This window comes from Anoplopoma fimbria, chromosome 14 (assembly GCF_027596085.1).
Source record: "Anoplopoma fimbria isolate UVic2021 breed Golden Eagle Sablefish chromosome 14, Afim_UVic_2022, whole genome shotgun sequence".
NCBI lineage: Eukaryota > Metazoa > Chordata > Actinopteri > Perciformes > Anoplopomatidae > Anoplopoma > Anoplopoma fimbria.
Genome location: NC_072462.1, coordinates 19,099,690 through 19,243,868, shown reverse-complemented (window position 1 = coordinate 19,243,868; position 144,179 = coordinate 19,099,690). Strand labels below are relative to the sequence as shown.

The 144,179-nt window shown below is 40.2% G+C and overlaps 5 protein-coding genes across 5 annotated transcripts in view; 2 read left to right on the top strand and 3 right to left on the bottom strand.

Annotated features, from left to right (window-relative positions):
* Positions 1-132, top strand: part of cldn23.1 (claudin 23.1) — an 828-nt gene extending 696 nt beyond the window's left edge. The window contains exon 1 of the mRNA XM_054613145.1: positions 1-132. This exon is cut by the window's left edge and continues 696 nt beyond it. Within this exon, the coding sequence (XP_054469120.1) occupies positions 1-132 (132 nt within the window).
* Positions 133-11,294: 11,162 nt separating this feature from the next.
* Positions 11,295-37,827, bottom strand: LOC129102492 (low-density lipoprotein receptor-related protein 2-like). The gene is made up of 47 exons (XM_054612669.1): positions 37,716-37,827; positions 36,827-36,949; positions 36,171-36,419; positions 35,548-35,661; positions 35,296-35,415; positions 34,899-35,024; positions 34,052-34,255; positions 33,004-33,172; positions 32,623-32,791; positions 31,831-32,053; positions 31,563-31,682; positions 31,208-31,426; positions 30,594-30,902; positions 29,908-30,126; positions 29,212-29,358; positions 28,833-29,081; positions 28,434-28,631; positions 27,858-28,106; positions 27,531-27,740; positions 27,143-27,394; positions 26,484-26,696; positions 26,119-26,367; positions 25,782-25,985; positions 25,414-25,680; positions 25,015-25,230; positions 24,708-24,890; positions 24,415-24,537; positions 23,937-24,104; positions 23,306-23,521; positions 22,968-23,197; positions 22,620-22,749; positions 21,837-22,030; positions 21,382-21,568; positions 20,437-20,649; positions 20,105-20,288; positions 19,802-20,003; positions 19,531-19,695; positions 18,353-18,598; positions 17,968-18,195; positions 17,347-17,481; positions 16,420-16,621; positions 16,189-16,314; positions 15,653-15,760; positions 13,095-13,331; positions 12,396-12,720; positions 12,009-12,102; positions 11,295-11,481 (listed from the first exon to the last, which is right to left on the bottom strand). Exons 1-47 carry the CDS (start codon positions 37,771-37,773, stop codon positions 11,416-11,418), a joined length of 8,838 nt encoding a protein of 2,945 aa, XP_054468644.1. The 5' UTR covers positions 37,774-37,827; the 3' UTR covers positions 11,295-11,415.
* A 2,563-nt stretch (positions 37,828-40,390) lies between these two features.
* On the top strand, positions 40,391-42,071 carry ndr1 (nodal-related 1). Its single transcript, XM_054613124.1, has 4 exons — positions 40,391-40,700; positions 40,975-41,321; positions 41,361-41,783; positions 41,919-42,071. The coding sequence occupies exons 1-4, from the start codon at positions 40,391-40,393 to the stop codon at positions 42,069-42,071; spliced, it is 1,233 nt and encodes a 410-aa protein (XP_054469099.1).
* Positions 42,072-43,256: 1,185 nt separating this feature from the next.
* On the bottom strand, positions 43,257-47,209 carry LOC129102552 (eukaryotic translation initiation factor 4E-binding protein 2-like). The gene is made up of 4 exons (XM_054612750.1): positions 47,122-47,209; positions 46,904-47,039; positions 43,711-43,905; positions 43,257-43,590 (listed from the first exon to the last, which is right to left on the bottom strand). The coding sequence occupies exons 2-4, from the start codon at positions 47,037-47,039 to the stop codon at positions 43,565-43,567; spliced, it is 357 nt and encodes a 118-aa protein (XP_054468725.1). The 5' UTR covers positions 47,122-47,209; the 3' UTR covers positions 43,257-43,564.
* A 5,371-nt stretch (positions 47,210-52,580) lies between these two features.
* Positions 52,581-120,559, bottom strand: LOC129102170 (ankyrin-1-like). The gene is given in 44 exon segments (XM_054612182.1): positions 52,581-52,649; positions 53,135-53,206; positions 53,707-53,842; positions 53,960-54,638; positions 60,664-60,735; positions 61,519-61,677; positions 61,860-61,991; positions 62,077-62,151; positions 63,247-63,291; positions 63,294-63,330; positions 63,804-63,923; positions 65,463-65,591; positions 66,559-66,787; positions 66,888-66,984; positions 67,081-67,285; positions 69,176-69,387; positions 69,676-69,830; positions 70,394-70,618; positions 71,863-71,975; positions 72,371-72,434; positions 72,681-72,804; positions 74,145-74,165; positions 74,346-74,418; positions 74,636-74,728; positions 75,629-75,727; positions 75,937-76,035; positions 76,607-76,705; positions 76,813-77,010; positions 77,286-77,384; positions 77,595-77,693; positions 77,815-78,012; positions 78,175-78,273; positions 78,755-78,853; positions 78,990-79,088; positions 79,517-79,714; positions 80,429-80,527; positions 80,706-80,804; positions 81,012-81,110; positions 82,006-82,191; positions 82,382-82,480; positions 82,781-82,879; positions 83,447-83,545; positions 86,759-86,860; positions 120,434-120,559. Coding segments are annotated over 44 exon segments (5,730 nt in total).
* Positions 120,560-144,179: the final 23,620 nt, after the last annotated feature.

Below are 144,179 nucleotides of genomic sequence, written 5' to 3'. Positions count from 1 at the left end.
AGCGTCGCCAGCAGCGTCCCGTACTCGAAGGACTCCATGGATGAAGATGTGTCCTTCCCCCGGGCCAAGAGCCCAGCAGCCCGGTCAGCCAACACCTCCTACGGTGGCAGACCCTATGATGCAGACCTATGAGAAACATGTGTACCACATCTGGACACACACAACACCTGCAGGCAGGGGCGCCGAAAAGGGGGGGTAAAGGAGACGGATTCTAGGGGCCCATGATGGAGGGGGGCCCAGAGAGGCCCCTAATGATGATGAAATTATAATACAGAAAAAATAATGACACTAAGTTATTAACTAACATATAATCACACATGTTTTTTCACTGTCATGCTGTTCTTCTTTCACAAATATGGTAATGATAGTCAAAAATACCATTAAAATGCATAATTGTATGTAAAATAGCATCAAAAAATTTTGCCGCTGTGTTGGGGGCCCTGTAAAGATTCTTTTCATGGGGCCCAAAATCCCTAGCGGCGCCCCTGCCTGCAGGAGCAAAACTACCCAAAGAAAGGGAAATATTCTAGGAAGAAGCAATGGTAGTTTACTCAATGACTTTAGAACATTACAAATCTAACCCACTTTAGGAAAACTGTGTATAATGTTCTGGAGTATTGTAGTGAAAACATAGATCCTGCTGATTACATAAAGTTTAATTAATTTGTGACCATATGAAATATTATATAAACAGGCTATTTCAGTGGTACCAATATATCAAACCCCGTAACTATTATGAAATCACTGTAAACTCACTATTGAGCCTACTTGAAGGAATAAGTGCGAGATAATGTGAGTGACAGAGCCAGGGCTGCAGTTCAATGCGACTACAGATGAGACTCATTGTGGGCTAAAAGGTAGCCTAATCATTACATAACATCATTATGATACATGATAGGTGTATGATTCAAGCCGTGCAGTAATGGTAAAGATGGGATGAATAATATATTTAGAAAAAATGGAGGGAAAGTGGAATTCTGTATTATTGTGAGAGTGAAACATGGAGAGAAAACCTTAGGTTTTGCAAACGATGCTGAACTCTATTTGTAAATACTCCTCATCTGTAAGGAAGCTTTTTCTTTATTTTGCATCAGCAGATTGTTTGGGTAATTTTTTTCTCAATTCTAATGTAAATTCTGTGTTCTTATGCACTTTACAATTGTGGCAAACCTTGTAGGACAACAGGCCACCTGGATCCTGAGGTGATCAATTTTCTCTAACTGTTTAATAAATGTGCACTGTTTCCTAATTACAAATGACTCAGTTCAATTTCTCAATATGAAAAAATATGAAAAATCAGATTGCACTGCAGAGGTGCATGAAAAGATATTTGATTAAATAGCTGTGATCATGATGACAAAGCGGTAAAGTTAAATGTTTTGTCAGAAGAAAGAATCCAAAATATTATTAGTATTGTATTCTATCATGTATTCCATCATCTGTGACCAGGAGTCATTATTGACGCTATTCAAACACACACACAGAGAGGCTACATTGTACACTTGTTTCTTTGCCTCTCTGTCTGTTCAGTGTTCTCTTCATACATACACAGACAATGTTGCCCGACCGGTCTGGGAGGTTAGTTTCTTCCTCATCTTGTCTAACAACATTACTTCTTCTGTTTAAACTGGCGTAACATCTCAAACAGGGCCACACTGTAGTGAACAATTGTCCCTCTATAGCTCCTGGAAAGTCTTTTGTTGTTAATTTGGCCCCCAATAAGTCATGATGCAGCTCTCCCTGGAGGACCTGTTGAATGCCACAGTTGGTAAAGAGGTGGTAAAGTAAGGTAAAGTACAGAAAAGCAGTTTAAAACCCGCATTGACACTGCCATAATGAGTGCATCAGCTGATACAGATGTAAAAACAAGAATACAAACAAAAAATGTGATTACTTGTGTTGAAAAAACTTAAGAAATACGACATTTAGAAACCACTCTAAATGTGGTTACTCAGAGTAGCCAGTTAGAAAGGAAACATTCATGAATGCAGGAGAAATAATGTCAGTAAGCCAGGTATAGTAATTATTAGTCCAAATAAATTCTTTCTTACTTTCTTGTTAAAAAGATACACCTAAAAAGACAAAACAAAAATATCATTCACCGGCTTCTGCATTTGAGCAGATTTCTAGAATTTTTTTTTTTTAATTGTTTGTGTTTCAAGCTACTGTCCATTGTTTTCCCACAGAGTGACTCTTGAAATGATGGTCCAAGATAAGTGGGGTGAGGATGAATGTTGGCAAAAGATGTCCTTCTTGTGTCCACTTCCAAAAAGGTACCCTTTAAATAAATCAAAAGTTGTATAAGTTAAGTTATTAACTATTAACTATTAATCCATTGTGTGTTAAACAATGGATTAAAGAATTTTGCAAAATAGTACATCAGTTCCGGACTTAAGTTTCTAGAATGGGTCAAGCTCCAAAAGAGCTGGATCCTGCATTCCACATAATGCAACCAATAGAAACCTTTATATCACACACTTTTTTTTAAATGCCCACATTTTCCAGTTTCTAAAGCAGATATTCTGTTAAAAGTTGCAGTATTTATTCTCTAGCCAAAATACCCACAATGACATCACTAGGGTTATTTTATAAAAAGCTCCTCCACACACATGATCCAAACTCTTTTCACAGACAGGTAGTACCCCCCATGGCAATTAACCCTACCATTATATGTGTAATCAGTGGAGTTTTTCTTTAATAATTAAACAAACACCATACCATCAACTTATAAAGTACTGCAGTTTATTTTGCTCTCCTGTAAAAAAACAAACAACCATGCAAAGTGTGTTCATTAGCGGCTGAGGCACATGAGGTAGAGCGCTTGTCCCATAACCACAAGGTTGGTGGTTCAAACCCCTCTACCGGCAACATGCCGAGGTGTCCTTGAGCAAGACACCTAACCCCAAGTTGCTCCCCGGGCGCTTCATTGCAGCCCACTGCTCCTCCGGGATGGGTTAAATGCAGAGAAAAAATTTCCCCATTGTGGGACTAATAAAGGCTTAATTATTATTATTATTATTATAGTAGGAAAGCAGGAGTTAGTTACTAATGAGCACGCTTTATGGGTGATACTAACAGCTAGTATCGACCTTTTGGCATATCCTTTTGGTTCCTCATAACAGGTACATATTTATAGCTACCTGTATGATTGCAGATCAGTCATTCCAAGTCTCTGCTCCGGTAGAGTTTAGTAAACACTGAATCTGATACTATCGTGTAACAGGATCCCAGAACGATGCTAAACAAGCTGACCAAGTTAACCGACTCAGCTGTGAAACAAACTGATAGTAAACTGATACAAAGTACTGAATTAAAGTGCTACAGTTGTTCTTACCTCGTCTTTCATGTAAAGTCCTGCACAGCTGCAAACAATTCAGGTTAATTAGGAAAGTTTCATTTACATAAATCTGTAGCATTCATATAGTGATTTTATATAAATCATTTTGGTGTTGGGGGTCGTGTTTATTTTATTTGAAAGCTGGAGAACAGACAACACAATATGTACAAAACAAAAAGTGTATACGCAGCAAAGGTATTGTAATGGGGACACTTAAAACAGTTGCTTGTGTTAAACAGTGCACTGACTGACGTATTCTGATGGTCAGTGGCTTTATAATTAAAAGTATACATGCCAATGAAATTGTCCATAAGAATAGACACCCTTTGACAATTGTATGGGCAAGGACACACAAATCAGTTTATCCTCCGATCAGCATGTTCAACATTTGTAAGGCTATGTCTGCACAGAGCTAACATGGCAACATCTTAACTAATTAAAAGTTAAGATGTAGTCAATATTCAGCACCTACCAGCAGTAGTCGTAATGGCCCAAGGGAGACATGGGTGAAAACTTTTCATCAATGACAGACATGTAATGCAATGAAATACAAAGGCCTAAGTTAGTAAGTAGACTACCAGCAGTAGTCAGTAACTATATTTAAGCGACTAAAAATAAACACCACAAGCTAATTTAAAAATACAGCCGGGAGACAATTAATTATATCTGTCTTGTAATACTGTGACAAACATTTATGACAAGAGAGGAACTTTAAAATGAAGCATAACAGGATCTGGGAAGGTCTGCACACACATTTTAGTTTGGGGTTATTGACCTATAGTCTCTTGCAAAAGAAAGCTTGCTATGCTCTTGGTAAGCACTCTCTTTCTGTCAGGACCAGGCAGGGTCATCTGTAACTTTAAAGTGACAGATAAGAATCAAGATGGAGTGTTGTGAAGTAGAGTTGAAAAGTAATAGTAAAGTCATAGTTTTGGTAGGTTACTGAGGGCTCGGTGAGCAAAAATGTATTACTTTGTCATTCTCCAGAATAAAATGAGACACATATTTCAAAAAACTCGTCTGAAGTGGATATTTTTTGCTCCTCTTTGTCAGCCTGACCCATCACATCCCACAGAGAAGAACGACAAACAAACTGTTTGGTCACTTACAATCTGTTTATATACAAATATGCACGTCAAGTTTCCAACTCTTCCTCATAAATATGAGAAACTACAATCCAGTGTGCATTTACATTATTAAATTATTTTACATGCAAGTGTCAAAATATCTTCCACAGTCATCATCAAAAGCCAATGCTCTGTAGTTGCAAACAGCTTGTCTGATCATTATTGTTTAATCCAGCAAAACAGAATCAGAGAGAAAGACAAGATCATTAAAACAAGCTGTGTGTCTGGCTTGCGGTTATAAATTGAGTTACAAAAAGACATATGAAATACAGTAATTCAGTCAGAAGTGTACAATAAAATCAGATAATACATACTGCAGATGACGTTGTGTCACTGTAACCCTGTTAAAGCTCAGTTCAGTCTTTGATTTGGCTGCTGCTGCATCATTTGAAGAGGAGAAGCCACAAGTCAGCAATCAAAAATTCCTTTTTTTTTTGGTCTTTCTTTTACAAAATTCAACAAACTCCGCGGTAAGCGTGCTGCAAAAGGATGCTTGTGGAAGTTCAGTTGTGTCACCATTTCCTGGTTGACCTGAATGAGAACGAGAGAAACATTTTTTAATCATTTTTTTTCTGTTTCAATTATGGTGACACACATCCGCATTTAGACATTACATTACATTCCATTACAGTCATTTAGCAGATGCTTTTATCCAAAGCGACTTACAATCAGTAGTATATTACATATCATTCACCCATTCACACACTGATGACAGGCTACCATGCAAGGTGCCACCATCAGACTCTAACTAACATTCATGCAACATCCAGTCCACACCGATGGCAAGCCTTCAGGAGCAACTTGGGGTTAAGTGTCTTGCCCAAGGACACATCGACTGCCGAAGCCGGGTATCAAACCACCGGCCCTCTGATTGGAGAACTACCTTGCTCTCCACTACGCCACAGCCGCCCCACAGACACAGACTTAATATGTCAGTAATCAATGAGTTAAAGGTACCCTGTTTAGTTTTTGACCACTAATAGCACAAGTGTGGGCCCCTGTTTAGTTTTTTTGTTCAGTACATGCAGAGGAACGATTCACTTCCTGCCATTACACAGACAGTTGGATGCGGTAACACACCAGTAAACACAGCATATCTGCATACAAAGGCAGTGAAGAAGAAGACTGCTACCAACAATGTTGGAATCTACTAAATCGCCATCAAAATTGCTTCGCAACTGTTTTATGAGGATGGAAAATTCAACATTGTGAGACCAAGCCAAATAGCCTTGTACTGTAAACCATTCTGATTTCTGATTCTGATTGTCCAGAATAAACACAATGCATTCTGGTCAGGACATTACCATATAGCTTCATTCATAGCCCTGTCAAATTTTAAATCAACTTTCCAATCTATTTACTCTGTTTAAAATATTTCTGCACAGTTGTAGATAAAGATTAAGCAAATAAATGCAGGCCTTTTTTTCCCAGGAGACTGCTGCTCATGTCCCGTGCCAAAAAGTAAGTAAATGTTTGTCACGCAAGTTTCGTGAGTGGGTCAAGTTGATGTCAACCATGCTCTTTACTGAACCTAAGTGTATTTGATACCTATACCTATAACATGAACCTCAAAAGAAGCATTGAAAGTAAAAAAAATAATAAAAAAAGACATTCTGTACAGCCCTAGTTTTAGTGAATACATACAACATAAATGTTGTTGTTTTTGTTAATTTAGAAAAACTATACAGGGCACCTTTAAGTTTTGAAGTTCCATAAGTATGTTTTTAATGTTGTAATTAATTTTGAAAATAAAAATATTGCAATCAAATTATTATAGTTTTACACACTTTATATTCTATACTTCATAATTCTTAGCTTAACACACACAATGTAAAACATTATTAAGATTCATATTTCAAGTCGTATATATCTACCTCAGGTATGATGGAGATTTTTCAACATTACACAACAATGTTGTAGCCCTGTTTAGCTGCCAGATGTTTCCTGTTGACGACAGAAAAACACACAATTAATTCATTTGTTAACATTTCATCATCTTATGTCAATGTAATTATTGTTAAATAGAACCACTGTTCAGAAAATAGGAACTTCCAGCATGCAGTAAAAAGAGACACTCTCCTTTTGAACCACGGCCTTTGTTTCTGGTCTATCATTTTCAGTTAAACGATGAATTCTTCATCATTCAATGGAAACAAAGTTCTGCTTTTCGATGTATCTATACAGCGGGGCAAAACCTGTCAATCAAACACTGTGCGAGCCAGATTCTTTGTTGATGACGTTTCTGTTTCTCTCACAGTCTGTTCAGCCAAAGTGACTTTCACTGCTCATGCTTATTATCTCATTCTTCTTCACTCTATCACAAACCAGGTTCATGTTTGAAAGAGAGACTGAGTGTTAGGAAATGTTCAACATTTTGGGACAGTGCATCTCTTTCTTTTCTTTTCAGGAGTGAAATGAGAGGATCAATATCAATTTCATAAATATGGTGATGGAATCAGCACTGACTTAGCTTGGCTTAGTGCCTAGACTTGATTGGATTTTGTGGTAATGTTCCAGTTCTACACTGAGGACGTCCAGCTCTACATTTACGCTAAATCCATCCCCACTGTAACACACTCTACCCTGACCAAATATATTGTTGAAAGATAATCAAGGATGCAAGCCAATTTGCTCAAAATGAATTGTAATAAATCAGACATGATTGTTATCGGCGGCAAATCACTCATCCAAACCACTCATACCTTCTGCCTCACCATCTATAACTCCACTTCCTTGTTGTCTTCCTCAACAACAAAAACAAAGAATCCAATTCAAAGTCCTCCCCCTTAACACACAAAGCCCTCCACAACCAAGCCCCCTTCTACGTCACTGATCTGCTCCACCACACCTTCTCTCAGCCTATGTAACCCTCACCCTGTATCCAACACTCAGGATCAAGCACCTGGACCTGGGGAGACAGAGACACCTTCTCCATAGCTGGCCCCTTCCCTCTGGAACTCCCCAAACACATCCGAGACTACACCAACTCGTCCACATTCATATCCCAAATCAAACTTCACCTTTTTAGAACTGCCATTAACGTGTTATTGCTATTGAGTGTTTTATATTTTTAGTGTGTTGTTTTAGATAAAATGGAGTATTATTATTGTAAGTTTGTCGGGAAAATAAGCTTAGCTATGTCCAATGTTGTCAGATATACTGATTTCTTAGCTAAATTGATTTTAGCTTCAGTTCAACTTTAAACTAAGAGGACACAACTTGTTTGTAATAGAGCTTAAGAGGATGTTGTGCATATTTACAGACTTGGGCATACCCTCCTGCTCCAAGCCTTTATGCTAAGCTAGGCTAACCACGCCCTGACACCAGCTACATTGTTAAAGCACAGACGAGATTGACGTCATTCTTCTTATATCGCGCTCGAAAAGGAAAATAAGCTCTCACCCTAAATTGTTAAACTATTCCCTCAAGAATATTAATCTTTCAACAGAACACCACTGATATGTCAGTACCTGTTCCTCTTCTTTTGCTTCTGCCTAATCTTGGCCAGGATGAAAGCCAAAATCAGCACCCCGATGATGACAGCTAGCACACTCAGGGTCAGCGGTAAACTCAAGGCCCCGTTGACCGTGTCATCGCAGAACTTGCCCTGGTAGCCCAGTTCACAGTCGCACACCAAATTGGTGCCGCCACCCGGAGGAGGCATGCAGGTACCATGGTCGTTGCACATAGTCTCACCACAGGTGGGCAGACTGTAGTCTATGCCTCTCGGTTGGGGAGGAGGGAAAGAGGTGGACATGGTGGAGGAGGATGTGGAGGGAAGGGAGGAAACACTGGGCTGTTGAGGGAGGGAGTGGAGGGGGAAATTGGAGATGAGAGAGGTGAATGGGGGGAAGTCACACCTAAAAACACAATGGGGTCAAACAACAAAGAGAAGAGAGTAATCAGTAATCAGTAATCTTATTTACTGACTTTACAAAGCAGAATGTTTCATAATGCATGTAAATATTTCTGCACTGCAACATTCAGTTTCACTCTTGTATGTAAAGGACTTGTAATGTAAGGTAATCAGATCTTTTAGCACCAACCATTGATACTTCCTGCAAGGAATTTATCACATTTCAGCACCATCTCTCTTCCGTTGCAAATTTTAATTTGGTACATTTCATACAGTTCGATGGCTTCAGTGATTATGTTGTGCTCAAACTAACTTTTTAAAAACTGCGCTGCCTTCAGGTCCCAGACAGAAGTGCTAGAATTGCACGCTTTGTATGCAATAAAAAGTGCGGATCACAAATATGACAGGGACAGTCCGGATCGATCTCACTTTGACGAGATGTTCTTATCAGTGAGCATGAAGTCATCAATTGAAGTTTGAATTATAATAGATCCCGTTTACATCATGTGTAAAATTCTGACTTTATCCCCAAATAAAGACATATTCAATAACACAAAGTTTTGTTTAAACAATTCTATTTGTATGCATCTAAAACAATAACAACTTTTACTAAAGACAATTAAAGATATTGTGTGTGAATAGGACAGCTTCTTAAACATTTTCACTGTTCACACATAGCATGCTGCTTGGTGTGTGGCGTGCCGTCCTCAGATGTATTTTACTTTTAAATCATCACATTCAAATGACCAAATTCTCCCAACAGGCTTATTGCAGGTAGTGTAGGGAGTTTGAATGTTGTACATCTTGCATTATGTTGTTGTTTCATTGTCAACAGCATTAGGTGTACAGGGACTTAACCCAAAAGGAAGACTGACTCTGCTAAGCCTAAAGCACAGAACAAAACAAAGCATCTATTGAAAGGTGCAGTATACCTTCACCAACATACTGGATGCATAAAAAGAGTACCATATGGTATCTGTCTTTTTAGATTCCCAACACAAGAATGAACCAAGAGCACTATATAAATGAATTCCGAGCCACTTAAGTCGACTGCTAAACATTAAAGTGTTGCAAATACTTAAGTGTGGGAAAAGCTTCCTCAGAGATTTAATGGACAAGACTGACAATTATCCAAAACTATACAGCGTGGCGGCTAACAAATAAAGAGGGGTTGTGGGGAGGTTATTTTTACTTTTCAAGCATCATGTCATTCAGACTTAACACAGCAAAGAAAGATTGTAGTCAACGCTTTGGGGATGCCTTCCACTATTGTGATAGAGCAAAGCACCATATCAAAACACTACAACATGGAAAACATATACTCACAGAAGCCAAAGAATGGAGCAGGATGTCTTAAAATGCTACCTGTGGGGTTTAAATTTTTGTTGTCCAGGTATCTGTGTGTGTCCTAAAGGTCCAGGCTCTTTGAAAAAGTACTTGAAGTTCCACTTTCAGTGGGGGGAATCTGCAACAAAGGGAAGGAAGAAAGAGGAAGAAAGCCGAACCTGTAAATACCTGCCTCTTTTTTTCCCGAAACACACACGCACACATAAAATCACCTCCTCCGCCCTCTGCCTTATCTTTAAATGGGTTGAGTCACACACACTGGCTCCCACCAAATATCCCCGACATGTGTGTCGCAACCTTAAATTTAATAAGCCGAGTGCAAACTAATCTTATGCTTCTGTTAATCGCTGACTCACACTGACTCAACATTAAATGCTCAATGCTCTGGCATCCCTGGGAAAAATAAACTTGATTTGTGTGGCACCTTTCAGACACACGTGGGACACCAAATAGCAGAGACAAATAAAAGCTGACTGAGAGAAATTTAGATTTTCACTAAAACCGTGTAAATATGGCATTTTTCCGTAACCTGCTTATCATTACATTACATTACATTACAGTCATTTAGCAGACGCTTTTATCCAAAGCGACTTACAGGAAGTGTATTCAACATAGGTATTCAAGAGAACTACTAGTCACCAGAAGTCATAAGTGCATCTCCTTTCTTAAGCAAGCATCTCAAAGCATAAACCAGAGCAAAAGTATAGTGCAGAGGCAAATTACTACGAAAACAATAATTGCAACAGACCGAATATAGTAAGTGCTACAAACTACTACGAATAGGATCCAGTTAAGGGTCGCAGGGGTGCTGATTCGACCATATTAAACACATCAGAAGTGGATGTTATACAACACTATAAACAACACGCACATTCACACACCCTAACCTAAGTACTATTATACCATATCACAGTAGGTGTGTTTGTCAGAGGAGCGGGGGATGGAAGGAGGAGGAGGCAAGTTAGAACCAGACAAGCTGGCAAGACCTGACAAGATTGCCATGCCTGTAACATTCAGCGCTTCACTGGAAAACAGATGTGGGGGATTTCTTAAGCCTTTCCAAGGAAGTATTTGTTTTTGAGTAAAATGTTTATTTATTTTTAGTGGTCCCAAGAGGGCAAATCTTCCATGTCCATTACTAAATTGGTAATGCCTCTGACTTTCCCTCCATTTCCACCAGCAGGTTGATATTTTTGGTGCAATCTCTTGGCAATTAGTAAGATGACTACCATGACATTTGGAACAGACGTGCATGGTTCCCAGAAGATGAATCCTAATGACTTCGGAGCGCAATCTTCAGATCAAAGTTTCAGTTTGTCCAATAATTTATTAATGATCAGATATTTGTATGCCATTCCAACACTGTCTCAGAGAAGTTTGTGATGAAAAATTGTAATTGTTTTGTTTACTTGGGCGAGAATTTTCTATATACTAATACTAAATTCTAATGTATCTCAAGGAAGAATCTTATGTGCCAGTGCCATGTAGTTTTTCTTTCACTTAGGACAACATTACGCAATAAACGGAACGTTGTTTTTGTGTGAGGGACAGGCAAAAATGGAAAATGTGGGTCAGTGTACACAAGTTACCATTTCAATTTTGTGATGTATATATATAAATAAAAATCAGTAAAAAAAAAAAATCATTTTGGGTTCATTTCTTCTCACTTTTAATTCACCAAAAGACATCACTAGAGAAATCAATCCCCAGACATTATTTGTCAATGTGTAATGCAGAACACAGAACTTCTATTTGAGCTGTAGTGACTTCATGGCTAGCGGGGGGTTCTTCGGATCTACTGGGGACTCCAGCTCCTGGGGAGAAGAAAACATCGGATTTACAAACATATAAAAGCAGCTCATAGTTTATTAAATTTACCCAATTTATGGGTAGACTTAGAAGACAAAAAACAATCTGAAATTTTATTTGATATATTAAAAAATAAACAAAACTTATTCAATTCAGCCTCCTTTGGCCAAAGTTAAAAATAAATAAATAAATATAAATATTTCAAAAAAAATAGTTATCTGTAAATTGAATTGGCCTAGAAGTTACTTCAATCTGATTAGAAGGACATCAATAATTGAGGTGAAGAATATTTTTCAAACTACTATCCAGGATAAAGAATTTCACACTTGGATCAAAAGTTGCATGTCTGTCAAAAGCATTTAAATGTATATGTGTGATTTGTCACCATATTTGAAACCAGATATATATTAGTTTCAAATTAACCAGCTAGTTAAGTATGAAAATGAGTGACATTATCGTTTCATATTCTTGAATAAAAAGAAACATCTCTGCTCATGTATCTAAATTAAATTATACTGGCCTGAGGTTTTACCTCAGAGTCTGACTCGTAGTGTTCATTTGCTAGGCCCATGTTTGCCATCAGAGTTTCTTTATCCATGGATCCGCTTCTGAACGGCCAGCCTCTCCTATTGAAATGAGATTTTAAAAGCAAAATGTTTTTTTCTCCATAGGTCATTGAGTTGTATAGCACACAATAGGTCCACGAGTCTCTAAAGAAAGAAATCAAAAAAATATAAACACTACATCAACTGGCTTTAATGTTCAATATGTAGTCTGTGTAAAGTTTCAAAAACTGAAATTAGCTGCTTAAGGAGGAATACACAACAATCCGGCTGGATGCATTTCTGCCAACCGCTCATTATAAAAGTGAATCACTCTGTCCACGATGCAAAAGAAAACTCATCCTAGTGGTCGGTACCTTTTAGCAAAAATAAACGCAGCTCCCGTCAATGCAACAACGAGGCAGAAGACACCCAGGATCACAGCCACGTGGCTCTGTCCAGATTCTGCCACTTGACAGGACTCTCCCTTGTAACCGGCCGCACAATGGCAGCGAGTGTCTTTGCCTTCTGTGATGCATTGTCCATGACCGCTGCAGCGTTGGAGATCACAGGATGAAGAGTCTTTCTTAACTGAGAGTACAGAGTTCTTTTGGGCGTTGTTGGGGTGAGGAGAGTGGGAAGACTTGGGAAGGCGGCCATCAATGGATTTGGTCCCGAAAGACGCAGAATTTGTGATTGGACCTGAAGAGAAAGTAAATAATAGTCATTATGGTAAATAGAGTATATTTAACGTTAATGCAACTTTTAGGTATTTCTAAAGCTCAAATCTCAAAAATAAGTCTATCAACACAATATAATTAATAATATGAGTCATCCTCAATTCATGCACTGTTTAGGGAGGGATTGAAATAACAATCAAACACTGAAAAACATGGGGGAAAAAAGGATGTTACATAGGCATCCGTTTGAACATGTTACATTTTTGAGTTTAATAAAACGTTGGTAACTTACTGAGGACATAACTGACTTAAATAGGATTATTATATTATCTCACCAGCCCTGGCTACATCTCCTTTTACTTAGCTGGGCAATTAAAGATTTGGATGATCACTCACAGTCCTGTTCATCCGACTGGTCTGGACAGTCCACCTGTCCATCACAGAACTTTCTGCTGCTGATACATTTGGTACCGTCAAAGCAGGACTCTTCCCCCGCGGGGCAGGCGGGGAGCGGCGTGCAGGCGGTGGCATCGACGGCGTTGAATCCCCGGCCGCATTTACACGTGTGACCTCCGGGATGGGGCAGGCACAGATGGACACATCCGCCGTTGTATTTGGAGCAGCTATTAGTTCCTGGAGGTAATGGGTAAGAGAGGATTAGCAATTTCAGTTACAAAACCATGACAGTCTTTGGAAGGAAATCAAAAGAGACAGCTGTTCACGCTTAAAATAAACAAAACAAAACAAAAAAAAACTATTGGAGGTATAATTGAAAGTGGATGGGGAGAAACTTTGATTTATCATGAATTGCTGTCCGCTTAATTAGAAATTTCACTTCTTAGTAATTGATCCTACGTTTAGATAGCATCTCTTCTAGCTTGCAACTGGGTTACCATTTTATTAAGCGCGTTCTTCTTTCGGTTCCTCATAGGCCTAAAAGTGTCAGCAGCATTTAGCGTTTATTTTTTTATAGATCCTATCAACTTGCACTTAGTTGCTCATCTTCCTGGAGTTTATTGACACATTTGTTAATCTTGTCCTATTGTATATAAATGGGCATTCTTGTGTCTACATACATGTCTACTGCTTGTATCATGCAATAACAAGGAAATGACTATGGCGCAAACTAGAGCATTCATTAGCGCTCCTCCCATGTCAATCGACAGTTGTCGTTGGCACAAATCAGCGCCCCATGGCTGTGTGTTGTTACATAATCTGTGTCGAACATTTGTTACAGGACAATTGTGAAAGACGACATTGGGCCTTTGGATGTGTGCAAATAAATATAAACACTACTTCACATTTTATCATGTTCAAAGAATAGGAGTTTAAATTTGTATAGAGTAAAAACTTTACTGTATTTGCATGTGCACTGTTGAACATATCCACAGTATCACTTCATTTCTTGTTTAAGTACAAACTGTGCTTTATTCTAGTACTACAGCATTCAAGAGTGTGTTTTGTAATGTTACAATATGATTGGCCTCTTCAGTTAGCTGTGTATATTTGATTCAGAGGCTGCTTTACTGTTTATGATGTACATTTATGTTAGTAATGTTTGAGTGTTATCAACATCAACAATTGTTTCTTTGGAACCTTATTTTTGCAATCGTATGCTAAGACTGAAAGAGGGTGTGTTGTCAAAGTGGGTGTTGAGCTCAATTCATCGTCACTCTTTCCCCACTGCAACACACACATACAACAACAGACTGGGATTTCACACAGCTTGCCAAGTCCCTCTGCAGAGATCACATCACACTGCCATCTATTCAACTCTGAGAGAGTCTTTTCATTCTGCCCTGAGTGTCCAATAACACACTTTTTTCTTCTTCCTGTATTCAGAACCAGGAAGCAGAACGTTGAGGTGAAAATACAAACATGCCTGACTTATGACTCAAAAACTAGTTTGGCAGGCTTTTTGTTTTCCAAATTAAGCTGGCAGTGTGCAGCTTGGCATGAATAATTTCAGCAGCCAAGCAGTTTGTTTTTAATCTATCAGAAACCCCACATGACACATGTCATGATTGCATGTTAAAATGGTTGTGAAATTGGTGCTAACCACATGCTGGTAAATAAGCCCTGTGGTTGATAGGTTGCTTACAACATAGCTGGGTGCTGTGAGTCATGCTATACATTTCTCCTGTCTAAAAAGGTGCAAGACACAAGATTGGAAGCATTTTGAATGCCTCTAGGTGGCTTTCAACATGGTGAAGGTGAGCCTGCACCTCAAAGCTAATGGTGCCAACTGACATAATAGTGTTTACCTGAGTGGGAAGAGTTCTTAAACTTAAAAAAACATGCAGTCATTTTTTAGACAGAATTTTAGTGTCCCACCCGTTTTCTCAACTCTGATGTTCTGTGAAACTATATAACTTTGTACGCTACTTTTATTTTTTTTTAGCCTTTGCACTAAATATATTAACAGTTGTAAATTTCCCCGCTGCGGGACTAATAAAGGATTCTTATCTTAATCACTTGGTACAAGTAAGAAACTTCACAAATGACCTGTTTATAAAGCCAACCATGTGTCTTAACTAAAGTATCATTAGAGTGTCTTATTTTATACCATTGTATATCGCTCTTGTGGTCTCACTTTATTTGTGTCATAGTAATAATACCTGCTCAATTTATCTCAACACTTTTTGCATTCCCAGTTTGCTCTGGAATATTCTAAAGTCCTGTCATGCCTCACCTGCCATCTAGTGGCCATCTGAGAGTCCTTCTCATTGGCAGAAATTATGTTAAAATCACCTGTCTACAGAACTGCTGTCATCTCAACAATGAGCCACAGTATAAAGAGGCTAGTTTCACAACAAGTTTACCAGATTGCGTAAGTTGCTGTAGCGTTACAGTCATCCCTGCATGTTATTTTCGTTTGTCTCCCTGTTGAAGATTGTAGGTGCTGACCAACAGCTTGTCCACCTTTCCCATTGAAGCTTGCTATAGACACCTACCAGACTGACTGTCGTTGCTGTAGCCTTTGACTTCCACCACGCTGGTCTTTGTCTCAAACCACAGTTGGTTAGGCTGGAGACCGTCACTGAACCACAGTTTGGTTAGATCTACACAGTTTGGAAACAAAGACAAGAAGAAAAGCAAAAATTCTGTCAAACTTACACAAAATAGTGCAGAATAGAAAGTGTGAGCATTCATTAGTCATTTCTGATGGAGGAGAAAAGGTGCTGATGTTAACAAGTGGAGGTTTTAAGATGTATAACAGTGCAGATTGCTGGGAAGAGGGTGCCTAAATAATTCATTGTTACATTCATTTGCTGCCTGGGGGGGGGTGAAGATGGATGAAACAAAAAGGTGAAAGCCAAGATGTATGAGAAATGTAATTTTACAGCAGGACTGAACAGGTTATTAGAGTGGAATACGACAAGCCCTAAAACTCCCTCCCAAAGACACTGTGGGTGTTTGAGTCTTCAAAGGTTTTAGGTAATAGGTAATACTGAAAGCCATGTTGCTCTTCCTGTTCTTCCAGCCATACCTTTGTCCATGGTGACCCAGAGGTGGATGTCCTCGACATGTGTGAAAGCGGTGAGAAGGCCTGGCCCTGTTTTGTACTGTTTATATCCTGTTCCATCCACTCCAATAGAGCTGATTACACCTTCACCTGGAGAAAAAGAGTAACCATGCAGGTAAACACAGGCCCAAAAAAAATGAAAATAAAAGTGTTCTCATTAAGTCATCAAGTGTGTGGAATTTTTTGACTCCTCACCCGCGTCAGCCCAGTAGATCATGGTTCCGTGTTTGGAAAAGACAACCGAGGTGGGGATGCTCGATTTCCTCCACAGCACTGCTTTTTTACGGCCATCCATCCAGGCGCAGTTCACCTCGGTCGAGCTCTTCCCCCCTGCCCAGACTACAGCTGTGTAACAGAGTTGTCCAGAGGGGGGATGCAGTGCAATGGAGGTGGTGCACTGAGAGGAAGAACAAGACCTGGGATAAGTTTACCAGGAAAGGACAAATAACTGCAAAATAATTGTCTTGGGCCAAGAAAATAAAGTCAACAGGTCAACCAGAGGGTCGAGCAGGATCAGATGTGCTAGAAAATGTCATTAGTTTGGGCGGGCAGGTCAAAGAAGTACTGAGGTAGTACAGGGGTGGTTTATTAACACATTTATTGTGGGTCGGGCGGTGCGGATTGAGTCTCATACCAGGTCAGATGGATGCTTTCCACTAATATGTTTTACAACAAAATACAACACTAAATATGTAGTTAAGAGCAGATCTGTTTGTTTTCGTAACTAGTCTTAGGCTGAGGCTGGGTAAATGCAAAAATCTGCTGACTAGATTTGTTCGCAATTGTTGATAGTTGATGATACTGAATACAAAAATCTTCTAAACAAATTTTGTGACAAAATCTTGAAGCTAGATAATTGAAAAATTACAGCTCAGCAAGTCAAATGTATTGTCTCTGCCTATCTTTGGAAAAAACTAATATTCTGAATACAGGAGGCCTTTTGTCAGGACAATATTAGACTGTCAACAAGAGAAGTACAGCAGCTATGTCAAAAGACCTTGTAGCCAGGGTTAAACAAAAACAAATGCAGGGAGAAAAGAGTCATGCATAGTCGAGAGGTAAAATAGATGATGGATGAGCAGAGAAGAGCAAATGTGAGCGGTGAAGCAGAGCCAACTTCACCTTCAGCGATCCCTGCAGCAGTGAGGTGGTGTAGCCGTCATGGCGGGAGGTCACGTGGAGATCAGGCCTGGCGGTGCTGCTCCAGTAGAGGTTGGCGGTCACCCAGTCAACTGCCAGAGCTGTGACTTGATCATCCTTGTGGGACGGAGAATTTTAGTTTCCAGAATTAAAATTTGCCATTAGAAATGTTGGCTCGAACGCAAGGCTGAATAAGAGTCTCCAATTGTTGTGAACCACCTGAAAATGTCAATTATCCAAGATTACCATTCATCATAGGATGACAACTCTCAAACTGATTTACACAAGCCTTTTTTTCCTCACCTGCAATCCATTATTAAGATCTTTCAAAAAAATACTAAAGTATGCAAACCTAAAATCAGCCCAATTGAAGATTTTTTTGGATGAACAGACCAAAGCATAACGAAGAGAGTAGTTATTAGAAGAAACCAGGAAATACTGAATGTCATGAAAACACATGGAAGCCTTTTTTGTCAACTACAGAAACTGTTCATGCTACAATCTTATTTAATGGTCTGAGTCCATTAAAAACTTAATGTGTGACAAAAAGCCTGAGGGATCTAAGGAAAATTAAATTTCCTTTGGAAAGCTGATGATGCTTACCCTCAGCTTGAGGATCTGTCCTTGAGGCATCAGTCCCTGTCTGGACCTGGAGCTGCTCAGCTTCAGCACATCTACAGATTGTTGTCCTGCATCAGCCACATACAGAGAAAGATCCTGGATGGACACGTCCAGCCCAGAGGCCTCAGTTACTCCGGGGAGGGCTAAAACTCGGCCGTTTGGCATTTTTTTCAGAGAAACACCCTCACGACGCATGGAGTTCAAGTGAATCTACAAGAAATGGGAGAATATGAAGAACAGGATGAAACGAGAAAGAGCATGAGAAGAAATGTGTATTAACCAAAAAGGCTTCCAACCAGAAAGGAAATGTTTGGCAATTACAGGCCTGCAGGTTCTCTGCTCTTTACAACACAATGAGACCGTTCACCTGATAGACTGTGGTACGGGACAAAAACAGGATGAACGTTGAATCCACAGGAAGAGAGCAGGTAATCTTGTCCTTGGAAAGCAGCAGCCCCTTTGGGCACCGGCAAACTGCCGCAGGCCCGTTAACCCACGGGGCTCCCAGAGACCCAGCCTTGCTTCTCATCGCCGGGGCCAGGAGGCAGAGGTGGGAGCAGTGCAGCCGGTCACAGGGGTTGGATATGGCTGGCTGGGAAAGGGTGTGCATCAGCTGGGGAGAGAGGAGAGGAGACATGAGTATCAAGGCTCATGGCTGTGACTTAACAATGTAGTGGTTCTGCTCAAAAAGTAGTTATTCAGCTGTGAGGATAAAAAACTGAAATGAAAAGTTGTTTTCCTGAAATCTGGCAACTTCTTAGGTATTCATAGTTACAGCCAACAGTGATAGATTCATGAAATCTAAATATGTTCAAATTATAAAGCTCTCCAGTGGCTGCAACCACAGCCTTAAAAGTCAAAGAGTCCCCGCAACTGGTGGGTAAAACACATTACTGAGCTTTCAGACACTAAGTGAAAAATACAACTTGGGAAAACATGACTTTTCAAGATATTTACAGTTACGCCAATATTTCTTAAAAAGAAGTTGGAAACTGGGTCGCAAATGATGAGGCAAATAACCACCACATTTTTTGGATCTGCCAATCCCTGCTGCAGATCCCATTGACCGTCATGCCAATTTATTTGGATGATAACTCCTGAAAATATTTACAGCGGCAGCAGAAAAGAAAAAACAATCACTTGTAAATAGTTACAGGGCGACCCCCCTACAGTAGACAACTGACTTGAAATAATTAAAGAGATTCATGCAATCTAAAGAGATAGTTTTCATACTAAGATTGAGAAATTATTTCAACATTGCAAGATGGAAGAAATGGACAAAATATTTGTTGGAATGAGGAACAAGTTTGCTGGTTCGCCTCAATTACCTTTAACGCTTAAAATTACCATTGAAAGCAAAATGCAAATTGTGAAGTGTTATAAAGACCCTCTGCACATTATGCATAATATAAAATGTTTGATATCCGATATTGTGAATGTCACATTGCCTGGCAGTAATTTTCCTCTTCTGTATTCCTCTTCTGATTTTTTTTTTTTTTTAATTTTTTATAAAAAAACTGTCAGAATTATTTTTTGACAACTCACTTTCAGTCCAAACGGCTGCCCTGGTCTCTTCAGAAGGACCTTTTGGTCTTTGCCGGTGTTCTTGTCAGCGGAGCGGATTGTTCTTCTTTTGGTGTCAGACCAGAAGACTCTGTCATTGAAGACTGCCACGGAGAAAGGGCTCGGTGTTTCGGTTAGCTGGAGGATCTATTAAAGGAAGGCAAACCACCATCAGCGTTCACCAACTTAAATCACAAACGATTCTCAAACATCATTCAAGTATTTGTTTTGAAATATGGATGGCGGTGTTTACCTTGACGTTGTCTCCATCCAGAGAGGCCGAGCCGATGCAGCGCAGTTTCTCATCGGCCCAGTACACCCGGTTGTCCAGGAAGTCATAGGCCAGACTGACTGGCCAGCTCAAGCCTTGGCTCACCACCACCTTCCTCTTTGAACCGTCCATCCCAGACTGCTCGATCTGAGGGGTGCTGCCGATCTCAGACCAAAGCATCATCCTGAAAATGTTCATTAAGCAATGCATGAAACAATGAACGATACAAGTTCGAAATCTGTTAAACGTTTTTTTTTCCCCCTTTCATTAAAACGAGCACCTTACCCTCTGTGTGGCAGGAGCACCAATGAGCTTGGCTGCTCCAGATCTTCACCCAGGACCACAGTGTAGTCCTGAGACCTCACTGTGGTATCACTGAGCTTCACAGCCAGAATCTGACCCACCATTCCGTCCACCCAGTACAGGTTCTTACCAATCCAGTCCACTGCGATGAAATCCGACTTCACTCCTATAACGAGATCTCACTTTACAGTCTAAACTTCCCCGAATTATTTTGCTGGGTGGCTTGAAATCAAACACATTCATTCGATTGCTATGAGTTAATCATTTGCTTAAAATCTTGTATATTAAGTGAACCATCCAGACGACAGCCATACCTTTGATCAGTGTCCCTTTGCTGTTTGAGTTTTTCATGTCAGCCCAGCGGATGCTCTGGTAGTCGGGGCTCAGCCAGTAGACTCTCTGTTGGGCCCAGTGATAGTCCAGTGAGAACACGGGCCGGTTGGCAGAGGACAGGAGACGCAAAGAGCTGCTGTGGACTCCCAGCAGCAGGAGCTCTGACTGCACCGACGCCAGAAGCAAAGGCTCGTCTAGAGATGGAAACAGGACTGGTGAGTTTTTGGTCTTGCTCCTCTCCAGAGTGAGTAACATAGGCCAATACAACAGCACAAAAAATTGAAGAGCAAAGATCATTTTGTAAAAAAATAAAGTTTATACAGTTTTTCTCTAGTTTTACCCATATATGAAGTAAACATTCATCTGCAGGATGTGTATACCTGAAATTTTGCAACTTCTTAGATATTCATAGGTTACAGCCAACGGTGATATATTCATTAAATCTAAATATGTTCAAATTTTAAAGCCCTCCAGTGGTCAAAGACTCCCCCCCCACATTAGTTAATGCTTGCATAAGCATTAACTTATCTATAAAAACTAAAATAATTATAAAAAGTAAATTGACTGTACTTTTATAGCACTTTTTTAGTCCTACGACCACTCAAAGCATTTTTTTTATTTTTATATAAGATGATGATTGGTTTGCAGGGAGTGGGGAAATTAATGAATCAAAAGAAGGAGAGTGTTGGGGTATTCCATGGTATACTGATTTGCTACTGTGTGGGCAGCCATTGGATTTAGTCAATTTTAATATGGTAATTTAAATAGGTTTTACATCATTGTTATGATGGCTTAATTATTACTTTCAAAACTTTTTGAATATTAAAGAGTGCTCCCACATCCAAGATTTGACGGTCAGCTGCTAAAAAGCATTGCATTCACAGAACATAAGAAACGAGCAGAGACAGCATCCAGACACACGGTACCTTTGGTTTTGCAGCTTTTGTTGTCAGGCTCCAGGTAGAAACCATGGAGGCAGTGACAGACGTAGGACCCACGGGTGTTCAGGCAGGTGTGTTTGCAGACGACTTGCGGCACTGCGTTGCACTCGTCAATGTCCACACAGGACACGGCACTGGACTGTATTTTGAAACCTGGAGCACAGTAACATCTCTGCAACAAAAAAAGAAAGAAAATACATTTTTATGAGCTTCATTTGAAAATAAAGTCAAAATGTTATATAATGTTTCTTGACATAGCTGTGACAGGCTAATGAAATATGACACATTCATAAAACAGTGACGACTCTAAGTTGAATTTGGGCCAAGAGTAGCTTGCTTGCCATTCCATCTAAGCATATTGAAGTTAAGGTTGGGACAAAGCAGTGCCAACAGCCTCGGACAGGAAAACAAACCACATGCCACATCTGTTCTGCACTGACCGGTCCGTTTGGGGTGCTGACACACTGGTGGTCACACCGCGGAGCCGATGGACTGGAGCAGTTGCGTCGAGCACATCCCGCGCCCTCGTCCGATCTGTCGGCACAGTTGGTGAAGCTGTTGCACACCAGGCGGGGCTCCACGCACTCACCGCTGCCACACTGGTAAAGGTGAGGGGCGCAGCTTCTCTCGCTGCCTGTGAAAGCAGATGCACAGATTTGTTGTTCTTCAGAGTTTCCGCTACTCATATGTTTTCAACACTCAGAATAAAGAAAACCGATAAAAACAAACAGATATGTATAGACACTATCCTACATTAAGCCACATTGAGTTGGCAATGAAATCGACTAGGGGCTCCTCTTCATTAGTACCATAAATGACATCTTTTGCAGCTTAATGTACCTCAAAATTACAGTAAGGATGAATTACTGACAAACTCCATACCTGCAACTGCCTGACATTCTGAACACCTCAATTCTTTAAACTTAATAGACCACGCAAGTTATGTATCCTCCATCTTTTTTTTCAGCTCATGAAATTGATATTGCTGATTTATAATTAACAAAGAATTTGTCTCAAATTGAAAATGATAAGATTATCCTTTTACAACTAATCCGACTAGACCTGAACGCAACCAATGCTGTATGAAAACAAAAAAGCTTCTGAAACAGAGAATAAACCTCACTGACCAAACATACCTGCCTGAACACCCGTGGGTGCTCCTATGTTTGCAGACGACTTGTGGCACTGCGTTGCATGTATATTTGAGAGTAAACATTGCTCACATTTGTCCTCGTCCACGCCGTTGTGGCAATCCTTCTTCCCGTCACACCTCCATGACACGGGGATGCATTGGCTGCTGTCTCCACACTGCCACTGGTATTCCCTGCACTTTGCTGGTGACGTCACACAGTTCTGGATACAAATGATGAGACCAAGTTTTAAACACTGCTTTCCCAGCCTCACAACAACAACAAAAAAAGCCCCCAATCCTCTTATTTGCCATTCAAAGCTCGAGTTTGCGCTACCAAAAACCATTACATTTTCAAGAAGCAGGGAAAGTCCCTCTTGATTATTGCTTCTACTCATTAGTATGAGTCTACTTCTCTTCACTCCCAACTGTAGTGCCTTACCTTCTCATCCGACCCGTCTTTGCAGTCGTCTTCACCGTCACAGAGCCACTCTCTCTGCAGGCACTCGTGGCTGTTCGGGCATCGGAGCTGTGTCGGACAGCGCGGGGGTCTTGTGCAATGCAATTCATCAGATCGATCACCGCAGTCGGCGTATCCATCACATCTCAGGGCCTCAGACACGCACTGACCACTAAGACAGCGATACTGGTTAATCGCACAGGACACCACACCTGGGGGAAGAAAAGAGAAATGTGGTGGTAATCATATGTTCACAGTCATCTTACTGAGTCTGACTGTTGGTTTGATCAAAGTTTCTATATAAAAGGGACTTCACCTACCGCACTTCTCTTCATCGGACCCATCAGCGCAGTCTCTCTCGCCGTCACACAGGAAGGTCTCCGGTATACAGCGAGTGTTGTTGTCACAGCGCTTATGGCAGCCCTCAATCAGACTCGAACAATCCATTTCATCGGATCGGTCTTGACAGTCGTTCTGCCCGTCACACACCTGCTCCGATGGGATGCATCTTTTCCCATGAGCACAACGGAACTCACCTAGGGAAGAAAAAAAGAAACTCCTCAAAGACAATCAATTGAATTTAGAGCATCCATTTAAAAAAAAAAAAAATTAACCGATTGGTCTAACACTTAAACTATCCAATTTCCATTTAGTGATGGAAACACCTTGGTGGTTTCCTGATCCAATCTAGCAGTGGACTAACATTTTAACTTCAACAACAGTAAATCCAAAGAAAAGGCCATTAGTGGTGCACATGATAAGCACACAATCCCAAACACCACAGAACTAAGGCTGAAAAATGATGTTCATGATGTAGCTTTGACAACTGGAAACAGAATGATGAATACCAAAGTCCTTTAACATTATGAATGTTCAGTTCCACGTTACTGAAAAAGCAGATTGCAACATCGCTTTAAGCTGCTTTTCACCAGCTCTATGAACGTAACAGACCTGCTTTGCACTGAGCGGCACACCCCTCTTCGTCCGATCCATCGTGGCAGTCGCTCTCTCCGTCACACACATGGCTGTACATGACACAGTCAAGGCCATCTTTACACGGCTTAAAACCTTTGCGGCACCTCAGTGGGGATGATCTGGCACCGAGAGCATTGTTGGAGGCTTGGCAGAGAGAAACAAAGAGGCATATAAAAGGGTTATGAAGACACCAAACTTAGCTTTTGAGAGCTTGGCAAAGAAACAGTGAAGTCAGGGATTGCTTTCATGATTGACAAATGATGTATGAGAAGTTATGCGAGCTTGCAGGCTGAGCGATGGTGTGTCGTTATGGGGATTTTACACAGCAAGCACATCAGGTATGATTGATACGAGAAGTGTGTATTGACCAGCAAGACTTCCAGCTGCTGACAATATCAATAAAAAGTTCTTGCAGTGCATCTTCTACATATTATTTTTTTTACTGTTGGCTTACATGGAGCCGTAGGATCTGCTGTTTGACACTGGTTCTCATCGGAGCCGTCGTGACAATGGGCACGACTGTCACACACGTCCATCTTGGGCACGCACATCCTCCGGTCGCTGCATAAGAAGTCCTCTGATGTGCAGGAAGAGAAGGAGGAGCAAAGAGGAGTCAGTATACCAGTGGAGGTTTTGAAAAAGTGCTAATCTGAAATCATTTAGATCAAAACTGCCCAGAGACAGGCATATTTATGTTCTAGGATACAAAAACCTTTGCCTAATTGTCATCGCTGGACTCAGCCTTACCTGGGTTTTTGCATTGGACAATGCAGTTATTTTCATCAAATCCATCAGGGCAGTCTCTTTGCCCATCACACAGCTGAGTTAGAGAGATGCACAGTGATGAACCCGGGCAGATGACTGAAGGAGTGATGCAAGTGGATGCAGGACTGAGAAGAGGAGACTCTGTTGTTGCATCAGTAACCTCGTCTGGAGGGGGAGAAAAAACAAGTGTCAAACGCAAAAGTTGTAGCATTTCTTGACAGGAATTATGCAGCCCAACCAGCCTCGTCACTAACGGAGGAATATTTGAAAAATGGATCTGAAGACTTACCGCAGCCCACCTCATCCCCGCCGTCCAGGCAGTCTCTCTCTCCATCGCACAGGAATTTATTTGGAATGCAGCGCTTGCCGTCGGCGCAGCGATACTCGCAGCCCTTTGTTGGTTTCCAGCAGTCCAGTTCATCGGACTGGTCCATGCACTGCGACTTGCCATCACACACCTCAGCCTCAGGGATGCACTTCTTCCCGTTGGCGCACTCAAACTCCCCTGGGGTGGAGTACAAATATAAGGTATGAGCAATCGAATGAATCAGCATCACAGCTAATCTTCAAGGTGCTCGTTTTTTTTATTATATTGCACTCTGCTTTCTTCTTTACGAGTCAAAATAACAGTGCTTTTATGTCACATATTACATTGAATTAAAACTTCAAATGCTTAAAGTGAAACAACCTTGCTTGCAGGATTCTGGGCATCCCTGTTCATCAGATCCATCCCTACAGTCATTTTCTCCGTCACATACGTGGCTGTACAAAACACACTCTGCTCCGTCATAACATGGCTTTGAGCCCAAACGGCACTTCAGGGCGTTTGCTTTAGCTGCAGGAGGAGCTGCGCTCGGACAGTCGACCTCATCTGAGCCATCGTGGCAGTGAGAGCGTCCGTCACACACCAGACTCTTGGAGACGCAGCTCCTACGGTCTTTGCAGCGGAAGTCCGCTATGGAGGGCAAGAGAATAATCAAATGTTCAAACCACCTCTTCCACAGTGGCACATATGTTGAAAACTCAATCTCAAAAGAACCAGGTTTAATAACTCACTCTTGTACGGGCATCTCTTTACACAGTTCTCATCAGAGCCATCGGGGCAGTCCTTCTTTCCATCACATAGCTTTTTTGGGTTGATGCATAGAGAAGAACCTTCACACAGGAATGAGGGGCTGGTGCAGGCTGGTTGGGTGGGTGCAGGAGATTCATTTAGGTGGCCATTTTCTGCAAGAACAGGAGTGGCAGTGTCTGCAACATCTAAAAATATAATAAATATTAAAAGTTAGTTGAACAAGTGGAAAGTTTCACGTAAAAAAAATTAAATAAATTGCTTCACTGCACTTTTACATTTATTACCTTTATAAAAAGCAACCTTTGAATGAAAACTCACCACATCCTTCTTCATCTGATCCGTCCCGGCAGTCTCTCTCTCCATCACAGACGTGACTGAAGAGAACACACTCTGTCCCATCTTCACACAGTCTGGAGCCCATGCGACACTTCAGGGCGTTTGCCTGAGCCGCAGGAGGAGCTGCAGGAGGACAACCGACCTCATCTGAGCCATCGAGGCAGTGAGAGCGGCCGTCACAAACCAGACTCTTGGAGACGCAGCTCCGACGGTCCTTGCACAGAAAATCATCTAAGGAGGAAGACATATAGTACAATCACGGATTATCCAAAAGCAACAATATAACAAAAACAACGTAACCTTTCACTTTTCCAGTGTCTCAATCAGCCTGTAATCGGACTACTCACTCCTGTAAGGGCATCTTTTCAGACAGTTCTCATCAGATCCATCGCGGCAGTCTTTTTTTCCATCACAAAGCTGCGTTGGTTTGATGCACAGAGAGGAACCTGGACACTGAAATGAAGGACTGGTGCAGGGCGGCTCGGTGGGAGGCTCAGTTAAAGGGGATTCATTTAAGTGGACATTTTCTGAAGAAGTGGGAGGGGCAACCTCTGCAGCATCTACAAATAGAACACAACGGTAAATTAAAGTCTAAAGTTCTGTTTCAAAACATTAAAACATCGTCGCCATATGATTACATTTGTAATAATAACTATAAATATAAGCCCAAGATCCGAGACTTCTAGTAGTCTCCATCATAAGCAACTGGTATCATTTTATTTTCTTAACTTTGATTCTCAAATGATCTTTCTCATTTGTACTAACCTCTCTTAATATCCCTTTAATTCAAAAATAATGTAGTTACTTAAATGGGAAAGGTATCCAGGCAATTTTAAGGTTGAAACTATAAGACTTGATTTTTAAGCTACAAGGATCTCTTTTGGGATTGCAACAAATCTGACAGAGAACTTGCTCGCTTCATTAACACACTGTGCTCATTTACAAAACATCTTCAAGTGTATTCCATTTTGCAAAAGCATTACTGGCACAAAAAAATAAAACTCACCACATCCTTCTTCATCTGATCCGTCCCGGCAGTCTCTCTCTCCATCACAGACGTGACTGAAGAGAACACACTCTGTGCCATCTTCACACAGTCTGGAGCCCATGCGACACTTCAGGGCGTTTGCTTTAGCTGCAGGAGGAGGAGCTACACTCGGACAGTCGACCTCATCTGAGCCATCGTGGCAGTGAGAGCGGCCGTCACAAACCAGACTCTTGGAGACGCAGCTCCTACGGTCTTTGCAACGGAAGTCACCTGTAGAGGGTGAAATAATATTAAAAAACTTGAGGGGAATTGTATCAAATATGCTCGGTCTACTTCAAATTTCCAGACTAAGAACCATCATATTTGTTGGAAACTCAGTTTCAAAGAACCAGGTTTAATAACTCACTCTTGTACGGGCATCTCTTTACACAGTTCTCATCAGATCCATCGGGGCAGTCTTTCTTTCCATCACATAGCTGTTTTGGGTTGATACATAAAAAAGAACCTTCACACAGAAATGACGGGCTGGTGCAGGCTGGTTGGGTGGGTGAAGGAGATTCATTTAAGAGCAGATAATTTTCAAGAGCAGGAGTGGCAGCAGTGGTGTCTGCAGCATCTAAAAAGATTACACCAAGAGTTAGTTATTAAATGTAAAGCTTTATGTAAATAGGAATGGCACAGTGTGCTTCACCAAAAAGAGCTTATAAAAAGCAACCTTTGAATGAATACTCACCACATCCTTCTTCATCTGATCCGTCCCGGCAGTCTCCCTCTCCATCACAGACGTGACTGAAGAGAACACATTCTGTGCCATCTTCACACAGTCTGGAGCCCATGCGACACTTCAGGGCGTTTGCCTGAGCCGCAGGAGGAGCTGCACTCGAACAGTCGACCTCATCTGAGCCATCGAGGCAGTGAGAGCGGCCGTCACAAACCAGACTCTTGGAGACGCAGCTCCTACGGTCTTTGCAGCGGAAGTCACCTGTACGGAAATTTAGGTCAAACAAATAAAAGGTGCAATCTGTACGACCTGGCCAGAACTTAAGTTTAAAACATTAAAAAAAATTAACTAACATTATCAACAGAATGTGAAGAGGGTACAGTGTTGACATTATGTAAAAGACCTCCATGTATTGTTATGCAGAGATATCTACTGATATCAGTTAACAGCTAGTTGCCCCCTTTTTCTTTGGAGCATGTGGCTACATGTTACACAATGCACCTCTTAGCTCGCCAAGATTCAGGACACAATGGAAAAACAACATTTTAGTGCAGTAGCATGCATGCCAAACTCCAAATTAAATCTTACTTTTAGAGGGACATCTTTTCATGCAGTTCTCTTCATCGAAGCCATCAGGACAGTCTTGGCGCCCGTCACAAAATCGGCTTGGAGAAATGCAAATGTGAGCAGCAGAATGGGGACAGAGCACCGAGGGGCTGCTGCAGGCCGGCACAGTCCGAGCAGGGGGTTCGATAGCGGGTGGCATTTTGTTTGATTGATTAACATCTTGAAGGTAAAGCAGTAATCGCATAAATTAAACCAAAAAGGAGTTAAATTAGTACTTGTCAAAAATTGTGTTTTTAAAAAAAAATTATATTTAAAGAATCAAATAAAAGTTTGCTTGAGCAAAAGAAGAAAAATAGAATGAGTATTTCTATAACTGCATTTTTTTCCCCAATAAGTGAGATTACATCTTGGGAAACTCACCACAGCCCTGTTCATCTGATCCATCCCGACAGTCGCTTTCCCCATCACACACGCGTCTGTATGAAACACACTCTGAGCTGTCTTCGCATGGCTTTGAGCCCATGGGACACTTCAGGACGTTTGCCCGAGGTGCAGGAGAAGCTACGGTGGGACAGTTGATCTCGTCTGAGCCATCAAGACAATGAGAACGACGGTCACAAACGAGATCCCTGGAGATACAGCTCCTACGGTCCTTGCACTTGAAATCGTCTAAGGTTGGAAATTACGGCAGAGAAGAAAATATATAAGTTCTAACGACGAGTCAGTGGTGAATATGTTTACTTCTCACGTGGTTTTAAGAGGTGCCAATAAATATGTTCAAGTGATACTGAGACTTTACCTTTAGAAGGACACGTGGTTACACAAAATTCCTCATCGTCCCCTTCGGGGCAGTCCTTTTTCCCGTCACACAGCTGGGCTTGAGAGAGGCAGACCGATGTGTGTTGGCACAGCACAGAGGGTTCATTGCAGACTGCAATATTGGGCACTATGGAGAATAAAGGAATCAAGCAAATTGAGAAGCATGTCAGTGTAAAAATCTGGGTCTTTCATATGAATGTTCTCTACCACAAATTTCTAAGTCTATGTGCTTTTTAAACTGTTGTCGTCATTGATGAGTGCCAATTCTGTGTTTGCTGTGTTTATGCAATTAAATGCCTCATGTCGCTTAGGGATAATTATCAGAATGGAAAAGTCTCTTCAAAAGTAAGGCATCTGTTTTTATGCATTCCTGCAGTATACAGTGTTAAATGACTGACGTGTGGAACATGAATTAACGGCTCTCTCAAACTCTGTGGAAAAACATGCTGTAAATTGGCTTTTGTGTGCAACTGTGCAGCTGACATGATCAACACAAAGACTTGGCACATACAAAAAAAATCCTTGAACATAAAGTCCAAAAAAATAAAAAAAATAAAATAAATCTACTTAAACCAAAATCAGATTCAGGTAAAAGCAACATAACATAGAATAAATAAAAAGCAGGAATCTGTATACAAATGTTTATTCCCTCCCTAGCAGATTAACTTGTTCTGACCTGTGCCGACGTCCCCGAGTGCAGCGATTACACTGAACACATGACCTCTCACTGTCATGTCTTGGACGGCGCTCCCATTGCGCCGGTCCCACAGAGTTATGACATCATCCGAGAGGGACAACAGGAAGGGCTCAAAGGCAGCTATGACTGAGCCCGAAACGTTCCATCTCCTGCCAGCTCGATGGCTTCTTTCCTGCAGCAAACTCATTGTTGTCAAACCTGTAAAAAGTGCGAGACCCAAAACTCATTCAACAGGCCTGTACTGTGGAAATATTCACTCTCAAAAATGGTGTACATGTTGAGAAATTAAGTTTGATATACCATCTGACATCAGCAAATACAAAGTTCTTGACTGTTTGAGCCAAATTAACAATTATGTTAAACTGCTTAACACTAGTAGTGACTCAAAGGATTGTTTATTACAGCCCCTTAACTCAACACAACATGATCAATAGCTCAGCCAGCTCTTATTGCTGCAGCATCATGGCAAATTTAATCCCTTGTTTATTTTTATGTGAAGGAAATTTGAATAAAAAAAAGAACATGATCCAAACTTGCATGTGTACTTTTAGGGGGTTTTCTTTTTAAACTTATATTGCTTTAAGCTCTGTCTGGTGAGTCACAGCTGGAGAGACATTTCAGCAACAACATTTTATTGTTCTGACCCACCGCAGCAAGACACTGACCTGCCCTTTTGGAGTTCCAGAGCAGACTGCTAGCCCTGAGGTCGAAGGCCATCTTCCCCTTGATTTCTCCCGCTAAGTGCAGCAGCTCCTTGGCTTTGCCTCCCATCATGCTCATGGTGAGGACTCTGTCTTCCTCCAGCCAGAGGATGCTGCTCCTCAGCCAGTCCACATACAGGTCTCGGATCTCCTTCGTCGTTTGGTACAGCTGACGTGGGTACTGGCCGTCGGCTGTGACGGTGCCGATGCTGTTTTGATCACATGACACCCAGTAAAGGTTCCCTCTCCTCTGGTCGATTTTTATCAGACAAACTAAAGAGAAGGAAACACAAAGTAGATTAAATAGAAAGTGTGCAGAAAGATGTAATAAGACCAAGTAGCCAGTTGGTTCGTGGCATTTACTGACCATCACGTACAGTCGAAACTAACAATTATTACCAACTTTTAATCCATCCATTAATTATTTAATAATTCATAAATCATGTTATCTGTAGATTTGTGTTGGAACAAGGACGTGTGTGGTATTTTGCTAGATAAATGACTTAAACGCTTAATCTATTTGACATTCCATTTTCTGTCAAGTCATAATACGGTTTGGGAAAACTCAAAGCACTAACCTGGCACAGGTGTTGGGACCACCTCAGTCTTGACCTGAGCTAGACTGGTGCGTTGGATATGGCCAGTTTGGTTAGCCCAGTACAGCCAGTCTCTGTACCAGTCCAGATCAAATGATAGGATGCCGTCGTCAGTGGAGAAGAGCTGGATTTGAGTGTAGTCTCTGCCTCTGAACTCCAGCATGTGGATGCTAGTGATGGTAGCATATATAAACCTTGGATCTGTGGGACAGAAAGGATTAACACATTTTAATTAAGCCCTCAGGTTGAGATTTTAAAAAGGACTAAAAAACGACAGTTAAATAATCTGGCACGATATGATACAAGTCATGACAAAGTAAAGTTACAATGAACCTACATTCACATGTCCCATCCAGCATCAGCACTTTGGAGTTTGGACATGCACAGGTGAACCCAACAGGTCTGACTTTACTTAGCTGGCAGAGCTGACATGGAGTCTTAGTACAAGCAGAAGAACCTATTGAACACCACAAGGCATTTTGAAATACGAGTCATATTTTTAGACATAAAAGAAACAACTATTAGAACTTGAAAAAGATGTACTTGTACTGTTTTGTATTGAAATTAATTGTCTACACTAAATACTTTATCATCATTATTATTACCTTGGGGCTGCTGGAGCTCATGGTAAACTGCCAATACTGACAGAGAGCCTTTCCAGAGGAATTGCTTCTGGTTTGGTTGGTTCTGTGGAACCTGCCACAGTCCTTTGTCATCCACCCAGTAGAAATTATTTTCAAACACAGCCAGGCCGAGAGCAGGTTTCCTGTTGAACAGCCCTGTGAAGGAGTAACGGCCAGTCCCGTCCACCTTCACCGTCTCTATAGACTGCAGAAAATAATTCATGGTCACGGTATATGAAGGAAAACGAACAAATTGTTTACAAAATGAATCCATACTGACAACCAAACTTTATTATGCGATATTATATAAACTCAGTGTGAAGAAATTCCTCCACCTTATTTTCTATTCTTTCATGACCTTAGAAATGAAGTGAGCACACAGGATTTTTAAAGTTCTGGGCCATGACACCCAACCTTTTGACCAATGTTTTGAAAAGATGACAACAACTCTGTCATGTGGATTCTTGTAAAAAAAAATGTTCGCACTGGAAATATGGAAATCAGCTATTTAAATCAAAATTTAATGATGGCTGAATTTAGCTTTTTTACCGTTTCAGGGTCTTGTTATTGTGCCTGCTGTCAGACTGTCATGGCTTACTGGGACACTTGAAAAGAATGGAGCCATCATGATTATTACTTGAACCTGTGTTTTGACAAACCACTGCTGTGAAAAAGGCCCACTATGCATCCTAATTCTATACATCTAAGACATTATAGAATGCATTTAACTCATGTACACCAGTGTGTGTATCTGCGTTTTCCTCCCTAACTCACCTTCTTGAAGTCGCTGATCCAGTAGAGCCTCCTGGAACCCACGTCAGCAGTGAGGCTGTGGGCCGACTGGGCGGTGAGCACAGTCAGAGTGCTTCTTTCCGACGCGTCCATCCATGACTTCTCTATCGTCACTCTGTCACCGTGGCCGGCACTGATCCAGAACATCAAGCTGGGAGGGAAGAGACATTGAATAAGCACCAACCAGTGTTTCATCACCTCTTTGATTTCATGCGTGATGGATGGATTTTGACTCAATTTTCCAGGTTTCAGACACCTTGAAAATAATAAAAGCAGCCTTGCCATTCACTGAGACAAGGATGATCATTTATTAATATTAAATTATTTCAAATAGGATTAACAGGCGGAATAAAAGTAGCATACCTCTCCACAGGTATTAGCACCAACTCTGATGGGCTGGTGTTTTTGCTCAGCAGAGTAGTGTAACTTTTCCCATCAGCTGACTGAATGTAGATCGACTCAGTCTTCTGATTGGTCCAGAAAAGGTATCCATTCAACCAATCACAAGCTAAACCCTTGATTCCAGGCTCCCCTGTTAAAAAAATATATAACAATGATCAGAAATCATCATGTATTATGTCAAACATGTTAGATTTGAGACAAATTAAAGACAAATGTACTTGGTACTTCCATGAAGTCACCTTAAAAATGAAATAACGTAAAGTTCTAACAAGTTTAATAACTATACATTATGTTGCATCTTGAATCTGAATTATTTGTGTTTCCCCGCTTCATTTTTGATTAATCAACCTTCTGTGGTTAACATAATATCGTATAGGTCCACTTAGTGATTTAATGCACATAATAAACACTTTACTTTTAGGATGAAGCAACATCCAAATGTTGCAGTCCAGTCTAAAATGAAATATAGGACTGAAATTTGTGAGAGAAGCACAAGTTATTTGTTACTGGGCTGAAAAATGTTATGAAGCAGTCGAATTATATATTAGAACAGTAGTTTCCAACCAGTGGTTTGAGTCACCCTGAAAGGGTTAAAAGTAAAAGCTGGAAGGTTGAGGGGTAATTAGGGGATGTAAAAGGCAGAAAAAAATACTTAAATTTCACAAAATAAGGTTTTTTATTTATTTTTTTTTTTTAGACATTTTAATCAGTTTTTTGGGGGGAAATAATTATGATTTTAGGTGTTTCAGGACTTTCTAATGGTATTTAAACAAAAGACGTCCAACTGGTGACAAGTGATCCCAAGTAGACATAGCTACACCTTAGGGGGTCACAAGCCAAACATGTTGGGAACCCCTCTAGAAGACTATCAAAAAGAAAATGATGCCATAACATGTCTATATTGGGTGTTAAAGCCAAGGTAAACTACTTAAATTATATTACACAACCAGCTGCAATCACCTATAATATCTTTAAAAATGACACAAAAACAGATCTTGGATCAACTTACCAGTAAAGACTGTCCAGCTGTGCTGTCCATCACTTTTGTAAATGCTGCCGTGGTTGTCAGCCCAGAAGTACCAGCCTCGGGCAAAATCAAAAGTCAAGGCCACTGGGTCAGGCACGGGAGTGTTGATAGCTTCAAACTGTTGAGTCTTCACATTCAACAGCCCGATAGATCTCCTCTGAACAATCAGCAATCTGGTAGTATTACCTGGATGCATGGATATATTCAGGAAATAAAAGGGCACAGTTAGTGTGAAGATTTGCATTTGGGTAAATTGTACTTACTGGTAGTCCAACATAAGGGATTACTTCAAACATCACTCCGAGATAAATGTAGAAAGACAATTGTAGAATGTTACAAAGTTAAAAAATGCATGAGAAAAATGACAATTTTATCATCCTTTATTACCAAAAATTCAGTTGGAAAGCCTATTTTGATGTAACCTGCTCGATCCTTTGAATCTCAAGTTCTGTCTTTGATCTAGTTGAACTTTTCTTTCTTGCTTTAGTCATCAACTGAGTCACATTAATTGGCCAATTAGTGCATCAATAATCTTTTGTCCTAATGCACAGCATGATGTTTGATGGTGGGTTTGATCTTTTCAGAGGATGAAACTAAATCCAAAGTAGGTTCACATCATACAGTTAATCTGATCACTAGCTCATCAACAATTACCAGCACTGGATTTGTACTTCCAGGCTGATTGATGTGACTAAATAGTCTTGCAGTAATCCCAAAATCAAGATGAGGCTAAACTGGGACCAAACAAGGTCGAGGGCCTTGACATGTGTATGCTCAATATATGCACCTTAGATTTGGACTAACAGAGAGAAAACTACCACCTCATTACCTGTAGCCAGACATGTGGAGCCTCCATTCAGTTTGAAGCCCTCTCTGCAGTGGCAATAGTAGGATCCTATGGTGTTAGTGCAGTGATGCATACAGGGGGCAAAGGGTGGGGCACATTCATCCAAATCTGAGGAGAGAGTGTGGGTTTTAGCTTCAAACACATGAGCTGTGCATCAAAGCAGATTTAGAAAGAAGTGATTTTACAGCTGCAAAAGTATTGCTTCTTTTTAAAACTCAGCGTGCTCTGTAATCTTTTCAGATTGATAATCTAAAATGGGGTAAAAGGTCAAATGTGATACCGGCAAAAGCAGGGCCACTCCAAGCTGCTACGCTTACTGTTTTTTTGTCTGCTTTATACATGTTGAAAGTGAATAGTGCGTTGCCCCACACACACACACCTTCGCAGACTGCTCCATTGGAAGAGAGTTTATTTCCAACAGGACAGGCACACAGAGCTCCCCAGGGTTCATCAACGCACATGTGGCTACAGCCGCCGTTGTTCATAGAGCAAATACGACCTGCAGGAGGAGGCTCAGCGTTACAGAAATACATGCACCAGAAGGATGGCAGAAAGTTGTGGTAAAGAGTCAGAATAGTTTGTTGCTGCAAACGGCAGCAGTGTGATTTAGGTAAATCTGCACGTCACCTACCGCAGGTTATGGGCTCATCACTGCCATCCGAGCAGTGATTAGTACCATCACACCTCTCTTCAGCACTCAGACACGTCCCCTCAGGACACCGTATGCCGTCCTCACCACACAGACCTGTAAGGGGAAAGACGCACTGTAGGTTTTCTTATACCTGCCTTGAGTTAGGGGCCACCTGGTTGAGTCTGACATCTTTTGAAACCGACTCTGATTCTGTTACTGCTTTAAAAATGACTATCAATTGATTGATTAAAGGACTTACCTCACCCAGATTACAAAAAAAAATTGTTTATCTTAGGTCTGGTGATATTTAGATGTGCAAATAATTTTGGTTTTATTAAATAGAAATACCTTAATTTGTTCTAATCGTTATTTTTATTCAAAAATGTGTTTAGCAAAGCAACTGAGTGCATAAAACATATGTTGTTTAAGACCAGACTGGACTGAAGAAAGCTCACATATTGTTTGTATCAATACCTTAAAAAATTAAAACAAAACTGTCAAAGCTACCTCAGTAGATAATAAGAAAATACAAGTTGTTGTAATCTGGGTGGACTGGCCCTTTAAATATACTTCACTCTATATTGCCCTGTGTGGCACAGCATTCAACCCTCCATCTTTCTCACCACAGTCCTCTTCATCAGAGTTGTCCAGGCAGTTGTTCAGTCCATTGCAGCGCAGGTCTTTGGGGATGCAGATGTGGTTCCGACAGGTCCAGTCAGAGTCCAAACAGCCCTCTGTAGCCGCACAGTTCTCCTCATCGGAGCCGGTTGGACACTGGTTTAGTCCGTCACAGCGGGCCGACGCAGCAACGCAGCCGACAGAGTCAACACAAGGAAACTGACCTGGGGGACATCCAGGAGAGCCTGGGAGCACTGGAGGGAAGAAAATCATTTGAAGCTTTGTCTTATACTGACAATCAACTCAACCAAACACACCACAAACCCTAACCTTTTGTGGCTCCACAATAAAACCTTGTATGTTAAGATGGAAAACTCTAAATATGACTCAAATAAACAGTTATCGGAAGGAAACTATTTTTGCTTCTGCTCTTGTACAACTTGCATTTGGGTTGTAATCGTTTAAAGGATTTTGTTCACTTAAAATGTGAAAAACTAATAAACCTGCAGTCATTTCTGCTGATTGTACTGGGAACCCTGTTAAATATGGTGTAAACCATTTCAGGCTCACAAGAAAACAACAACTATGGTGAATAAATATAAAACTATGAAGCAATTTGTGAAGAACAGTTCTTTTTCACAGGGACAGGAAGTGTATCTACCAGTGCATTCCATTTCATCAGATCCATCCAGACAGTCTCCACCTCCATCACATCTCCAGACACCAGGGATACAGTTTCCATCATCACACTGCCACTCGCCGTGACGGCATCCCAAAATTTGACCTACACACGTACAACATAGAGAGACAGGGACCAACAGTAGGACAAAGGTCAAAGAGGGAGGCTTAGAAAATACAACTAGCCGGTCACTGGGGGTAGTCCAAGGCACACAAAGGAGGAATTGTAGACTTTGTCTAAAATTAGATCAGGAATTCATAAAGTCCACAGAAAAATGAGGCTAACTTCAAACTGATTTTGTTAAATAACAGTGCATTTATTTCAAGAGGACCTAATACTAGACAAGAAAAGCCAACACCTATGTAGCCGAATCAATTACTATTGAAGTATAAAAAGAAGGAAGAAATAACAAGGATATTAAAGACCAAGGAGATCTTGTGTTAAAACTCAATTCAAAAGGTCACCAGAGGCCTCAAATGGGCAAACAGAAGGACTGGTATGGTATTCTCCTGCAGCACATGGTCAAATAAATATGAAAGGAAAGTTGGGGGTCACTTTTCGATCCAGCTTGGCTTAGGCCCAAACACTGAACTGCCCCTTTCCCTCCTGTTTAAAATCACTTTTACCCAAACATGTTTAGTCACAAAACAGTCACAGAAACAGGGAGAACTCAGACTTAATGAAATATATGCACAAATCTGACTGTCTATTATTATTATTATTATTGTAACCCTGAACTCAAGGGTCCAGGACTGTGCGCCATATTGCCTCGTTCATGTTGAAATCAACACGGCCCTATAGGTAGATTCATTTAAACACACTTTTGCTTAATTTAAATCACACAAATTATTAAAAACGTATACTTTTTTACCTGGGGAAATGCTCAGACTGGCCCAACAAATCAAATAAATGACTTGGTGTAAACCCATATCGGCCCGCTTGGCTCGTCTGGACAAACAGCGCCACTGGGAGGAAAGGCTTTTATCAGCTGCCACTGCTGCAGGTGCGACGAGATAATAGACATATATATTTATTTCTGTGTTTATTTAAAACATCAACAGACGTCATTTCCAGGTGTCCTGTTAAAAGTGTGACTCACAAAACTAAATGAATACATTTTCATTTATATTATTTCCATCAAAGCTTTGTAGTTTGCCATCAGCTCTCTTTCTTCTTTCTTTAGATGTCAAGTGTGCAGATTGACTTGAATGAAAGACCAACGATCAGCTGACGTGTCTGACGTCATAATGTCCATTTAACTCTGCTGTCATCTAGCCTAGATTATTGGTGTATATTTCAGTTCGAGTTGTCCAAAATGTTTGAGTCTTACACCTAACTTAGTGCGCATTTTGGATAGCTTTTACGCACGGATCGAAAGACTACTGTTGTTGCATTTAAAGTAAAGTAAAATTAACAAAGTAGCCTACATGGTTCTCCCTCCTTCCTAAATTACATTACATTACATTACATTACAGTCATTTAGCAGACGCTTTTATCCAAAGCAACTTACAGGAAGTGTATTCAACATAGGTATTCAAGAGAACTACTAGTCACCAGAAGTCATAAGTGCATCTCCTTTCTTAAACAAGCATCTCAAAGCATAAACCAGAGCAAAAGTACAGTCAGTTAAAATGTTAAAATGTTAAGTCCAATCATTTACTCCATATAAAAAGTAAAAACTAAGTTGAAATATATTTCAAAAGAAATGCATTAACCTTTAATGGAGTAAGTCAATAGTTGTATTCAAAGGTTTTATTCAAGTAAAAAGGTTTACATTACATTACACTACATTACAGTCATTTAGCAGACGCTTTTATCCAAAGCGACTTACAGGAAGTGTATTCAACATAGGTATTCAAGAGAACTACTAGTCACCAGAAGTCATAAGTGCATCTCCTTTCTTAAACAAGCATCTTAAAGCATAAACCAGAGCAAAAGTATAGTGCAGAGGCAGATTACTACGAAAACAATAATTGCAACAGACTAATCCGAATATAATAAGTGCTACAAACTACTACGAATAGGATAAGTGCAGTAAACAAATACAAATTCAATAAGTGCAGCGAACTGATACAAATACAGTAAGTGCAACAACTAATACGAGTGCAATAAAGTGCACTTTAATCATTTGATTAATTTGAAATGACTTTTTTTTGTCGTTTTGATGGGTACACAGAAACTTACTACCTATTAACCACACCTAACTGATTTTGGATAGCTTTTACGCACGGATCGAAAGACTACTGTTGTTGCATTTTACAAAAAAAGAAAGAAGTAAAATGAACAAAGTAGCCTACATGGTTCTCCCTCCTTCCTAAATTAAAACACACGTGTGTTTCATGTTGTGACAATAAAGAACTTTCAAAGAAAAAGATACATTTGGTGCTAATGGCACTTTTTGATTCATTTCACACATCACAGTCTTCAAAAGGAATCAAAGCTTTGTTGTTGGCCATCAGCTCTTTCTTCTTTCTTTTGAGGTCAAGTGTGCAGATGAGTTATAATTGGGTAACCATTAACTGAAGTAATTAGTGTCCCTTTCATGCTGCTGTCAATTATCACTGCAGCATTTTAGACCCTGGATGGTGCTGTCTGGATTCTTTTCATTGAAGTTGTCCAAAAATATTGATTTATAAAACTCACCTGAATATTTATCTGTAGAATATACGTATACAGTTGCCATTAGATCATTAAACACATTCTGTTTTTCCACATAAAATGAGTCATTTACGGAAATAAGAAAACATGTCATGACATTTTCTTAATTTTTCTTATGTGGTGTAATATCATGCTTATCTATTACTGACAATGATTTACTCAGTCATCGAAAAGGTTCATTATGTTCTCCTGTTCAGTTCCAAATTCAAACTGGATTTCTTAATCACTTCTACTTTATACACCTATATTGTCTGAATCTTTTTTTTGAATGTCTATGGTTATTGTATTCATTCATTCTATCAACTTAAAACTGACAATATTAAACTGCACATGAACTTGCACAATGACCTTGTAGGTTAATAGGTAGTAAGTTTCTGTGTACCCATTAAAACGACAAAAAAAAAGTCATTTCAAATTAATCAAAAGTGGAAAATGGAACATATTACGATTCCCTGCATTGTAGCTGTGTCAATTATTGCCCTTAATTGACCCCCTTAGTTTAAATTCCCTGGAGCTGCCCTATAACAGGCTCCTAACAGGAAAGTGATCTCTGATTAACTCCTGTGTTCCCATTAATCACAGTGCAGTTGTGCAGCTCGTAATCTCCTTAACTAATATTATTGTCATGTCTTCTTATCAAAGGGATCTCTAATATACAAAACAACAACAGTTCACACTTATCACAGCTCTGCCACTACAAAGAGCAGTGGTTTCGATACACAACGACCTTGTCACATGTGAGTCTTTGAGGGCTCCCTTGGATCCCACACCCTTCACCCATCTGTGGACCTGAGGAGAGAGGGGTGTGACTATAAATCCGAGTCCCAGCATCTCACCTGGAGCATTTGGAATCTACCTGTGGAAGAGACAACACCACATCTTGGAATTATGAAGGGACTAGCTGTGGATTTCTCTCTTGCTCCTCTTCTTCTCTTGGTGGATCTGGTCCTGGGTCTCGCTGCGCACCCCTTTACCGGGATGCACCCTGACGCACTGCTCCGTGGGATGGGCTCCGGCTCCAGAAGCACAGTTGACAGGCATCACTCCAGCAGACTGCCCCTCTACATGATGCAGCTCTACCGGACCATGCTGAACGAGGACCGGGATAGTACTCCGGCTGCCAGCGTGAGCCACATGAGGACGGAGGACTACCCCGGTCTGCACGAATCCGACTCTGTGGTCAGCCTCGTCGCTAAGAGTGAGTATTTATTTATCATCATTTTATATATATAAATCTATTTAAAACATAAACATCACTTTGTTGTTTCCCATTCCAACAATATGTGTGTTGATTTATTTCAATCACTTTAATTTAATCATTTCTAATCAAACTTGATGATTGGGAATAAAAGCTGTGAAGTCAGCACATGTTATGAAAATGTGGTCTTGCTGGTAGACATCATTTTTTCAACACTTTTCTTGTTAAAGTCATAACTAATAACTAATATTCTTTTCTCTTATTTTTGTTTCAGGCTGTCAGCAGATTGGCAAGAGGTGGTCCGTCACCTTTGACATGTCCTCCATGTCTGCAAGCGACAACATCCAACTGGCTGAACTTCGCATCCGCCTGCCCGCCTTCACCGATTCTCCCACTGCCTCACTGGATATCTACCACTCCCACAGGGGCCGATGCTCGGGCATGCACTGCCCAGAGAACAGCCAGTTCCTGGGCCGCCTGGTAGCTCGTCCCAGTGCGATGGTATCCCCCTCCTCCTGGAAGGTGTTCAACATGACGGAGATGCTCCATCACTGGCTGCAGCGGGAGCACCCCAGGCAGACGGAGGAGGAGGATGAGGATGAGGATGAGGATGAGGATGAGGCTGAGGCTGAGGCTGAGGTGAAAGGGCAGGAAGAGCAGAAGGGAGTCCAACATCCTACGGCTGACCGAGTCATGATGGTGGTCTTCTCGAGGCATCACTCCAACAGCCAGCTGATACCAACGCTCATCCGCACAGCAGAGCACTCCAAGTACGTCAGCCTGGACCGCGAGAGAGCGACGGCCGTCTCTGGTTCCAGGCCGAGGAGCCGCAGGTCCAAGAGGCACCCCCACACCCGGCAGCAGGGACAGCGGGTGGCTGGAGCTGCTCCTGCCAACAGGCCCGCAGAGGAGGAGAAGAAGGGTCCTCTCTGTAGGAAGGTGGACATGTTGGTCGACTTTGCGAAGATCGGCTGGAGCGAGTGGATCGTCTATCCCAAACAGTACAACGCCTATCGCTGTGAAGGGAGCTGTCCTACACCGGTAGACGAGACCTTCACCCCAACCAACCACGCATACATGCAGGTAAGGCTGAATCTGAGACTGACTCCTTTACTTCATTGTAGAGTATTTGCTACAACGGGGCGGACATACAATGACAACTCTAACAACCTTTACAAGTGTTCTAATCAATCTTTATTTGTCTCTTTCTCTATCCAGAGCCTTCTGAAACTTCACCACCCAGACAAGGTGCCATGTGTTTCCTGTGTGCCGACACGCCTGGGACCACTTTCCATGTTGTACTTTGAGAACGGGAAGATGGTCATGAGGCATCACGAGAACATGGTGGTGGAGGAGTGCGGCTGCCACTGAGCAAAAGACCCGAAGACCTTTTTGATCAAAGGGCCAGAGATAGACTGGAGCCACTGACCCGTAGGCCCAGAAGAGTCTTCAGCCACAGAACTGGGCTTCTCACAAAGTGGATGGATGTCCACAGGCACTTTAAAGAGATGTCCAGTTTGACAGGTTTTACTCTATATCCCGGATAGAGCTTCCTAAATTATGGATTTTATAAATCAAGAGTTCTAAATTGCTGGTACTTTTTGTAGAAGATAAGGTGAGTTTATAGGGATGGATTGTGTCAACGGATTGGATCCGGTCCAGATGGAACAGGACAAAGACAAACTATGGTCACTGACCGAAGCACTATAGGAGATTCACACAAACAGTTGAACGCAGCAGGTCTTATTTACAAACTGCTGACTGTAGGCAAATATCAGAATGGTGTAAGCGCTTTAAACTTTATTGAAATGTTTGGGTCATAATGACCCATTTTTATGTTTGCTATGTACAATAATACAATAAATTATTTCTTGAGTGTTTCAAAGTGTTTCTTGGTTTTTATTACTTTGCGTTAAGCTGGTCATAAAAAATAAATACAATTTGTAAACATAAACCAAGGCAATGATGATGCTATTAGGTACTACCTTTTTTTTTTACCTGTTTTGGCAGGAAATGCAAAGGTGTAATTGCTCACTGGCAAGGCTTATACCTAAATGGAACAGAGCCATTGTTAGTGTCACTTACAGCTACTGTGCTAAACCTGCTAAATGTGCACCTGCCTATTGTTTATGGACACAGCTGTAAAGATTGTGAACCGGTCCTTTAATATTTTTCGGTTTTGCAAAAGATAGACTTCCAAGGATAAAGAGGGACTGCTTAGTTTCCAGCTAAATAAAAACACCATTCAGCAGACTGACAAAGTTAGCAGCTAGCTGCTGAACATAGTGGAGCATTTAGCAGCTAAAGAGACGGATATATTTTGCCTTCAAATTGGCCCTATCAACTAAAGACCACATGTAAGTGTTGGATTTATATGCCCCCAAGTGACAGAAGAAACAAATCAATAACTTCAGATTTATAAACATCAGATGTCCCAAATATCGCCACAGCTAAGACTGTTACTTTACACTGAGCTCCATACTACATTTAATATTTAAAAGATGTGCTTAAAGTTCTCAAATGAATCAAATCACATAAAATATATGAATGGTTTATTTTCAATAAGACTTTGAGTTGCTTGTCAAACATGTCATAGTCATACAAAGTCAAGTTTATTCAAAGTAATCAAATAATTTCATGCATCAGTTACAGTAGTGTTGTTTTATAAGAGAACAACATTTTAACAAATAGAAAGCATTGACCAAAAAAAATACTGCTTGTTTTCAGAACAAATCTGAAATTAGATTACGCAGTTTAGTTAATCTATGCTTCTCATTTCAATTGAGGATTTTTTAATCTCAGTAAACAAAAAAAAAGCAATAAAAATGTTGGGAATCACTTTATCCTTGCAGCCGAACCCTTCCTCAGATGTCCATTTCAAACTGGGCATCTTCAAGAGAAATAAAAGACATTGTAGATGAGTAGAGGGAAGGAGACAATTAAAGACACACATGAAGGATTGCAGCTCATCTCTCTCGTTCACATTTTAAATATACAGATGTCGTTTTACCTGGGTTCTCCTCGGTGTGCTGGCTGTGGTTGGTGTTATTGTTGGGCGTCTGTTCAGGCTGGTTTGTGTCGTTGGAGGAGTTGGGTTTGAGCGGCGTGGTGACTCCAGGGATGTCGGGCAGATTGGGAGGAGTACGAGCTAGAGGAGACGTCCGGCACTGCAGGAGGAACTTCCTGTCGTAGATGATTCTGGTACCTGCGGGCAGCAGCGAAGGAAACAAAAGTAACTTATTGTCAATATGTTGTCAGTATAGTATGGTAAAATGTCAAGTGAGCAATATGTGCAGCAGTAGTTTTCATATAGCACATTTAGTATTGTGGGAAAGTTAATACTAATACTGAACTTTTTATTTTGGCCAGTCTACCACAAAACCCTTGTAACTGGTTTAAATGGTAAATATAATAAATTTGGCAGCTAATTTCAACATTAAATGATTGTAACTAGCTAAAAATGATTTAAAAAACTGAAATAAATAAAATAAAATTCAGTCACTAATCTCAACATTAAACACTTCTATATAGTTGACAAATGATTATATTAAATTTAATTCAGCAGCTATCATTGACGTTAGACACTTGTAACTTGTTTAAACAGGTAAAAAAAGATAAATACTCTTTTCATTCTATTTAATTAAATCCAATAAAAGAAAATTCAGCAGATAATCTCAACATAAAACACGTATAACTATTTGAAAAGAATAAAATAAAATAAAAATAAATATTGTATGAACCACCTCCACAGTGTGAAGTCCTACTTTTTCTCTGTCAGGGGAATATTTTGTCTGTTCTGTATACATCTCCATATATTCCCATGACCTATTACCTATTTGTATGCCATCATTGACCCAATTATGTGATTATCTGTGTAAATCTGCTCCCAGAACACAGTATCAGTTATAATGGACATGTGCGCGCTTAGTCAACTTTCTCACAACTGTGGAGGGAAAACATTTTCTGTTTTACTCCCCAAGGTGTCAAGCTTAAAGATGTTTTAATAAAATACTGAATATATGGGCCAAACAACTCAGCGGGATTATGAGAGTGAGACTGTCTTTTAGTCATAGTCGGTAGTAGTGTGTGCTGAGCCAATAGTTATGTCAGCGTATATCTCTTTACATGTATACGTATACAAAAATAGTGGTTACAGGGAGAACGTTCAGTCATTTTTAGCAGCTTCAATGTATCCTCAGAAAATATGTTGCATTCATAACACATTAGCTCATTATCATAGCTCATTTTCTTCCTATTTACAACATAACCGGTGTGTTCCTCGTGGAGCCAACACCTAGTAAACATGTTTGCTGCTCAACAACAGCCTGCTGTAAAACCAGGACTATAAATAGGATCTGTGAGTGCGAGTGTGAGCCTATATTTGACTATACAGTCGTTGATTGTGTAAGTATTCCACAGCTACAGGCTACTCACACTGAATTCAGTCTGCTATTCATAATCAACGAAATGCCAAACCTGTGAATGTTTATTTGAATAAAAAGATTATAATCTGACACAAGTGTTCTGAACAGATCACCTTCAGGGGTTGATAGATTAGGAAAAAGCCTTCAGACACAAGTTAAAACATTTTTAAATGAAAAATCACTATAAGTGTAAATGAAGAACTAAATCTGCATAAAGCCGCTGTGGGGAAGATAAAATGAATGCATGAAATATTGATTGGCGACAGTTGCAAACATTCCATTGGCCTGTTAATCAGAAACGGAGTCCAGCATACTTCAGTTTGTCCGTCAGTCTACAGACAGTGACTTTATATAGAAACCTACAGTGGCATGTGGGGAAACTATCCTTTGTACAGTGAGAGGACTGTGCAATGTGCAGACCCGCATGATTTCAGTGCAGAAGACTGCTCTAATAGGATTCCTTTAAGTCCGTTAACAGGTGGTCTTCAGCCTTCTGGAAGAACCCACACTGACAAACATTAACAGGCCTGTGGAAAAGACCTATAGTCTGGCCCTTTAAATCATTTCCTTTACAATGAAATGTTTTCATGCCATAGTAAATTAATACCTTTAAAACTAATTCAACTCTTCACCTTGTCTCCACGTTGTAGCAAAAAACAACAACAATGTGTAATCTTTAAATTGAGAAGGTTTTATTCAAGTTTTGGCCTAATGCAGGACTAATATACTGTATGATGTGGTTGAATATCAGAGAAATAATTGTCAACTTTCTGGGTCCTACCTTATCTCCACTCCACTACCTGTCTCCAGATCAATGTGGTATTCTTTAAAAACCCCATTCAAGATCATCTAACTTCCATTTAAGTTTCCCTTTAAACCTGATTTCTCTCGTTAACAGACGTTTTTCTTCTTCTTTTGACTTCTCGTTTGTAATTTTTCCTCAAGACTATATAATATAACAGTGTCATCTGACTCTGATCGAGTGTCACCTTGAACATAACTTGAGACACCTCCATGCACCATTTTTTTTGGTCTTTGGACCCATATTGAGCTCACTCATCATCTCTTGTGAATCCTTATTGCCTTGGTATGAAATACAAATCTCTCTTTATACTTTAGAGAAGTAATACTCCATGCAAATACCTTGATGCCTAAATCCAACCTCTGTCTTGTGCTGATAAGAGTACAAGACGTAGAGAGTAACTAGTCGCTGTGGAGATATAAAGAGTCACTGGCCCTTCCATCTATCAGATCTATCATATTCTCTTAACTATGTAGCTTCATCTGACAGGACGATAGGGAACTTTGTTTTGCATAATTTTTTTGAAACACTCTTGATTAACTTTTTTGTTCATTTTTATATATATTAATTAAATAAATATTTTTCAATTAAATAAATTTTTTTTTAGAGGGAATAATGCTTCCCCTAAACCAATTGAATGTATGTAATTTTTTTTTTTGTTCATTTTTCTTCCTCCTCACTTTGCTTTCTCTTTGCTTCGCTTCAGAGAGGAGGGCTCTCCACGCAAATTTGCACATACTTAGAGCTGAGTGATTACTGACCACATGCTGTGGAGACATAAAGAGTCACTGGCCCTTCCATCTATCAGATCTATCATATTCTCTTAACTATGTAGCTTCTTTTGACTTCTCGTTTGTAATTTTTTTTATCACTGTTTTCTCCTTTTATGATCCTTTTTCTTAATCCCTTTGTGTTTCTATTTTCTGAGAAGATTTAAACTGTGTGGAGTCCTTTGGCAGGACCCAGATCATCGTTACCTCCCGGCGTGGTGCTGAACAGAGTTCCCCCAGGAGTGGTGGAGTAATCCTGGGGCATGTGGGCAGCGTCGTGGATGGTGACCCGTCTGACGGAGGGGATGTCCCGGCTCCCGGTGCTCTGACCTCCTGCTGACATCTTTAAAAAAAACACACACACTCGGTCTGTTTGTGCTACTGTGAGAGAGACTGTGACGCTAGAAGTCAGGAAGTGGAGTTACCTTGTGGCTACACGTGCAGTGAACAAGTCCAAAACAACTCAAGGGCCTCCTTCAAAACAACACGTGGAGCGGAGAGTTGTGATTGGCTGAAAACAGGGGGCGTCACAACACGTGGTTTGTCCTGACCCTCAATCTATTCATATATATTCAGTTTATAACAAGAAAAACAGTAGTGCAGTACTAATATCTAGTTTATTAAAACATGATTTCTTAAAAAAAAATCAGGTATGACCCAGAAAGTTGACAATTATTTCTCTGATATTCAACCACATCATACAGTATATTAGTCCTGCATTAGGCCAAAACTTGAATAAAACCTTCTCAATTTAAAGATTACACATTGTTGTTGTTTTTTGCTACAATGTGGAGACAAGGTGAAGAGTTGAATTAGTTTTAAAAGTATTAATTTACTATGGCATGAAAACATTTCATTGTAAAGGAAATGATTTAAAGGGCCAGACTATAGGTCTTTTCCACAGGCCTGTTAATGTTTGTCAGTGTGGGTTCTTCCAGAAGGCTGAAGACCACCTGTTAACGGACTTAAAGGAAAAAAAAATCTGCAAAATCAGAGGGCACAATTGAATTAGGGGCGGCTGTGGCGTAGTGGAGAGCAAGGTAGTTCTCCAATCAGAGGGTCGGTGGTTCGATACCCGGTCGATGTGTCCTTGGGCAAGACACTTAACCCCAAGTTGCTCCTGAAGGCTTGCCATCGGTGTGGACTGGATGTTGCATGAATGTTAGTTAGAGTCTGATGGTGGCACCTTGATGGTAGCCTGTCATCAGTGTGTGAATGGGTGAATGATATGTAATATACTACTGACTGTAAGTCGCTTTGGATAAAAGCGTCTGCTAAATGACTGTAATGTAATTATTATTATTATTATTATTATGAGGATGGCCCCATATGACTTGATATGTAAATGTGAATTCATATGAAGTTTCCTGGGACATTTTTTTGGGAATACACAAATTTGAAGAAAATATAGAACTTGCACTGAACATACAATTGTCCAAGTAGGAATATTATAAGAGAAATTCACCAAACAGCCGCACTCATTTCACAAAACAGGACACAACATCTATGTCACATCTTTGTTTATTAATTCTTGTAAATGGTTTGAGCTGGTGTACAGGGTAAGATGATCTATACATATCTTCATGTCAGAACGACTCTGATTGAAAGGCTTGTATACATATTCACGTTTGTTTATCCTCTCTCCAGGACAATACAAAAGAAAAGAAAACAAGTGGTCATAGCTACAAAGCCTCTACATTCCCCATGATGTGGGCGTTGGCCTACTCTAAGTAATGCTTAAATAACATCCATAACAACTCTATGAGGGTGCATAGCATTCTAATTAAATATATTTTGTCATATATTTATACACATATTTTCATAAAAACATCTTGTTTTTTGTGCATGTGCGCAGTTGCATTCCTTAGGATAGAGTAATATGATATTGCGTTTACATTGTCATGTATCCATTCTAAAGGAGTATAGGTGATCTCTATTCTTTCGCAACAGTTACAAATTTTACAATACTTTTTTTGAATACATTGTCGAAGGTTACACGTCCTCTCAAGTCACACGTTTGGTAAAAACGTTCTTTCTTCTTTCCCCAAATCCACACCAGGTTTGGAACCAAGCACCATCTCATACACACACACACACACACACACACACACACACACACACACACACGGTGGAGTTGATTTTATCATAGAGCACAGTCTCACTGACTAGTTCGATTCACAAGTTATTATTAAGTGTAAATCAAACACAAGGATAATAGCTCAGATTTAAAAATCCTTAAGATTTTAGTCCTACTTGATTTAGTGCCATGACGTGTATCAACCATCGGGGGCAGAACACATGCCGTGAGAGGCTGCATGGGCCATAGTTAGAACTTTAGAAACACTGAGGTCATGAGTCCTTTTCGCCCTAACGAAACTCTCTAATACATTTTTGATAAATCCATCAAAGAAGATGCTGTTCTCACATGTAATTATTAGTTTAATGTCCAATAATATTTTAATGCACAACCAAAGAAGCTGTATGCTGATAGGATTCATCCTCAAGACTATATAATATAACAGTGTCATCTGACTCTGATCGAGTGTCACCTTGAACATAACTTGAGACACCTCCATGCACCATTTTTTTTGGTCTTTGGACCCATATTGAGCTCACTCATCATCTCTTGTGAATCCTTATTGCCTTGGTATGAAATACAAATCTCTCTTTATACTTTAGAGAAGTAATACTCCATGCAAATACCTTGATGCCTAAATCCAACCTCTGTCTTGTGCTGATAAGAGTACAAGACGTAGAGAGTAACTAGTCGCTGTGGAGATATAGAGAGTCACTGGCCCTTCCATCTATCAGATCTATCATATTCTCTTAACTATGTAGCTTCATCTGACAGGACGATAGGGAACTTTGTTTTGCATAATTTTTTTGAAACACTCTTGATTAACTTGGTTTTCTTTTTTTTTTTTTAGAGGGAATAATGCTTCCCCGAAACCTTTTTTGTTCATTTTTCTTCCTCCTCACTTTGCTTTCTCGCTTCGCAGAGAGGAGGGCTCTCCACGCAAATTTGCACATACTTAGAGCTGAGTGATTACTGACCACATTCTCAATACTTTGTCTCCTCTTTGGTCTTATTTAAATCGACCACCACACAGACACACACACACGCTCACAAACACACCTACATACAAACCATCTTGCTCCATACGCCCCCCCCCCACCCCACCCCACCCCAGGCCCCCATGTGTCCCCATCCCGCCCCAAACGACTTTGTGTCCCACCCTTGTCTTTGAGAGGAGGAGTCAGAACTTAAAAAAAAAAGAAAAGAAAAGAAAAACACTTTGATTCTGACAGAGCAGAACTGAAAACCTGAGTGGAGTAACAGTGGAAAACATGTGATATGTCATAAAAATGTGCTATTTAGGATGAGACTCTCATGTGCATGGAAAACAATGTGTATTTGTGTGATGCGCAACAAATGTATTAATTAATTCATTCATTCGGTGTCTCGCTCATTCAGGCTACAGTAACATTTACAGTACTTAAATATTGTGTTTTGATATCCAGGAGAAATGTGTGCTACTATGATATGACCCCTTCATAGTACTGCCCTCAGGTTTCTGGCTTAAAGGAAGTGCTCCGGAGATGAGGAGGATAGTGGGTGGTTTTACAGTGATGACACTAACAAGTACAACTTAAACTACACAGAAAAACAAAAAGGGAGTTTAGTGGTTTCCACCTCATGGCAGCAGCAGACTCCTCGATTGGTATCAGTGTATTAAGTTAACATATCCTGGTTTATGTTTTGCTACGTTAGGTGCTGAAATAACAAACGATCCATCCGAGGCCTCCACAGTCCCGCACTGCTACAGCTGAATCATCTGATTTTATTTAACTTCTCTGACTCATTCACATCGAGGTCCAAGGAACCAGAACTTTCATTTCCAAATCCGTCACGAAGAACTACAGAACCCTGGCTTCCACCTTCTGTGTTCTTCTATGGTATTATTGCTGTGGCAAACTCCAAAATCTAACACGCAGACCAGGCCATAACTATTGAATTTTGACGTGATATGTTTCTGATTATGTATTTCTATATGCATATGAGTGTGTTGGTGTGCTTTTGTTTGTGTGTCTTCACAGTTCACGAGTCTGGGGTCAGTGTTAAGACAATCACAGTGCTACCTGTCTGTCCTCGCTGCACAGTTCATATCACAATCCCACGCTACTGCACTGGAGTAGCATAATGCTATTTTATACTTGCTACCATTGTAGCATAATTCTCCAAATCATTATATCCTCAAACAAATCAGATCCTCCATACTGTATCCACTTTATTCACTTGGTTTTAAATCAATAGATTAATTATGGTGAGGCGCTACAGCCGTTGCAAACAGATAAAGAGGGAGCACTCAAAAATAAAGTTTTTAGCATTACATGGAGGCGCTATGGATGCTGATGAAGAGGCCTGTGATTTTTCTGCATATTGACTGAGGCTACTGATAAAAACTTTGAATCAAGATGAGGGGAGCTACTGGGAGAAATGACGGAAGAAGGTAGAAAAAGGTCACAAGGGAGGAAAGCGTCAATCTTTGTGTTGTAGAGCTGCTGCATAATACAATCGAACAACTGACCCCTTTCCAAAGAAAACATGAGGGGTGAAAGATATTCAGTTCCCTACCGTGATAAGACAATACCAAACACTAATAATAAAAAAAACAAGGTGGACAAAAAGCTTCATCCACAAAGGAAAAGACGACAGCACACGCAGACAGGAACACTCACAAGCAGGGCAGCACAGCGGCTTTTTTCTCATTCCAGCACTGAGCGTGCCATGACATCACAGGGCCAAAGAGCCAATCATGAGGCAGGGCTCTACGCCAAGCCAGAAAACACATGCGGTAGAGAAGAATACGCGCACACATACGCACACATACGCACACATACACACACTGACACATGTCCACGTAGCATAGAGTGCATATATCACATTGAGAATAATAGGGGAAAGGGTCCAGTGAGAGAAGCGTCGGTAGGCTCAGCAGAAGCTTAGCTGTGTACAGAACCATCCATCGAGGGACCTTTTTTTTTTTTTTTTTTTTTTTGGCTGTAGTGTTATTGGACTCAACTTGCTGACACAAACCACTCCATTTTGGGGGGGGGATAGGTCCTCGAAATGGCCTGTGGCCAAAGCATGGGCCAGGCCAGCCCCGTACCTTGTACCCCTTCAGTTTGTAGATAATGACAGTTCAAAAGGTCAAAGGGCATGCACCAGCAGTCATCATGCGATTACAGTTCACAGGAAGCACTTTTTGTTGCTTTTTTTTTTTCTTGGTTGTTTTACTGACATTTATGTTTTTTTTGTAAAAAAACAAAACAAAAAAGAAGAAGAAGAATCATGCCTTACTCTAGTTGATGTTTTTCTTTACAAATGTTATAAAACTACAAGTTGAACTCTTTTTTTTTTTCTCTGTCTCTTTTGTATTTTGTGGTGTCCCATGGTCACACATTGAGGATGATTCTGTGTTTTGTCATTTTGTAGTTTGCGCTTCTTCAGTCTTTGTCTTACTCTTCCTCTCCTCCTTTGCTCATTTCCATCTGCGAACGGGTTGTGTTTTTGTGGAGGATGATTTGGCAGTGGCTTTCCGGTCCTAGAAAACAGAGACAGGTAGGATTTACACACAAAACACAGGCAAATATTCACTTGGCCCTGCCCTAAAAAAAAAATCAAAAGAAATCAAATAAAAGTGCACTTGATGCCAAATCTATTGTTCTAAATTTGAACATAAATAGAAAAGAACAGCATGTGAGAGATAATCAAGCTCTAACAGAGTCCAGTATGACGCCATGCAGGCTTCTGTCCAAGCACTGGGATGCACTAGTGCTTGTTGTGTGTCCCGTACCTGGAGGACTGGGCAGTATGTGTATTTCAGTGTTTAACTCTCCGCAGACTGGTGCGCTGCGCTGACTGAGCACCCTTTCTCACATCCACCCCCACCTGGAGTAAAGGAGGGAGGGAGGAGGGAAGGAGACAACACTCGGACCAGTTAACTGCTTGAAGCCTCTACATGTAACCAGAGCAGCAACTCTGTCTGTTTGCCAGACAGCCATGGCGGCTCGCTGCTGTCCCAAAATACACACAACAAATGTGCAAGCATGAAGACATGAAGACAATGATGATGGTAATGTCTCACTTTTTCTACAAACATTCATTTTGTACAACTATGTATTGTGTTTTTTATCTTATGTGGGTGTCTATTTTTTCATTTTTAGATTACGTATTATCATTAACTCATAATCAAAGTGGGTTTGTTGTCAAATCTGGGGACAAAATGCGTTTGCCCAACATTTGTCTGGTGGCTACTGTTAATTTCCCACCCTTTGTGCCAGGCTATGTGACTGATTCACAGTAATTTGCTTGGGTCAACAGTGATTATGTGTGAATGTGCCTCAGTGTTAAAGCTGAGAGCACAATTGACTCACCCTTCTGGCAAGCGTGTGCCCGTGTTCATCCACAAACTGTGGCTCGGCAGCATAGTCCTCTTTCTCCTCTCTCTGTACAAAAATAACACATTTTACAGATAAACAGCAATTCAGCGTACTCATATTTGTGAAACAATTAATTGTTTGCAATAAGAAATGTAACACAAAACCAAAGGTATTGGACATGGCAGATATTCCGCATGTGTTGCGCCTCACAACACATAATTCCTAAAGTTCTGTGACATCATCAAAATAAACAACTTTGATGATTGTTGACTTCTTAAGTGCGACTGCATTTCTTGATGGTTGTGTGCAAAAAATAAATCAAATCAAATTGAATGATCAATTCAATCTGATCATTAAAAAAAAAGATAAAGGGATGGACAAAGATGTTCCCCCTCCGGGCGCAGGAAGCGGCGGGTGGTCGGCAACCTGACCTGGCCCCGCCTCTGCTCCTGTCCCCAAGCACGCTGGCCCGCCTCCTGGGGAGAGAAGCCCAGCCCCTTGTCAAAGGGCTGCGTGCCCTGCAGGAGGCGCCCACGCAGCGCATGAGAGTAACCCGTGTCACACACCGGAGTCAGCAGAGCCTCCTGGGCCACGTGCAAGCCTGGCACGCCGCCGTCCATCCCTGATGACACCGAGCCCACCCAGCCCTGCACGGAGTCCTTGTCCGGTAAGTAGGGTTGGAATGCTCCGCCTCCCACCACGCTAGAGAGCAAAATGAAGGGGAGAGAGAAAGTATTAGATGTGTAGCCATTGTGAGAATAGATAATCAAAAAACAACACAAAATGTATTCAGTTTGACTACAGTCATGGCCGACGTACCGGTTATCTCCATTGTGCTCCGAAGCCCGACTCAGTCCTGACATCTCGTACCGCTGGGCATACACCTGCTGGCCTGTAACAACAGAAATCCCTTCCACTGAACCCAACCCTACACCTCCACCTCCTCCTTTTGCTCCTCCTCCTCCTCCTCCTCCTGCTGCTGCTGCGAGGACCTCCCCTCTCCTCCCATCCAACCTCTGACCTCCCAGCTGGCCATTTAGGTTGACCTTGGGAACGGCGCCACTGGCCCTCACCCTGTCCCATTCTACCAGCAAGGTTGCCGGCTCCTGTGGCGCCTCCTCCTCCTCAACCTCCCCTTCCTCCTCCTCCTCCTCCTCCTCTTCCTCCTCCAGCTCCATGATGGAGCCACTGGCCCCGCTGGCTCCGCTGCTCGGGCGACCCAAGCTGTAGGGAAGGGAGAGCGTGGCGCCCTCCGAGTCGTCAGCCCGACTGCTGCCATCCAGTGACGAGTCCTCCACCGTGACCAACGAGGGGCTGACCCCTGCCGGCCACACCTGAACGTCCGACATCTCCATTAATGTGTCTTCCTCTGTGGTGGCGATCGGGGCACACTCGAGGCTGGACACTTCCTGCCAGTAGGGCTCTGAGCCCAGCGGGGAGGGCAGGCTGTACTGCATGGAGGCCGGGGACAGCAGCTCCTCCTGCACCAGCCCATAACCTGAGGGAAGACAGGGGCGAGACAAGAGAAAGACTAACACCACGCAGGCATAGCCAGGGGGAGGATGGGGAGGTGGTGGATCGACTGTTTCTCCATCCTGTGAGGAAACAGTGGGGCTCAGCTCTGTCCCAATATACCAACAAAGAGCCTTAAAAGTCTTAAAAAAGCCACAAATTTAGGATTGAGATATCTTTCACCTAGTGTGAAAAGAGATTGGTTTGTATTACTTTCAGTTTGAAGAGGAAGAGGACAAGAACAGTACTTGAAATTTAGTTTTTCAAATGGTTATGTGTCTAATTTATGTTTTATGGATTTGATTCAAGCACTTTAGGTTATTGTCATTGGGACACAGCAATAAGAGCTAGGTGAGGGTCAAAGGGGTTTTTGGTGTATCACCCACTCTCTGTGAGGTGAATGGTGACGGGCTCTAGTTTGCTGCCGTGTAAGACAGTGAATCTCCAGAACATAAACTGTGTTCCTTGAGAAGAGTACAAAAAGGTGGTGCTAAAGTTACACAGCATATTGATTGTGGGGTTGGCACGATATAAAATCATCATTAGTATCATCTGAGTGAAGTGTTCCAATTGGATTTTAGTATCATGATTGCTACTGGAGTTTATTCAGAGGCCGATAAGCAAACATGCTCATAAAAAGCTGTTGCATTTACATACAGCCCATAATGAAATTACAACTCTTAAAGGAAGTACTGTACATTTGATATCTGACCATCACAGAGTGTGTTCAGATAAAAAAGATACCTATCTCAGATAGATAACTGTTAGTGTTGACCAGCAGAGCGGCACTCTTTCAGGAATGACAAAAAATATTCTAGACAGCTGATTGGATTAAGTGGTTTTTTTAAGGCATCCCAGCAGCTGTGATGCAAATACCAAACACTTAATCAAACATCTCATTTATCGTTCCAACCCTGGACAACATGTTCCTGATTGGGAGTCAGCAGCAACTTGCAAGTTCTGCAGATGAAAATGCAAGTTACTGTTGCTCTTGAAATGATCATAGTCATGCATTTGCTGTATGTGTCTGCATCCCAAGCATCCAGATAAAGGTCATTGTACACACACACACACTCACACATACACACGCATAAACACATTAGACAAACCTATTACGCTAAAATAGTTTATTTATAATTTATAATGCCTGTCGATTAAGGCAAATTACAGTATTGAAACTTGGTCTACATTGCACCATGTGTTATTTTGTTTTATTCTGTGGAGCCTCTTTAGAGTCAGGAAGGTTATAGATAACTAAATGACATTGTTGCGCTAACAAAAACTATTATTCAACCACTTTCTTATCATTATATCTAGACTCTTCTTGAATATAAAAAGCAATGTATAAACAAAATGCTTTTAACACTGACATAAGATATTTGTTCTACTTTGAGTCTATTACCAACACGCCATTCATTGCAACAACACTAGCAAATTACACAAGGACATACACAAACACACATTCATTTAAGTGATCTTTTTTCTATTATTGGTCATTCAAGAATTTTCAGGGCAAAACAAATATACATTATATTGAATTATGATTGTGATTAACATATTAAAAATCTTTATTTATTGTACATACATTATAACAACAGGTTTGTTATCTGAGTTTAAATGCCCTTTAGGTTTAGTCTTTTTTCTATTTGATATGCATTTTTTTCCACAACGTTTAATACTTTGATTGCATGGCAATTTTCATTCATTATCTATTATGTTTAACAAGTTTAACAATAAGACATGGTTAAACGCTAACTATTAAAAAGATCCTTTAATTTAAAATAATATACTTACTAAAGCTGATAAGCTATGTGTTGGGTGAAATTTGAAGACAATAGTACCCTGACAGTTTTGTACATGTGACCGGTTTGGATTTGGGATAGCCTGATTACTCTCAGTAAAATGTTTTTTGATACATTTTTGCATCAATGAGTTAAGATGAATGATATAAGGTGAAATTGAACAGTAAAGGAGTACTTCACCCAAATTCAAAGTTGTGTTCACACTGTTCTGCGTCAGAGTCCTAAACCACTTTGCAAAATTCTTACAGAAGCACCAAGATGTGATGTCACCCATGTATATAAAGCTTACAAGTTAAAACCCACAAAAATCTGAAAACAGGCTATAGTAATGTATCTGAGGTGGGGCTCTTAAGGAGCAACCCAGGGTACAACGTGAGCACAATCTTAAGGTTGTATGACGATCCTTTCATTTGAACTTTCCAGGCAGTTTTTACAAATTGACATTGTTAATTTATTGCTTATTGTAATCCAAAGCAAACATAATTAGTATTCATAGGGCCTTATCCTAACAATGCCCAGACAGAGAAAAAGGTAATCAAAGGGAATTTGTTAGTAGGAATCAATTAATACAGCTCACCTGTCTGATGAATTGCAATAACTAATATGTCACTTTGAGGCAGTAAATCAACTACATCTATAGTTCATATTCCCATTAATAAAAAACTACCGTAATGTTGGGCTGTGGAAACAGAAAGCAAGAGGCATCGCTACTTATATACTGCCCATGATTAACCTGATAACAACTCGACCCTCGGAGAGGTTTGATGTCGGGGTTTTTTCAGCAAACAGTTGAATAAATACCCAGTAGGCTATGGAAAGAAAACAGTGAGTGCAATAATATACCTTTCCTGCCCTGACAACATTTGCATTTTCTATTCTCAGATTCTAAATGCTGCCAGTCAAATGAATTGATGCAGATACATTTTACCAGCACCTGTTCTACTATAATTTCAGTCTCAAAGCATGTCAAATTGTTGTAAATAGAACTGTGTAGCTAAAAACTAATCCATAACAACTAATATCTGACCAGTAAAGTTCAGTAAAGGTCAGTAAAGTCTGTATTAATGGGTGAAATACCTTTTTACTATGCAAGTAATGTCTCTCAGAGTTTCCATGCTAATGGACTTAATTGTGAGTAAGCATGTTTGTGTGTGTTTCTGGGATGGTACAGGGCCGGGATGATGAGATGTGTTGTCAGAATGAGGTGAACAGGGGGAATGAGTCAGATTTAGAATGAGAGTTAGAATGAGTTAGATGATTTGGGGTTAGCCTTTCCCTTCACTCCTGCCCTTTAAACACAAACACACACACAGGTGTCAAAGGCACAGGATGTAGTGAAGCACAAGTAATCTCCACAGAGAAACGTCATGACACAAGAAAACGAACCAAGAACAAGAGACAACACACTGCACATCACGCTACTTAATTCACCACTGTACACACACACAAGTACACACAATACTTCACTCATATTAACATATAGATGAGGTCACGCACTTTTGGTTCAGGTGAGCCTCAAAACGTACAGAAATAATCACACACACACACACACACACACACACACACACACACACACACACACACACACACACACACACACACACACACACACACACACACACACACACACACAAACCAATACACAAACACACCTCACAGAAATTTCCCTACTGGCAGATAACGTTCAGACAAAGTTGACAGTGAGTCCGTCATCAGACTTGGGCAAAAATTTGAAATCTGGATGTAGATTGATTTTAAAGTCTATTTTTGTCATCATTGGGCAAATGTCCCGTAATAACCTTTTAGCATATTGTAATTCAAGTGGTTTAAGAGAAAAACTAGACTTCTGCACCCTCTCTATTTTCAGGCATTATAAAAGAGGGGGGTGACTGGCCAATCACAGGTCATTTCAGAAAGAGAGCATTCTAATTGGCTGCTCTACAAATGCAGATGACAAGCAGGTCCCTTTGGTGAAAAGCTGATTTAACGGCGGAATATCCTGCAGGAAAAGTTGCTTTTCAAGCAACGGTAACAACTTACTAGATCGCCAAGCAACCCAAAACAGGAAGACAGACTTATCAAAAAGTCTGGAGTGTTGCTAATAGTTTAGCATTCTTAGCAGAAGTTAGCAGAAGGCTAAACTATTAGCAACATTTCCTCTCTATCTCATCAATAGTTTAGCCTTGGCGTGAGCTCACCGCTGTGGAGCATTCATGTCGGCTAGGGTTAGCAGAAGACTAACCTATTGATAACGGCATCAGGACTTCAATCACGATGGGGATGATATTTGAAATCAATGTCTAGTTATAGCCAGGGTTACTGTCTACATTGCGTGCATATAGAGGAGAGAGGAATGCTGCAGAATGAGGGTTGTGTTTTAAAATGTTGGTAGTTTTTCCAGAAAACTGCCCAAACTGGGGTACCACTTCAATTACAATATGCTGAAAGTTTATCATGGAATATTTGCCCTATAACACAAAAAATAAACTTCCTATTCCAGCTTTAATGTTGAAATTTCTATATTAAGAGAAAAAAGGGTGTAAAACCTAGACCATGCAGAGTCCCATTTATCGAACATTGAGAATAATTTAGATGTAGTAAGTTTGCCCATGAATGAAAGACATCCTGTCACAGCAACATTGTACATTGAACATTATGTACTACCCAGCTGACTATGTGCTACAGTGCAGCATTAAACAACACACCATCTATTTTACAGGTAAAGAAAAATAACACATTTGATTGTTAATATTGCATTAAAAACTGAAATACACCCATTGAACAGAGAAAACATTTTAAGACTGCGAAGGAAACTTCATACATTGAAAGCATGCCATGCACATACAGATATTGCAATCAAAAACAGCAAACAGCAAACTTTATTTTGTTCAGGAAAACTCAGTCCCAGTCACGGTACAGACAAAAGTCCTCTGAAGTAGACCTTGGTAAAAATGTTATGATATGATATATGTAACTAGATAAAATAAATTATTAAACTGAGACTACTATATCTTGCAAGGCAATTCAAACACTTCTTGTATAAAAACAAGATATAGTATCCATACATATAACTCCTTGCAAGCTGAACTAAACTGAAGTAAATTTTCTTGATTTTCTTGAATGCTAACAAATTTAACCACTAATAACTAAAGCCCAGGTCTGGAACACACTCACACAAACACACGCACAAAACAGATACTGTAACAGCAAAGCATTCAGCATGCACATGCACAAACTGTAGTACACACACAGAGCTGGACTGAGAGAGGAGGAGAGGGTCCCTGCTCGACTGAACGAGGGAGGAGCGCGGGAAAATAAGATGACAAGAGAAGGAGGAGGCCCAGAGGTCAACATGAGGTCATATATGAGGTCAGAGGTCGGAAGAACTGTGAGGAGGAAGATCAGGAGAGGGGAGGAGGAGGAGGAGGAGCAGGGCGGCTGGGCAGCAGATATGACATGTTACAGGTTGAGAGACAGACTGAAAGAAGGACGGAGAGAGAGATAGTCCTGAGCAAAAGACACAATTTCAGACCGCTCGAACATCGCAGTAACGTTAAAGTGTCAGCGGTCAATCAAGCTTCGTCAGAAGTTGTATTATGTTTTGTTCTCAGGGAAAGAAAGAGAAATATAGACAGAAATATAGAGTGAGGGAAAGACACAAGGTATGAAGGCCCAGAGCACACTATCATCTGTGTACTAGCACCACTTTGAGTAGTGTATCCATCCCAGACACAAGTGTATGCACACACACACACACACGTATGTATGTGTGCACACACTCACAAAGACACACGTACACACATGTAATAGAAACAATCTCTAAATCCTTAATTGATTATCAGAAATTACCCATGTGTTAAGTGTTGGCTCATTTGGCCTTAAGTCGATGGCTATTTTAAAAAAACATCAGTAAGAGCAAAAGGGAGTTATCCTCGTTTCTCATATTAAGTTGGAACAATAAGTACCGTCATGTTCAGGGCTCAAGTATGAGGTGTGAAAAACTGAAAATAAATGACTTGTGCCCCAGTGAGGAAAATGCACAGAGGCGGTGTTAGTGCATGCTGCAAAAGGCCGGCAGGTTCATGGTGGGAGAATGACACCATTGCTCAGGCCTCAAAAACATCATCTGAGATTCCTTATCAATCATCATCATCATCATGTACATGTCATGAGCAAACCACCATGCAGCCCGAGCTCCCTTCAACTTACCCCTTCTGAAAAACGGGGGTCTAATAACTCGTGGCTTGCGCACTAGGCGCGTTGGCCTTTTGTCCGTGACCTCTTGTGGAACAACAGAAACAAGGTAAATGGCTGTTACCCAGACTCACTGGAAGCAGGGGAGGGTTTCAGAGGTGGAAAGTAAATGAGAACAGCTTACTGAGCTGAAGAATTATGTCTCAGATTTTAAGTAGTGCTGACTATGACCAATACATTTGTTTACAGAAAAAAAGCGTTTAAGTAAATAAATCCTGATAGTTGTGAATAAAGTGTAGAATCACACTGTCAATATGGAGTTTGACTTATTTGTTTTTTCAGTAGATATAGTAAATATTCTTGTAATATTCAGTATTTTTAATTCTGATTTCCTATATTTATATATATATATACATGGAAATATTACCAAATACTCCAAATACTGTACTTGATAATTGAACTAACTGAGCCTCTGATTAACTTTCCTTCCAAATTCTGCTTAAGCAGGAAATTCTTTTAAACTTTCCATTTCTGATCATTACAAATCATCCTGGGACAATCAAACAAGCTTAACATCAATCTGTTCAATATTTATTTCATCGTATAATCACCGTCAAAACTTTGTTAGCTTCAATGGGGAATAATTTAAATTCTAAAGACAAATGGATGCCTAACTTTCTATAGTAATAAAGGGAAACGCTCTTTCATTGGTGATAGATTAGCTTTAAGGTAACAAGGTGTTGTTTACAATACAATATAAGTTTTAGAGCTTAGCACATTTTGCAGTATTAATGTTGTGTTCGTTGATAAGTACACCGGTTTGAAAAATGCATGTCTGTCTGTGATGTTTGACGTGTTTTTGCATCTTACCATTGAGGACACTGGGGGACAGCAGGGTGGAGTCGCGGTCACCGAGTTGACAGGCACCCTCCTCTAAAGAACCAGGCGCTGGTTGTGGAGCCTGACCCTCCAGAGATGTTACAATGTCGGCACGATCAATGTTTTTCAGAGCGGTGTACAGGCTCTCCACTGAGAGGGGAACACATGGAGGGGTGGGTGGGAGACAGATAACAAAGAGACCCACACAGGAGCATGTGCATGAGGACAGGGAAGTCAAGAAAGATCGTAAGTCATAGAGCATTATTCTTCTTCTTAGAACATAAGCTATGAGCAGCTACATTCTCAGAGATGTGCAGTAGTGTCGGACTTACTCTTGGCCCTTTTGCCCTCTCTGCTGGCCCACAGGTTGAGCAGTGCAGAGCTTTGGTCCAGCAGGGAGTTTGGATTCTCAACACGAATCCTATTGATGTCGTCCGTGCCAAACTGAAGCTCACGTGCCAACTCTGACAAACGGACAGTTCAAGTAGATAAAAAACACATAAACAGACGGATACGGTAGAAGCTTGTTTGATCTTTCATATCACTAACCTGCCCAGCTCAAACCGAGCTGTTCTGATATGATGTTGATCTTGATCTCAGTCCTCTCCATGGCGTTCACTGTGGCTAAATGAAAGAAGAAAAAAAAAAAAAATGCCAGAGTCAACAAGACAAATAATTGTAGCTTGTATCCCTAACCCTAATTGAAATAAATTAATAGGATTGTCTAAGTCAAAAATTATTTGGAAAGTCCAGCTGACGTTTAATTTGGAACTTGGTAGATGGATAATATCAACTTTGGACAATCCAAATGTGTAATTGACAACTACTCAAATACTTTCAGACAGCTGTTAAAATATGTTTTTTCCCCTTTGGTTTCAATGAATCATTTTTTTTTTTTCATTTTTAAGAGCAAAACTTACCTTGACAAAGCATTGCTCTGTTGAAGGAAATAAGCAATACCCACAACATTGTTTTTTTGTCCAAGTAACCTTCAGGGTTAACACACCATATGGGCAGGGGGGGGGTAGAATTTGGGGTTCATTCAGGTGCTAGTCCCACCAATCAAAGTAGCATTCAGTAACTATTACAGAGGGACTGAGGTGCAATGTAGCAGCGCTGTGTGATAGACAGAAAAGGCCTTTTCCTCTTCAACCCACTGTCCGCCATTAGCAACGTTTAAACCAACCCAAACGGCCATCTTGACTCTGTTCATTTACCACAGGCCAATCAGTATGAGGGCTCCTCTGTCTAGCTCCACTGCGAGGTCCTTGCCCATTCTCAGTGCTAAGCTACAGTGCTAAAGCTAATGGTACCTGCAGCCATGCCATTGGAAATCGCAGTGGAGACACTAGCGCCATGCAAACCAATCACAGAAGTCATTCAACTGTTGTCATAGCTACCAGGACACTCATAAAAGGCCATGTGCCATGGTGCCATTTTGGGTTGTGTTCGGGAAGGCTGCTCATCATTTGCTCGCACATTCAATATTAATTAATCTAACTGCACTGAAAAGAACTCTGGGGCATACTGTAGAGCAGTGCATTGCATCCAAGGCTAGGTCTTTGTGCCATGCGTGCACGAGAGACGGAGAGGGGAAAATAGAGAGGGCAGAGTGGGAAGCAAAGGGTTGTGGGTAAAGGGGGCGGTGCAACATTCAGTGCCCGTCTCCACTGTTTATAAATGGGGAGAGGGCTGAAGGTCAGGCAGCGAAGGACTCACCCACACCCGGCTCGTTCAGTGCACTGTAGCGCTCCCTCAGGGCGAGGGGGTTAATGTTCGCCTGCGCTCCTCACTTCCGACAACCTTAAAAATAAATATAAAAAGAAAATGATAATTAAATTATACTGTCTGAAGTGAAATTAATGTAGCATTTTTTAACCTTGTAAAGCCCACTGTTTGGCCCGCAGAACATTTGCACTATAGACTATTAATATGAGCATCTGATAGTAGCAATAGATTGGACTTTTATCTTTTTGGTCATTGGGGTCATTTTCCAAAAGACTGTCATGTTGTTAAAATAATTCAGGTTTATTGCACGGCAGTTCACAAGTGAAATCTTCGTCAGTCCAACAGCTTAATAACTCCTTGGGAAATAAATGTCATTATTGCATGTAATGTTATACTAATGTTATACTATAGGGAAAAACTTAAGAAAAACTGACTTCTTAATTGGAGTATGTCACAAAGCGACATCTGTCTCATCAAGCAAATGAACATCAAGGGAAATTCAAAAACAAAAGTTTGCCATGGCGAGGTGTTTGCAAGCAAGTCCTTACCTTGACACAGGGCGGCATGGTTATGTTTAGGTTACACAGTACGTGCTGTGTGTCCTCGTACTTGGTGCACTTCCGCAGAAAGGACAAAAACCCAGTGGAATCCTTGTTACTATCTCTGACCTGACAGAGAGAAATGGCAGACAGAGAGGCAAAGAGAAAGAAAGAGCGTAGAAGAAGGAAAATGTGGAGAGAGAAAATGGAGGAAAAAGCCAGACAGAGAATAGAGAAGTGTGAACATAAGGAGTATGTGAAGATAGATGGAGCAAAGGTAGGTGGCAGACCAGATGGGAAAAGAAGAGAATGAAAGAGAGAAAGAGAGAGAAGGAGGAAGAAAAACAAGATCAGAACGGGTATTAGAGCCCTCCACAATGTCTGGAGCATGTGGCGCAGTAACATGGGACGAGAAGCAGGGGGAAACAGGGATGGAAGCAGTCCACAAGCAGGCGAGAGGGAGAGATTTACCTGCACATTTTACCTGGACGTCTGTCAGACCAGACAGTTACAGAGTGACCGCGAGAGAGAGAAAGAGAGACAGTGAGACAGACACGTACAGACAGGCAAGGCCGCAAGAAAGGAAGGCAGGCAGAGAAAGTGAGGGAGTCACAGGACATGCAAACAATTACCCAAGAGAGTCGACAGGTAGGTAGGTAAGTTGTTTGTTTGCTTGGCTACATCATAATGAAGAGATATTTATCAAAGTAGTCATCTAGCTGGACAGTAGTGTGTCAGACACACATGGACATAAAGACTATGATAGACAAATAGATGGATTGTCAAATAAAATGAACAAACATAATAAATAATTACATGAATATTATAATACATACGAAAAGACAGACATGAAAAAGCACACACAGTATGGAAACCGACAAGTTATCTGTGCAAGAGAGCGGGGTTAAACAACATGAATAAAATGCAGAAGTTAAACAAAGGCAAGAAAATGACTACTTTTACAGCTATGCACCTGTAACCAAAGGGACACACTTTGACAAACAGTGTACCAATACATATTAGGGAGGTATTATTATTACATATTCATTTCAAATACAAAAAGACCCTCAAAAACCAGGGACAAAGTTTGACCATGTTCAACTTGTCATTTGTTTAGAAAGAATGCTTGACAATTGGACATCCACGAAGAAGAATGGACTGACAGACAGACATACACAGATCAAGAAATGTTTCAATATGTTAAAATTATCAAAAATAATAATCTTTATTGAAATATCTTCATACTGTATGTATATCATGTATAGTGATGTTCATATGTTAGCTTAACCTTAAGATTAGACTTAAAGGTTTAGTAAAATTATTCAAATTTTACAGTTTTTTTCAGGTTTAACGTACTTTCTTAGTGGGGTGTTGCAAGATGAGAAGTACACAGCACTGTGCTGTTATCTAAACCTTAACATGCTCACGGTGAGACAAACTGAGAGACTGCCTGATAGTCATGACAGTGAAAAGCACACAAAAAACACCATATGAACAGGTTGTTTGGGTGGGTGATCAGCAGTTGGGTGATCAGGAGGGAAACTGACTAACTGGCCGAGAGGATCCTTGACACAGTGAATCCAACAGCTGCACAGACCACAGTACTCTATGAATATGTAGCGAGTGAGAAAGAAAAGCAGGCATATGAACAGTCAGGTAGAGACAGACCTTGACAGAGACTGGCAGCCTGTTGTCTCTGAAGGCCTGGAAGCTGAAGCTGCGAGGCTGCTGGGTGGCCTTCCTGATGGGCACCAGGTTCCCAGAACACTCAAGGTGCAGTGGCATGCCCTCCATCAGCTGTGGGAAGTTTCACAAAAATGTTAAGTATCAAAGATCAGAGACGAAATGATTAGTCGATTAAACGATAAATCCACCGACAGAAAAAAGATTAGCAACTATTTTGTTAATCGTCATTTTTCAAGCACAACTTCTGAATCAATTTCAATTCTTTCTGATTCCAGCGTCTCAAATGAGAGGACTTCCTGCTTTTCTTTGTCACATATCATTGTAATCTAAATATGTTTGGGTATTTGGACATCTACGTTACATTTTTGACATTTCTCAGAATTGGGATTATGGATAAATTGAAAGAATTATCGTGAAAATAGCTTGTGGTTGCAGCCCGATAGAAGATAAATTATATCAGCAATGGAGTCTGAGAAAGATTTGACCTTGTGATTTCATAAGACACAAACTCCAACTCCTCTGTACTGCAGAAAACTATCGACTTGCAGGATCATGCGTCCCGAAATGGGGAGGTTTCGAGGGCAATGCCAGCGATAGTGTTATCATGCATTGTCTTTCTTTTCATCATGCAAAGACAAATAACTGCTTATTTTCTTGCATCTTCTAATGCAGCGGTTCTCAACCTTTTTAAGTCCCGAACCCTCCGAAATAATCAGGTGGTACACCCCGATGCAACATATTGATCGCTCATAAACTGCCTGCACCTTCTTTTTCACTAACTTACATTTTTAGCCTGACATACATCAACAGAAGCATTGTATGCAAGTGGTTTTATGCTTTTTGGTGTCTAAATATTTTTGGCATACTATTGAAATGAGTCTGGCTAATTAGGTGTTATGTATTAACTATGACTTAGCCATGATTCAGTTCAAATTGTATAAATGATTCGCACATATATTTAAAATCAATTGGCCAGTTACAGGAACTGTGCTTGAGGTTGCCATAACAGCCACTAGCTTGCTGCAACGCATTTCCCTTTCTGAACCTCGGCAACACTTTCCATTGCCACTGTGCTGACCTCAATGTCTCGACTGCGGGCCACTTCGGTGAAGTTTTCATGCAGCTCCAGTGTTTTGTCCATCTTGTCATCTGTCATGCAGTAACAACGCAAGCGTCCCTCCCGTGCTTCATTCATCTTAGCAAAAATAACAAACTTGGCCATGTATGGAACAGCCATCAGCTCCCGGTACAGCAAATTGGCAAAGGTCACTGCCTCTGCCGTGCGTGGGCAGTCTGCCAGCCAGAATCTGGATAACGTAGGAGAGGAGAAATAAGAAGAGTGCAAGAGAGCAGGGAACACGAGCTGACTGATGTCGCATTTGTCTTGATTACCGCTCAGGTGCTCACCTTGCAGAAACATTGGTGGTAAAGTTGGCACAGTTGTGGGCGTACATTAGCTTGGTGGTTCCAGTGATGTCCTCCCACTGAGCTGGTGCTGTGCCACCTGAGACAAAACAACCCCACTGTGTCACTCATGCCCTGATAACCAAGGTAACAGACGCCTGCATACACCCTTTTGCAGAATTGAAGTGTGTCCTACCAATGACACTGCAGAGGAGGCGCAAGCTGGTGGTGTCACCCTCCCCAGCATCTCGAGGACTCTCCCGCCAGGACGGTGGCAGAGGGATGCGCAACCCGATTGGACGGTGAAATTTGCGTCGGCGTGGTTCGATGGTGACCACTGGGCTGAAGGTCGCCTGGTTACCGAGATGCCGAGTCAGCATTTCGTCAGGGATGGGCTGCGCCTGCGGTGGAAATGGTGGCGGGGTAAAAGCTTATTAAAAAGCAGGATGCCAAAAAAAGACAGTTAAAGGATATGGATATAAAGAAGGCTGGGTGCATAAAAGAAAGATAAACTCAAGCACAAACACAATATAAAAGTTGCAGTAAGTAAAGGTGATCCAAAAGGAAAGTAAAAAGCAGGAAATAGAAATAAAGGGGGATACAAAAAAACATACAGAGTGCACTTAACTGAAATATCAAACTCACAGCCATACTCACACATGCAACCAATTCATATTTCACACCTGACCCAACTCAGATCAGTGCATCAGCTCGGTCAGTGTGGCTCACAACTTAAATCAGGCAACTGAGGAGTGATGAATGGCTGGATAAAAAAACATAAACAGAGCAGCATAAGGCAAAGCAAAACTCAGACCCATGCAGTTTCCTTAAATAATATCAGTGCTGTGACAAATCAGTGCTTCAACAGAAGATGTAAACAATGAACGCCGATTAGACCGAAATAACTAAAATGTAGAACCCATAATCCATCATAACATCTCTGTCATGAAGAAAAAAAAACAAGCGGAGGTGTTGGGTGAAAAGAGACAGCAAGGTCAGCATGACCTTTTTTCAAAGTTCCCATATGTGTGTCTGTGGAGGTCTGGATGAGTGATAGTCAGACACACATTAGCCAAAAGCTCCCTTTTGGCAGGACAGACACCACATGTTGCAAATGCTAATTTAGAAACGGTGAAGTATGATATGACAGGCTGAGAAAAGCCTCAGGTCTAGTTCTGGGCAAATGTATTAAATTGTAAAACTTCACGTCATGTAGTACTTTAAAGGCCCTGGAAACCCTTTTTCTCAATCACTGTTTAATATATAAAACATTGGTTTATGCTGATATAGTCATGAATATTAAAATGTCACAGAGAAATTATTAGAAAATGTAAAACAAGTTTAAACCTAGATATAACCTGAACTTAACAGGAAGAGGTTAATGTGTCAAATCATAAAGGACAATACCAGTGTTTTTGAATATTTTAGCCATTTACTACAACCGTGCATATTTTCTAGTACTGGTAAACAGTTTCTAAGGAATATCATAGTGCTTTAGAGTTTTAATATTTCCTTTAATATTATGTTTGAGGTAGCTGTTGGTTTAAATTCAGTTCCAGCAAAAGCAAATTTGGTGTTCTCCATGATGAATTAACGGAAGCAAATACATACTGTCATTAAATCAACAGAAACTAATGATTATACCAAATGGCAGGAAAATGACATCATAAACAAAACTGAATCTAAAATAGATGCTTGTCATAGTTGAACAACTCAATGACAATTCATGACCTTCCTTCAAAAATCAAGATTCTGCAATCTCAGTTACTGCTAGCACAACTCATATTCATGTTTGCCATTTGTTAAACACACAGAAAATCTACTTCAGGATATAAAATGTATCAAATCTCAACTCCAAGAGACTGAATGCAGCACAAACTGAAATGGCGCAGTTGGCAGAGAGAAATTATAAAAAAAATTAAAACCAAGTTTAGGGGGGTTTAAACCTATATATAACCACGACTTAACAGGTAAAGGTTGATGTTTCATATCATAAAGGACCATACCACTGTTTTTGAATAGTTTAACCATTAACCATAACAGCCGTGCATATTTTCCTGCAGTTGGCATAGACGATTGAGTCACAGACTGAGGGTCAGCTGTTTCGTAATTCAAACACCTGTCCTCAGTAATTTCTGAAAAGCACCAGACGTCCTCTCTTTTACGAGCCAAATAACAAACCCCAAAGGCAATAATGAAGAATGTAAAGGATCTGTCATGTCATGTCTGCAATTCCCTCTCCTCTTCATCATTCCAGCTCAGACACAACGCTCTCCGTTTCCTCTTCTTACCTGCAGCCCCAGTCTCACTCTCTTGGTGACGGCCGTTTCGGGGAAGATGGCCTCGGCATGGGGCACCAGCTTACTGGTCAACCGGCCGCCCTCTGGACCAATCAGATCGCTCTCCTGCTGAATGCGGGAGACCACAGCGAAGTAGAGGGGGAAGTCAGTGGAGATGATCCGACGGATTCTCTTCTTGTCCAGCTCGTCATGACTCTCCAAGTCTACACAGGAGAGGAGGAAGGAGTGAAGAGGAAGACAGGAAGGAAATAGCATAATTAGATACAGAGGGAACAGTAAAGAGAGGAGGGTAAATATTAGAATGCAAGTTACACATGTCGAGGTGAGAAAAAGTGCACTTTTGTATTGTTGCTTTGACAACCTTTCAATAAAAAAGTATCCCTCCCTGTAACTATGTTTTGCAATTCCAGGGTCATGCATCAAGAATATGACTGACTCATCTGCAAATGTGCAAGGTCTGACTGACGGCCATTCATTCCCATCACACTGACCTTCATCCATGCCATTCAGGATAGTTTCCAACACTTCGTCACCATAGCGATTGCGATGTTCCTTCCAGACTGAGCCATTTTCGCTGCGGAGGACCACAAGCTCTCGGTCCCCTCGTCCCAGCGAGGCAAAGTGGGGGATTTCTACTATTACTGGGCTGTGAAAGACAAAAAATGTTTGCAATATGGCGGGTTTTTTCTCAGGTTTCACACAGAGCATTATGATTTTGTGTTTGATGTGTTACCTTATTAGAAAAATCAACAATAGCCAATTTTTTTCTGTTCCAATATAGTTTCTAGGATTATACCCTAATGTACAGCATTACCCTGAGATATACAGACCTATTAATGTCCACTAGAATGCACCATAATCATCAGCTTGTAATTTATTTTCAAATGAAACAAAACATAGCACATTATTACCATTTTCTTAAACAAATCCAGTGCAAGTAATTCTTAATTCTATTTGATGTTTGAGTTGACAACTGCTAAATACCTTTAAAACGAATGAATGAAAATGAACATTTCAAGAAACTGAACAAGAAGTAATTTAACAGAAAAACATTTCAGGTATTTAACATTTCATTCCTTTCATTCAAATATTGCCCACAGATAGATAATATGAGCAAACATAAATGCACATAAAGGCCATAAAGCTGACCAAATTAAAAACAAATTATAATTTTTTTTTTAAATAGTAAATATAACAAAGTTGACTCACCCAAGAAATTGCATACTTGACGGCCCTAGGGAGATGATTCGGCTAGCGAGCCCCTCCCCCTCCACCAGCGGAGGAGGCGTGGTCAGTTTCTGAGGTTTGACCAGACGGCAGGTGATGCGTGTTGGTGCAGTGCAGGTACGAGGAGGAATGATAACTCGCAGGCCGTGGTGTCTGCTGCCCCGCATGGAGCCTCCTCGAGCATCCACCATGAAACTCACCAGGAAGCTGAGAGTCAAGCAGTGAAAGAATAATTAAATGAAAAGGTTCAGATAATCAATTAATCACCTTTAAACTTGATGTTATTATGATCAAGATGTATTTAGCACTAACTAATATAAAATGTAGCAATCAATACTGGTCGATCCTAAGGGAAAATCTTCCACTGAATGAGAAAGTAGGATTACTCATCTGTGGTTCATTCAGCAGTGTTTAGAATTGATCTTGTCTCTGTCGGTTTCAGAGTGTTTCATAAAGGAGACACCAATTCACTATGTGGGTGCCCTTTTCATTTGATTGTCTTACTATGGCAGGGGAAGACAGGCCATCTGGAGTGGCCACTAAGTGCAGCAAGAATGACATGAAAAGACTTTAAAAAGAGTCACATGCTGTTGGATCTAGCATTAGACAGGCAGCTTCATAATGAGGTGTGTGTGTGTGTGTGTGTGTGGCAGGGCGACTTTTTTCTCAGGAGTTCATCTTTTCTTACTCTCTTTAACTAACTTTATGTTCTGTGTATTATTTGCTGACTCTTTGTGCTGTGCATGAATTATGACTAAGCATACTTAATTAAATAATACCTTAATGACGTGTTCTTGTGCAATAACAATATAAACAATGTGCAAACACAGTGACAGTCTAAATAGTTCATGATCATTTATGTCTTATCCAGTTTAAAGTATTGATCCTAGGTTCAATTTGATAGAAAAATGTATCTGTAATATTGTTTTGGCAATTGCCAGCACTGTAGGAAGTGGTGTTGTGGGTGGACAATCTGTGGTTCAGACTTGGCATTCATTGATGTCTGATATCATGGGTGTCACGACATCAGCAATGATCAGTGTTCATAGAAGACGAAGAATGACTCTGCAAAGTGCAGCATTCTCAGTTGTGAGTTTGTGAAAATGCTTACTCCCTTCAAATCTGTGGTGTGTCACTTCTAACATAGCAATTATTATTTAATCAAAATATTTCAAGATGTCTAATGCCCAAATGAGACCACTGTCTCTCACATACTATACATGTGAGTCTAAATTATATATTCAGAGTAGTCTTTGACTGATTTTCACAAAATCTCTGCCTGCATTCTGCACTGTAAACGTAGTTGTTTTTCTGCAAAAACAAAAACATTTGCAATATTGCCAAAAATCCCCTCATTATGATAACCCTGACAAGCAGCATCAAAAAAATGCCATAATTTAGTATTACATAATATGAGGATTAACATGCAGCAAACTGTTTTATTAGCTGACCCAGTGTGAATAGGGCTGGCCACGGGGCTGACGTTGTCTGAAGTCTCTGTAGCCGGGCTGCTCGGGATAAGAGAGTCTTCATCATACTCCTTTGGCAGGGGGATGGGGGTGTGCTAAGGTCAGAGAGGGGGGGAGAGACGGGCGTTAAAAAATTGAGAGGCAGTTAAATAACCATGACTGAAAAGATTACTGCAGAGAAAAGCTGGAGGGAATGACAGCGATAAGATAGGCCGAAAAAAGGAGAGAGAAGAGAAGGTGGCAAAAAAAACAGCTCAATGAGCTGAGTGAGAGAAAAGAGAGACGATGATAGACAGAAATAGGCAGAGAGGAAACCAGATCAAGAGGAGACAATCTAATAGAAGAGACAGAAACCAAAAGAAGAGATAAAAATAAATGTCAGAATACTTTTTTTTTTTTTCTCACAAATTAATATCTGTCTTCGGTTGTATAAAGAAATAAATGCTGACAAAATTCAATTCATCCTTGTAACATCACAAGCTAAGCCTACCTGATCCAGCAGTACAGTCTCTGGGGACACGCAAGGGATCCTGGGAATAGCAGGAGAATACGGCCTGTAGGAGAGGAAGTGAGAATAATGTAAGAAAAGAAACAGCTTACTATTATTCTGCAATAAAGATAATTTGATCTCATCTTTCTCATAATTTAGAACATGAATACAGTTAATGAACTATGCCAGACATTCAAGGACTCATTAATTTCCACTTAACAACATTTGTTACATTAGGTATTCTTAAACATAAATCAAAACCATTTACCGGGCAACACAAATGCAGAAAAGTGAGTACACAATGACTTACGTGGTTCCCAGGCCGCCTTCAAAGTCTCTAAGGCTTTTCTTTGGAGAGAGGAAGTCATCGTCCTGGTCCTTGAAGTCATCAAGCTTCAAATAGCGTGCTCCATCCATCCCGAGCAACTCGTCTCCTGTAGGCAAATTAAAGAGGTAAGAAAGGTGGAAAAGGAGCAAAGAGGAAACAACAAAAACTGGCAAAGAACAGGTTGCACATAAAGAATTAAGAGAGAAAAGGACGAGACCGGGAAAATACATGGCAAAATGATGCTGATGCTTCAGCTTCAAGTTCTTCCACTCAGTCATAAAATACATATTTCTTTCAAATAAGAAAATATACCAATGGAATTCCCCATTTTGACTTTTTTTAAATATTTTAATGTGACACTCAATAGATGTAAGTAGCCGTGTTGGTGGTAGTAGTTACACCACCATCCTTCCCATCCCTTCACCTTCATTAGATCCACAGAAAAAAATGGCCACAAAGCAATATCAAATATTTTAGTCTGAGCAATGAAGTTAAACCAACAACAACCAGAGCAAATGGAAATTAAAGGAGTGAAAGACAAGGTTGGAAAGACAGTGAAGTTTAACACAGTTTAAGACACTGCATGGACGGCAAACTGCAAGGCACCTGGTGACAGCTTTTTTAGTGAGCATGCCCATTAAAGATGAAATCACATGTGGTGATGGTTGTTTCTGTGTAGGAGAAAATAGCTAAATTATTAAGGAGGAATGGTATTGAAATAATAATAATCAAAACAACAATATTAAATGATAAACCACTTCACAAAACAGAGTGGTTCACAGACATTTAAACATTCATTAGTACAAGCTGTACAGGTAAACAGAAGATGTTAAAGAAGAGAAAGCAATACAAATATACAACAACAAGAGCGACATAGATAGATTAAAAATGAAGTTTGCGTGAAAAAAACCTTCAAAATATGTGTTGTAAAAATTACACTGATTAGATTTAATTATGAATTTCTTCAAAACAAAAAGACGTCTGCATAAGCAGCAACTGTGCGTGTGGAGTGTCACAGCTTGGGGACAGCATGTGTGTAATTTAGCTTGTTGATCAATAAGCCTATGAAAAGTAGGAGCACTCATATTCATAATGGCTCGACTGGAAGGGAGCCGCTTGTCTTTTAAATGCAGACATAGAGGAGTTCTGTCAATAATGAGTCCACCAACAGATGTGCATTGAACGCTGGTAAAAAGGAAATGTCGTGACTACATGCTGATGAAAAACTGACACATTTTTTAAAATAAATCTCCAAGGAAGAGGGAGAGGATAAAGATAGAGAAGATAAAGATAGAGAAGAGCAAACAGGGCTGGAGTTGAGAGCAGAGTCAGAGAAACTGATTAAAAAGACAATTAGTGACACACAGAGAAAATGAGAATTGCAATGAAGGCACAAGTTCACTAGCCACCGAACCGGACAAGCCAGAGATACAGACACAATCCTACCTAAAGTTAGCTGGGCAACCCCTACAAAACAAACAGAAAAGGATGTTATAAACAGTCATCAACATATATGAATTCATGGTGGTACTTTGATGTGTTAGAGTACCTCCCATACAGTCTTCTTCTACCAAAAAAGCAAAACAGGGCTGAAAATTAAATATCAAAGCTGTACAGTTGATAACATAAATAAATCGGATAGCCTACCTTCATCCTCCGAAACATCCAATATCTCGTCTACTGTCTCAGGGAAACTCATCCGATGCTTCTCTGTAGTGATCTGTGTAGAGCAGAAGGAGGTTGTAAGAGAGAGATATGACAGAGTCAGAGGAGGGAGAATAGAAGAAAAATGCAGAATTATTTTGCAAGCAGGTTTGGGAGCTGAACCCGATCAGGACAAGACAATTGTATGATTGAACATCTTAGTCACAGTGTGTCAAGGCTACTTCTTTGCTTTCTGGCGTAACCATGTGAATCATGCATGATGTGTTGCTCACCGCGGAGACAGACTCCTCGGTAACCAGTTTGAGGACATCAATTACAGAGATGTAACCGAGCCGCTTAGCAATACCCAGGGGAGATGTCCCATTCTGTACGGAGAAAGATTAGAAACATAAAGAAATGTATCTCCATCAATTTTTAACTGAAGCATTTCATTCTTTCTGTGGGAAGTCTTAAAAAACTAAATTTTCACGACATCTGTTATTTCGCGTGGACAATGTTATAATGTGATAAACCTCTTAATTGATTAACTTTATATCAAAATGCAAATAAATGTAAATGTTTTTTTAGAAGAAATACTGAACTGATGTCTAGACTGAAAGTCATTGCCAATTTACAGATTGCAAACTACTCGTCCAGCACCTTATTAATTACTTGTGTGATCAGAAAAATCTAAATATTAAAAAACATGTTGTGTTATTACATCTCTGGTAGGATGACTTTCAATGTGGAACTAGCAATATGTTATTTAAGTTAGAAAGTGTAACAATATCAAGAGGGGAAAATAATACAAATTGCAAATATATAACAGTATCATCTGCATAAAGGGATGATGAATGGTCACTGGAGACAAGGGGATACTCATATGCATCACATAATAGAATCTCAGTGGAACAAAATCCTACTGGCCCTACCATACGTGATGCACTTGAGGCAGTATTACAGTAGATTGATATATCAGTACAATATATTGAACCATGTGCATATTTTCAGTAGCTTGGTCAATTTCTGGTAGAAATAACGGTCAACCAGTAACGTGAATGTTAATTATGTTTCTTATTTGTTTTACTAAATAATGTGTGTCAAGTTATTAATATCATGTTATATATCAGGTGTAAGGCATGCCTTCAAAGAGTCATTTACTTATTTGTTTTCCCGTTATCTATAAAAGCATGTTTGCCCAGAGAAATCAGTGTGCAGACAAGAGGGAATGACAAGTGTTTAGAGGAAGTTTATAACAGGATAAGGTATTCCTCAAGGTGTCTCACTGAAGTAATCTCATTGGGCTGGGCTTCGTGTTTCAACAGCAGCGTGACAATATCAGTGTGGCCCTGCTGAGCTGCCTGGTGCAGAGGGGTGTAGCCCATCTGGAGAAAAATAAGAGAAAGGATGGTCAGACAAAAAACAAAGAAAGTATTTCCATCTCTGATTTGGCACCTAATGCTAATACTATACCAATGTAGCAATAAAGTGATAATAAAGTTTCAAAAACACACAGTTAGTCATTAGGCACATATATCTATATCTATATATTTAAATCTACTCATATTATACCAGTGAGACAGAAATCATTTACCCTTGTCTTGCTATTCACATGAACCTGCTGCTGCAGAAGGAACTTCACCATCTTGATGTTGCCATAGTGACAGGCCACATGAAGGGGTGTGTAGCCCATCTGAGACACGGAGAGAGAAAGAGACTATAAGCTGCTGTGCAGTGGCTTCATCAAGGCTTTTTTATGCCTATAAACAAATGTGAGGATGCAGAATTGAAGGCTCAGCACCTACTAAATCCATTTCTATGTTGCCTTAAAGGTAACAGATATATTTTATATAGATTGTTAATGTCTTGAACACTAATGAGCTAGTGTGACAAAACCATATGCTGTAAATTAAATATTCATAGATTATCAGTTATTTGTTTAATAAAAGCTTGAAGCTATATCAAATTGCTATCCACTTCTTCATTCCAAGATAGACAGAGAATTCTCAAGCTAGCCACATGGCAAACCATCTAACTCTGAGATTAACAATAAATAAAAATTGTAAATAACAGAAAAGCCCATCGACTATGCTAACATACTGTAGGTTTGGCCCATTTAGGCTCATTTTTACTACATTATTTATTAATCAATCATTATTGTAACTCTGTTTCCGTCGGAAAAGTGGAATAAGCTGAATCAGTGTCATCTATTTACTCATCTTACATAGTAATATCCTGTGTACCAGAGGTACTGTGTAACGTACCCGTGAAGCAGCGTAAACAGAAGCTCCTTGTTTGACCAATGTGTCAGCGATTCCCACATGACCTTCCTGAGCCACAAGATGCATAGGGGTCAACCCATTCTAAAAGACAGAAAGGATGGCAAAGGAAAGGGTCGTTTTTGAGGTTGAAAAGCTGCGTGAAATAATTATCTGGGATTGATATCTTTAGAACCTTTCTAATATTATACCTTGTTTCCCAGATTAACGTTGGCCTGTTTGGAGATGAGCAGGGCCACCATGTCCGGCCGCCCCTCCTGTGACGCCAGGTGTAGGGGCGTGATGCCTTGGAGGGACTCTACATTTGGTGTTGCGCCATTCTGCAGGAGACAACTGGCCACCTCGATCTGGTTCTGCTTGGCCGCTATGTGCAGGGAAGTGTAGCCGTTCTGTAAGGAGAAACAAACAATGACATACAGACACACACACAAGAGTGGGCATCGCTTTTCTTAGCACTGTCCTTGTTTCATTTTAGATACAAAATTGAATGCCGTCATGGTGATAGAGTGTCTTGGAGTACAAAAGTTGTCATGTAAGTTACTGTATGTTTAGGTATCATGCACTCATTTGACCTGTTTCTTGTATGTGTGTCAGCGATGGTTTGGCATGCTGTGTATGCCTGCCTATGTACGAGCACGTGCACACACATATGTGAGCATCTTACTCGGGCAGTGCTGTGTGCAGATCCTCCCTTGCTGACCAGGAGTCTAACAACATCCAGGTTGTTGTGATGGACGGCCACATGAAGCGGTGTCAGACCGTTCTGTTAAACAAACACACACATACACATGTACACGTATATAAACCCACAAACATACGCACACACAAAAAACATGTATATATGAAACACATACTGTAAAGCTGATATCCACAAATATCCACAACCTTCATGCTGGATTGCTATTTACAAGTGTAAGAGTTTTTTTGTGAACTTCAGCGAGCTGAACTGAACATGAAGCACAGATTGTCTCACCTTCCCAGCTGCGTTAGGGTTTGCCCCTCTCTCCAGAAGGAGTTCGGCCACGTCCACCTTCCCATATTTAGAGGCCACGTGGAGGGGAGTGAAGCCTTTCTGCTCAAAAGAAAATGTTTGTCATTATTGCATATCATACTCAATGCCGTTGCGACAGTTGAGGCTAAAATCGTCCTGCAGTGATAGAGCATTAATGGGTACGAAACCATTATTTCTTTACCTTTGTCATCTTGATTTGCTGTGCCCCAGCATCCAACAAGATTCGAATAGTGTGGATATGTCCTTCACGTGCAGAGATGTGTAAGGGTGTGTGGCCTGCAGTTGTAGCTGAGTCGGGGCTGGCCTTGTGCTCAAGAAGCAGCTTGACAAGCTCCTTGTGGCCCATGCGGGCCGCACAGTGTAGAGGTGTCTGGTCATCCTGGGCACAAAGAGAAAGAGGTCAATTTATGTTTTAAACAGGGAAACTGATATCATTAAGTAGTGGGAAATGATTAACAATACAAGCTGGCTTTATTCAACTTGTTATGCCATTTGTTTATTTATTGTTGGGATGGCTAAATGAAGACTACACGGCTCGTACCTTAGCCTTGGCGTCCACTTGTGCTGCGTTCTGCAGCAGGAACTGAGCAACTTCACAGTGTCCTGCTCTGGAGGCCATGTGGAGGGGAGTCTCCACTTTCTGGTGTAGATGAATGAAGGTCGACCAGGTTATTTAAATTACATAATAGTATGCTACTTGCACGTATTACTGAACAGTGACAGGTTCAGTTTGCAAACAAAGTAATAAAGTAGTAAAAACCCATGTATCAGGGCCCAAAGTTCAGGGCAGTCTATTAATATCAATCATTTTAGAAACAATTAATTCTCATTAAGCAATAGCTTTTTGAACAGCTCTAGCTTTCTGTGCTAGCAAAGACTCAATCCAATTATTGGTAATTGTTAGATGTTTGACCAACAAAATGAATCTTTTCAAGTTATTAATTATTGAATTTATTGTAGAATTTGTTCTTTCTTTAAAATGTGAACACGTGGAGAGGTAACTCTTTGTCATACATCTGAATGTGAATAACATAAAAACTGACAATGTTGGACAGAGTTTGAAGAAGAAGAGAAATTACGAAGGACTTGTTCAGTGTTGGAGTGGAAAAAGGTGTTCTCACCACATTGGAAGCATTAGGTGAAGCCCCTCTCTGGAGCAGGTTTTTTACTATGTTCAGATGGCCCATGAATGCTGCTACATGAAGAGGAGTGAGACCAGACTGCACACAAAACAACACAGACAGAGAAGGTCACCAAGGCTCATGAATGCCACTTGGGTGAAAACTTTCCTGTTTGTTTAAAGAGTGGCTAATTGTTCATTTTCAGAGGCGGTCTCTGGTGGTCGCATCGTCTCACCTCTGTGACAGCTTCTAGGGAAGCAGAGTGCTTAAGCAGCAGGTCCATGGACCGCATGTGGTTCTTCTTGCAGGCAATATGGAGAGGTGTGAAGCCATTCTGGAAACAGAGAAAATAGTTCAAGTCCTGAAGCCACAATCGCTTTATGCCTTTTGATCCATAGATTGTTCCGATTAATATTTTACAGCATTACTTTAATTTCACTCCCTACAGCCTTGGTCACTGTCTGAAGTTGTGCATCGCTAAATGAATACAGACTGAAACTCTAAAGCAAACATTAAAGATTGTTTTTCCCTTTAAGTTTTTGCATGACTACAGTTAAGTAAAAATAAATCTGCATCCCCTTTATGAACAAACTATGAGCCAAAATATCATGATAGATGAGTAGATTAAACATATAAAAGTAAATCAATAGAATCAATCACAATAGACGCAAGACAATCACTATGGCCATCTTGATTGATTGATAACTTCTAATATTAGTAAGTCATCTAAATAAACAAGCAAACAAAGAAAAAATAACCTACTAGAGCGCGTGCATTGGCTTTGGCCCCCTTGTCCAATAGGACTTTGGCCATCCGATGGTGACCACAGTGGGCTGCTACATGAAGAGGGGTTAAATGGTCCAGCGTGATGTCATCGATCTCAGCGTTGTACTGCAGTAGCTGCCTGACACAGTCCATGTGATCCCCCTGAGCTGCCATGTGGATGGGGGACAGACCGTTCTGTAGGAAAGAAAGAATGGAATATTTAGGAAAATCTAGGCTGAGAGGAAGGTGAATGTGCATGTGTGAGTCCTTAGAGAAAGGGATATAATCAACGCACTTGTACGGCTGGTCAATATATCAATATTATATCGATATTATGATATGTGGCTAGATATTACATTTTTGATATCATAATATGGCAATATGGTATTGTCTTTTCCTGGTTTTAAAGCTGCATTAGGGTAAAGTGAGCAGACTGTTATAACATTTCTATGAATTGCCTATACCCACTTAGTCATTATATGCACATAACTGTTGATTGTCTATCAAAAAGGTCATTGTGTAAATATTTTGTGAAAGCACCAATAGCCAACCTTACAATATAGCCGCACTATCGACCTTGAGGGATTTGGTCAAAAGTATTGTGATATTAGATTTTCTCCAAATCGCCCAGCCCCAAAACACTGTACTAAAAATACTTGCAGACGATTCAACTGGCGAGAGATATCATAATAATAATATCCAGATGGATCTAGGATGCCCAGTAAAAAGACTAAAGTTGGATGAAAGTGTTCAGGTTTTAAGTTAGGTTGATATTCAGATTTTCAGTTGGCCTTGGGTACATCATTTGTCACTAAATATGGAATCTTACTCAGTAATTAGATAGAGATTCAGAAAAATATGTATTGAACAGCAAACCCTGATGATAAATCCTGATTATACAGCATCTACCTTGGTTTTAGCCTGAATGGGAGCACCGTGTTCCAGCAGGATCTCAATGATGCGAACATGGCCATTCCTGGCTGCACAGTGGAGAGGAGTCAGCTCATCCTACAAAGAGAGAGACCGAGGACAGAAATTGGAAATGTGTTAAACGACAGAAGGGACAGAATGGAGAAAATCAGCAGGGAGGAACACAGATGGAGGAAATAGATATGGGAAAGGCGTTGGCGAGGCAGTAGTGACAAAAAAAAATGCCGGAGCATAGTGGAGCTGAATAGTACACCACCTTAGTTATGGCATCAATCTGTGCTCCTCTGTCCAGCAGTAGTCTGACCATCATCACATTGCCCCTCCTGGCGGCTATATGAAGGGGCGTGATGCCATTCTAGAGAAGAAGCAAGAAATAAGTTAATTGTATTAATCAACACTGTTGATCAATGCATCAAGTCTTCAGCAGCAAAATATGACAAGACTTAAATTAAATGTACTGTTAAGATTCTTGTATCCTTTATAATATTCTTCTTTATGTTTGAACCACAGTTATCATTTCTTTCAGAGGTGGCTTTTGGTCCTACAGAGGAGACAAACTGACCTTGGGGGTGAAGTTTACATTGGCTCCTCTATTCAGCAGCAGCTGGGCTACACTCATGTTCTCATAATGGGCTGCAATATGGAGAGGTGTGAAACCGGTCTACAGAGAAGGAGACATAATGGGAAAGTGTGAGAATGAAAGTATAAATAAAGATGATTACAATCTATTTATAGCACTATTAAATAACAAGGTTACAACAATGTGCATGACACAGATTAAAGTAAGAATAAAGATAGATTCAATTTAGAGAGAACAGTCAGACAACAGCCCAAAGGATCTTACAACTGCGTGTTTTGAAGATTATTTTTCATGATTAAGTGTTTTTCTTTTAATAGTGATTTGCATTAAAAATGCTGTGGCACCTACCTCTCTCACTTTAGTATTTGCTTGGAGAGTTTTTTTTTTATTTAAGGAAATTACAACTTAATTCTGTTATTTCTGCTCATGTAAAGTACTTTTCTTTTTCTTATCTTTTTAGCTGATCTCTTTAAACATATATCTGGATATGAATGCAGAATCTTAAGGGCAACGGGACAAGATTTTGGTCATAAAAGCGTTATGGTTTCCGTTTGTAGTTGGAGTACTATTGATCATGTTTGAGCGATCTTTGGCTGAATCCAGGTAAAAAGGCTGTGTGAAGAGCAAAAGAGTCAGAAAGCATTGGCCCAAATACAATGATCTGAACCCACCGGCTATTGTCTGACGACAATTTATCTTTTTATTAGCTTTTTTAAGAAAAGTTTTTTCTTTGTTCATATGCATCTGTTTATAGAGATTAGCCCTAGTTGTTGTCTCTCAACTGAAAAGCCATTCTAGCAAATCAAGTTGCTAATCAGACAGTTAACAATGACCGGCACACGGAGGAGGAAGTCTTGACCAACCAAAAAAAAATATATATACAATATATTGTCCTTTGCCCCCAGAGGCTAAATCATCGCGATTGATTTTTGATTGATGGTATTATCACTGTCATCTCATCTCAGTGAGCGTATACCTTGCTGAGAACATCAGCATTTGGATCGTTCTGCAGGAGCACCGCAGCGGTGCGCGTGTCATCGTTTCGTGCGGCGATGTGCAGTGCGGGGAGGCGGACCTTTCCTTTGGTGCCATAGTTGATGAGCAGTGCCACAACATTTTCATGACCCTGCTGGAGGGCTACTGCCAGAGGGGTGAAGCCGTCCTGAGAGAGGGGACAGCGAGGGAAAGCGAGGAGAGATGACAGAAAAAGTAGGGAGGTCAGGAAGGGGCACGGAGGAGAGAAAGTGAATTTGACACCATGTAATATTATCTATTCTATGAGCAGATAAATTGAAAGATAAAAAAATATATATTTTCTTACATGAAAAAACACTAACTGTGTTTTCACGTACCTCGGTAGGGAGACTCTGATTGGCACCATTCTCGAGTAGGAACTTTACCACCTCTAAGTGATTCTCCTGTGCTGCCATGTAGAGAGGACTGAACCCTTTCTGTAAGGTCACAATTACATTATGCATAGTTACGTTCACACAAACGCAAGATGCAATCAGAAAATGTAAAATAAATATTAAAAAACACAAACATCCTCATGCATACATACAGGGATTCATGTCTCAGTTGACCTGAGAAATAAATTATGAATAGGTGTTCTTTACAAGGGCACATAGTCCTTGTATACAGATATATGGATAACTCTTTAGCAGCTTTCTCACATATGCAAGCACAGAAATGAGATGCATAAACTCAGACTTGGCACACTCTTCTCCTGCTCAAAGCTATCTGTGACTCACATGTGACTGGGCATTAACGTTGGCACCGTAGTTGACGAGCTCAGCCACCACTTTCTCCTGCCCTGCCAGCGCTGCGATATGGAGAGCCGTGTTCCCTTTCTGGAGGTCACACACGCATTGAAAGCACACACAAAAGCGCACCAAAAGAGAGAGAGAGGGAAATTAGAGTGAACCAGGAGAGTATGATTGCAACATAATGGCCTAGATCTCTACACTGAGAACTCGACACTCAAATACTTCTAGTGCTTTGTAATCATCCAGTATATAAGAAAAATGTGATGCTGAAAGAGGCAAATCCCCTTTTCTGTCCATAATGACAATATATATATTTTTTTATTATCAGTTATTAAATGGCAAAACATGATCCGAACACCTTGTCATTGCAGATAACCTTTAGTTAGCTAAATCCCTGATGTTTCTTTTCCTATATTGCATTTATTCAAAAACATATTTTCTTATTGCTGACGTGAGGCTCATCTGAAATTGATGTATACTTACATAAAACATTTTTTTTTACATAGTTTTATGGATTTTTGCTACAGTTACAGTGGAGTTGAATTAGCTCAGAGCTTAGTTTAAATTAGGAAAAGTGTCGGGAAGGTGTGACAGTAAAAGGGCTTTATTCGTTTCCTTAAGATTAGTAAGCACACAGAGGGAACATGGTACCTTGGTGGTGGCTTCCAGTTCAATGCCAGAGTGTAGTAGCTCCAGGACCATTTTGACGTGACCTTCTTTAGAGGCCAGGTGTAACCCGTTGAGACCATTCTTAGGGAGAAGACGGACAGATTTAGTCACATTAGATTTAGAAGAAACATATAGGATACAATATTCTCTTAAACAGTTATAGCCAGCTCTTATTAAAAACTAATGAACTTTGGATAAAACATTAGGCCTTATATCATATCTTACCTTAAAGCTTTAGTAATATGTAATATAATAGCATGATAATCCCGTTCATAATCAGGATAATTATAATCCCAGTCCACATTAATTGAAAAGTGATCCCTCATCTCTCACGGCAAAGTAATGAGTTGCAGTAAGTAGTGGAGCTTACTCAACACACATGCGAAGCAACACATTCTACCACTCCTCAATCTATTGATGGAACAGGTCTGTACGAGGATCTCTCAGAAATCTCCACAAATCTTGGCTCATCTCTGGCCTTGTCCTCTCCTTGGCCTTCGATGATCAATGTGGTCTTGGCCACAACCACGGACATAAAGTATCTCAGAATTGCCAAGCGCGCTATCAGTGCATTGGTCTGAGACAGCAGACTGGAATGTGATTTGTGCTGCTGAACATCTTCAAGCTCCCAAGTTCACCTTCATTCTGTGTTAAATGAAACCTCTCTATGGCACAAAATTAAGGAAGAGCGAGAAAAGAAAACCTGCATTTCTTCAGTTTCACGCCCCTGTGAGCACTGCAACATATGCCCATTTTCTCCAGCTGTGCGGTACATTGCACGCAAGGATACTGTTTATCTGAGAAAAACTGATAAACACACAACGACAGCAGGAGGACTCAGTCCTGACAACACGTAAAACCTGATGAGAACTGTGTTATCTCAACGTTGTCCTTCTGTCTGTTGGATAGTCTCTCTGGATGGCTGGCTACAGATTTTAAAGTGGAAGCTGTGACCTGCCTGCAGTAACCAATCTGGCCACCAGGAGTCTCAGTTACCCACACTGTTCTCAGACTTCCCATCATAATACTGCGGTGTCACTCAATTCAAATGGGGTAACAAAGTCTCTCTGCGAGCATGCGCAGAGTGACGGTAAACACTCTGCGTATCAGTGGCAGTTACACACACTGTTAAATGCAGTGTGGCTAAACGTCTGCTGCGCACACACTGGACTGAAAAGAAGACACTGTGACATTCAGTTTTGTTGATGGAATGATGTGCATTTATGTATACACAGACAGTAGCACAACAATAGTCGGTAGTTAGACACTCAGTGACTACAGGTTAAGACAGAGAGAGAGAGAGAGAGAGAGAGAAAGAGAGATAACCAACAAGAGCCTGTAGGTAGGACAGACTGATGCTGCAGAAACACATAAATCACATATAAACTATACTGTTCCCTCATAGAGCCATAAATCTAAAAGCTACAAAAAAGATAAGAAAAAGAACAAAGAGAAAAATAGCGAAGTGGGAATTGGAGGGAAATATTTCTTTTAGAGAATCAAATTAAGGGCCTTTAGAAATATAATTGATCACATGGTTGTGGGCGTGAAATTCAATTATTGCAGATCATATTAATATTTATTATCTGGTTGATTACAATCTCCATAGACATATGTTATGGACCCTTGAATATCGTGCAAAACGTTTCCTTTTATGTCAATACTCGTCTATCTTCTGTATCTCATCGTCTGTCTCTCTCATGCTGGTGCGTGATTGCACGCATCAACACAACACCACAGATTGCTGCGTTCAGTCTTAATGTCCAGACTTCCGTCTCACTGACAGTGTTTTGTCTGTGTATGAAAGCACTTGTCTATCCATTCACCAAACATCCCTCCCACTCCCCAGCCATCCCTAACACAACAGCTTACTGGCAAGCCGATGTATGCGTCCAAAACCACACATAATCACATTCGCACATTCACATTCATGTCTCATGTTATGCAGTCGCCTGAAGTTTTTGTGTCTTATGGTCATGATGCAACAAGGTGTAAGTGTGCGGAGAGTAGGGCTGAAGATTGATGGGACTATAACCTAATATACTCAATTATTCATGCACACCACTTTACACAAAAGACAGAGAATCAGGAGGTCTGAAGGAGTCGTGAATTTTTAATTTTCTTTTTGAGTCTTTTATTTAACATCCTTTGCTGATACTGCAGAATGATGTGTTTCATTCAAATCCTAATTTCTTTTAAAGACTAAAACACATTTTGTGCGGTGTGTTGTGTCTCAGAGGAGTAAAATGAAGTTCCCAAGTAACATTCTCATTTCATAATCATGACCTTGTTACTTTGGGAAAGCCTTTTACTTTCCCTCAGTGGGGTGACAAAGACCTACATAGTCCCAGACATTAGTGCAAGATGAAATACATTTTTGATTACGACTGTCTCTACATTTTATCAAAGTAGAATATGAACTTAAGTCAAACTCCCTAAATGTATTTACAGTACGTATTCAACCTCAAGCAAACAAATATGTTGAGAACATAGTTTGGAAGGTTCTTTATCCATAAAATGTGTTATCAGTATTATATCTAGTATCTTTGCCAAGAATATGAGACTTTTGGCTTATTGTGGCCCGAGCAAATGGTGTGTCTTACTGGTCTAACAACAGGTGGTCCCCACATATATAATGATGCAATAGGTAGCCAAAAGGCACTGAGCAAACCTTTATTTATTTTCCAACTGGCTGCCCTGGGCATGAATTAATAAACTTGAGGTTATTTCAAGGAATAGAGCTTATAAAGTGGAGTTAAGCTCCCTGCTGCTGTATATATATCAAAAATATTATCCAGACCTGCAACATTGGAAATTTCTCCTGAGGAACATTAAAAAGTGGAAGCAATAAAGTTATCTTGCCTTGGTCTGCTGATAATGTGTCTCAGCAGTACTCTTTCATCCTAGACTTGGCTGGTGGTCACCAGACGGCAGTATGTATGTTTTTTCAAAATGGATTTCGACTCCCCAAGACAACATGCAGGGAGCATCCAGCTCCTGGCTTTTTGTGTGAATAAATCCGCAAATGCATAAATAACATAGCAATGTCCATTCAAAGATCAAAAGGAAAAATAAACAAAATTAAAGAGGTATGACCACTTTTAAAATGTTTTCTGTTCAAGAAAATGAATTTTTGTTTTGAGTAATACATTTTGCGATTGATTTTGATACCAGCCACGATTTAATTCACAATTTCTTTCATTTAAATCAACTGCTGCTACTGACACACACAACACATGCACAAAAACAGCTGTTTGGATCGCTGTGCTGATGAGTTGAGCCAAACGGTCTTACTTGATTAGCTGTGTTGATATTGAGTCCATTCTTCAAGTGATCCAGAGCCTTGTCCAGGTTCCCCGAACGAGCTGCACGCAGGAAGCTGGTGGCTGCATCAGCCTGCAATGAAGAGGGAAAGAACTGTTAAAGAAAGGAGAGGAGAGCATGTACGTAAAGACAGATCAACACTATTTAACATAGAAACTCCTACACCAACAGCACGCACATTGCACATCTATGCCAACATCAACAGGTCTGAAATATACACAAACACTCACTCAACATCAACTGTTCCTCCCAGATGTACCACAAGTCCTTGATATAAGGATGTAGTTTCACTAAAAGCCCCAATCAGGTTACGTTTATCAATCCATTACAATAATATAACAATCACTTTAAGGCACAAGGCTATATGCAGGAAATACGATACTACGTCGACGGGCTCTCCTGCCCTCTGTTAGAGGCTAAAAAAGGCTTCGCCCACACTGTGAGCTTGGCAGGCGTTCATAACCGAGCACACTCCGCCACGAGCTCCGCTGTCTGCCCGTCTGATCTGAAAGGAAAGCTCCTGTGGTTTGTGTCTCGGTGTGAGTCAGTGTTTGTACGCTCACCTCTGAATTCATTCATCAGCTGATAGTGTAACACGGCTGACCTGCACAATGAGATGTTTCCGATGCCCCCGAGGAGGAAATACTGCGTACCGCCACGTTCTCTTGACCCCTCTCTCACCGGCAAAAATATTTATCTGTTTGATATATTATTCTCAAAGGGTTTAATTACACTGAATTGCTGAAAGATAGGCCTGCCTTTTTCAAATTACTTTTTTTTGTTCTTCCTTCTGTGCAGCTTCACACAGAGCCAAAATATTCTCTTGCTTTTGTGCACCTGCATTGCATTAGGTTTTTTCGAACAAACAAATGATTATTTAGTCTTTCCACCGCCTCCTCCCTATTAACTTACTTTTCCTATTTCCTGTTTCTCCTAAAACCAACATCCTGTTTTTCCTTCCAATTTATTCCCATTATTTTCTGTTCATCTACTTTCTCTAAACATCTCAAGATTTCCTCCTCAGTCAAACTCCTTTAATTCCTATTAAATCAATGTTATATTAAGAAATAGTTTCTCTGACTTTCCATTTGACCACAAAAAAAAGGTTGATTACAGATTAATTTATATATTTATAAGAAACACGTGCACCAAAAACCCATGTGGAATATTGTAAATTATCTTACTTTAAATAAATATTAAAGCAACCCGTACAATTAATTCGATTTGATTTGAATCAAGTCTGTGAATTTTTTTCTGAGGCCTGCCACTAAACCTGTTCATATTTTCTACAGGTATATGAAATGTTTCTTTTCTGCAGCCAGTGCAGATAAGAAACTAATAAAATAAATGTATTGTAAATAAATACAATTTGGTCATCTAGTGTCTTTTGATGTGTTTCTTTCCCTGTATGCCTCCATTTTCTTCTCCTTTCTAAATGTCTGCAAAGTGTATATCCACTATCTCATCTCTTTGCTTTGAACAGGAGAGCTAGACAGGACTTCAAACAGTCAGTGACAGGAGCCTCTCCGACTTAACAGCCCCTGGTGTTGGCACTGTGTTTTAAGTGTCTATTACATTATGCAGAGATCCTTAGGAATAGTTATAGTTAAAGACACTCGTTAATGAGAAGAAAATATATTCTGTACAGAGTCTCGTTACATTTATTATATGTATACTGTAACATGATGTGAACTGTCAATACCCTCACATTGCTCGTTTTAAAGCCTGTGTGACGGTTCATCCTCTGGGTGTTCAGCTGCATATTTTTCACAGTCAACTCCTTTCATATTTATCTTCATCTGCGCAGTGATCGTGTTCATGACATGTGCTGCATTACCGATCATAGCCTACACCTGCATCCCCATGACTCCACCCCCACTGCTTCATGAACCAGTTATCTCTGTTCATTTATCATCATGAGTTTGTTAATGAGTGCCGGTCAATTTGAGTGTGTGTGTGTGTGTGTGTGTGTGTGTGTGTGTGTGTGTGTGTGTGTGTGTGTGTGTGTGTGTGTGTGTGTGTGTGTGTGTGTGGGTGTGATGCAACAACAGCATGAGCTATGAGCTGCCCACATTTTGCAGAAAATTTAATATTTTGCAGCACCTTCCAGAAACTCATTCCTCACCAGCTAATGTTCAAGCTGCTGTCAGGTTGGAATCCATTCTCCTTCACTACCGTTTTTGCAGTTCAATCTCTCCCTCTTATTTTTTATCGTTCCCTCCCTCCATCCTTCCTTTCATTCTTCCCTCTATCACGGACAATAGAGCTGTACGTCAAATCCTGAACAGCTCACCTTATTTGTAACCATAGTTCCGGTTACACCAAATAATCTGATTACTGAAACACTAGAATATCACTCAGTACTGTACAACTGATCCCTGGTCTTACTTTGCCTCTACCTAAATCAGATTTTTCTTTTCCGGCTGCCTCTCCCATTCTGGCCATTTCCCCTTCTTTCACCAATTCACACATTCTAATCCTAATGTTCCCATTACTTATTAAAACCATCACCCTTTTATGTTTGTATTATATGGATCAAATAACCCTGGGAAGGAAAGAAAGGCAGGAGTGTTCAAATGAATCATCGCTAAGGTACGAATCAATCTCATTTAGGGACTATATACTTTACAAATATACTTAAAGCTTGGGTAAGCAGTTTTTTGGGCATAATTGGGCAAAAATTCCAATACACTCAGCCTATCTCACTGCAGCTCGGCTGTGAGCTAGCTGCAGCCGGCTACGGTTAGCAGAGGGCTAATCTATTGGCAACGTACTGTCTCTATCTCTGAAATGTTGCTTATAATGTAAGACTCTCTTTTTGATAAGTCAGTCTTCCTGTTTTGGGTTGCGTTGCAGTGTAGGAAGTTGTTGCCAATGATTGAATAGAAACTTTTCCTGCAGGACATTTTGCCCGTTGAATCAGGCTTTCATCGAAGGGGCGTCTGCATTTGTACAATGATTAGCCAAAGCCTCCAATCATCAGCTAGATTTCTTGAAGCCTGTAAACAGAGCAAAGAGGAGGTGCAGGAGTCTAGTTTTCTTTCAGAACACTGGAAGTACAAAATGCTGAAAAGTTATTATAGATTTTCTTTTTCAATCTTTTGGGTGTATTTGTGACCTCAATGTGGAAATGTATGTATGTCACATTATATCCCATAGTCTACTGCAGTGTACTAATCAGGTGATTAAGATGTATGAATTAAGATTTGTATAAAGTGTGTAAGATAGGAGATACACTGATTGTTTATCAAGCCATAATATTAATATGATCTCCTGCTGGGCAGGTTTTTTTTTTACTAATTTGAATCTCTTCGCATGTCATAGTATTATTCAAGAGGACCAGATGTTTGAGAATGTAGGGAAGTGTAAAATGATTAATGATTAATGACTCGATTAAAAAGAAAGCTGTCAAGCTCATAAATTGTGGAGATATGGGTTTGTCAGCCAGAGGCAGCAATGTGTGGGAGGTTGCCCATTCATGAGTAATGTTTTCTAATGATTATCCGATATGAAAAATAGACTTCAACAAAAAAACAAAACAAGGTCAGTCTAATTTTTGTGATAAAAGTCAAGCAGAATTTGCACTACCAAGAATTAGACATGGTCTTGAAGATATTGACTAACCCACATTAGTAAAACGGAAAAACAAACAGTCAGGCATACCATCAGAGTGAACACATAGCTAATCCAGACAATCATAAATATTAAATGTTAATGGTCTGAATTGTAAATCAGCTCACAACATACTTTACAAGTCAAAACTACATTACACAGAGGGGAGGAGACACAACAGCAGAGGGTAACCACAAATGAGCGGGACCACAAACTTGCCGGCAAGATCACAACAACGTAGCAGTTTTCCTGAACACAACAATCACCAAGGACATGAAAAGAAGCCACAGCAACACACCACAGTCAATCCAAGAAAAATTTCAATTGTTTACTAAGTTTTAAAATCAGGCTTTTATCAAGAAAGAAAATCTGCCAGTGGGGTCAGTTACTTATATTTAACCAATGTAAAACTGAAATATTCAAGAATTCTACTGATTCTCTAATGTTGTCTCGAGGTAAAAATATTCATTGTTGGTGTAACTACAAGACTTAGAAAAAAGCTGACATTATTTGCCATGCCTTAAGAAACCCCACTGCAGCTGTTTAGGAAACGCAAACAAGGTGTTAAGGAAATAAGCAAAGTGAGGAAGAAGAAGGATGTAAACAAACATCATATTTACGCTGTTATTAAAGAACCAAAATCCCTTAGGCTGCTGCCAACCTCTCAGAGCCCACAATACTGACCTTACGGACAAGTCCGCGCTGAACCATATGAGCCTAGAAGACAACAAACACCAGCCAAGACAACACCAAGACAAGACCAGACTGTTAATGGCAGACATACAAACCTATAAGAGCAACATGTACACTGCTTGAAATAAGACAAAAGGTTATTTAGCATCACCCAGATATTGTTCTGTGTTGGTGTTACAGGTGTGTAGCTAAATCTTCAAGACTTATGAGAATGAAATGACTCAAGACTATGAAATCTTATAAACATATAGCATATATGACCTTTGGTTAATACATGGTTAATGCTTTACATGATATTCATTCAATATACACACTCATTTACTGCTAATTAAAACCTTTTAAATTAACTTTTTAACATGCACATAATACAATATTAGCATATATTCCAAATGTCATGACAATAGAACTTAATATTTCAATATGTCTGTGGTATAGTAGATTTCTCTACTATAAGCTCACATCTAGGGAATATAGATATATATATATATATATATACTGTATATATAATAATTTTTTAATCCCCACTTTGTCAAAAAGAATCACAATGAAATGCATACAGTCTATAATATTCTTTGTGTTACGATCCTGTTCTCCTTGTGCCTTGAGTGTGGTTTGATCGAATATCCTCACAACGAAACACAGACTCATAAGCTCTATGTTGAGCCAAAAATAATCATGTAGACATGACTAAAAGCCAGAAGAGGTAGAGACTTCAGATACTAATACCAAGGCCATACCATATTGAGGGAAAAACTGAATCCCCCATACACGTGTTGAAATTGAAAGGAAAAAGGTTGAAGCCATTGATTTCAGGTTTGCTATTTAATCCGTGCCCTTTGATATACGGCGTCTACATTTTGCATACAAACACACACACAGTATGAAACAGACCCATTTGTGCACAGACATATGCCTATACACACACAACATGTCTGTACAAATGACAGAACCACATGTTGATCGAAACCAAATTTACAGGATAATTAGCACTTCATGCCATCTAAAAACATATATGGCAGAAATTTGGATGATTAAAAAAAAAAAAAATTAAGTTTGTATGACTGATTGAATGATGTGAAAATGTGGAATAAGTGTTTATAAACATTGGAATATTGAAGGACTCATTTTATTGTCCTGGCTGGAGGCTACTTGCACTGCACACTATTGTTTTCTATGATAAGCAGTCAGGCAGACTTTCAATCTCTGAGCATCACAAACTCTCTTTCATGGAACATTCGGTGGTTCTCTGCACTGCGGGTCTTCTCTGACTGACATCATTGGCAGAACATTGGTTACATGAACTTATTGCAGCGACAGTTCCTGTCACTTCTGATTGTGAAATGAGTCCTTTTGTCACTTCATGTTGAGACTTCCTCTTTCCTTCAACATGCATCTTATCTCCTTCGCACTTGGAAGGTGCTTGTAGAAATACAAGCACCTGAGTAAATGCTGAGTAACGATTTGTGTGCCACAACACAATAATGGCCAAAAAATGCATATATTTACCTCGTAAAATTTGAGTACTTTAATTTAGCTATGAGACCTTTGAAATACTATTAACTAATTGTATAGCTATAACTACTAAAGCGTATTTCTAATTGCCTCTATGTCTGCCGTCTGTACTGTTGAAAACAAAACACATTGGTTTGTAAATGTGAGTATGTGTGGGAAGTTCGACACTGTTGTTTTCACAGTCTAACGTCATTAATTAGAAGGCAGAAGAGGAGTGAGATGTTGACAGGAGGGGAGAGGGGTGAAAAAAACAAAGAAAGAGAGAGAGTAGTAAAAATATCTTAATCATCCTTTAAAACACCTTCGGATCCATCTCTACACAGAGATCTAGCTAGTAGAGTAGGCAGTCTGCATTTTGCATGAACTGACACAGCATTTTTTTGGGTGTATTGTGACAAATCCTGGTGGACGGTCAAGGGTAGATGATGAAATATGGTAACTGTTTCTCTTTGTGAGCATAAACACAAAGCTAATTCATATCATGCTAAATATGCATATGAGGACCAATCACCATACAAACACACACGCATATCGAAACCAAAAATAGCCGCATGGACGCCACAGTATGTTAATGTTGGCACTAACAGGGAGGGAGATGGATCACAATAATGAACCCTCATGGGTTTAAACAAAGACCCACGTCTACCACAAAGAGAGAGATACTCACGCTCTCACACAAACACACATGAAATAGGGGCAGACACAAAATCTTACGACGCAGACTCCCACAGTAGAGGGAAGATTTAAGCACAAAGCACAATGATTTGCAGGCTCTGACAGCAGGAAGCAGAGTAGTAGAAGCCTTGCAGGCCTCTGCTGTCAAGTCTATCTCACAGTGAGCACAAAAAGAAGCAAAAACAGATGCATGTGTATTAACACACATTCATAACTGTATATATAATATAAAAAAAAAAAACCTCATCTTGCAAGCCATTTTGGGGATTTTTCAGTACTCTGAGTGCTCATGTTTTTATCATAGGTTGTTCTAGTGGGGCATCAACGTCAAACTCTGGAAGTGTTAATGACGTCCTCCACCACAGATGCACAGAGAAAAGAACCTCTTACAGTGCGGAAACCTTCACAGTGCAGCACAGGGACACATTAAAGCCGGTCGACGAAATCTATCAGTTCTGATATTACTGGTACCGTTTCTTCTTTCCCACTTGGTTCCACATCTCTTAAAGCCGTTCCCCAATTCCCTGTTAGGCCTCGAACTATAAATCATTACCCTGGCAGGAGGGCCCAGGGTTAATGAAAAAGGGGATCAGTATAATCACAATGAAACATCTTATCTGGACCATGGGTGACGCTCTACGTAGCCATTTACACACACTACACCTTCCATCTTGAGACCCTGTGGAAAGGAACTAGAAGGATGTCATCCCCCAGAAATCATTCTGACCTGTGAACTTTATAACTTTCATCAGACACTGACAGAGAAATGATACAGAAAAAAATAAACGATAAGCTGTAGTGAACATCCCAAGTTACTTTACTAATCGCCATTTTGCCAAATTTAGTGTAATTCAAATCTGATAATTGGTGTTTAAGACAAACAGGCCAAGAAACATCTTGTTTGTTTCTCAAAAAAAATTGTCAACAATCGATGAATGCTTTGTTGAGTTCTTTTATGTGCCAGACATATTTGAAGATGTGATGGTATCACTTAGGTCAATCTGATGGATTTTTAGAAAAATGGCAATTATGTAAACCATTTATGCATAAAATACTAAATTAGGTTAAAGTGATGCATCATGATAAATAATAGTAGTCTCAATCCATAAATGAGGTGTCATGATTTTACATCAAAGTCCAGGAAAGTGGACATCATTTCAAGAGCAAGTCTATGCCTGGCATGATGAAGTCATAGTCCCGAGAAAAGAATGAAAAATCAATCGAGTCCAGAAAGCTCCGCAGAGTGGGAGTTGATCCAGTATTGATGGATGATGGCAAGTGTGTGTACAAGTGTAAGATGGTGCTCCACAAATGTATAGCCTGAACTAGTTATACAGGTAGAAGCACAGTACCAACACATACTGGATATGTGACAACTCAAAAGACAGCATTTGATAGTCACGACCATTTTTTCTCTCTTATTGTCGTACACATCCAAATGCTAGACTTCATTAAAAATAAATGGCTTGTTAAGAGAGGCATGTTAAAGCAGAGTGGCTTTTTGAAGCTCTTCAGATTGTTCAAAGAGAGACTGTCTGCCTTTGATTCATGTCTAACAAATAGTGAGATGTCAGATGAGCTCCCATGCAAGTTAATCAACTGCACAGAGCTTTCTAATGGGAGACGTTCATTACGATGTTTGATGTCATCTAGTGTGGTTGGATCCAAATCCTCACACTTATCCTAAAGAGCAGTATATATGTACAGTATAGACTGTACTCATGTCAATACAAAACAACAATTATAATCACAATCCAGAAATAATCCAGACTCCAATAAGTAGACACCAGCAATAAGAGAGATGTCCTAGTTTGTGTGCTTGTATACAGTGGGTGGTAATAGCTAATAATGCTCACATCACATCATTGTGATGACAAACAAATAAATATTGGGAGTAGAGTTGTCTGAGAATAAAACTAACACTGGCCAGTAGACCAGTCTAACTTAAATAAGTGCAGTCAGATCCATGTCTACCATGGGTTGCTCGTCTGAAGCTTATCAAGCTGCTCTTTATCTTAAAAATAAAGACAAGAGCTGAGTAGTGAATAAAGGATTAAATTATTTGACAAGATGAATATATTTCGCATGGCACCAAAATCCCTCTTCCCTCGTGAAACAATGATGAAACACATCAAAACGAGGATCTTCCTGTTGTCTTCTCTATCCCGGTGCTAAAACAGAGCATCTGAAATATTTATAGCCTCTGTCAGGCCACTGCTTCTGCAACCCATTACAATCAAAGCATGCTTTTATATATATATATAAATATATATAAATATATATAAATATATACATGGGGAACATCCAATACACAAACACGCTGATAATTGGGCAATTATATGATGTACAGGTTTAGATTCTATCAAGTCTGAGACATATACATAATGCAATACAATGCTAATAACATACACACAAATGTTTACAGAGGCACTTACATGACTACTGCACTCATATATATAACGTTATGCACGAGTACACGACTGATATTAAATGGACTGTTTATTTTCTTGATGATGACATTCAGGGATAAAATGTCATACACAATACAGATTTTGGGTCTTAATAATGATTTTCCGACGATAGGAGAATCATTTAAAATGATTTCATGTGTCAGAAAGCTTACAAAGATGACTAGAATAATCCGCACGAAAAACAGAAGCGGCCTAAAAGAAACACTGTTACATCCTCCTCTAAGATACATAATTTATTATTTTTACATTTAACTTTCCAGTCTAAACCCTAAATTCATAATCCACTATCTCTTGAGAAGACTGCAGAAGTACTGTACACACATAGAACGAAATAGGCTACACATTGCTGTCTTTTTACCAAGCAATTTCTTTGCTTTCAAGATTTGACCAGGTGACATGGGAATGGACATTTCTCCCACTTTAACTTGCACTTCTGCCTGGTTCTGCCTCTCCATGATTTCAAGGACCTTTTGTCTTTACTACTCAATTTCTGTTTCTGCCAACAGCACACAAAAGAAGGGAGACACAAGAGAGAGAAAGAGACGGCGAGGCACAATAAAGAAATGTGACACAGGGTGAGGCAGCCCTGAACTTCTCAATTCACGGGAACTCCTTCATTCTCTCAGCTTCACACCACATTCACTCATTTCTTGTCATTCCTCCCTCCACCTCTCTCTCTCTCACTCCTTCACCCTCGTGCATCTCTTGCAGCTTGGTGCATCCCTCGTCTTTTTCTCCCCCTCTCCCTCAACCTGCCTCCTCTCTCTCTGTTTCCATAACCTTTCAATATTTATGAGCACTGCAGAAATACTACTGGCAAAGCATGATGGGTAGAGCTGTCCCTCAGAGTCAGTTCATGACGTCATCACTCTGTGCTGCCATTGTGGGAGCCCCGCCCAGTGTCAGTATCGAAGCAAAAGCCAAGTTCCACGCCAACTTATATCTGAAAATGCATTTTAATAACACAGCAAGTGGACTTTGTGAATTCAGTCATTATAAAAAAGAGGTCTGAGTGCACAGAACATTTTTTAAACTAAAATGTATGGTACATAAATGTCAGATGTTGGTCATTGTATTTCAAGATCCACTTATAAAAACTACAGAAAAAATACATGAAGAGCTTTAGTTACTGTTTGTCAAAGTCTAGTAGTACAGAAAAGTTTTCAAAATTCCATGAGATTAACTAAATATTATCAAAAAAGCTAAGATAATAGACCCTGTTGGTGTCTGGTGCGAAACTAGAAGTAAACATTGACATCTTGTCACGTAAGTCGTAAGTCATGTGACTCCTGTGAGTTGCTAATTCGTATTAGTTTGTTTTCTGCACTGTACTTTTGCTCTGGTTTATGCTCTTAGATGCTTGTTTAAGAAAGGAGATGCACTTATGACTTCTGGTGACTAGTAGTTCTCTTGAATACCTATGTTGAATACGCTTATTGTAAGTTGCTTTGGATAAAAGCGTCTGCTAAATGACTGTAATGTAATGTAATGTAATGCTAATCATACAACGTTAGTAGTGATACAAGTTAACGTCAACCAAGCTCTTCCTAAACATAACTAAGTGGTGTTGTTTCCTAAACCTTAACCTTTCCGTGAAGATGGAAGTTGTATTTTGAAAAGACACTGGCCATGTTACCAGTGGAGACTGACCATCTGTACCTGACATGATCAAAAGTGAAGCTAGAGGTGTACCTAGAGCATCCTAGTTTGAAGCTTAGGGCCATTGACCAAGCGTCGGTATTTATCATGTTCGGAGTGAGAATGTCTGGTTCCCAGTGATCAAGAATGCACAACACCAGACGCTGGAACTGGAACACCTAATTGGAATATCTTGTTGGGAATGTTGACTAACACTGTGCTTTTTCTGCTATGACATTGAATAATGTCTGCTAGGAAAAAGGTCTATACCCCTAATGAGGGACATTGTATCATATCATTACAAAAATTGGCCTTAAAACAAATGCCTTCGTGCCTGGTGATAACACTATGAGCTTTTTTGTAAAAAAAAAATCACACATTTTTTTGTTGAAGATGTACATTTACATGACCCACAGCATGTTATCTGGAACATGTTCAGGCTAGGAATATTTTTTTTCAGGCGCTTGTGCAGTCCTCCTTATATCCATTTCTCAAGCAATGTGATAAGAGGCTTGGGGCTGATTGGCCGTAGCCACATTTACTTTACTGAGAGGAGTTGTCTGTGATTGCCCAATCAATGTTAAATTGTAGGCCCCTTTCATTCAGCACCATGTGATTTAGGAGTTGATTTCAGCTGTATCTGATCATCCAGGAACTGATGTGACTGACCCTAAATGTGTGCTGGCACAAGGAGGATGTGGGCCTCTCACTTTTAATAGATTTTAAGGTGCAAGATCCCAGAATAGGAACATTTCCATTGCCTTCCAATGGCTCTCAACATGTCGACATGAGTTTATTGTCTCAATCTCACTGATTATGTATATATATATATATATATACATATATATTATATATATTATATACATTATTATATCCAGTCTATGGTAGGGAGAGCAAACAGTAAGCTGTGTTTGAATTCTCTCTCCCTGCTCTGCATAAAAACCCAATGTTTGTGCAAAGCCCCACTGTCAGTGAAACACTGAGATCAAAGGAGAGATTAGGTTAAGACTCTCACACCGAGCTTAAATTAAGCAAATGCATTCGAATTTTGTTTCTTTCTTTCAGGAGGGGAAGTTGGTTCCCCTGAGGCAATGGTAGAGGAAAAACTTTTTTGCCCAGTGAATGTGTTCATTTAAAAAAAAAAAAAAAAAGCATCTGCCAATGGGCCATCACGATACTGGAAGGCATAATAATATGTAAATCCCATTACAGGAGAGACCAGATTGAGACTTCTCTGCAATTAGTAGGAAAAAAAGTGTGTTTATCGGTTTTGGCACCAGCCTAAAGTAGTTTGGAAATATCTGCATAGTAGCTATCGACACAAATCCAATAGCATCTTTACAAACTGTGTACTTGAACGAATACAATCAATATGTTCAGTTAAATATGAGTAATAGGTCATTTTTAATGGGTTAAAAGTGGTTTATGAAAGGACAAGATAGGAGCAAACTGGTAACTCATAAATTGTGCATTAAGACACTCAAATACTGCAAAAACAGAAAAGCGGAGTAGACAAGTAAGAAAGGGGGTAGACATGGAAGCAGGGAGCCACTATGTCTGAAAGTCATGTGTGCATAACTAATGCAGAGCACTCAGCTGCAGTTGGTCAATGACCGCTGCAGTACCTCCCGTATGGCCGGTATACAATCACCATGACAGGGGGTGAAGCAGTCAGCGAAGGGAGGAGCAAGAGTGATGGATAGAAAGGAGAAGAAAGACAGGAAGGGCATACTGAAGAGAGGGGCGACTGATGGTGTAACACCGAATAAAGGAAGGTGTAAAGGACATAGAGGGTAATGATATAACGAATGAGAAAGAGAAAAAAAGACAGAGTGGGTAGGGAGGAGTGTGGGGGAGCTAAGAGGAGAAAAGAGGGTAAAAGCCAGCTGTGATCTGTGTGTATGTGATGGGAGAGATAGGTGTCTAAGAGCAAATGATTTTCTTTTTACTTGTATTCCCTCTATAGGAGGAGGTCAGAGGTCATGGTCGGATAGAAAGCTGCACCTATTGGGCTGGTGGAGATGTGTTGTGTTGAAGCAAGGTCAGTGATTCCTGATAAAATGAGACAAAGGGAGGTTTGCGTAGTCACTACACCTCTCTGTACCCCAGTTTAAACTTAATGAGTCAGCACATTGATTCAACACCTGATTCAGCCTTTCAATATAGCCGGTGTATCAAACTATATGTCCACCCCATTGACCATATCTAAATTGTTATATACAGATCAGTCTTTGGCAGTGTTTCCCAAACTCTTTCTCAGGGGACACATTTAACAATAACGAAAAACAATTGTTCCTACCATTTCCACATCACCTTATATTATCTTTAAAAGGTAAACCAGACATTCCAAAGAGATACACGTTGGATACATCACAACTTTGCTTAATGCATGTGTTGTAGAAAATATACACATGTTAAATATTTTACAAAGGTAGTTAGGCTGAATTAACAGGCTCATTCTTTCTATTTCCTCTGGACAAATGCACACTGGCCTTTCATATTAGATCAATGTTATACATTGGCAAACAATAGCAGAACAAGTTGTACATTGAAGCTCCATTGTGTGGTTTAAAGGTGTACTGCAGATATAAATGTTGACTGAAAGACAATTGAAGAAATTTGGCAAATGTATTTGTCGACACTAAAAAATCTCCTGCCATGTGGGTCCCAAACCAGTCTTTGGGGATAACTGGTCTATGTTTCATTCATCCATTCATCCTTCTATCTGTTGGTTTGTAAGAGTATTGGCTGTTTGGATTGGGATTTAGGAACCATGCCATCAATAATGAAATGACCATCATACAAGCTAATTGTGTCTTTTTTTGGCTGACAAAAACACTCCTGAATAAACAGACACACAATTTACGTGCACAAATATTCTCTCTCTATCTCTCACACACACACACACACACACACACACACACACACACACACACACACACACACACACACACACACACACACACACACACACACACACACACACACACACACACACACACTTAAAATCACTCTCATCCTCTGCACTGCTGTCTCAGAAGACAACAGTTGTAACACTTCTTGTTCCAACACTGTCAGTTTATCACTTCACCATCCTCCCATCCATCTGTCATCCATTTTTTTGAGGTGATCTCAGTCAAAGACCGATGTCGTTGCCATTACCTTTGGGCTTTGTTGCATCCAGTCTGAGGATATTTTACTGTACCTTGGCAAAATCGTAATATTCTATTTGCTGGTTTGATTTCTATAAATGCCTACTCTTTTGCACTGGCATGCTTAAAACATTTTTGTGACCAACTTGTGGCAATTAATTGTGATTGAATATAAATGAGTAAAGAAAAAAAACATATATTGCACAATAACAGAGATATGTATATAACATACTAGGATCACTTGAGCAAGGAGTTTAATTTCTGATAGAGTTAATTATTTATGTTCCTCCATTACTGTACGAACTAACAAAAAATATAATAAACATCATGCCTATGAAGAGTGTTGTTACAACATATATCTGTAAACTTCATGTGAAACTATTGAGGCCGTGAAGAGTACTATGATGCACTCAGCCTGCCGATCATAGATATATCTCCTTCTGAACGTCTGGCAAATAAACTGTGTTTTGTAAATAACTACAGTAGTATTCACCCTTTTTATCCAATATGCTAAGTACTACTTAGTCACGATGAAAGATAATTTGTTTTCATGTAATAAAATTAGAACATTTGATATAGAAAAATGCCTAATTGTGCAGGGGCAACTAAATAAAGAAAATAGTTAATCTCAGGTGAAATAGGGTATCTGGATAATGAAAGCATCAACATGACAAACAAAACCACAACCAGATTAGATACAGACAAGAAAGTTAACCACAAAACTCAACAGGAAAGTCACTCTGAGGTCGCTGCAGTATGACTCAGTAGTCGAAGGCACAGTTGGACGTTAGATGTCAGAGTATCTGTGGTCGTGGCCTGGTAGGAGGAGATAGATGGGCCTAGAGGCGTAGGGTGGGTCGGTGCGGGGATCAGGAGCTGCTGCCCTATCGTGACGTTGACTGACTGACTACCAAATCACCCGTGTCATGAATCAGGACTGTCAAGCGCTCTGGAGCTGACACACACTAACTCACATAAGCACGCTGACTGGAGCGAGACACTCTTGACCTGTATGCGAATGCTGGTGCACCCAAAAAAACAGAAAAAAGATTTCACAATCACAAGAAAACACAAGGACCTTAGCGCTCGATTCATGTGCAGGCATGTCGGCTTGGACACGCACTGTGACATGCTGCATCATCCTAAGCCATGCTGCAAACAGGCGGTCGCAGAAGCCGACATATGCTCCTCACTGCAGGATGTAAAGACTCCAGCAAACAGGAGGATGCACATGTCAGCTCACTGATCGCAGAACAACAGACGTAGATCAAGTCCCAGGGCCTCCACACGAACAGTGGTCGAAAGGTGTCCAGTTCATGAGTCGTGACCTCCCTTCCTACCCACACAGTTTATTAAAAATGTTGCTCTTGAATACATGTTTTTCCTTCCAACGCAAATATAAACCGATGTTATTTTAGGAGTGAATCACAGCCTTTGCCTTTGCAGCTCTGATGGGGAAGGGAGTCCCTTCAAGATCATTCACACTCTTTCTCAGAAACAATGCCGGAGGACAGATTGACACAATGACGGAAGACTGATGAACATCAAACCAGAGCTGTTTTCTCTCTCCGTCCTTGTGACAGTGAAGAGAGTGTAAATCAAACATGCTGTGAAAATATATGTGCATGTCATACACCACAAACCAAGAAGGTGCGGTCATTTGTTTGATCACTTTCCCACCCATTTGTGTCCCTTTTAACATCTCTTCACATGCAGTTTGACATTCAGAGATACAAACACAAATCTGAACTTTCACTATAAACATATACAAATAATAATGATATTTTTCTGAGTTGGAAAATGTTGATTTGGCAACATATCGTATGTCAGACAGGATTTAAAGAGGCAGAAGCTGAGACAACAGAGGTTCAATTTAGTTTATGAGCACCAGTATGAAAAGCATTAATATAAGGAATATGTAGCAGCGATGTTTACTGTCTATCCATGTGTTTGGATATCTGTGCATATATGTGGCAGCTGCATGCTGTGTGAGCCCCGCTGAGCATGTCTGTGTCAGTGACAGCGGGTCATCACTAATCACCCAGTGGGTGCAGAGTCATAGTAGTAAGCCTCATGCCGAGAGAGGGATGGGTGCACGGAGGTGATGATGAATAACGAAGGAGCAAAAGTCACAAAGGACTAATGCAAGATGAACTAGAAGACAAGATCACAGTAGGTCATGGCTACCTCCTGCAGTTCTTGTGAGTTTACAACTACCACCATGAGTACTGCTTCTAAAAATATCAATGACACAGCAATAGATTAACAATAGCAGTGTCAAGCTGGGCCTTGCTATCCTTAAAGCACATGGGATCAAAATTCACCTTTCTCTGTTTTAAAACAGGATGTCAAATTTAGTACTTTGGTATCCGGTATTTTAAAGGTTATGACATGACGTGAAGATGACATACAGTTAATGTACATATGCTGTTAAGAAAACATAATCCCATCCCATCCAAAACCACAACAATGGCCCATCATCTTAACCTGCCAACCATAGGAGAATAATGGTATTATCCTCAGCCACAAATTGCTATTGCTGGTCTGATGGATTTCACGGGATGGTGACCACTCCCTGAGGCCGGTTGATAAAGCCGACTCCTTATGATTCAGCACTCTCTGCAGGTTCACAAGGGCCGTTTTAGACCACAAGGAGCTATTCATCAATGGGACAAACTCCAGATACCAGGGTCGGGTCCAGAGGTCCAGTAGGGGTTAACACAGAGCCCTTCCATTTAAAGCTGCACCAAGTGGCTTGTCCCCAGAGGCCAGCCAACTCCAATTTTTCCATATAGTTTAGATTAGAGAAGTGAGTCACAGGGAGAGAAGATGAGCGGAGCCAGAATACTAAATGAAGCCTGATCTGAACTCATTAACATTAAAAAAGGGCCTGTGGGCCAAAGCAGACACTTAAACTATCACAGTGACACTGACATACACAAAATGTGAGATTATGGAATCAACAAGAGCGCCATCTCTCAAAACAAGTCAACAAGACAGTAAAATAATCTTTTTGAATCTCAAAAACAACAGCTTTACATTTTCCCGGATGCATGAATCCTAATAAACCCAAAAGAGAACATACTGCTCCCTCAGTGTAAGACTCAATAAGTTCACTAAAATGCATCATGTGGCTTCGTCTGAAACACAAGCTGGGGAGCAGTGATGCAAAGTGTGTAGCAGCATGTCTATACCACATGATGTCACAAAGAGGAAGTCACTGAGCTCCTTCCAAAGCTCACGCTATAATAATCCCTATGCACCAGGGAGAGCTAAAAATATGGGCTAGACAAGCTGACACACTGCATTTGCAGAAAGCTGCACTTCGTTCAGAGCACCATCAATCATCTTCATCGGCCGTGACAGTGTGTGTGGCTGGTATTGTTTTCACCTTGTGAGTCCGTGTGTGTGTGTGTGTCATCAAGACAAAACGTGGTCCTGGAGACACCCACTGTGGACACATTTTGTAACCTGCAACGGCGTCACAGCCAATGCAAGATGCAGTCACGCAACCTTACAGGTATGTATTTGAGATCAAAATGAATGCAGAGATTGAAGATGGGCGTGGTCCAAGGAGGAGCGCCGTAAATACGAGCTGCTGCTGCTGCTTGTCTGTGCTTTGTATCAGACGTGATATTAATATACAACTGTACACAGGCATGCTTAAAATGTCCACACATAAACCTTTCATGTTATATTTGCACATGAAAGAGAATATTTTAAAAAGCTATCACGGCTTTAAAATATAGGACTTTAGCGTTGGAGCAAACACGTCACACAATAACCTCGCTTTGAGGACAATTTATGTATTAACCATTCTCTTTCTAATTAATATTTCATGTCAGAGTGAAAAGGCCCCTAAAACCATGTTGAGATATGAGACATTCTGGGAAAATACTGCGGCAGCATAATGTATCAATTTTGCCAACATGCATTGTAGAAATGATAGTACTTTTATGGCAAATGGTTTCCATTTAGTGCCAGATGCAAATAAATACAGCAAATACAGACAGCTTTCTAAAGTGATATAAAATGAACATGCTGTGTTTACAATGACGACTAATTTACAAAGAGTTGTTTTCTCCCTTTTTTCCTGAGGCGGATGAAAATTATAGTGTAATCAATCACTTGTGCGTGGTTCAGTGAGCTTGATGACTTGAATTCTGATGAAGGAGAAAAAAACCTCAACTTGCTAAGCCATAGGATTAAGGCGGTTGTTTTTAATATGTATGCTATGTGCATAATTGACAGCGGGTCTTTCGTCCTCTCACCTTGGCCTTCCCCATGGGGCCTCTGGTGCAGAGCCAGCAACACACGCTGTCACCCCGTCCGTCGCTCATCCCGCCTTAAAAACAGCCGAGTCAGACTTTCTTCGTCATTACAATCTGGCCACGATCCACAAATACTTTAGCTCGTGTGTGTTTGTATGAGTCATAGATGTGAGACAGAGATCAACAGTGTAATAACTCAAGTGTGTGTATGAGGGAGAGAGGATGTAAGAATTCCAGACACACACGCAACGAATCAATCAAGTCGGGCGTTGCAGGGATGCACGTGTCCTTCCACAGAGAAACACAAAGTGTGATACACAGGGATGCAGTAAGCCACCGCCTATAGCGTATGAGATGTGGACGTAGTGACCATGAAATCACCAATTGGTTTGTGGACTGCAGAGTCCCTTAAACTCATGTTTACAAGTATACTGAGGCAATAAATCAAGTGAGAAGTAGCGTCATTTTCGACTACTCTTTGCAACCAGAGGAGTCACCCCCTGCTGGCCGTTAGAAAGAATGCAGGTTTAAGGCACCTCTGCATTGGCTTCACTTTTTCAGAACTGAAGTTGTCGCCTGCCACTTACCCTGCATCATTATGCTACTGATCGATAGCTGGTTTGAAGTAGTCTTTTTGGTTGCCAGGGGTAACCTGACACAGATTTTTTACAACACGGAACCACCTGAGAAGCTGTCATGATTGGATGAACCACCCTTCAATCAAACTCTTACCGAAGTTAGTCTGGAGAAGAGCAAAAAACATATTTTTCATCGAGAAAAGGTCTTAAGCGCCTTTCTTTGCTTTTCATTCAATGAATATATACTATATAACTGATGCTATTGCAGCATTTAAGTAAACCTCTTTAGGAGCTGCCATTGTTGTCTCCAACAATGGGGCCAACCGGATACCACTCCATATTGCCTCATACCTAAACCACACCCATAGCCGCCGGCAGCACCTCACAGGACACTAACTATTTCAGTCACTGGCTGGACAAGATGGATTTTCGTGTGATATGCAATCCAACTATTCTCCCGTGATCTTGTGACGTGCAAGGTAAAACCAGAGGTGCTGATGTGAATTAATTATACAGTGGATCATACAGTAACAGCATGATGAGAGAATTTCTCACCAGTCACTGGCTCTGCTTCGTGCTGACTTTTGTAACAGAAGCCAACAAGAAGTAAATAGATCAGAGGATGTCAAGCCGAAGACGATTCTCCAGGGAAGACACAAAACTCTGTGTTATTCCTTTTACTGTGTGTCATTAAGTCCCTCATCGGTGCAGCAGTTCTTTTAAATACAGGGAAACTGAAGGGTTGAAATCATGATGAAACCCACATTCTCCATTCTGTACCTCCAAAGGGGTGTAACATTTCCATCTGTTCCTGTTTTCCTCATAACTGGATATCATCTAAATGCCAGAAAACATTTATGACTCACAGGCTGTGTTGGCAAAACAGTGTTAACATTTATTTATAATACTCATCCTCTTGCTCTGTGTTTAGACTGCTAATGGATGGCTGTCCTAGGGTCGATTTGTGCTACCTGATTGTTTGCTGGTTTTGCCATCATACACAAAACACCTTGTATTGCTTGCGCATGAAAAAACTGCTGATAGATCGCTGAAAAACAGGGGAAAAGGAAATTGAGCATAAGAGAAACTCACTATGATCTGTTTTGCTGTGTTGTGGTATGTTTTTTATCCCCTTGCCTGGAATCCCACATTCTTAGTTTGTCGAATAACAGGCATCGATGTTGGATCAATTAGCTGCGGTCAATAGCAGCATTGCATTAGGGAAGAGGGGAAGGAGGGGGGAGGTATAGGAACGGATGGGGGTGAAGAGGTGGAAGGATAGAGGACAGCCAGGGAAAAGGGCTTTCCAGTGAGAGAAAAATCTCCATGTCAGTTAATGACGCTCAATCTGCATACCAAGCAGGCCATTACCATCTGGTACGGTGTGATGGTGGAGCAGCACAGCAGTAAAGCACTCTGCCACATGATACAGACGCACACTGGAAAAAGGAGACTGATTGTTTCAGGGTTAAGGTTATTTTTGGGGCATTTTAGACCTATTCAAACACATTTTCAGACGTATGCATTGTGAGAATTGCTTGACTGCCTGACGATGCGTTACATTCATACTAGACCTTTAGAAGATAGAATGAGGGCGAATGCATATGTGTATTAATATCCTGGCTTTTGATATTACAGCGGCCGGCCTGACAAGTTAGTAAGTGGCCGACTCTGAAACAGCAACTACAGTGGCTAAATGATGTTGGCATTGATGCTGACGTGTTAAGGGAGTCTGTTTTGTCGGGGATTCCAGACAGAAAGCCTTTAAATCTTTTTGGAATCCTGAGTATACAGACTTTGACAGACTGTTGAGAGGAGGGTTACAGAATGTGTATGGACTCTCTTCTACATAGTGTTCTTGCTTAGTACTCTAGCTTATGTAACTAATTAACAACTTGGATACACTGTTTATGGACTTTTCCAGGCTTCTTCTTTGCAGTCATATATATCACTTTTGAGGAGACAAGCCATATGTCTGCTCCTTGGACATTTTATGGAACTTTCAACTACTTTTCCTGGCCTTCATCAGCAGATTAAGTTTGCTCAGTACTGAGCAGACCAAATAACCTAGTAGCCAACAGAAAGCTTTCCAAATTTGGAGAGCTCGAAATATGATTTTAGGATCAACAACGGACACATAACACAGTGCTGACACACAGTGGGCTTCATTGTGAAAACTTGTACTAATGGCATGGCAGACTTTGGGGGCATAAGGGCCGAATGTATCACATCCTCAATTTTCTATATTACTGCACATGGCTACTTTTTTCGTCAATTAATTCAAGCCGTCAGAAAAAAAAATCGATACTCCCTTTATATTTTGAAAGTACCTTCAAAAACTTCAACAGTCTATAATATAAATAATGCCTCTTTTCAATACCTCTGTCTCTGTGACCGACCTCAGTACATATGCATTACAAAAACAAAACAAACGAAAAACAACAGAAATTGGGATTTTCACATAGCAGCTCCCAGACAGGCTACATTCTTAACTCCCCATGGCATTTTCACTGCATAAATTAGCCTAGCAGCTAGCAGACTTTTCCGTACTCATTACATTACATTACATTACAGTCATTTAGCAGACGCTTTTATCCAAAGCGACTTACAATCAGTAGTATGTTACATATCATTCACCCATTCACACACTGATGACAGGCTACCATGCAAGGTGCCACCATCAGACTCTAACTAACATTCATCATCCAGTCCACACCGATGGCAAGCCTTCGGGAGCAACTTGGGGTTAAGTGTCTTGCCCAAGGACACATCGACTGCCGAAGCCGGGTATCGAACCACCGACCCTCTGATTGGAGAACTACCTTGCTCTCCACTACGCCTCATAGCTCTTCTACTCTTAATTAAGTCATGCATCTCCCAACAGAACAACACGGGTGAATTTCCCCCTCCAAGCACGGTTTCTCAGCCCAACATTGTTGAAACAGGGCGGCCTATATTGGTACAACAAGCTAGCAGCCTGCTGAGTGCCGTCTCTCAGCTTAATACAAACGGGTTAATGTCAGAGCAGTTAATAAAGGAAATCAAATAATATTTGTTGTCTGTGAACATTTTACTGATGCGTTCAATACCAAATTTTCCCCTTTTGCTGGTTATGTTGGTTAATAATTGTAATCCTAGCAACATTATGTTTTATTCAAACTGTACAGTGTTGCTTATTATTAGTATATAAACTAAATTTCGCATATCATTTTGGAGCTGTGATTATTTACTTCAACACATAAACATGACAAACGAAAATGACACAATAAGAAATTTCAATAAATAATATAACAGTGCTGCTTCCGTGCTCCTCCCATTAAAAATCAGAAGGGCTAAATGTGATAAACACAAGAGGCATGAAAAACAAGGAGAGAGTTAATGAGACGGGATAAATGAGGGAGGTAGAAAGAGAGAGAGAGAGGGGTGGGGGAGAAGGAAAAAGACAGGAGAGAAAGATGGCAGGAGCAGAGAGATATAGACCGGGAAGAGCAAAGAGACAGAGAGATAGCTGGCAGAGAAAAAGTGCAGAGGGCGTGGTGAAAGAACAAATAGTTGCTTCACTTTCTCTCCGACCATCTAGAGTTTAAAATTGAATTAGCGATGAAGTATTTATACAAGTGCAATGTGCAGTTTCCAACTCAATGCTTCTGTGCAGTAGACGGCAGAGGAGGAGAGTGCAGGGAGACACACAGCACTGTTAATTGGTTTTCTACATACATGTCATGGGCATAAAGACAAACTCACCACCAGAAACAGCCAACAACAGATCACACCCACGGAGGAAACAAGTAGCAGAGGGATTTGGAGTCGATTGAAACACCCAGTTTTGGGTTGCTCATAGTGTTCTCCCCTTGCTGTCGTGTTCCCAGCCGTCGATGAGTGCTGATGCATGCTCTGCAGAGGGTGTGAAGTGATACCAGTGAATGAATGGCAGCTGGTTCTGGCAAGGATGTTAGCAAAAACGCTGATGTAGGTTTTGACATTTCAGAAGTTACACAACTTAAAAACCGAAGCTGGTATTCCTCTTTAAGCCAATAACTTTGAATTTTTTACAGGATGTGTGTGTGTGTGTGTGTGTGTGTGTGTGTGTGTGTGTGTGTGTGTGTGTGTGTGTGTGTGTGTGTGTGTGTGTGTGTGTGTGTGTGTGTGTGTGTGTGTGTGTGTGTGTGTGTGTGTGTGTGTGTGTGTGTGCGTGTGTGTGTGTGTGTGCCCTGTCCACCATCATAGATTAGTTACTGAGTGATTAGCCTGAAGAGAGAAGAGCCATTACATCTGCCATCAAGGAGCAATCCCAGTGACGCATGACACCCTTCTCATGGATGATCATATACACACACACACACACACACACACACACACACACACACACACACACACACACACACACACACACACACACACACACACACACACACACACACACACACACACACAAAACTAATTAAACCACCTACACACGTGAATGCCTCAATGGGTGAAATAAAGGTGACACCACTTGTCAAAGAGCACTTACCTCCATTGCATCAATTAATTAGCATTTTTCAATCATAGCGTTTCAATCCCCTTTAAGTCACATTATCTGCTACATGGGGGACGTCACCATTCCGTGAAGGTAACAGTCATACACGGTATGACTTGTTCTTAGCATCCCTTCCACAGATTTTTGACTTGCAGTCTTGCTTAGTTCTCTTTCTCTTCTTTGTAAAAAAAAGCGTATACATAATCTAGCAAGTAGCCATCAACAAAAGAATGTGTGCTAAGTGTAAAAAAAAAAGTTGCTTGAGAGGTGTTGATTAGAAAACAAATACAGTAAGTGAATCAAATCCACACCTCTGAAACCGTGTCAACCCAAACTGTAAACAATACAATCTTCAAAGAGTTATTATTTCTTACAGGGCAATATATTAAATTGCATAATGGTATGGGTGACTTTGTTATTCAGATTTGTTCACTTCCTAAGATCAATCTCCACTCACTCAGGAGTATCTGATATATAGTTGCACTACATTTTCAATCCGTTCAATATGTATACAATCATAAGGACAGCCAATGACAGGATGAATGTGCAACAAAAAATGAAAATATCTCACAGCATATTGTGACCACTAGGGCTGGGACGATATATACTAATCTCCTATTTAAACTATCAGGACGATTCAATATTACAAATTATTGTGACTTTTGTTTCCTATTTTAATTCTAGACTATGGGGAAAAGATGAATCATACACTTCTAGATACCTTTACTTTGGAAAATGTCGAACTTGATAAAGCAAAATTGTTTGATTTTCAGCCTGTCTGTAGTCCTGAAATAAAATATATCAACCATTGTCAGGAACTACGGAGCAGTGTGTTTCTTTCTTGCAACTAATATGTTGTCACCAAATTCAACACAAAAGCAGTAACATCCTACCACCTCAGCATAGACTAAAATGAAGCAACTGAATTTGAATTACATTGATTAAAGCATTAAAAAATCAATTGCGATACCTCAGTAAATACATTTTTCCATCCCTATTATCCTGTATATGTAATCCTTGATTTTTGATCATGCTTTATGTCCATTAGCCGGCATACGTAATGCAAAATGTGTTTAGGCCAGCAGAGGAAAGTGATGGAGTCAGGGTGTGCCTGAGAGCCGCTGCTTCAGTGCATTAGTGGGTTTCTGCAGGCCACATGATCCATGTAGACCTTGAGGAGCACTAAATCCATTACATAATGCCCAGCTCCTGCTCTAAGTGTGTGTGTGTGTGTGTGTGTGTGTGGTCTTTGTGGGAATATCAGTGTGTGTGGTATTGTGCCAGTCCGTATCACTTTCACTTTCCCTCTAATGATTCTTAGGAATTAACGGCCCTCTGATACTGATTTGCTAATGACCTGTGATACCCCAACTTAATACCACTGTATGTAGGTCAATTCTAGGGCTGTAATGGTTTCTGTAGTTTTCGCTGAACTGTCACTGTAGGAGGGGGTCCTGGTCTGGTGCATGCAACCGTATGCAGAATACACGGTATGAAGATTTATGCACATAATGCTGAACCAAAGCTCACAAGCTGGAGTTCCACCCCGGAAACTTTGAGCCGTACACCGTTAGTAAAATATGCAAATTTCATAACATAAAATATTGTTTTTAGGATACTAGGTATCCAGCAAGATGATTTTGTCTTTGAGACTCCCACAAAAAAAAAGTATCCTCATGCATTTGGATATTTTCCCCCTCTTTACTGAACTCGCACCAAACGACTCCTAATCCATGGGAAGAACTGAACCGTGCCCCAATAAAGTTCTGTAAATAAGATGTGTTTTTTAACTGTACTGTATATTTAAGATGTCCCTTTTCAATGTGAAATGGAGCAGCTTGGGATGCAAGAATACCACTCCATTTAATTGTGCAATCCTTGCATAATGAAAATAATATATCCTTTAATCAGTAGGACAAATCTATAGAAAAGCTGACTAACTCATGGTTTTTTTTATCTTCAGAGGGACTATGATTTGAAAAGAAACTCAGCATCCACTAACCATGGACTGTGTGACCATGGACAGCAGTTTGAAACAAGCTTTTTTTTTCTCATTTCGGCATTTCATGTCAATCTGTGCAGCAAGTTCGATGTCTCATCGGGGGCATGCTTCATCATCCCACCACGTGCGGTGTCACACCGTAATCACCATGGTAACATCAGTCACTTCTGACGGCCTGCATGCTGACCCCAGGGGCATAATAAACTTTGCCAAAAGATTTACTGCTGTTGCCCCTGCCTCTGCGTGCCAGGGCTTCACATTGGTTGGCCTTGCTAACAATGCTGATGGATGCTCTGACTAACAGGTACAGGCTAGGCAGATGAGCTGTGACACTTGAGGAACTCAATGACTGCACATTAATCTAATGGGCCATCTGCACGGTGACTCTATGACTACGTCGACTGTCGTCTGTGTTGCAAAACATTACCAAAACTAGTAAAAAAGTGCATATAGATTTAATGCAAAAGGGACACATACAATTATGATTTTAGCCTCCCATCTGAATTTGAGTTCAAAAGGTGGCAGCTAATGTCCCAAACTTAGAAAAACACAAAACTACAGTTTAGGTAATGGCTGGTCTCTCTAAATGCCACAATAAACCGTAAAACCCGAATTCTCTAAATATCCAGTTACATACATATACTCAAACTTTCTTCAATTGTTTATCAAAAAACGTAAAAAAATAAAAAAAACTCTTCATGCAATAAATGTAAGCTTGTCGAATTGGGGCTGAATAATTGTTACAAATTATATAAGATTAGATAAGGATTTTAAGCCTGATGCTTTTTATTTTGTCCATATACACAAATGTATCAGAACTGCAGGTTCAGAGCCAGAAAGGGTACCAAAGTTTTGCATAAACGGAGCAAAGTGACTTTCCTTATATCCATCAAAGGTGTCTGACAAGGCATGCTTATCTACAATCACTTTGATCTCCAGATCAAAATGTGTGTCAGAGTCGAGTCCTAGATAAGCCCTCAGAGAGGTCTGATAAATATCGGCCATCATGCTTCTATTCTGGAATCTTCCTGTGTTGTATGAGCAGGTACGGATCCGGGGCAACATCAGATACAGTATCAGAGCAGGTGCTCAGCAAGCACATAGCAGTGGTGTGTAGAGGGACGATTAGCTCCTATGTTCAGTGTAATGCTAGGCTGGCAGGTAAATATAGCCTGTGGCTGCTTCGAGCTGGGCTGAGTGCTACTCTGCTCTGCTTGACCTTGGCTCATCTGATGAAAATGCACCAGCCCTAAATACTAAGCTGCCTCTTGCTGTAGTCCGCCCATAAACATGCGTATCATGTCTTTTATTATGAAGTTTTTCGAGAATTGAATGTAAAAGCTTTCACTAAAAACCTGCAGCACCTGAAATCGTACATGTAAAATAGCATATGATGTAAAACCATTAAGTCATACTTGTCTTATATTACAGCAGCAATACAGAGAGGATCATTTGTTTAGCTGTACAATTCTATGTTACTACTATCATTAACCCTGCATGCAAACATTTTCAGAAGACAAACTCTGGTAAAGCCAGTGTACTCTACCTGTCCAGCACCAAATGACAGAAAGATAAAAAAAATAGCAGCTATCTGGAAGGCATATTTCACATCTAGCCTGCAAAAGACAAAAAAAAAACATTCACAGTGTGTGGTGACCAAAACCGAGCTAAAAGGGCAGTGGAAATTTTGAATTACATTTGAACATAAGCTAACATGTTAGCTATAAAACCTATCGAGTATGGATTTGTCAACTTTTTTGAAAACAATGTTTAAATGCAGTTTAGACTAAAGCGCACGAAGTAACATAGGGTGAGTTTGACATTTGCGCTGGGGGGGGCAACATTTTTTAACTAACGTCAGTACACAATCCAACTATCAAGTGGAGTGTTCATCATAAGAACATGTTGCCATGGTTGCAATAAAGCCAAAGAGCACAGTGCATCAAATCAGTTTCTGACCACCTTATCCTATTTCACCCATAGGCTAACAGAGGGTATTTGTATTTCACTCATTAACGCACACAACTGAAGCGCACTGATAGCTATAAAGTTGAAGTCTGTTAAAAGTTAAATATTTTTAATAATCATAACAATATAGGCCTATGGATTATTACAAAACCAAACATAATACAAACATTTTACTTTAGCAATAATTAGGCCTACACAACACTCATAACCAAGGTAAGTGAACTCATAAAGGACCTGCCTCCTTGCAAAATCCACCTATGCTGAGTATTGACCGCAATATTTGGAAAAAAAAGAATAAATGAGTACATACATACAGGCTCACGCACATCTTTATACACAAATTCACAGGCGAACCAAATAAAATCCACAAGGAAGGACAAATGGGATACATTAGTCCCTTGGATTCTAGGACACGTCCTTAAGAGCCCCACTGTCATGGGACCAAGTAAACATATTTCATTTCCTCCCCCTCCCCACTCAAATACACAGTGAATCAAAGTATTCTTTTCATACCACCTCGTTCTTCGAATCTGGGACAGCATACAATACTGTATTCAAACACAGTAGACTGGCAACCAACTGCAATGGTTTGATATTTAGTTTGAAAAGAAAAGGAGCTGAAACCTTCAAAGACAGCAGCTGAGTAGAAAGTGATAGTCTTTTATCAGAGCGGCCCTGTGTACCCTAAAAAGCTAGAAAGCTGTCACATAGAAAACATATAAAGATTTGTCATGTGACTGAGGAGGACAATACATTATGCTTCTGGGCTTCTTGTAGTTTTAAATTGTCTGCCCTGAAGTAAATCAATTTAAATCTAAATCCATGCAGTTCAAAGTGGTCACAAGTGTAAGGTTTGGTACTTCTGCAATATCACAAACTATCTCAATGATCTGTCACTTTGCATCCAAAGCTCTAAAAATAGAAGATTATTTTCCCTTTGTCTAAAATATATTTGGAATTATATGTTTATGCAATTGATACCACTTTTAATTTCCAAAGCTAGGCTTTAAAACAAATTCCTGTCCTTGTCCCATGTATTGTTTTGTGTGAGGATAAAAAAGGGCAGAGAGGCAAAAAAGAGAGAGAGAGAGAGAGAGACAAAAGAGGGTTTTTGGCTAATTGGGGTTGAGCATCCATAAGGTTGCATAAAAGTAGAATGAGATACCCTGAAGCAATGCTTTTGCACTCGCATGCACACATGAAAACATAAGTATTGAGAATACGAGCAATACATGTTCACAAAAAGCACACGCTATCCATTAGCAGATCTTTGGATCCATTGTCATAAGTGCAGCCCTGGAGGAAACAGGAGAATGTACAGGCCAAAGGAGCCTCCCGCTGAGGCACCACAATAAAAGGTTTCATGTCCCAGATTCGTCTCTCCCATTGGCTACAGAGAACTGGAAGTGAACCCAAACAATCACTAGTGCAACTTGAACGTGACCAAGCATTTTCATGTACTTCTTCATTCACATTATTCCAATCTTATTATATATTAACATTTATTTATTAGTATTTATTATTTGACTGTAAAAAGCATTGATTTACAATTCAGATTTACCAGCCTGTTGCCGCAATTCATAAGACCAAATCTTCACAAGCATTTGTAAACGTTAAACTTTAAATGATGTTGTATTCATAGTAGACATTTAAGATTCCAACTTCTCATCAGTATCTTGAGTTGGCCATCACTTTCACCATTTAATATGACAAATGTTGTCTGCTGCAGATCCCATCAGCTGTCACTAATTAATGAATAACTTGATAACAGGCCAAATTACATTTGTCTGTGGTCTGGTTAAAGTGCTCTCTGCAAGCTGGTGTCTGTGTTCAGCCAAAGATAGTTTGTGAGGAAAGAAGCTTCACTCCATTCCACCATGGTGCAACCATGAAGGCTTCTGCAGTCCCAACAACTCACAGAGAGGGACACTTCTTCTCTCTAGATGACTGCGTCACGCCAATTTCTTAAGGAGCTGCAGTAATGCAGTTATATCTGATTTCATTTCATATTAATCATTTGAGCTGATCAATTTAATCGTTTTGAACCAGGACTTCCAGTATGTTGATGAATACGCTTGTGAAATGGGTTTGCAGTGTACAGCTGTTATTTCAATGTGTCCGATACATATTTCAACAAATAAATCACATTGGACTCGTTACAATCAGATACCCAAGGCTCAGGACTCAGATCAGGATCAGGGCCAATAGAACCAGATCGGGACATCCCTTATTCATAGCAACATATCAATGCCAATCATTGGACTGTTGTGACTGGTAAATAGTAAACAAACACCAGAGATCAATGATGTATTGTCAGAAAGGGTCCCATAGTGGTCGGGCTACAGCCAGTGAGGCAAGAATACTTACTGTCAATGCAACCAGGCATTGATTTCCACAGTTTAACAATTCCACATCTGACACAATGCATTACATATAGCTTTGATTCTATAATGAGCAATAACAAGCATTTCTTTATTGTTCTGAGTAGAAAATATTAATTTAAACAAACAATGTATCTGCACACAAGTACATCCACCGTTATCTTGTTCTTCCAATCAGGTCTGATCACTGCCTCCCTTCCCAGCATGGCACTACTTACATTTACTACCTATATGAGTGAGGAACAACAGTAAAGATAAGGAGAATCAGAAGTAGATGACAAAGGTTGTTTGTTTATCTACTCCTAACCTATGACTGCATGGCAGCTGCATGGCACGCACCTTAACCGGCAGAGCTAGCAGATTGCCCCTGCACTTTCTTTTCAGAGTCCCTAACTGCATTACTGTCCATTCTATCCAGAGTTATGATGGGATCTCTCTTGGCACTTTAGTGGATGACCTTTGTGCAAAGGGAGGAGTGGGGAAGAGAGATACCATGCTGCCGAGTTTGATTTACATCCAATGGAGCTAATTAACATCCCCAAGAACATTAAGACCTGCCTGTGCCTCATCTTTCCCTCTCCGGCTCTTTGACTCGCTTCCTCACTCTTTCTGGGAGCATAGCACCAATCAACTTTGGGAGGAAAGATAGATTCAGAGAGGGATACACAGGGAGCAGAGGCACAGCGTGACGTGGTTGATGATTGAGGTGAGAGTGAGGGAGAAAGGCCACTCAGACAGAAGCAGTGAGGCAGAGATGGGTTTATTTTGATATAACCTCTTCCTTATTGCTGCATCAAATGTGCCTTAAGCTTCGAAATCAATGGATGACAATATGGACACTGAACACTGAGAGTCTACATAATAACAATGATATAAATAGATGAGAGTTCTTGCTGACTAATACTTGAAAATCAAATAACAACTCTATAGTACTAAATAGCAGGAGCTCATTCGTTTTGGCCACTTCCATGGCCTTAAAGGGCACGAAGGAAACTGTTAAATAGTTGTCATTCTTTATATTATTTTACGAACTTAGTTATTGTGCTTGGGTTTGCATATTTTACACTAAAGAGAAGCCAAAGCAAAAAAAGACATTTGAGATGGAAAATTGGTATTAATCAAATGACCATTAATGAAATCTTAAACATAACAGCTTGATTGATTTGTGGACCGTGAAATAAACTTGCAGTGCGGTAATGAAGCTGGCTTTCACAAATCAAATGATATCAACTGAAGGGTAAAATAGCGGTAATATTCTTGATTCCATTTGGCTTGTAGTGTCTGACACTTGGTTTTCCCCAACCACCACCATCCAGTACCAGTGTGTTCATTGTCTGTCTGAGACGGATATAAATGTCTCAGGTGTTCACACACCTGTCGTAACAAATTTCCACAACTATCCATAACGCAAAGTTGTTATTACTGCCTAATCATATTTACTATTCAAACTCAAGTCAACCTTGTTGTAGTTGCCAAAAGCAAACTCTTTCATAACCTTGATAGAAACATGCTATGTCCGTCAAAAGAATAACAATACCAATACCAGTACACTTACAGTGATACCGATACCAGTAGTGTAATTCATATAATACCTTTATTTTCTTCATTCGGTAGCAATTATGTGAATGGAAGTATTCAGTAGCATATAGTGCCACCACCATATGTAATTTATTAAGAAGCCACAGGCATGTAGTATAGCCATACTCTGAACATTTGATGGCCTCTCAGCAGGCTGAACTACCAACACCGTTTCCCTACAACTTGGTATTGGGTTACTTTGGTCAAGTACCAATTCCCAGCCATAAATGTAATCCGATGTATGATGTAGTTACGTAATCTTAAGAAATTGGTGTCCACACAATGAAATCTTAATTTTTGTCCCATTTGAAGAAGGATTTGGCTAATTTTTTTATCAGATTTCACGTATTGTTCTATATTAAAAAATATTTCCAAAAAGTATGATTTTACTAGGATGTAAAATTTTTATAGAAATGTGTTAAGAATATCTGAGGATAGTGCATGAGGGACATTAAAGAGGACTTATTTTGCTAACAATATACAGCTAACACAAGTGATTCTTTGTTTCTATCAAAAAAAATAACACCTAACTTCATCGGCACATTTTCATCCCAGTTTGCCAGGTTCATCGTCAAAATATAAACCAGCAATAATAAAATGTCTGATCAGAGACTTACTAAAAAGATATTTCATAGGGACATTTTGCATGGCCATCCCTGGGCTAAGGGTTTGAAATCTCTGTTTAATGTGACCGATTTGTCATTCATTTTCCAGAACAGGTTACTTTGTAATATTCAGGAGATTAGGACCAAACTGTTTCCTATGCATAGAGAAAAATGGTCTGTTGATATATGGTGTAAACAAAAGCTACGAACTTATTGTCTCATAAAGAAGTATAATGCAGAACTTTATGTTACGTACAACTTCAACAATAGACAAAGATCCCTATGTGCACAGTTACGCTCAGGAACATTAACACTAGCCCTAGAGATCGGTAGGTTTCATTCCACTCCAGAGGAGGACACAATCTGTTTGTTGTGTGAGCTCGGGGAAATTGAGAATTAGATGCACTTTTTGTTTTATTGTCCTTTGTACGAGGTCATAAGGGATGAACTCTTTAGTAAAATGACTTCCATTTATGTTGAATTCTTTTGGCTGGATGACAATGAAAAACTGGAGTTGTGCTTCAGGAAATTAACCTTCTTTGTAGCAGATTTTATTTGCCAGGCCTGGGAGAGAAGGCAGAATGTTTTGTTTAGGATCGAGCAGTGAAGTAACCTGTCTTATAAACCCATGAGGGTTGGGCACGTTATGTGCATGACACAAAAATAAAGATATCTATCTATCTATCTATCTATCTATCTATCTATCTATCTATCTATCTATCTATCTATCTATCTATCTATCTATCTATCTATCTATCTATAATACTGCCAAAAGCATTCTGCAAGTCCTAGCAAACATTTAGCAAACCACACCACAAACAATCTGTTTTATGTTGAATGATTATTAAATACAGAAGAGGAATTACACTCCAGGAGCTCCCAAGCTCTCTGCAGATTCCTTTTTATGAGTCGTTTGTGTTTCTGTCTTTCAGACAAATACTTGCATTCACCTAATTTCACACACACACACGAACACAAAACGTTTTTTAAAATCTGTTAAACAAGTACCTTACACAATAGAATATGTATCATTTCAGTGCTGCCAAGCATGAGCAGAAGGCGGCACAACCCCAATATAACCCACACCTAAAGGCACAACCAGAGTGGGAGAGTGCAGGGGAGAAGTGAGACGGAAGCGTGAATGAGAGAGAATCTCATGCCTACGGGATGATTTTCTGCGTGTCTAGTTTATGACAACAAATTTAAATGTTACACAACAAATATTACTAGCAACAAATATGATATCATTAGCTTAGGATTCCTAATGAAACAATACGTGTAGCACAAACATTACCCCTAAAAAAAGATGCGTTGAAATTGTATCTATTATTAGAGGGTACCTCCATCTTCCCCCTCCATTTTACATCTTCCCCAATGAAAGAAAAAAAAACTGTAATATGGGGGAAGACACCAAATCTAAGACTAACACAGCTTCGTGGAAAATAAACGGAGCATGCAGAGCATGTTAATGGTGAAGGGATTATATGCATACAGATACATGTAAGTGCAGTGCACTGCTGCATTCATATGAATGAGATGCACCCATGTAAGGCTGAATCCCCCCAAAATGCTTGTGAAATAGAACTGACATCAGCACTACCTGGTATTTAACCAACAGCCTATACTGGTCCTGATCATCACCAGCCTTCCCCCGTAGCTGTGCATGTGTCACCAAGCAAACACAACCTGTGCCAGAGCATATGTGCTTGACTGGTTAGCCCACACACACACACACACACACACACACACACACACACACACACACACACACACCAGCTGAGGCCGCAACACCAACTGTGTAATTATACATGTGTAATTGCATCCTTACCAATCTTGCACAATAGATGGAGAGAGAGAGAGAGAGAGAGAGAGAGAGAGAGAGAGAGAGAGAGAGATCCCAGGAGAGATAGATAAAGGCAGGTAGAGGTGTAAAGATGGATTTAAGACCCCCCCCCCCCCCCCCCCCGTCTCTGGAGACAGCCAGCCATACCTTGCGCCTGCGATCCCTGGACCGATTTCTCTTTTTGATCTTTTCCTCCTCCTTCTCCCGCTGCTCCTGGGCGGCGGCCTCTGCGAGGTCCTTGGTCTTACGGAGCTGCTTGGCGGCTTGCGCCATGGTGCCTCTGCTACTGGTGCTACTGGTGCTACTGGTGCTCTAGTCGGCGTCGCTCCAGCCCACCTCACCAAGTGTTTCCTCTCCCCGTGTCCCTCTGTCCCTGTCCCCCCGTCACTCACTTCCTCCTCTCTGGTGGCCACCACGACATGTGTGCAAATAAGGCAGGCAGTGGAGACGTCTGTGTCCGGATATTTCTGTGTGCGGATGGATGATGCTGATGCTCCGGCAGCTCACAAGACAGCCTCCAGCAGCCACAAAGAAGGATGCTACAGCTAGTGGTGCTGATGCTGCTGCCTGTGCCACGGCTGCTACTCATCCAGTCAGCTTGCACTGCGCCGAATTGGCTCCCACCCCCCCCCCCTTCTTTCTATCCTACCTTCCTCCCTCCTCTCCTCTCCTCTCCTCTCTCTCTCTCTCTCTCTCTCTCTCTCCTCCCTGTGCCTTCACAGACCAGTCACGCAGTCCTGTCTTCAGCACGGTGGGGATCCTGCTGCAGAGCTGCTCCCCTTTTTTCTTTTCCCTGTCAAATGTCCTCCTCTTGCTGCCGCTCTGCCTCTTTCTCTGGGTTATTTACTCTGCTAAAGGCTTTTCATCCACAATAGCTGTTGTCGCTTCTTGCGTAAGTGAGGTGCCAAAGGTGCAGGGAGCCAAAGCTGAGGAATGCGTTCAAATTATTATCTATCTCACATCCATCCCTCTCTCAGACCTCGGCTTTTCCGTGGCACCTCCCACCTGGAAACAGATGGGAAGACAGAACAGCAGTGAGAGAGATAGAAGCTTGTAAAATATAAATTGATATAATATTCTATCTACTATACAATGCCTGAGTGCTTGTTCTTCTGCGGCATGATTCCGTGTACAGCTTGGTCACTTTTTGACTGTCGAAGGTTGAAGTTAATGTGGCAAGGAACACGGTGCCATACATTAGCCTACTTCCCTCTTATTTTAGTGTCACAAGCAGACAGAGGGAAAACCATCAACAACGTGAATGCTTCATAAAAACTGCATGTCCTCTCCCTCCCCTTTTGTTCCACCACTCTCCCTCTCTCCGTCACATCGGGAGGTCATGCATGGCGGTTAGATGTTGCAATTCAGTAGCAAAAAAAGTAAATAAAATCATGGACAGACAAAATGATTTAAAGGTGATATTTCAAAGGCAAAGAGATTGTGATCGGTCCATACTATCAATTTCTGTAACACTTTTAATAATAAATCCAAATAACCTCTGAAATGATTAGCTGTGTAACCACTGTGAAGCTTGATCTATTAAATAATCCTTAATAAAATGTTATTATCTCCACCAGGCGTAACCTTGGGGAATGTGTTCAGTCGCCTGTGTGTCTGTGTACATCCGTTACTGAGTGTGCATCACTGTTTTTTGTCCATGGCTAATCTTGCATTGAGCTGCAGCAAACTGCACAATATGTGGGTGTCCAGTCATGGCTGCATGCCCAAGGACCTCTCCTGGTTGTGGGGACTCACCCTTTCTCAGAACACCTTTTTGTTGCCTGTGTTATGCTGCCACTGGCTGCCTGCTGACTCCTCACTCACTACTCTTAATGGGCACCGTGACCATTAGGGGCCACTAGCGATCTAGTGACTCCCAGACGCTACTCTGCGAACAGATACACAGTGGGGCAGAAACCGACGATGGGTTTGGCCAACAGCTAACAGGTAACGGAACAATCAGTACACATGCTGCTGAGTACCTTTCTGAAGCTACTATATGGCTCACTTTGTTTGGATAATCGCTTACCACTTAAGCTCACACCTACTCAGATGCTGTTAAGCGACTAGACAGCTTGGTGAGTTTACTTTTGTGTTTTGGTAGGATTGTCTTAAGTGTTTTATAAGACAACCTCGAAGCCCATCTATTGTATAAAGTTACATCACCGCCTGTTTTTTGACACCTTTTTAATTCAATCAAATAATTCAGCAGTGTTTATGCAGACACGTCTGGAGGAGATACGAGCTATAATGAGTGCACCTTTCTAGTTTAACTAATTTTATATTTTTTTGTTTTTGCATGTTTGATACTCCTATGATGACTATGTCATAGTGCCCTGGTAGTTTCGGTTTCAACAAATCAACTTAAATTGGTATTATGTTTCAAGGTGAGCAACACCGTTTATGAAAGTTGAATCACACCCATCAGGCAATCAGTATGAAAGCGCATGACTCATCTCTTTGTCGTCATCTAAAGAGTAACATTTTTATTCCAGTCATATGATGTATTTACTCTCTGTAGCCCACTTTTCCAAATCAGAGTGAAGATGCACAGACAACCAAGTCTCTCTCTCTCTCTCCATCTTTTTTATTCAACCCCTCTCGCCCCAGCAACATAATCTTTCTGCAGAGCGATGTTGCAATGTTACGTGCAACAACCCCTTCAACAAGACACCATGTGACAAGACTACGAAATTCATGCATTTTATATTCATAGGTGCCATCTGCCAACAGATTAACATCAGAGCCATTCCATCATTTCAAGACAAAAGCAATGATGTGAAAATCAATACTGTGAAAACATGGGGAAATTCAAAATATGATATTCTCTCAACAATGAAAACATTTCTGAGGACATTTTATTTGCCAACTAGTACAACCCTTAACTTTTAGTGTTTGTGTGGGTTCAACAATTCACGGTGTATTCGAAAGCCAGCTTTGTATTTTCTAGTGCCTGATGTTAATGGATTTATTAAGATGGCGGTATGTGTAACATCTTATTGCCATAGCCTTGACAATACTCTAGATTTACCTGAGATGAAAGGTCTGCTGGAATAGTTGTCAATGTAACCAGACTGATTCTCAAAATTCAACATAGCAATTACCCTCAAGGAGATGCATCTGTTAAAATATGTTTATGTGCACAGCATGAAAATCAAATAGGCAAAGGGTTTCCATGCATAAGATTAACTCTCCCATAATGGGTTATACAGTAATGTGTCAGTTGGTCTTTGGCAGGCACATTTTTCTATATGTCACTTTGACACTTGAATGAATACACCACAATGAAAGGTCCAGTGAAGGATTAACTAACAAACTGCAAGAAGAATGGGTATGTGTCCCTGGTGTTTGCTACATACTGTATATTTGTATATTATAATTAAAATATGCAAATGAGCCAACATTACCAAAAAAGTGTCCTTATCAGAAAAATGTGTTCACTGCTTATTCTCGCAGACCAGTGATGGTTGAAATAATTCTGATGTAACCTGTTGGAAGAGTCGTCATGCTTAATCCTGCTAACTAAAAAGCATAAAAAGAATCGATATCTGATACAGTCCCTATGAAGGAGTATGGTAGCCTTTTCAGGAGTGTGGTCTGCATTTATTTGGACACAATCTAGCAGTAGGTCAATTGGTAACGTTAGCTAACAACTAATATCCTTGAACTGAATTATTATGGCTGTGGCATATAGCCAATAGTCATTGCCTCTCATGCTTTTTGCCATTAACAATAGCATGATAAAGACATACTCATACATGAGAGGGGCTACATGTTAGCCATAAAAACAATGCAGCTCTTAAACGCTTGGTAGGTAGCGTACCTGTTGACGCTAGCTAAAAATGCTAAAGATGACACAAGTCAAAGTATTTGAGCTAATGTTTTAATAACTAACTATTCGTGCTTTCAAACAATGGTTTGGCAATGACAAAAAAGAAACAATAATACAATAATTACAATAATATTTGTGGACTTGTTATTGTATAGTGTTTCATTTTAGGCTAATTTGGAGCCCAAATTATCTTGGTTCGACAGAAACCAGTGTTAAACCTGTAGCGGTTTGGTCTCTGCCAGTGCTCCGTTAAAATCAACTATGAGAAAGTTAATGACGGTTATGATGCCTCTGCACTCCACAGCAGACCAGTATGGTAACTATTACAATGGGTGGACATGCATCAAATTGGCAAATGGCATATGGATAATTTTACACTACACTATAAATCTGCAAACAGTAGTGAGGATTTGAATGGTGACGTCACATACAGTATATATATATATATATATATATATATATATATATATATATATATATATATATATAAATGATGACTTGGAGCAGATGGTGCTGGGATCTATCATTGATGAAAACGTTGATACTGGTTCTGGGTCAAACTGTGACCTGATTAATATGAAACATGATGAAGCAAATATGTTCATTCTCTGTTACCTGAAGCAGAACCATTTGAATGGGTTGTGTAGTGAAATATGAAATTCCAGGTGTTTTTCTTTTTGTATTTGAAAAAAATCTGTCGGCCTTCAAGGATTTCAGCTTGAGTACTTTACTCCATAACAATCACCGAACAATAATGAAATACAGAGCAATACATTGACTGCTGGAAACTTGGAAGATTTGTGAAATGGATATTTGTTTTTGTTTTGATTTTTTTTTTGCTGTGTCAGCCACTCTAATATCTTTGGGCAGGGTTTTACATATTTTATAAGCAATATAGATACAGGCACTTCCAATTTTCTCCTGAGTGCTGCTGGGAATATTCCGCCTGCTAGAGTATGTCCAAGGATGTTGCACAGCCATGACTAAACACTTTAAACACTTATGTAAAAAACACATCAAAACGAAACTGGGCAGTAGTAGAGTGGTTGCAGGAGTGAATTATATTTAATGTCTTTATTTTGGGACTGCAACAGTAAAGTCTTGGTTCATCACCAATACATGGTATAGCATGACAGTGTCATATTTATTGCCAGCATGTCATGCTCTACATTCCTGGGTAGATTAAACTGTTTCTCGTGGATGGTGATCATGATTCTACGGTGCTGAGATTTCCAAGTACACCACTGCTATTAAAAGCCTCAAACTGCACTGTAAAATCTTTGACCGTCTCATTTCTGCTGTGTTATAGCACCATCAGGTGGTAGCTGGTTGTTAGTAGTGCTGATAGACTTTTCTGTATCTCCCTTATTGTTTTTTGAAAACTTTGAGTCTTTACAGATGTGTGAGACATAGATACTGCTGTGTGGGTACTTTCTGGCCGTTTCCAGTCCCGCTATTGAGTCCTGGAAATTCATCCACAAGATAAAAAAATAAAAATGAAACTAGGTTTAATGTCACAGTGGACTACTTCACATGGTTTTTATAGGCCTATTTGCAGGCATATATGATAGCTTTCATGGCAGGTTTCTTGTTTTGGGTCTACTGAATTAAGATGGCGATGATGATGATTTGTTTTACAATATTGCTTTCCAATTAAAATTTTCAGCATCAACAAATGTTTTTGGTGTGATTGTATTTGAACATAAAATTTGACTTATGTGTCTGGATAAAGTAGTGATTTCTGTACATTCTGTACTTTGGGATTCCAACATCCATCCATCCATTTTCCGTAACCTGCTTATCCAGTTAAGGGTCGCAGGGGTGCTGGAGCCGATCTCAGCTGTCAATGGGCGAAGGCAGGGTACACCCTGGACAGGTCGCCGGGCTGACATATAGAGACAAAACAACCACTCACATCCACAGGCAATTTAGAGTCTTCAATGCACCTAACCTGCATGTCTTTGGACTGTGGGAGGAAGCCGGAGAACCCAGAGAGAACCCACGCTGACACAGGGAGAACATGCAAACTCTACACAGAAGGTTGTCCAGCCCGGGAATTGAACCCCGGCCCCTCTTGCTGTGAGGCGACAGTGCTAACCACTACACCACCGTGCAGAGGATTCCAACATGCCAACATTTATCATAAATGATGATAAAGCCAATCATGTTTGGCTTTTTTTTTTTTTTTTACAATTTCTCTTTCATGTGGTTAGATTTAGCTCTTTGTATATGCACAAATATTAATATATCTTGGGCATAATTATGTTCTTTAAATGTCCCTGAAATGCCCTACAGTTTTGCAGTGTCTTTCCAGTTGTGTCACATGCCATCTGGCCTTACTCCAAAGCAGACTTGGTATCCACTGGTATTTGCCCTTGATGATGACTTGCACTTCCCTCAGCAAAAAAAAAAAATAATAAATATTCTGGGACCCTGCCAGTACTGCTGTGTCCAACCTAAAGCCTATAGCCATCTCTGAAATGAGAAGAAATGTTTTGAGTGCTGTAAAAAAGGACAGGACTTTCTCTTCACCTTGATGGGATTTTTACCCTTCGTGGAGTTGTCCTTGACTAAGCATTATCAGCTACATGTTCCAGCTCATTGATTAACTCATTAACTAGGTGTTATTTTGTGTGTTGTGTAAGTGTAAAGTGTATTTTATTGAACTTTTGTTACCTAGATACATAATTTAAAAATTAAACAAGAAATATAAGATCGCATTTGCAACTCTAACATACAGTCAATATATTAACCTTCATGAGATGTAAATGTCAGCTTTACATTTTTACTATGGTCGATATTCCGTAACTGGGAGTTTTTCTGCTTTCTGTTTCTTTACTAGTTCTACAATTAACAAAGCAGCTAATGCCTTTACTACTATCACCATCACTGCTGTAGTACCAGAACTGGAACACAACTCAACGCACTTACACACTTGAAACCGTAGGTGTCAGCAAAGTTTCAACATATGAATCTAGCATACTTCCATTGTGGAGAAAGCATTAAGTTGATATAGGAGCACACACTCTGAAATATCTCCTACAAAATTGCTGTCGGGACCAAAATGTAAGGAAGAATACTGCTGCTTTTGTTTTCCACAGTTTCTTATTATTACTTTTCCTTGTTTTATGTGCTGTGGGGTGTGTTTTTACCTAAAAACGACAATGTAGCTTTGCAGGAATATTGAAACGCGTGTGTAGCATTACATCTAATTGAGCAACCTCAGCATAACAATAAGCCATTGTATAAACCTTTTAAAGAACTGTACCGCCGGCTCTGCAGGGTAGAAAATAATTTATCGTTATGTAATGACACCAATGCAGATAAACAGTGAAACAAAAAAAGGCAATAAGTTTGCTCAGCACTTCAGCTCCTGCACCACAGGACAATGGGAAGGTAGAAGGTTTTTCATTCTGAGATATAATTACTACCGTGGTTAATCGAGGCAAAAGGAAAGAACGGACAGATATAAAAACAAAAGAATAAAAGGGTCTTAAAAGATTTAGTGATTTGGTGCTTTAAATGGACGTATGATGTAAAGTTTACATCATATCTTCATCATTTCCCCCATTCCACCCAGACTGGATCTGATCGTGTCTGAGAGGCAGGCCCAAGTGTCTCATTAAGAGGTGAACATAAAAAGGTAGTTGTAACTGTTGTGACTGTTGTTATTGTTCATTATATACAAATAAATGTCTTTGTAATGATCACATTGTATCATGTCATTTATTTGACAGGGTTTTTGCTTGTTAAACTGTAAGTGGATTTGATTTAGTTATTGAATACAAATCAAACCAAGAGTGAGATCAATTAGTTAAACCAATACAGTGTTAATATTTGAATGGGCCCCGGGCCACTTTGTACTTGAAAAGTTGGGCCCCGAGGTCAAAAAGGTTAAGAACCCCTGATGTAAACCACTTCTGTTTATGCTATCAGCAGTCTTCTTGAAACATCTGCTGCATTTCAAATATTTATACAGTAGTAGTGACCAGTGTTTTTTTTTTACATAAATGGGAAGTTCTTTTGAGGATGAGTTCAGTGTGTGATATATATTTGCTTATCCTCTTTATAATAGGCTAAACATCTACTGGCTATAGCGATAAGTTAAACATGAGAGTAACATTCTTATAAGCACATTTCCAAAATGTCAAAAGATTCCTTTAAAGACAAAAGTACTTGCTAGACTTAAGAAGGGTTTCTACTTATTCTTGGAATGACTCCTGCCCGCTTTTATTGATTATAGCAATTAGATTGGCGCAATTGATTTATGCTGCCACAAAGCAAAAAGGCCCAGAATCTCTGTATCCTATTGAAATCTCATGCTGTGCATGACGGCTCCTCCATTAGCAACCATTGATCATTGGAGCTTGGCAGGCTGGACCCGCTCTGTGGGAATCAAAGTGCTTGGGGGTGAGGAGCTCTTGGCAGATGCCCAGAAATGATCTCAGAGTCACCCCTGTGGAAGCCAAGACGCCACAATACTGCAGACCAGCTTCCTGCCAAGGAGACGAGTAGTGCAAACTTTCTCCCTTTCCATCTGAAATGCTGATGAGGAGACCAGTGCGCGGCAAATTCTGCATCGCTTATAATACAGTCTCCTTTTTCATTGTCAAAGCCCTTCCTGGATGCAGCTGATGATGGTGCAGCTTGCATATTTTTAAACACAGTTATTGGATTTCTCTTAGCATTTCCCAGCAGCATCCATGTTTCTGTTAGTTTGTAGGGAAAGAAATATGAAGCGCATTGAAAGGTGTTGATGATCACTGTTGAATCCAGCACCATGTTACCTTGTCTCTTTCTGCCCTGGAGCTGTAGCCTCGCCTCCCTCATCCTGCCGGGAAATTCTGCGCCATCTGAGGATTGGATTACTTGGCAGGGCCTGAGAGAGCAGATCAAGAACACTTGAGGACAAGCCCTGCGCTGCTCCTGATCAATGCTCATCGACTGCGCCCTTTTTTTTTTTTTTTTTTTTTTACAAGAGTTACATTACAGTAAATGTGTTTGCTTTGCAGTGGTTCTGCAAACTGCAACGGCAAATACCTTGTTCCATAGATTAGCAAGTGCGGCTGAGAAGTAGAGGTCTGATCCTCCACAAATGGCTGCCCAGGACTATGACAAAGCAAGTGGCTTTCTTTATTGCGGCCGTAATCTTCGATTCATGTTATGCCGCAGCATGATGCGAAGCGACAAAATGCGATGAGACGGGACAGGGCGTGATGGAATGTGATGGGATGGACATGTAGTATATCTTAAACCTTACATGAGGTCACATGACACGACCCCATCACCATACCCACTAAGCTGCCAAAGCAATGAGGCCCCTAACTCTAGCGGAGCTAGTGAAGCATATTCATTTCAATGCGGTTCATGTAAAAAGCAAAGCCCATGACATGGGACAGTTATACTGTATGCGACATGACCACTGACTCCTTGAGGATGCACCTAACAGGAAAGGATCATAAAAACATCAAAAAATCTAAAGGGTACAGAGAAAGCGAGTAGTTATTCTTTTGTATCTTTGAGCTTGGGTGGGTAATGTTGGAGAATCTCCTCCAGGCCTCCCTCCAAAGCCACTCCCCTAAATTACCACTATAAACATAAACAGCGAACATGGCTATCACTCACAGCTGGAAAGCTAGCAACTTGTGGTAGACTCATATGACGGGCAGGCAGGTAGTTATGCATGTAGCTGATAGTGATGTAGAGTCATAAGTGAATCATTCCATCGTCTGTACCCACAAGTTCCATGCCACAGTCATTAAACGTCCAGGAATGTTGATCGGCCCCTTTTCAGTAGTTTACTACTCTTCGATTCTTAATTGACCAATGTAATTAAGGTTATTTACTTTATCTCACAGTTGGGTTAAGTTGTTTAATGCTGCAGTGTGTGTCTCATTTGTTTCTACTTGGGTCCACTGCTGTGCTCTGCTAACACCAGTCAGTGGGTGACTGACTTAGTCACTTGAAAATCCGACTCTCTTTAGTGAGTGACTCAAACAAAATCGAGAAAGTAAAAAAGGATGAAACCTCCCTTCTCTAGTAGCCAAGTGAAATGTTTGGCTTATGGCTTGTTACAGTCCTGCAACAGCCACAGATATAAGTACATTTAGCAGATACATTTTTATAAAGTCACATTAATCACCCTAGCTTAGAAACAAAACTTAAATAGGGCTAAAGCTCATTCTTGACCTTGAAACAGTATTTTCAAATTTCAACTGAATCTTATTGCCTTCAATCAGTAGATATATAATCTCTCTGTTCTTTTCTTACAATACAAAGGGCAATCAGCCAAATGTGGAAGGCAAAAAGTAATGGAATCTGTATATCCTCTTTGAGACTTAGATTAAGGCCTCCTGTCTTTTGAAGGAATATCTCTTCCTTTTTTATCTTTTAATCCAGTTACATCTCCGAAACTATTCCTCACTCTTTGAGATGGCCTAATCCATCTCAGAAGATGCAATCTAAGCCTTTTGTCTCCTCACTTTTCAATTATTCCCAAAGGCCGAGCACTGATTTACCACATTAACACTTCTTCGGGAATAACAGCACTCGATACATGCACTTTAATTGTGTCATTAAAGTTATTAAAGTCATTAAAAGTCTCAGAGAAAAACAAATGAAACACCTTTCGATGATCTGCATGAGTCTGCTCGGGGGGTCATTTGGTTTTCCTAACAGCAGAGAGGAGGCGAGGGAGGTAGAGGTAATATAGATCTGAGTCTGCTGCAGTGTTTCTTTAAGAGATGAATACACTGCTTGTCTTTTATTATCCTGCGTTTCATGAATAATTTTTTTTTTAATCAACTAATAAAATACTTACAACATATTAATGACTGAACATTTGCTACAAACTGTAGTTATGCTCTCTTTTTTTCTGTTTTTAGGGCACTTGAAAACTCACTTCACCGTCCCTTTACCGCCTCTCTGCCTCACTGCGGAGAGACAGAGGTAAAGGGGTAGAGAGACACAGAGAGGCAAGGGTGTTCAGAACGGGAGAGGGAGGGGGGCAGAGTTGTGGGGGGAACAGGGAAGTGAGCTGCACTGCAGTAACTGGGCGTTGGCTCAGCCCAGGAGAGGAGGCAGGAAAAAGGCAGGGGAGAGAGGGAGACAGAATGAGAGGTCCAGGGGAAGTCTACTAAATGTGTTGTGAGGAGAATTAGACACAAATGAACAAACAGCTTTTTATAGACAGAATATACTCTCACAAGTTGACAGAATTAAGGTTGCTTCAGAGTTAAGGTTACATTTGAGTTTATTAGTTCAATGGAAAGCAATTAAGTAAATTGAAACTGTAGATTTACTTACAGATTTGAGAGCTAAAATTGCTGGTTACTCTGCGACAAAACATAGGATCAGCTAATAAAACATGATACACATATTATGAATTAAACCACTCAAAACAAATACCAGTAATAATATTATAACACTGTGAAGGCAAGGGGCTATTTAGCATGAGTATTTTACTTTATGTTCATTTAGCTGATAATATTTATGTAGAGTTATTTGAGTAAAAGTATATGGTTTTTTTGTTTTTACTTGAAGTGTTGGTGTATTATCTTATGGACGTATATATATTTATATATATGTAAATACATGTAACTATTCTATCAATAGTGTTTCCTCTACCATTGATTAGGTCTGCTACTATGGGTTAGTGCATACTGAGGGTTCTTGTAAGCACTTATGGCTTACATTTGCTTAGACTTGTTTAACACACACATTTTAATTAAAATTCTACTCAAGATCTGAAAATTTCCAAAGGCACCAAATATGTCTGGCTGTGGGGGAAAAAAAGGAATAAAATTGCTCAGAATTTTTTTTATTTTGATGTAATTGCGTCATAAAAATAAATCATTGTAAATACATATGTATCTTGTTATTGATATACTGTAGAGAGGACACATGTTACATCATGTTGTGCCTCTGCAAACTGTCAGTTACAAACATCTAAAACATACTTTGATACTTTGGTGTGAACATTGAAAAAGTAAATTACTTGGATGTGTATTCATGGACTGCTGTGTCATTGTTTCCCGTTTTACCTGTTGCAGCTTCTCACCTGAATGTGCTGTATTTGTGTGTTCAATAAATAACACCCCTGGCCTTCAAATGTACATTTTTCTTCCTATGATGCATCTGACGTAGCCCCAGTAATAACGATCACCAGTGCTTCCTGAAGGTCCTTTCCTATTACACACTGTGCATCCTAAAATATTTGGTCAAATAAGGACACATTCACAGCGCACACACAGCAAGTAATTTCAGTCCAGCTGTCACGTAGTAATAATGTCTATAGAGCTATAATGTGCAGGCAGCTCCCTCATCATCCAACCTGCCTTAAGAACGGCAATATAATGTTTACTGCCGTAAGCACTTTTTTTTAACCCCCCATATAGCTGTCTACCAGTCTCTCAATCTTTCCTTATCCTTTCCTCCTCTTTTCTTTCGTCCTCCCTCTCTTCCATTCTCTGGGCCAGGAAAATGTGCTGCGTCTGCAGGGAGGTTATTGGGTGCAGGAGACGGCGAGTAATTGATAACCGTGCTGCCTTTGCTATCAGGAGAGCTGTGTTTGCTTTTCAAAGAAACGAGAAAGAGACAGAAACACGGGGGATCACAAGGGAGAGGGATGAAGATGTGGCAAACAGAGACATGCAATATCAAAGGATGACATAAGAGCTGCTCTTTTTTGTCATATTTACTGTTCTGACAAAACTACATTTCAGTTGTTGCTTATGTGAACTCAGTGGGTTATTTGAAGCGGGATGAGAGGGGGACACCATCTAATCGCTAATAAATCACACTAAATGGTGTTCATCCACATACTACTCAACTCAGACATTATTACGATTTTGTATTATTATTTTAGCAGTTTAATGTATCCAAATAAGTACACTTTTGCAAATAAACACAAAGTATATACTCCCATTATATCACGTTCTCACTGTGTACATGATGATTGACTTTGTAATGTTTTGTGGACCTAAATTTTAATGCAAAGTGGCACTAAATCAAAGTAGAAAAATTAATCAGTGTTTGATCAAATTCAACTTGATAACAGTATGAAAATAATTAAAGTGACACTCAAAATTATCATTATATCGTAGTGCTTTTTTAGTACCTTCATTTTATTGCAGGTCCGAAACAACGTAGACATCACACAGTGGTGATGCCAGACATTGGAGATCTGATATATGGCATGTGACACTACAGTGAAACAAGATCAAGCAAATGGTTTCACTTGTATTTCCTGTCTGTTATTTAAAAAATAACTTGCCTCAGAAAAAGGTAAAGCTGCATTTTTCAGGCATACTTGCTGCAAGGAAAATAAGTTTTTTTTTTTAAAGCCAGCACAAGCTGAAACAAAAAGATTCACTGCTGATGCAGTCGATTACAATTCAGGGTTTCCAGCGCTGGTGCTCGAATGCGTCAGACCCGCTTTACCACCGAATATGCTTCTTAAATATTGATGAGATATCAGATACTGACTTCGGCCCCAGGTTAGAACTGCACAAGCACACTAATTTTGATTTGAATATGTGCACACATCCTCACAAAAATGTATGTATGGTATTGATTTGCATTATTTTATCCTGGAGGCTCAAACATATTTAGTCATGATTGGAAATGTTCTATTTCTAAATTTTCATCTATTTATTATTGTATTTTATTTTAGTTCAAACTCTTTGACTTTGAAGAAAACAAATTTTGAGAAAAACAACATCATGTTGGGGGGACAAAAATAACAAAGCTGCAGCAAAGAAGAAAGGGTTTTGAGACTCTGTAGAGAAGGAGCTCGTGCTGCACAGGGGAACATCTGCCACACCCAAAATGCAAAACACTACCACCCCCTCATCCCCCTCTCCCTCTTCATAAAAAATGAGATATGCTGATGTAGCTTCCAGGACTCTAGTGGCTGAAGAAGAAGCATTTTGGGGCTTTTGAGGCATCAGAGTGAGTCAGGCAACCCGAGGGGGGGAAGCCTGTGATATTTCATCTCTGTCAGTCTTTGGTGTTTAAACTACGCTTGCTTCTCTCTTCCTCATAAAGTTTATTCTCAAAAACGTTTGATGTGTCTCTATGAGGGTTGTCCAACTCTTGCATCTCTGATGAAGCATCCCAATGTCTTCTCTAAGAGTTTAGAGGGCCAATGTTGGGTTCTCTTTATGTTTGTGTTTTTGGAATATTGTTTCTGAAGTGTTTATAATTGAATAAAGTATAAGTGTTAATGAGCAAACCCTCTGAATTTGTTGCTTTCGGATTGTACTTTTTTTAAAGTATCCTTAGTCGGCAGACATTACCTATGTTGATGCAATCTGCTGCACTGCTGTGAGCCACAAAAAAAGAATAAATAAAAAGTCAATACATGGACGGTGGGAGGTAAATGTCTAAATGGTTGTTGATTGAACAACTTGTAAGCATACTGCACAATAGATATCTTCCTGGACTAAATTCTATTTCTGTATCAAATATTTGAGTCATTTGGTCAGGAAATAAGTTAACAGCTATTGCATTTAAATTGTATTAAAAGTTTGACATGTTTTTTTATTAATAAACATAAATAAAAAGGCGGTCTTCCCCAGGTAGTTCCAGTCGTCTAGTAAACAGGATGGAGGACAGTAAAAAGTGTACACACTCTTTACTCACCCTATTGCTTCCCCCCAGTGTGTAGCAGTTTTTTGCAGCCTGTTCCAGTTTCATGAAATATGCAGCGTAAAGCTCAGTCATTGCCTTTCACCAGTAGGGGGTTGCGTGACTTCGAGCTTCGTGACCCAAACCAAAGAGACGGCTTACTCAACCGTGACACAACTCTTACCCTGCTCAGCCTGACTGCCTTGCAGCACAGTTTGTAGAATGAAAGAGAGGTTAAAGGATTAAAGAGACAGTCATGCTTTGAATTTTTCAAGTGACATCAATAGGATATTATGTGGATGTAGACATTTCTGCAAGGGTTACCTCTGAAGAACTCATCCCTTTAGTTATTTGCCAAACGATGCCCATTAACTTGGTTAGGCTTTTATTAGGTACCATACTAAGAAATATATATTATCTGCCTCTTATTCTGCCATAGATTTAATGTAGTGAATGTAGCACGACATTGAAGTACATATTATGAAAGTCTTTCTTTTTGAAAACAAATGACAACACTCTGCTTTTGAGATGAGATTTATGGAAACAAATGTATTTCCATTATCTCTCTCATATCAATTGAAACTGTTTATTTAAACCCTGTTTCAAATGTTCAGGTATTGTAATTTGGGCTGCAGAGCTTATAATCATATCTTTTTTTAAAACTTGCAAACAACAAAACACAGAGCAGTATGAATTATCATGAAAAAGTTAGTTCATAAAAGCCATTTAAATGTACCAATCACAAAAAGAGAAAGAGAAAGAGGAGTGGTTGTGTGTTTGGGCAAAGGCGGTGGGCGACTGCAGGAGTTTTCTTAAATTCTTAATTTGAAATGGGAAGCACTGACTTCAAGGTTTTCAAAGTAAGAGCAGAGTCGAGGCACAAAGATGATGTCAGGTTCCAACAACCATGACTCATCTCCATTAGGGAAGCTCCCTCCCTCCCTCCCTCCCTCCCTTCCTTCTTCTATCCATCCACCATCCCTCCTTTGCTTTAATGTGTCCCACAACGTATCTCATGATGGCTTTTCTTAGATTGAGAGGAGCTATAGTTAGTTCTGCATTAACAAGCAAACAAATATTCATATTTAATGTAGTGTCACATATAGTTTCATCAGTAGTACTCAGGAAGTTGCTCAGTAGCACTGCGGGTATGAAGAAAAAGAAGAAGAAAAAAAATCCCCAAATGTGTATGCCATATAAAACCTTCTAAAAAAAGATTGTATTTGATGAAGATTCCTTTGAAGTCGCATAGTTTATTTATTTGCCAAATCTTGTATATTTAATACAAAATATTTGAAAGCCAAAGTGTGAGTTTGTTATTTTTCTAAGCTGCCATTTGTAGAACTAATACAAGTTTTACTTGAGACTGTATTCATTTATATGCAAAGATCAAAGGAATATAAAGACATTAAAATGAAAAGGAAGGAAAGCAGGGAGAAGTAAAAGAGAGATAAAGGGCACAGAAATAATTCAAGAAATGAAGACAAAAGAAGACAGACTCTGAGGAACTTTTCTACTTTAACCTTCATCTCCTCTTTTTAGTGCAGTCACCAATCTGTCAGTCACTGGCATAAAAAAAAAGAAAACCCCCCACACAGATCATTGTGCATGCGTATTGTGTCTAAACACATTCCCTTTCCTCAACCTTAACCTTTAACCCTAACCCTAAAGCCAGATATGATAGCTAAAACAGTTATTTAAAGAGGTTGAAAAGTGTCCTAAATGCCTTAAACATGAAAAAAATATTTAAAGGTAAAGAAAGATATGATGTTATGGCACAGTGGTATTGTCCAGGCTGTTTTATCTGTCCACAAATTCAAAATATATTAAAGTGTTTGTCTCATATGCAACAGCAGAGCTGACACACACACATGCCCACACACACACATCTTTCTAGAGGCACTGACACTGACTTGAGGGATTACATACTGTCTCAGAATACAAAGTAGTACTTAGCAGGATTGGCTATAGGCTCCTCACAATGATGGCGTGTTAGTGAACCCATTACTGTCTGTAAATAAATGTACCCTCATTCACCTCCAGCCATTCTCTGAATCACAATTTAATGACAACTTTAATCCCACAATCCGAAAAACTGTCATTGAAATTCTCTTGATATTCGTGGTGCAGAGAAGCACTGACAACTTAGAGGGTTTCTTAAACATTTACAAAGACCTTAATACACAAAGAACACACTCAATGTAAGACAACTCAACTATGAAAAAATAGTATAGATCAAGTTATTTGGATCTTATTTGTACGGACAGACATTTGAGGATTTTTTTCAGGATTTGTATGAGAAATAGTGGACTAATAGTAGATTCTCCCAGGTTGATTTAACGACTCTTACTTGCTCTCATCAGCATTTTTTCGGACACAAAAAAAGCTAAGCTGTAAAACCCACTGGTCTCTACCTGCCCAGCATCATGACAGACAAAGTTAGCAACTAGCAGGTGAAACTAACAGAGTTTTTAGCAGCTAAAGAATCAGACATGTTTTGGTTGGTGGAGACCAAAACGAAGCCTGAAGTATAGTGAGTAGTGGAGTCATCAGGTGGTCACAGATCTGACCCTACATGGATGTTGCTCTGTGTGTAAATAAACCTTTGTTTGCCATATCAACTTCATGACGTCAGGAAGTTGCCCCCAAAAAAGCTGTTAAGACAACCGTAACAATTCACCTTAATATGTTGTATAAGCTTTTACTACAACAGTTCCAACCATCTTTAATCTATAGATATACATTTACTCTCCCGCAATCACTAAGATGATTTAAATTGTCCCACATTTAATGTTTTGAGTGCACAAAATAGGTGACTTTGACACCAGATAGAGCAAGCACATTTCTATTTTATTGGTTTATTTGGTAGGGACAGTGCACATTAATAAAACATTTCTGTAAATGCGCCAGAGTTAGCCAAAAAGCTATTTTTCATCTCTAGTGCCTAACATGGTTTGTTAAATAAAGTGCCTAACCAAATAGTTATAGTTGCCTAAATTCAACCAGATGTTAACAATTGGGGTTGCTTATCAGAAGACAGCCTTATAGTGTACATCCAATGATTACAGCACATGCCAAATAAACACAACATCTAGGGTTTAATTCCAGCTGTGGTACCTTTGTTCATGTCATAGCCCTCTCTCTTTCCCCTCCTTTCCAGTCTGCCTTTACACTGCCGTCTGTCCATTTAGGGTGAAAATGCCCCGCCCCCACATTACATTACATTACAGTCATTTAGCAGACGCTTTTATCCAAAGCGACTTACAGGAAGTGTATTCAACATAGGTATTCAAGAGAACTACTAGTCACCAGAAGTCATAAGTGCATCTCCTTTCTTAAACAAGCATCTTAAAGCATAAGCCAGAGCAAAAGTATAGTGCAGAGGCAAATTACTACGAAAAAAGAAAGCTGTCTATGAGTCATACAGGAGGTTGTGACAAATGTTGTTGTTTATATATGAGGACTTGTGGAGGGTAACAGTTGAACAGTACACACAGAGACCATCCCCTTCACTGCAACAGTGTTCTATTCATACTGCAGCAACAGATACAGTTACGTAATGAGTCTTGAACGAATAGTTAGCGTCCCCACAACACACAAAGACATCAACACCCACCTTTCTTAACCCTCAAAGCCTCTGTTCTCACTGCCTTTCTCCTTCTCTCTCTCACCCCCATCTTTGTGTCTCTTTTCCTTGCTCTCCCCTCCCCTCGCCTCTCTCCTCCCTCCCTCCCTCATTCAGCTGTATCATGATTCTGCAGCTCAACCTCTGCAGCATGACTCCACTTTCCTCTCTGCGCCTCAGTCTGCCTCTCTAGCAGCTTGCTGACGGGTCCAAGAGCAATACTGGACAGGCTTAAAATAACTGGAGGCAGACATACGGTATATTACATAGTGTTTTAACTCACAAAAAGAAAAAAACATGCCGCACATTCCAATTTATTGGTATTTTTAGGAGCACAGACAGTTTAATTGCTCCTTGCTGCAGCCATTAGAGCTTTTAGATGCCCTTGTACGTGAGCAGACAGAAATAGCAAACACAACATACAGCTGTTGAGACTGGTTTATTGTCCTACAGCACCATATAAACAACATTTTTACGCAGTCTGCCTAAAATTGTTACCTCCCTGTGTTTTAATGCTTCATAATGAACTCAAAGGAAAAGGAAGGAACTGAAACAAACAATAATCCACTTATATCGAGAATGAAGGCACAAAAGAGTTCATGAAAGCCAAAAAGAGAAAGTAAAATATTTTTTTCTTTTTGTAAAGGAAGGCACCAAGGCCATCAATCACTTGACTAAATACCAACAAGCACAACCTTGACATTTTTGTTTTACATCTTGAATGGGAATGTCTACGCTTCACTGACCAGATACAGCATCCCCCTCCCAGCATTATAAGTAACAAATCAAGCCCATTCTTTATTACTCTAGCCAGATTTCTTCAAGCTACACCTCGCTATAATATCAGCATTACATTTGGCCCTATTAGAAGAAAACAAGACCGAGAGACTACAGCCATGATAGCAGCTCTGTGAGGATGAGCTAAATGCTAATGTCAGCATGCTAACATGCTGTCATTGAGCATTTGAACATGTTGATGTTTAGCAGGCATACTTTTAACCATATTCTGTCACAGTTCTTCCTCCATACTGTCAGTAGCTCCATACTCCCTGTCACTCTGTCTCACTCACCTAATTGGCTCACTCTGTTCACCTGCCTGTCACTCTCTCTCAGTTCACTCCGGCCACTCCCAGTTCCACTCTCAGCTCACAGCCCAGCCCACCCCCTCTCTCTCTCTCTCTCTCTCTCTCTCTCTCTCTCTCTCTCCCCCCCCCTCTCTCTCTCTCACCACACTCTCCCTCACTCACCTAATCAGCCTCATGCAGTGCACCTGTCTGCCACGCCCACCTCGTTAACACAATCCCTCTCACCTGCTCACTCTGCTGCACCTACACCCTGCAGTATTTAAACCCCAGTCAGTCACACACTCACTGCCAGATCGTTTGTTGCATTTATGTCAGACCTTCCAGCAATTTCCTGTGGACTGATTTCCCGTTGCCGACCCTGCCTGCCTGTCAGGACTTCCCTGCCTTGCCTTGCCTGTGCCCCGGTTAAACCTTCTGACTCAGCCTTCTGTCCCCGACCACCGGATTCCCCTACCTTGCCTTTGCCCCGGTTACTGCTTTTGGGCCGCCTTAGTGTGCCTTCTGTCCCCGACCACGAGTTTAGCCTCAAAAGAGGTGATGCTTCCTCTGGTTTCTGTCTGCCTGATTCCCCTGCCTGTTTCCCAGTGTGAGTCTGACCCTGCCTGTATGTCTGCTGTGTGCTCAGCTTTGAATAAAGCTCCAGAACTTTGTCTGCCCCCTGGTCGTACTGCTTTTGGGTCCACACCACACCCGTGGCAATATTCACTATCTTGGTTTAGTGTGCTAGCATGCTAACTATTTGCAAATTAGCACTAAACAAGAAGAACTCCTGAGGCTGTTGGGAGTGTCATTAGCTTTGCAGTTGGACAAACAAAAGAGGTGATAAAAAGACAAGGAGAAGTTATGGAACAACCGAAGTTATCCTGGTTAGAACATGAATGTCGCAACAAAATTTCATGGCAATCCATCTAATAGTTGTCAAGAAATTTTCCCCGAAACCACAAATGTCAACTTCATGGCGGAGCTGGACAAAATGTCAGGGTGTTGCCGTGTCATTAGCTTTAATGTCCTGGGAATGAAAAATGTTTGTAACAAATTTGTGCCAATCCATCTAGTAGATGATGAGGCCTGATGGCGTTGCTAGATGAAAAATCAGGAGTCAACCAAACTTACAAGGTTTCATCATTTGGACCAACTTGATTTCATGGCGTTCCATCCAATAGTTATTAGTTTATTTCAGTATGGAGTCCAAAAGGACCAAAGTGATGGACTGACCAGGTATCATTGCCGTTCCTTGAGCTGTGCCATCAGCATCTAGTTTCAGCTTATTGCACCACTTCTAGTCACAAAAAAATCTCCTTCTTACAGAAGATGCTGATGAATCTTTGATATTTTAACTTTAATGCTTTTGATCATAGCATCTCTTAAAACACTACAGGTGAACTACACTCAAATGACTACTGCCCTTTTTTGTCTTCATCTCAAAAGTGTTTTGCACATATAGGTACACACACAGGTATTGTAAAACAACTGCTGACTCATACCAGCAGGATTCAGGTGAGTCATCAAAGTAAACCTGAGCAGTTTGAATTACTTTCTACCTCACTATGATATCAACACAGTAATATTGTGTTTAACTTGGTGCTGACAGTGTTCTACAAAACGATGCAATTAGGTTACTAGAATAAGTGATGTAAAATGTGATTAAACAAGCACTTTCAAAAACATGATTTAGCGTCTGACAAGTGTTTATTGCAGCAGGTAGTTTTATGTAAGGTATCCCACTGTGTTGTGTTCTCCAAAGTTATTTGGATTTGCACACACAGACAAATCTCATTTAAGTTTCTCTAATTCTTTTACTGGTTTCCTCGCACTTTGTCTGGCGCATAAGAAAATACGCATTGAGGTAATTTCATGAAGAACTGGTACTGAATAGACGATTCACAGAGTGTAAAAAATGTGAAAAAAAATGATGGAGGAGGATGGAGACATAAAAAGAGAGACCGTGAATCTGCTTCTGTGTAGGTGGAGACAGCAGAGGAGGGAGGAGGGTTGCAGAGAAGGAGGATGATGAGACACGCTGCAGATTAAAAATATGATGTCAGACCACTGAAGATGGTCTAGGATATTGGAAATAGATATGATAGGAATCTGGAAATTAACGAATTAATTTTTCTTCTTTCTAAAAAAAGTCGCTTGCAAAGGCACGCTACTTGTACGTGCGAGTCCAGACGAGTCTGAAGTTATTAAATCGCAAGGTTTTAGAGAAGATGCATGTGCTTTGGAAGTACCGAGGATATGATTTGATAAGAGATTTGGATTATACTGCTCGAGAAAGTCATTACATTTTTTTTATATAGTTTTGCTGACACGGCTCTCATATACTTCAATTCATCAAGACTCTTCTTTGCTTCTATATTCTTATTGGTGTGGAGCCATGCAAGGCAAACTTTGAATTCTTAATTCTTAAGATAACATGGGGTAATTGATATGAAAATGGTCATTTTGTGGGTGAAGTATTCATTTAAGGCCCGTCCCACCCGCTGACTGGATTAAATCCCTCTTTGCATAAAAGAACTGTCATTGGAAAAAATAACCCTCTTCAATGATGGACACAGTGTGATTTTGTGAACAGAGAGGGGGGAAAAAACAGACACTGATGAAATAACTAAATCACCCTCAGAGGAATAATACAGTTTGATCTATTTGGCTTCCGCTGATCGTTCACTTCCTCCCCCAGACCAGAAGAGCTGCTGACTTCAGTTTGAATATGTTAAGACTCGTCGTGAGGCAAGACTTTGTCGGCATCTGTGAGAGAGATAGAGAGAGTAAAACACATTGATTTAATCAGTACTGTGTGTTTTTATGACAGCGCTTGCATGTTCAACACGCTACTAGATCCTTCCTTTTGTCCTGTGTGACCCTGAAGAACTACATCCACAACCGCTTCCTGCAGCACAATTAATGCAGGATCTTCCCCCCACAGACATCAGGTGGCATTTTTTTGCAAAGCACAACATGTGTTAACCAATTTGTCTGGATGACATTGGAGCGGGGACGTATTGACGACTTACACAGCCACACAATATATGCTGACACGCATGGTTCAGTGACAACAGAGGCTCACGTAGCGAGGAAGAGGACGCCACAAACATGCTGGAGGTGGCAGAAAGAGCTTGGCAAACACAGCATACAGCTAACATATGTTCTGAAAATTGGAAAGCATTGTTGCTTTACTTAAACACTTTAGATTTATCACATGTACAGGCACCAAGTTTGACCTTTGCTGCAGTAACGCGCCCAGTGACATGTGCACAGGAGGAGTCGGGGATGGTAATGCCAACCTTGTGTTTAAAGGATGACTTGCTCAACCCACTGAGTCACAGCTGCAATTGATTGAACCCCGTAAGAGTGGGTGGGCTTAGAATGTAGCGCGATCCAGGGCTAAAGATGTCTGTGCTGTGACTCGCTTCATACACACCTCCCTTGTGGCAAAAAGGTGCAGATAATGATGGATGGATGTCATGATATTATTTGTTAAATTGGTTGGTACTAGCTAGTGTGGAAGCACACTTCATATATTGTTTCACAGGGAGAAAAATGCTTGGATTTAGATATAAACATACTTTGTTTTTGTTTGTTTTTTACATATATTGTTAAATGGGAGCCCAATATGCCCAGGAATGTGATCTAAGTACTCAGGCTGCTATATACTAAGAGAGTGTTTTGGTACTCAGATTAAATTCAAGGCCGTGATAACCGTTCTGCCAGCTTCTGTGTGATCATGGAGAACAGAAACACATAGTAGAAACCCACCAAGGTAACTGATGACCATGTGACAAGCTGAGAGCAAATATTATCATAAGACATATCATGAATAAGCAGACTGATTATCAGGCTGGACTCCAAAGCATTTATCTATAGCACCAAATGCTGCATTAAGTGCAAACACTATAAATCACATTTTATATGGTTTAATGGAACGTAAAGTATGTGCGTTGGGTATGTGTGCTATAAATTGGTTTTGCATTCACTCAGGGAGCTGAAAGATTATCATAGTCCCCACTTGTTTTTGTTCATTAAAAAGTTTAGATGAAACCAATGTTGATATTTTATTGAGCATTTGATGTCTCTCCAGCTGAGGAAGTACCTACTGAAATACAAAAACGTGTTATTTTTCAAGTTGCCTTTCAAAACTTCACAGAGGAGCAAATTATTTCTATGTAGGTTTTGTTTCCCCAGGTATTCCCATTATTCATTTGTGCACATTCCTTTTACGTGGGTTTACAAATGACTAACTCCTAACCTACCCGGCTCCAAAGACTTCTAATCTGACAGCTTCTTTTTGTGTGTGCATGTCACAATGTGTGTGTGACATAACTATTTCCTGGGTTTTTATCAGCCATACTCCCGTTGTGAGGATAATGAGGAACAGTATTATTTCTGTGGCTACTTAACCGTCCACAGAGAATCACCTAGGAGAGAAGACGCTGCATCCGATCCTCATCAACACACACAGCGAGAGAAAGCTACTGATGCATTGCAGATAAACTGCAGATCCTAGTACAACACCCCCCCCCCCACCCCCTCCATTCTTGTACTTATGACATCATCACAGCCTTCCACACCCCCTGTTAACATCACCCCATACAGCTGTCTAAAGCCAGTCACACCCTGCTTACTGTACCTCCCCATATGCTCCTCTTCTCCTTACACAACTCACCCATCCTTCTAAGGAAATAACACAGCTTGGAGTTTACATTACATTCTTCTGAAAACAAT

Excerpts from the sequence above, each read along its gene's own strand:
- LOC129102492 (XM_054612669.1), bottom strand. The coding sequence starts at position 37,773 with ATGGGTTTACACCAAGTCATTTATTTGATTTGTTGGGCCAGTCTGAGC. Across the intron at positions 32,054-32,622 it reads GGATCAGCGACTTCAAGAAG|TCTATAGAGACGGTGAAGGT; the intron begins GTGAGTTAGGGA and ends TATTTTCTGCAG. Across the intron at positions 24,538-24,707 it reads TGTCCAATGCAAAAACCCAG|AGGACTTCTTATGCAGCGAC; the intron begins GTAAGGCTGAGT and ends CCTGCACATCAG.
- ndr1 (XM_054613124.1), top strand. The coding sequence starts at position 40,391 with ATGAAGGGACTAGCTGTGGATTTCTCTCTTGCTCCTCTTCTTCTCTTG. Across the intron at positions 40,701-40,974 it reads GGTCAGCCTCGTCGCTAAGA|GCTGTCAGCAGATTGGCAAG; the intron begins GTGAGTATTTAT and ends TTTTTGTTTCAG. Across the intron at positions 41,322-41,360 it reads AGGATGAGGATGAGGATGAG|AAGGGAGTCCAACATCCTAC; the intron begins GCTGAGGCTGAG and ends CAGGAAGAGCAG.
- LOC129102552 (XM_054612750.1), bottom strand. The coding sequence starts at position 47,039 with ATGTCAGCAGGAGGTCAGAGCACCGGGAGCCGGGACATCCCCTCCGTC. Across the intron at positions 43,906-46,903 it reads GTTCAGCACCACGCCGGGAG|GTACCAGAATCATCTACGAC; the intron begins GTAACGATGATC and ends TGCTGCCCGCAG. Across the intron at positions 43,591-43,710 it reads GCACACCGAGGAGAACCCAG|ATGCCCAGTTTGAAATGGAC; the intron begins GTAAAACGACAT and ends TTTCTCTTGAAG.